This window comes from Ixodes scapularis, unplaced genomic scaffold (assembly GCF_016920785.2).
Source record: "Ixodes scapularis isolate PalLabHiFi unplaced genomic scaffold, ASM1692078v2 PGA_scaffold0__279_contigs__length_252992795, whole genome shotgun sequence".
Taxonomy (NCBI): Eukaryota; Metazoa; Arthropoda; class Arachnida; order Ixodida; family Ixodidae; genus Ixodes; species Ixodes scapularis.
Genome location: NW_024609835.1, coordinates 26,909,703 through 27,047,195, shown reverse-complemented (window position 1 = coordinate 27,047,195; position 137,493 = coordinate 26,909,703). Strand labels below are relative to the sequence as shown.

General features: G+C 46.4%; 1 protein-coding gene, 1 long non-coding RNA gene and 1 pseudogene across 2 annotated transcripts; 1 reads left to right on the top strand and 2 right to left on the bottom strand.

Moving 5' to 3' along the window:
* Positions 1 to 41,022: 41,022 nt before the first annotated feature.
* On the bottom strand, positions 41,023 to 46,692 carry LOC115309312. The gene is made up of 3 exons (XR_003916679.4): positions 46,634 to 46,692; positions 42,947 to 43,034; positions 41,023 to 41,408 (listed from the first exon to the last, which is right to left on the bottom strand). It is a non-coding gene; the product is annotated as an uncharacterized LOC115309312 (long non-coding RNA).
* On the bottom strand, positions 45,454 to 46,585 carry LOC121047909 (annotated as a pseudogene).
* Positions 46,693 to 47,077: 385 nt separating the features above from the next.
* On the top strand, positions 47,078 to 92,997 carry LOC8041504 (peptidyl-prolyl cis-trans isomerase G). The gene is made up of 17 exons (XM_029967520.4): positions 47,078 to 47,211; positions 49,918 to 49,988; positions 54,362 to 54,436; positions 55,359 to 55,466; positions 57,255 to 57,299; positions 59,090 to 59,177; positions 59,806 to 59,835; positions 61,281 to 61,426; positions 63,240 to 63,390; positions 68,730 to 68,855; positions 69,687 to 69,774; positions 70,956 to 71,086; positions 73,380 to 73,448; positions 77,605 to 78,052; positions 86,574 to 86,873; positions 88,850 to 88,908; positions 91,916 to 92,997. Exons 2-17 carry the CDS (start codon positions 49,925 to 49,927, stop codon positions 92,628 to 92,630), a joined length of 2,643 nt encoding a protein of 880 aa, XP_029823380.2. The 5' UTR covers positions 47,078 to 47,211; positions 49,918 to 49,924; the 3' UTR covers positions 92,631 to 92,997.
* Positions 92,998 to 137,493: the final 44,496 nt, after the last annotated feature.

Genomic DNA, 137,493 nt, shown 5'->3' with positions numbered 1-137,493 from the left:
CAGGACAGAGATTGTATTGCGGATGGGAGAGGCCTTCACTGCGGCAAACTGGGCCTCGAGAGCTGTAACTCTATTGGAAAGCGCACTCACATTTTCGTCGGTAGACTTTTGAGTGCTCTGAACGCGCCCAAGCTCGGCAAGCACATCGATCTGGCTCTTTTCAATCCTGATGATAGTTTCAAGAATACTACCCAACTGCTCCTCCACAGTTGGGCCTGGGTTTGACTCGATGTCACCCGACATTTGCAGTAGTAAAAGAGACAAATAACGAACATGAATGCACTTGACGTAGGGGCACGGCATCGCCGTCAAACACAAATCGTTACTACGATAACAGGCGGCATTAGAAAGGGGACCAACCTGAACAAAGGATAGGGTTTGCATCGTTTCTCGAGCGATGTCGTGCCCCAACTGGCCGTCCCGCGTGGTGGGCTTTTGTAGTCGTCTGCGGAGGCAGGGGTCACGTGATGTCCCCGAGCTTGAGTGTTGCCAGGCGTCGAAGATGTACGCGTCCGGGTCGGGCCGCGTGGTCGGTGAAAGCATTGGTGGGCCTGTCGCGACATGCTTCGCGGCGATCCGTGAGTCATCCCGTGTCAGCGGGTCGTGCAGAAGATTTCCAGGCGAGGTTGGCGAAGTCGCAGCAAGGGCAGCGGTCAGCAACACCTGAACAAAGGATAGGGTTTGCATTGTTTCTCGAGTGATGTCGTGCATATCGTCCATATCCAAGAAAAAAACGGTGCTTATCGATGCGAGCAAGGAAGAAAGCTTTGTTAAGTATATAGCAGTCGTCTGATGATGAAGAAGCGCCACACAGACTACACGCAGGTGCAATATGTGATGTATCTGACAAATACTAGCCAGTGCTGCTTTTACTTGTACTCGTTGAGGCAGGATGTCACCAGTTGTCGAGCGGGATGAAGGTTTTCTTTCAAGGGCTGTCCCCAGGCTTCTTGAGCTGTTCTATTTTAGATATTACTTGAAGGAGCTCATTCAGCCCTAGTATGCACATCGAGACAGAATGAGGTAATGCAAGCTTTATTTTTATATTAGCCAAACCTAAAAAGCAAAAGTAAGCCTATTTCTGCTGAAGTTCCAAATTTATTTGGCTGTAGTTTCCAAAACCTTTAAAACCTAAATGATTATTTTTGTAACAAAAAACATCTATTTTAAAGATGGCCACATTACAGGGATGAGCAGACATTTGCATGTTTCTTGGTTTCTCTTTTAATCAGGTTTACTAAAAAAAGACATACTCACCAAATAAAAATGCTGTGATAGCTGTCAAGTGGAGATGGATTTAATTTTGAGTTTTCTCAAAGCTTGAGCATTTTACAGCGGAGCTGTAAGGGCAAGGTTCCCCAGGATTATGTTCACCAACAAAGAAATGATGACACTGAACTCTGGACAGCTACCGCCATCTATGAGCGATGGCAGCAACCAGACAATAGGTTGCCGTTGTCGCCATAGATGGCGGCAGCCTTTCTTCGAAAGAATGGGAGCGGAATGAGTGGCGATGTGCGCAGCAGTGCGAATGGTTCCGCAACCGCCGAGAGGACGCTATCGCCTAAAGTTTACTGCGTCGAGCGCTTCAGATTCCCTTCCAAAAGAAGTGCAGATCGCTCGCCTGGAGAGCCACTGTCCAAAACAAGCTGCAGCTCCGCTGCTCTTCCTTCTTCACCAGAGTGGAAAGGTTGAAAGTTTCTTTTGTATCTTCTTTACCAAGGATCTTTTGGTCACAGTTGCTTCTTGAGAACTCATTTGTAATGTGAAATCTGCCATAGTTCCTGTGTTTATAAGTGCCAATAAAATCGACACACAATGTTTTGTGTAAACAATATTTGGGGGGGATTCTTATGCCCGTGGACACTCCAAGTGTTGATTGCTGGAGGAATGTACACACCTTACAGCCACTGAGTATCGCACAATTTGGTTTTATAACGTTTATTGGATGGACAAATTACCTATTTAACAGACTTTATCTGTAACTAAAACACCATACAGAAAGCAAGCTCGTGCAAGGTTATAGAGATGGTGAGCCCATATGCACAATAGCAGACAGGAAGCCAAAATTACTTCTTATGCAACATTCAGAACATCACTGTGCATCCCCGATTGTCAATAACTAAATCCATACACAGCAACGCCATGCAGTGTTACAAAGATAATGAGCCCCTATGTACACAAGCAGACAGTCAGAATTGCCTCTTTCATAACATTCAATGCATCATTATGCAACCCCTATTGCCATGCAAGTGCACAACACATGAAGCATACACATATAAACAGTCTGCATTTCAAGGACTGCTTATATGTTTTTAGCGCAAGGACAAGGTCTCTGAAAGTATAAACTTTCACAAACAATGCACAAACACAGAAGGTGATATACTATTTATGTTCATTTGAAGAATGCTTATACAAGCACGCATTTGGATAGCGAGAGATTTGTTAGACAGTTTTTTTATCTGATTGTGCACAACTTGAGCCACTGCATATCGGAGCTAGCTCTCATATGCAGTGGCTCTAGTTGCTCAGATATATATATATATATATATATATATATATATATATATATATATATATATATATATATATATATATATATACTGCTCAGATGTTTTGGTGGTCAAATCTTATTGGAATCATGCCCAATGGATAGGCAGTACTACCCAGGTAAGAGTCAGATGGTGGCCAAGTACAAACTTGAAGCAAAGTTTTTAGACATTTTTTCTTTGCACTCGTCACTTGAGAGTGACTACAAAACAGCAGGCATGGTCTGTTGTGACGAGTATGCATTGACTTCTTCAGATACCAGGTGCACAGAACTGCCGGTTTTCGGTCTTGGTATTCGACAAGTTTCATTCCCTACAGACGGCCGTTTCTACGTAAAGTTGGTGCAAGTCGCACCTTTGTGTAACTAGCAATTTTCAGTTAAGCCCCATAATCAAAAATTCATACTATAAATGAGCAGATATTCACCAGCTCAATATTTCGCGATTTCCTCAACATGCCTGTTTGCAACATGTTTTGTGGGTATGTTTTGTACTGGTCACCATGGAACTGTTTGTTTGCGGGATCAATCTCTTGTGAATTGTCTTCAAACCGCAAACGTTAGGTCCTCACAAAAATTAAGGTGTTTACAGAGTAAGACGTGCCGCTGAAAAAGGAATAAAATTCTTGAAAATACATTAAAAAAATAAAAGGTTCCTAAAGGTTCTCAAGTTATTTCACAGGCTATGAGCTGATAATGTGTGGCTGAAGGTTTGCCAAAACACAGCACATGTGGAAAATACCTCCCATTGCTGGTATCACTGAAATGGGAACTCAATGGTTCAGGATGAGCTTAATTCTTTGAATCATCCTCTCCACATGAATGCGTACCAAAGCGACTGCGTAGGTCTGTTCCATTTCCTCGGGAGTGAACGGAACGTTGCTTCCCGCTGAGAATGGTGGCATTGCAAGGATGACCCCCCCTGTTGGTGAGCGATGCTCGAATGCGAGGAAATCCCTTGTCTGTGAGAACCATGGCGTCGCTTTCGAGCACAGTCAAAAATCCAGTTTAGTGTGATGTACCTGTCTAAGCGTCGACCACCGTGTGGCTTGGACCTGAACACCACCATTGCATCGGGGATGATTTTAACAAGGAATTTCAGTGTGTAGCTTCCTTTGTACGAGGGTTACAGTACATGCTACTGCCTAATGTCGGAGGGTGTCTCCGTTTTTATCTCTGTGCAATCTACAATCGGGTGCACTCGGGATAGTTTTCCTGAAAACAAAGTGGCTGCGCCAGCTTCCTGTTGCTCACAGGAGGCTTACTGATCCAATCTCTAGTGACCTCTGCCAAGGTGCACAGCACAGCATAATATCTATGGCAGGCAGTGGTCTCGTGGACCCCGAACAGAGTTTCAACAGTGATGAACGATACTCCAAGTTTCATTTTCATGACGAAGATCAGCATTTTGTTTTCTATAGTAACATCACTCCCCCGGTCTCGAACCGTTGGCAGTAGGGTAAGCAGTAAAGCAAACACATTGCCGTCGACACCGCACAAGCTTTGCAGTGCACCTGGGCTATGCTTTATGCTGTTGTTGTTTGCGGGTTTTATGGCGCAAGAGCTCCGACGGCCACACTGCGCCAAACTAGGTAAGCTAAAAATGCATTGTTAAAAGTACACTAAGACTAGACTAGAAGTTGGCTATAGTTTGTGTAAAATATCTGTAGTTTTGAGAAAAGCTAAAAGACGTTCAAATGATATGAGAGGCTGGGGCCCCTAGAACCAAGATGGTGAAACGGGATGCTGTATTTAAAAAACTCTGGGAAAAAGGTCTTATAAGTATTGTTGTAGAAGGCCACGGCAAAGAAAGAGAACTTGTAGAACAGATAGTTTCTCCACAGTACTTGCATAATGGCGGTTCCTCACCTGTCGGCAAGTATTGATGAGTAACAGATTCTCAAGCGGCACAGCTAGGAGAACTTCGTGGAAACGACTTCTATTATAGGAGGTTTCCCATGTGCCAAGTTCTGGTTTGATGGCATGAAGCTTTCACAGACATTTTAAGCTCTTGGTAAGGTATGCCGATATTCGATGGTAAAAGGTTCCGTGACGAGGCGGCTAGTCTATCTGGAGCCTCGTTGCCTGCGATGCCCACATGGCTCGGGATCCAGCAAAACATGGTGTCAATCCCACCAGCGAATCCCTGTTGAAGTTTGGCCCGTACGAGTTGAGTCAACTTATTCGTAGTTGATGTAACAAAACATACTGCACTAAGAACACTTTGAGAGTCTACAAAAAGAATGGCTTTCATCACTTTGCTCCTGATTATAGAGTCAAGGGCTGCATATAGTTCCGCAGTAAAAATGCTGGCGACATTGTTGAGTCGAGTATCATGGGTAAACGAATTTGAAGAAACAGCGGAGCCGACATACGTAGAGGACTTGGCACCATCAGTGTAAAACTGGCAGTTATGTCTGTATTTTTTTTGCAGAGCGAGGAATTCCTGTTGTAGAATGAGTGGAGAAACATTATGCTTATTAAATTTTGTAAAATACCAATCACAAGCTATAGGTTTAATATCCCATGGGGCAGTATGACATGCACTTTCTAGAAAATGAACATCCTCACGTGGTAGATTAAGGGAGTGGCAGAGGTTCTCAAAACGAAGACTCAAGGGTTGAATCACAGTTGATTTATGGTTAAAAGTAGAACAAAACTTTGACTCTTGAATACTACTGTGGGTTGAATGGCTGGGTTCCGATAACACCTTGTAGGCATAAACTAGACTCTGATACTGCCGCCTTTTTTCAAGAGACATTTCACTGGAGTCAGCATACAAACTTAAAACAGGAGATGTCCTAAAAGCACCGGTTGCAAGACGCAACCCAAGGTGATGCACAGGGTCAAGCATTTTTAAGGCAGATGGCCGGGCAGACGCATACACGATAGCACCATAATCAAGGCGCGATCGCACAAGAGAAGAGTACAAACGAAGTAGACACCTCCTATCGGAACCCCAAGACTTGTGTGAAAGAACCTTCAAGATGTTCATCGCCTGTAGACATTTTTGCTTTAGCCAATAAAAAGTTCAGCTTGCGGTCGAAAATCACACCAAGGAACTTATGCTCTGGTCTAACTGCAATGTTATTTCTATTTAAAGTAAGATTTGGATCTAACCAAAGTCCACGCCACAGAGAAAAGGGCACACAGACTGTTTTCTCTGAAGAAAACTTAAAACAATTTTCATTTGCCCAGTTAGTCATTTTATTTATAGTCAGCTGCAGCTGCCTTTCACAGCTAGACATATTACACGATGCTACAGAAATTTGAATATCTACATAAAGGGAGTATGATACGGAGGAAGGTATGACACGGCATAGAGAATTAATTTTTGCAGCAAAGAGGGTGACACTCAAGACTCCACCCTGAGGAACCCCTTTCTCCTGAACAAACAAGTCGGAAATTGTTGTACCTAGCCGTACACGAAAAGAGCGATCACATAAGAAGTTTTTGATGCAGTGAAGCAATCTGCCGCGTACTCCATGCGTAAAAAGGTCACGCAGGATGCCATGTCGCCAAGTGGTATCGTAAGCCTTCTCCAAGTCGAAAAATACCGATACGGAATGCTGCCTGTTCACAAATGCCTCCCGTACAAAAGTCTTCAGCCAAACTAAGTGGTCGGTAGTGGAGCGTGCAGGTCGACAGCCACACTGATTTACATACGAAATATTTTCTTGTTCAAGGAAGTAAACAAGACGCTTGTTGATTAACCTTTCATACGTTTTTCCCAGGCAACTTGTCAATGCTATCGGCCTGTAACTTGACAGTAGGGAAGGGTCTTTTCCAGGCTTCAGTAACGGAATCACTTCTGCCTGTCCCCGCAGGGTGCACCTCTGAAAGCAGGTGTTTGGAGAGTGGCGTCTCCACGGACCCCGAGCCCCGCAGGGGGCGCCTGCACCTTAGGTGCTAGGTGCTTGGTGAGTAGCGTCAACACGTACCCCAGCCGCATTGGCGACACCACAGACCCTGAGTAAAAAGTGGCTAAGACCCACCCACGTCTGGCTGTGCGTGGCGAGCCCGTGTCCGGGGAAAAGGGCATCCTGGTGGTTGAGCTGAACCCGGGGTAGGTTTGGACCCTTTGGGGCCCCCCGGGTGAGGCAACACACCACTTTGGCCCCTGCTTCTCGTAGACGGGTCCCCGCAGGGGGCACCTGTGAAAACAGGTGTTTGGAGAGTGGCGTCTCCACGAACCCCGAGCCATGCGGGTTCGCCCGCCCACGTCTGGCTGTGCGTGGCTCTCCCGTGTCCGGGGAAAAAGGCATCCTGGTGGTTGAGCCAAGCCCGGAGTAGGTTTGGACCCTTCAGGGCCCCCCGGGTGAGGCAATACACCACTTCGGCCCCTGCTTCTCGTAGACGGGAGTCCTGGCTTGGCCCGACCAGGATGATACAGTCTAGTCGCCTTTTCTTCTACTATCCCCTCCGGTCTTCTACCTTTGTCTTCTCCTTCTTTTCACTCTTCCCCAGGCGAAAATCAGTACACTTCCAGCTGGATTATGGAACTGGAAATGCTGGGTCCAGTTGGGTTCCAGCTGGGTCCAGCTGGAATCCAGCTGGAGTGCCTCATTTCCAGTTCCATAATCCAGCTAGAAGTAAACCGATTTTCGCCTGGGTCTCGTTTCTCTTCTTTCTTCTTCAACTCCTTTGGCGGCAAGGGCTAACCCTGGGTGGCGATAGACCCTTGTCCAGAACCACTCAATTAAAGAAACTGGGCAGCACTAATAAAGTAACATCTTCAGCCAAGCCATTCTTGTTATGAAGCGCTACCTATTCCCTTGTTGGGCTCGGTGGTGGGTAGTGCACCACAGTTTCCGAAAACCATTCCCCTCTTATGGGTTCTAAGCAAAAACAACCTGATCGGCCTCCGAAAAGAGGCCGGACCGAAGCACTATCGACATTTCTGAAAAAAGAAAACTCAAACGATCACTTCACAAGGTTTTTCGTTATACATTCCGACGACTCTTCTATGCCACTCTCAAGACTGTCTTCGTTCCTTGTTGCTAAAGTTCTTCAAAACACACTCAGGGCAAAATATGAAGCAAAAAAGCTTTTTTCCGGTGATCTTCTTGTCGAGATTTATGAAAGGTATCAGGCAACTGCCCTCCTCAATCTGAATAAGATTCATGATCTCAAAGTGACCGTATCTGCACACCGTACGCTGAACACCATTTGCGGTGTGATATCGGAGGATGATCTCATAACCAGTTCCGAAGAGGAAATCGCAGAGGGTCTAAGTGCTCAAGGTGTTGTGGCCGCAAAACGAATTAAAATTCGTAAGGACGACGAGGAACGACCTACGAAACATGTCATACTGACATTCGAGAAAAAACTCGTTGCCCTCTACCGTAAAGGCATTAACTGCAAAGTGCGGCCATATGTCCCGAACCCGCTTCGCTGCTTTCGCTGCCAGCGGTACGGTCACGGTTCACGAACTTGTCGTGGTCATGAAACCTGTGCCAGGTGCAGCGGCTCTGACCATACTGCTGACGACTGCAACCTCGACTATAAATGTGCAAACTGCAACGCCGACCATCCTGCCTACTCTCGATCATGTAACCACTTTAAAAAGGAAAAAGAAATACTTGCTCTCAAGGTAAAAGAAAACATTTCCTACTAGGATGCAAAGCGCCGCCTCTCTGCTTTTCAGAGAGGATCTTTTGCCGAGGCGGTGTCCAGAAGAGGACCTGCACCGTCTAAGGTATCGGTGGCGACCCAGGTGTCTTTTTCAGACCACAGAAAGCCACTGCAGTCCTCTACGCCCAGGCTGAAGCTTACGCTTCCTGGGCATTCTATCTCAGCTGCGAAAGCAGCAGATCCACATAGTTGCACCAAGGACATAGGTGCCGCAGCAGCGACGAAGGTCACACCTTCGTCCCTGCCTCCTGGTCCCTCCCCTCAGATAACGGAGCAAGTGTCTCGCTCCTCCTCCCTGGGGAGAACTTCCCCGTTTAGGAGGCAGCACGTGCCACGTGCTACAGACGATACCGGCGGGACTGAGGGCCGACCTAGCACGTCGACCACTGCTCCATCAGGTCAATGCAGGGGCCGTGGGTTGCCCCTACGATCCCTAGACAACTCTAAGGTCTCCGGTAGGCCTGCCAAGAAGTCCCTAGAAGCAGAAAAAACTGCAGAGGCAGGCGACCTTTCTGCCCCAGAGCCAGATCCAGAGGATATGGAGTGGCAGACCCAGAAACCAAAACATAAAGGAAAAACACCAGTTTTCCCTCCTAAATGAAGCGTCACATACATCACCCCTTTTTTCCATCGCTCCTCTGATAGTTAAATTTCTATAAAGAATGACGGCGATCATCCAGTGGAATTGCCGAGGTCTACTGAGGAACTTCGATGATATCGAGTTCCTCCTGGAGCAACACCGCCCACATGCTTTATGTTTACAAGAAACGCATCTCAATTCAAAGCATACTAACTTTCTTGGACGCTACCATATTTTTAGAATAGACCGAGAGGATGCGTGTATTTCTGCAGGAGGAGTTGCAGTAGTTGTCCCAAAGCACCTTCCCTGTTCCGAAATCGCTCTTAATACTGCACTAGAGACAGTAGCGGTGCGTCTCCTCCTTCACAAAGTATTGACTGTTTGTTCCTTGTACATTCCTCCTTTTACTTTTTCGACAATTTCATGATCTTTTACTCCTCCTCCTTTTACTTTTTCGACAATTTCATGATCTTTTACTCCAACTCCCGGAGCCCTTTCTTTTACTTGGAGATTTTAATGCCCACAACGGTCTATGGGGTAGCGACCACGTTGACGCCCGTGGTCGAATGATAGAATCAATTTTAATGTCTCACTCACTTTGCCTTTTTAACACAGGAGAACCAACCTATTTTAGGCCATCCTCATTATCATCCTCGTGTATTGATCTTTCCATCGGTAGCGCTTCCATTTTTTACTTCTTTTACGTGGGTCGCAGATACTAACCATTATGGAAGCGATCACTTTGCAGTTTTCTTGAAAAACAACTTTCCCCCTAAGTCCGTGCCGATGCGGGCTGCCCGTTGGAAGTTCGAGAAAGCATATTGGTCTGTTTTTACCGAGGCAACGCAGCTTGCATGTACATCATTTGATAAAATATCGGTGGACCAAGTTACAGAACTGTTAAGTGAGTCTATTCTTTATGCAGCATCTCTTGCTATTCCTATGACTTCCACGCATCTCCCTCGGAGACCGAAGCCTTGGTGGAATGAACAGTGCACTGAATCGAGAAAAAAACAAAACAGAGCGTGGAGTATTTTTCGACGTTACCCCACGCAGAGTAATCTCCTCGCGTTTAAACAAATGAAAGCTCGGGCAAGATACATTCGCCGCCAGTCTAAGCGAGACAATTTCCAGGGGTACGCCTCTTCAATTAATAGCACTGCAACACTAAAAGAAGTCTGGGATAAAGTTCATCGGATCGAGGGGCGATACCATGCTTTCGCAGTCCCACTTCTTTCCCACAATGGGACCCCGCAGGGGGCACCTGTGAAAGCAGGTCTTTGGAGAGTGGCGTCTCCACGGACCCCGAGCCCCGCAGGGGGCGCCTGCACCTTAGGTGCTAGGTGCTTGGTGAGTAGCGTCACCACGGACCCCAGCCACATTGGCGACACCACAGACCCTGAGTAAAAAGTGGCTAAAACCCACCCACGTCTGGCTGTGCGTGGCGAGCCCGTGTCCGGGGAAAAGGGCATCCTGGTGGTTGAGCCGAGCCCGGGGTAGGTTTGGACCCTTCGGGGCCCCCCGGGTGAGGCAATACACCACTTCGGCCCCCGCTTCTCGTAGACGAAAGTCCTGGTAAGGCTCGGCCAGGATGATTCAGTCTAGTCGCCTTTTCTTCTACTATCCCCTCCAATCTTTCACCTATACCTTTCCTGTTTCTTTTACTTCTCTCATTTCTCTTACTCCTTTTTCACCCCTCTTTGGCGGCAAGGGCTAACCTTGGGTGGCAAGAGACCTCTGTCTTGACCCACACTTGGGTATAGTTTCCCGGCAGCACTGTTAGCGTAACGTCTCCAGCCAAGCTCACCTTGTTATGGTGTGTTACCTAACCCCTTGTTGGGCTCGGTGGTGGGCGGTGCACCGCGGATTCCGAACACTCTTTGCCCTTCTATGGCGCCCCACCCCTCTAAAACCCGTTCAGGGCACGCCCTTAAAAGACGTTGCCTTGAACACAAAACCATTGACAAAGATCCCGAGATAGAGAACCCTTTACAAAGTTTTTTGTTGTTCACTCTCTTGATGAACAGAAGACAGTTGCGAAGATGTCACCTTTCATTGTAGCCAAAGTTCTAGAGCACCTTGTAGGGTTTTCCTACAAGGCCAAAAAACTGTACTCTGGAGACCTCCTTGTGGAGGTAAACACAAAAAAACAAAGCGAAGCACTCCTCAACTTGACTACCATTGTTGACGTAAAGGTGTCGGTGAGTCCTCATCGCACACTTAACACCATTCGTGGAGTCCTCTCTGAGGATGACTTTTTGTACACAAGTGAAGAGGAACTCCTCGAGGGACTCAAAAGTTCAGGCGTTGTCGCTGTTAAACGCATCATGTTTCGGAAAAATGGTGAACAGGTTCCTTCGAAACATGTTATCCTGACCTTTGAAAAGCACACACTCCCAGAGACCGTCAAGGCAGGATACCTGAACTGCCGCATTCGCCCTTACGTCCCCAACCCCCAGCGGTGCTTCCGTTGCCAACGTTTTGGTCACGGAGCACGCAGCTGCCGAGGGAAGGAGACGTGTGCAAGGTGCGGTAGTCAGGGCCATGTTTCTGACATTTGTGAGGAGGCTGTGGCCCACTGTGTTAATTGCGGTGGACCACACCCCGCTTACTATCGTACATGTCCCTCGTGGAAGCAAGAAAAAGACGTCCTTACCATTAAAGTGAAGGAGAATGTATCGTATTCAGAAGCAAAAAAGCGATTCTCCTTTGTGTCAAGGGGGAGTTTTGCCGACGTGGTGCGCAGGGGCCCAGCACCACGTTCGGAGTCGAGGGCCACCCAGGTCTCTCCCGAGATTTTGGCGGCCGACCTCAGGGCCCCAGCTCCCCAACAGGGGCAGCGGCAGCTTCCCCCAGTCCCTGGTGGTAGCACGCGTGCTGCCCCTCCATCCAGGGACAGGCCGGCAACAGCCGCGCCTTCTCCCTCTCCTAGGTCCCCTCCTAGGGAGAAGGAGCGAATTTCTCGCTCTTGCTTGCTGGAGAGGGCCCCCCTACCAAAGGAGCAGCATGGAGCCCATGCAGCTCCAGTGAAAGGAGGGAACAAGACGAGCTCGGGTGACCCCTTGCCCAGTTCGTCCACCACTCCTCCAGCCGGCCGTGGTCGGGGCTTGCCCCCCCGTGGGCCGGGCCGAACAAGCTCCATATCTACTCCAATGGACACTTCTCAGGAGGGAGAGATGCCAACAGATGTTGACACTCTGTCCACTCCTGGTTCTGACCAGGATGGCATGGAATGGGAGACACCCTCCCGCAGAACCAAAAAGAAACAGCCTGTAGTACCGCCCAAATGATGACCCCGTCAGTAGCCGTATTGTGGCCATATCTTAATTTTTGTTGGCTCTCCATGGTTTTATTTATTTACTATGTTTCACTCATTATATATTTACATATTTACACACCTTTTAATAGATGACGAAGTTACATTTTATGCAGTGGAACTGCCGCGGTATTTTAAGAAACATTGATGATGTTAACTATTTCATGGATGAGCTTCGGCCCATCGCTCTTGCTTTGCAAGAAACCCACCTTCAATCCACTTCTTTTAACATTTTAAGCCATCATCAAGTTTTTAGGAAAGACCGTCCTGCTTCCCCTCCTTCTGGTGGTGTTGCAGTGGTTGTGCAGAGTGGAGTCGCTTGCTCTCAAGTTCCACTCTGCACGCCTCTGGAAGCTGTTGCAGTGCGTCTCCTCGTGGATTGCCTTGTAACAGTTGTCTCTTTATATTTGCCACCAAATGTTCCTTTGAACCTTCAAGAGCTGCAGGGACTTGTAGGACAGCTTCCTCAACCTTTTTTAATTTTAGGCGATTTTAACGCTCATCATCCCATGTGGGGTAGTTCCCGTCAGGACTCCCGTGGTGGTGTAATTGAACGTCTTTTATTGTCTTCTGGGCTGTGCCTTCTTAACGGGAGACAGCCAACTTTTTTTAGTGCGGCACACAACTCGTTCACATCCATTGACCTTTCTATCGCTTCACCTTCATTACTTCCTTGCTTTTCCTGGAAGGTTCTTCATAACCCCTTTGGAAGTGATCACTATCCAGTTATTTTAGAAAGCACCATTCCATTGCCTAATCTTTTAAAGAGGGTCCCTAGGTGGAAGTTAGACAAGGCTGACTGGACGCTTTTTAATCTTCACTCCGCTTTAGATCCTTCGATTCTTTCTTCTATGTCCCCTGAAAACGCTACTCTTTATGTTACAGAGCAGATACTAAGGGCTGCTCAGCAGTCCATCCCACAAACATCTGGTAATATACCCAAAAAATGCAAACCGTGGTGGAATGAGGAGTGCGCCAAAACCCGGACGGACCAGAATAGGGCATGGGGCCGATTTCGCAGATACCCCACTTCATGCAACCTTGTTGAGTTCAAGCGACGAAAAGCTAAGGCTCGTTGGACTAGGAAGCAAGCAAAGCGGAGGTCATGGATGAAATATCTCTTCTCTCTAACTAGTTTTGTCCCGGCCAAAGAGGCCTGGGACAGATATCGGAAAATAAATGGAGATTATAGGTGCTTTGCTATCCCAACGTTTAATGCTCCTTCTTCATCACTAAGAGACATTGGTAATATACTCGGGGAACATTTTTATGATGCATCTAGTTCGGCCAACTACAGTGTTACTTTTGTACGGTTGAAAGCTTGTGCGGAGCGACAAAAACTTGTCATGTCGGGAGGAAATTCAGCATCTTATAACCAACCTTTTACGCGATGCGAGCTTGAGATGGCCCTTAATGTAACTAAACTCTCTGCCCCTGGGCCCGATAATATTCACTATGAAATGCTTCGCCACCTTTCTTCAGAATCCCTTGAACACCTTCTCCTCTTTTTCAATATTTTGTGGAAAAAAGCATGTTTCCCTCAGGCTTGGAAACATGCACATATCATCCCCCTTCTAAAACCCAATAAAGACCCCTCACAACCATCAAGTTATCGCCCAATTGCCCTGACGAGCTGCCTCGGGAAAACGTTTGAAAGGCTTATAAACAGGCGACTGGTATACATGTTAGAAAGCCAGAGGGTCCTTGATAATAATCAGTGTGGATTCCGCCAAGGTCGATCTACCCTTGACCACTTAGTGCGCCTGGAAACTGTGATACGCGAAGCATTTGTAAACAGGCAGCACTGTGTTGTAGTTTTTTTCGACTTAGAAAGGGCATATGACACAGCGTGGAGGTATGGGATTCTCCGAAACCTGTATGCCTGTAACATCCGTGGCCGTATGCTACGATGCATAAAGGAATATCTGATGGACAGGACTTTTCAAGTTCGTCTCGGTTCAGTCCTATCTGATTCCTTTGTTCAAGAAAACGGAGTCTCTCAAGGGGGTGTTTTAAGTGTGACTTTATTTTTACTAGCAATGAATTCACTTGCACGACTGCTGCCACCTTCAATTACATATTCTCTTTATGCTGATGATATACAGATTTCATCATCATCTTGTAACCTTTCCAGTTGTGAGCGTCAGTTGCAGTCAGCCATAAACAAACTGTCAAAGTGGGCCGACGAAAATGGGTTCAGGTTCTCTGTTTCAAAAACGGTCTGTGTGCCTTTTTCTTTGTGCCATGGGTTGTCTTTGGATCCATCCCTGGAATTAAATGGAACCCTTATCCCAGTTAGAAAGGAGCATCGATTTCTTGGTGTAATATTTGATAAAAAGCTTAACTTTATTTCCCACCTTAAAGCGCTAAAGCAAAAATGCCTTCAGTCCACAAATCTGTTGAAAGTTTTATCTCACAAGTCTTGGGGGTCTGATAGAAAATGTATCAAGCAGTTTTACAACGCCCTTGTACGATCCCGTCTTGACTACGGTGCAGTAGTGTATGGATCAGCGCGGCCCTCTGCCCTTAAAATGTTGGACCCGGTTCACCATCTCGGCTTGCGACTGGCGACAGGAGCCTTCCGGACGTCGCCCGTCCTCAGTTTGTATGCAGAATCTAATGAGCTGTCCCTTAACAAACGACGTACATATCTTAGTCTAACATATGCTTGTAAGATTCTGGCCGACCCCCAGCATCCGACGTACTCTCCACTTACAAGGTCGAGGTTCTTTCGCCTTTTTGAAAATAAACCAAGCATTGTAACACCGTTAAGCTTCCGTATTGAACATCTTCGCACTTCTCTGCACCTTCCTCTGGACCAGGTAAGCCTCGTTAGGAAAGTCAGTGGCATTCCACCTTGGAAAGCACAGCGAGTTGAATCCGACTGGTCTCTCGCGAAGTTTAACAAGCATGGCATTTCCCATGCTGTAATTAAGCAAGAGTTTGGTGAACTGCAAACTAAGTATGACGGTTATCTTCATGTTTATACTGATGGTGCCAAGACCTCCTCTTTTGTCGGTTGCGCTGTGTATTCTGAAAGCTTCTCCAAGGTTCAACGACTTGATTGTGTTGCCAGCATTTTTACTGCGGAGCTCTATGCGGTATCAATGGCGATTGAATATATTATCAATAGTAAAATACTGAGGGCAGTCCTGTTTGTTGACTCTCAAAGTGTGATTCTTGCAGTTTGCTCTCTTAAAGATACTAAAAATATGCTTGTACAACAAATTCGATATAAACTTAACTCTGCTTTGCATGGAGGTCAAAATATAAAATTTTGTTGGGTACCCAGTCACATTGGCATACAAGGCAATGAAGAAGCCGACAGGCTTGCAGGGTCTGCCGGTAATCTTCCACAATCTCTCTCGTGTTTACCCTATCAAGATATTAAGCCCTTGGTGAAGTCCTCGATTCACCATTCTTGGCAATTGGAATGGGACATGGAGTGCGATAACAAGCTTCATGTTACCAAACCGGCTTTGGGAGTTTGGGAAAGCTCTTCATGCAAGAGCCGACTTCATGAAACGTTGTTGTGCCGTTTGAGAATCGGACACTCATTTATAACCCATAGGTATCTGCTTTCGGGAGAAGATCCACCAGTCTGCGATCAGTGTGGTGATAGGCTCACTGTTTTGCATATATTGTGGTTGTGCCCCAGCCTTGAGCCCAAGCGCCGCATTCATTTCCCTGAATTTTTTCAATATCATATCCCATTTCATCCTGCTCTTCTTCTGGGCGAGAATCCTCTGGTCTCTTTTGAACGAGTAATAGAATTTCTTGGTAGTGTTGGCCTTTTACACCGATTTTAGCTTCTTGGTTATCCGTTTGTAAAACCCACTTTATAGTACAATGAAGCCTAAAATTTGTTTGGCGCAAATGGCCTCGTAGCTATTGCGCCATAAACCCCCAAAATCTCTCCCACAATGGGATCTGTCCAGAGAGCCTAGAGGGTCAGGCCAATCTTCTTGGTCAGCATTTCGCTCGTGTATCAATTTCCGAAAACTCTTCCTCTGCATTTCTTCGATACAAAGAGCAAGCGGAAGCGCATGTCGTGAAGACCTCCAGGTAGTGTTCGCGAGGCTTACAATCAACCCCTCACACAGCACGAGCTCGAAATGGTTCTTCGCTCAACTAAACCTTCAGCTCCTGGACCTGATGGTATCCAGTACCGGATGCTTACTCACCTTCATCCTTCTACGCTACTCCGTATTTTGTACCTCTTCAATCGCGTCTGGCAAGAGGGTAGGTTCCCACTGGCATGGAAGGTAGCCACAGTCGTACCACTTTTGAAACCCGGGAAGGACGCTTCTTCCGCATCTAGCTACCACCCAATTGCCCTCACCAGTTGCCTAAGCAAGACATTTGAACGAATCATTAATAAAAGGCTCATGTACTTCTTCGAAAAACAAAACAATTTAGATAAAAATCAGTGTGGGTTCCGTTCCTGCCATTCCACTGTTGACCACTTGGTGCGTCTTGAAACCACAATTCGTGAGGCTTCTGTTAATAAACAACACTGCGTATCAGTGTTTTTCGACTTGGAGAAGGCATACGACACAGCATGGCGCTGTGGAATCCTTCGTGACTTGTATGAAGTAGGGGTACATGGCAGGTTGCTTGCTATCATAAAGAGCTATTTATCTAAGCGAATCTTTTTTTGTGAAGTTAGGCACTGTTCTCTCCAGAGAATTTGTTCAGGAGGCTGGAGTTCCGCAAGGTGGTGTCTTGAGTGTTACTCTCTTTATAGTCAAGATGAACTCAATAGCCCAGTCTATACCTCCATGTGTGCAATATTCTCTTTATGTAGACAATCTCCAGATATCCGTTTCATCATGCAATCTTTCCATTTGTGAACGTAGACTCCAAGTTGCAATCAACAACCTCTTGAAGTGGGCAGACGAAAACGGTTTTAGGTTTTCTCCTGATAAGACAGTGTGTCTGCTACTCCCGGAGAAGGGGAATCTCCGTAGAGCCTACTTTACGAATGCACCAGACTCCCATCCCAGTAAAGAAAGAGCACAAGTTTCTGGGCCTTATTTTCGACCGTCAACTGTCCTTCATATCTCACATAAAGAATCGGAAGATAAAATGTCAGAAATCACTGAACCTCCTTAAAGTTCTGTCCCACAAGACATGGGGCTCTGATCGTCTTTTACAAATTTATCGCTCTGTGATTCGCTCACGTCTGGACTACGGTAGCTTTGTATACGGATCTGCTAGGCAATCAGCTCTTAAAGGATAACTGCAAAGAAAAGAAAGTTTTTTTTTAAACAGCCTAATTGGGACAAGCATGTCACAAAACAAATGTTCCGCGAAAAAAAAAGATTTTTTTTATTAATATTTACGTCACAGGACGTAATTTAGTAGAGTCAGAACCTCTCCACATTTGAAACTCCCGCTCTTTCGACCCCCGCGGAAGAGGAGTACGCCCCGCCCCTCACTCTCCTTGCGTTGCGGAGTTGAACCACAGTGAAATCATAACCAGTAGTCCCACTCAAGGCCACTTCCGGTAATCGCGCATACACAGCGCTCCTCAAGCCGGATGGCGACAACTGAAGTTGTAAAACAAAAACAAACAAAAAAGAGGGTCAAAAAGAATCGCAATTGACTAAATTGAGTGTGTTAATGTTAATATTTTTAGAAAACATAATAAGCTAGGTAATAATGATAAACCAACATGGAAAGAAAAAATCGAGCAGTTACCGTTAGCTTCAAAAAGTTCATTACCCTAGCCGAAGCCATGTTTTTAAACGTCGCCGGTCGCGTTGTCGGTGTTGCTGTTCTGCGAATTTCTCCTTTCTAGTACATTTCCCTTTCGGTTGGATCCTCGCTTGGCGTTTTAATGTCACGTGAGTTACCGAATCACGTTATGAACGTGTTCTAAATGGGCCTGCTCAGGCAAGAAGCCAAAAAGCCGGGGACTCACTTCGCCGTTCGAGAGTCCGGGATTCCGCTTCAAGTTCGTTGCTGGTGAGTGCAAACATTTTAAAGTGCTCGTGCTGTCCTTCGCGTCAGGCCATGGCACGATCGTCTTTTCTCCCGCGCAGTGTATGTGACTCGGTTAATTTCTTAGTCGTATGTATTACGTCGGACGTGACTTGTAAAACGGTCGAACGTAATGAATTGCTTGTTCACGCGCAACCTCCACGTATCGAAGCTTGCACACCACTTTACTGAAAAAATATAAATATTGTGGCAAATGACGCGGATCAGGACCGAACCTGGGATTTGCTAATCTGTAAAATCGTAAAAGAAAAGTTGGTATCATAGCATAAGATATAAAAATAAAAAAAAAATGCAACATTATAAAAAGTGAATTTACCAGTTGTTATATATTTGCAAACAGGCTAAGCAAGTTGACTGGGCACATTAAACATAATTCTGAATTAAATAGTCAGGTGGATGTCCCTTGAAGGGAATTAACAGAAGGCACCTCTAAAAAAAAGTGTTGCTCAAACATGCCAATTTCCTGGACTCACACCTGTCTTCTCTCTCGTCAGGATACCCTGTGGGTATGGCAGCATCTGGCACCTGTCGTCCAGCATGCGTCGAGACCCCTCCTCCCCCCGTCAAGCTCCAGACATTATTTATCTCCGCTTGGCACGTCATGCAGTAAGACCCACAGTACTTGTCTAATTTAGAACTATAAGCAGGGACAGATCCAAGGGGGAGATCCAAGGGGGTGCGACGGGGGCAGCCGCCCCTCCCCCCCCCAAACAAATTCGACCCCCCCTCCCCCCTTCTCGGAGGGCAATTTGACATGGCTGGACACCCCGGTGCACATGAAAGGGGAGAATAGCATCCTTACAAATTTTCTGCCCCCCCCCCCCCCCCCCAAACGAAGTTTTGGATCTGCCCCTGAGTGTAAGGTGTGTCTCACTTTGTCCATTCACTGTATGCTGTTACTTTCTTGTTCCAGTATGATGGTTCCTCGGAGAATCACAGAGAATACCACAAGGGCGACAAACGTGTGGAGGCAAGCTGCAAGGGCCGGACACCAGAGACAAGGATCATCAGTAACCAGGGGGATGAAGTGAGAAAACTCAAGAGGCAGCTCATCATCTGGGCCACAAGAAGAAAATCGGAGACCGTACGCTGGGAAATTTGTCGACCCTCATCCTTGGGTGGCATGAGCATTTTCTGGTCATATTCGTACGTGAGGTGAACTGTTACTGGAACTAGATTGACTCATCCTTCTGCAGTTTACAGGGCATTACCAAAGCTACGGCACCAACGAGACAACCGGAACATTTGGCTGAGGGACGGGACAACATATTGTGGGAGTATACTCCTCCTACGGAGAGCTCTCACAAAACTTGCTTCGTTGCTCTGATTAGCTCCAAAGGGCGGCATTGCTTTTCTTTGTAAGATTAGGCTGAAACAGATTATAGCTGTAATAGGGCCACCGAAATTGACATTGCGGCATAACATTCCTCATGAGGGTTCTGGCATCTGTTCTATGATCTCTTATGCAATTATGATTGTTGCAGCCACAAGTGGTCACTTGACAATAATCTGCAACTCGTCATATGGCAAACTGCGTAAATGGTTGGGTAAGTGCAGTAAAGGTAGTTATGCATATCTGGGAAAAAACAGTGGCTGGGAGGGCTCTAGCTCTTCCTCATCACGATCTGTCTTAGGGAGGGCTGTCTTGAAAACCCCTTTCAAGTCATTAGTCTGAAAGGGAGTTTCTGGGATACCACTGACGCATAGTAGTTTCCGGCATCTATGAGACACTTGAGAAGGAAAACCTTGTGGAGTTGCAAGCTGCGAACCAGGTTGCAAACCGTGAGGACGACTTAGATCAAGTCCTGCTTTGTACGAGTGGTCTCAACATTTGGCATGCAAGCTGTGGAGCAGTTCTGGTAATTGTAACTTCAAGCTCCTGAATACTGGAACTGTTCCCATCAGCACGACAACCACAGCTGGTTGTCGTGCCAGTAGACCTCATTCTGAAGTCACCGGAAGAAAACAATAACCAGTTGCTGCCATCATGTTGTGTTAGCCAGTGGTCAAGAACAAGATTTTTTCTCTTGAGCTTGGACAAAGTGTTCTTCAATTAGTTTTCTTAAAGCCCCTTTGACACGCAATGGCACACATAACCTAGCTCAGTGGACACCCTACCTGTTAGTAGTGTTTCCAGTTTGTGCTAAATCACGAAAAGAGCCCTTGGAGAATAAGGTAGTGTAAAAAAGTAAATTTTTAATTCCTCATGCCGGAGATTCCCATCTGTTGGAGTTTGGATAGGAACAAGCTGTGGTCTGCGCTGTTAAAAGCCTTTCTGAAGTCTAACTGGACGATCTTGCACGGAGTTCGGTTGTCTAGGCTGGTGCTGAGTGCATGAGTGAAAGCTGCAAGGGCCGATTCGCAGCTCCTGCCGGGCGGAAACCATATTGGCGAGGTCTCCATTGTTTGGTTCAGCCATCGCAAGCCTTCGGACGGAGAACGTCGTAGCAGTTGTCTGTGTCGCGAACTCAAGCCGAGTTCAGATAAAGCTATATGTGCCGGAATTAGTCCTGAGTACTGTCTTTCCTCAACGTCGGGCCCCGATGTTGAGGAGAGACAGTACCCAGCACTAGTTCCGGCACATACAACTATATCTAAACTCGGCTTGAGTTCGCGACACAGACAACCGCTACGACGTTCTCCGTCCGAAGGCTTGCGATGGCTAAACCGCCCTTTTTTGCTGTCCCTCTTCTTTGTCCTCTTTTCTTCCCCTGGCCGCAAGGCTAGGATTCTTTGTAATCTGGTGCGAACGCCACGGTGGGACACACACACACACATGTGCCCGCGCGCACAGCACCGAATGAGTCGGTAATACACTCCGTCACAAGTGGATGTGAGACTTGAGGGGGCACCGTGTCCCTTTTTGAGAGGCGTTACTGACTCAACTTTCCAGGATTTAGGAACAGAGCTGTGGGAGAAAAAATCGTTGAAGATGCGAGTGAGGACAGGGAAGATACGGCCAGCACAGGATTTTAACAATGCAGGGTGGAGGCTGTCTGGTCCAGGGCGTTGAGAGGAGTTGACACAGGCGAGGGCTTCGTAGGTTTCACTTTGAAAAATGACTATGGAAGAGAGTGTGATTGCAGGTGTGGCCTTGATTGGCTGAGTTGTGGGTTGGGTGGGACAAGGGTTAGGTGCGGTAGGGTCAAGTAATGCTACAGCCCGAGAAAAGTGTTAAGAGAAGAGCTCTGCTATGTCGTCAAGATTAGAATAGGGCCTGCCGTGATGTGTGAAGACCGGTGCGTGGAACATTTTTTTTTAATAGTGAAAACATGCCCAAGAGTTTGGCTGGCAGGTTGCTTTTGCTCTTAGTTGGTAGGTAATCGTTATGGGAGATATGGATGAGATGCTTGACTTCGGTACGTGCCTGGTGGGCTTGGTTAAGATTAGTGGGATTTAGAGGCACTTTTTTGAATAGTCAGTGTTTACGTCTGATTAAGACTGCAATCTCCTTTGTCATCCATGGAAGGCTGCCGTGCCTCCTGTTGATCCTTAGGGTGAACACATTTGTGCTGAATTGCTGATATGTTGAGTGAGAGGTCGTCGGCCTCGTCAGCCGATGGGTGATCAAACACGATGAACCAGGGAGCGAGGTGGATGAGCTGATTGAGATGAGGGAAATCGGTTTTTTAGAACTGCTGGAACTTCTTGGCTTGATGACCTCGCTTAGGGCAATGGACATTGGTGAGAAGAGCACTGCAATCACTGCCTGGTAGGCTGGATTTCACTGTGCAGCGGTAGGATAAGGTGGGATTATTGGTGCGGACAAGGTCGAGGAATGTAGCGTTGCTATTTTGAGAAATATAGAATGAGGCGTCATGAAGTTGGGTGAGGCCAGCAGTTTCCAATACGTCTTGCAGCATGTCATCAAGTGGATCAGATGAACAGTGCAGAGAACTTGCTGGGGTCGACGCGCTGTAGGCTCTTTTGGAGGAGGGCGTACGATTGTTCACGGAGGGAGGGTGGGCAGTAGGTAGACATTAGAAGAAGCTTTCCACGTTTACAAAATACCTCGACAAAGATGGCTTCTAAACCCGGAGGGGTGAGGTGGTCGAGACTTTACCAGGGCAGGTGTTATGGCATGGCGAGGACGGACTCCTTCGCCCCAAGAAGGGGCAGTCTTGCTGGAATAAAGAGAATCGTGCTAGATTGATTAATTACCCATTAATTACCCACCGAAGACGCGTCCAGCCATGTCTCGCACACAGCGAATATTGTGATCGGGAAAGATTACTTCAGCGCTTCAAAGTCAGGAAGGTTGTTTTTTAGGAAGCAAACGTTGGAAAACCAAATGGGATTGGAGTCTGTAGACTCCGATCGCACACTTTTCACATGACAACTATGCCAAACGCGGAGTTGTCATGTGAACGGTGAACGCTGCCGATGTCGCTTGCCGGAGGCGGGTCGGAGAACTACTTGGTAGAGTTGGGGATGATGGTGGTGTACACAGGGGCTCCGTGCTGCTTAGGGGATGCAAAGAGGTCATCGTCCAGGGCTGGAGCTGGCAAGCCGCACAGAGCCACTCGGTTGATAATGAGGAGAGGCGTCTATACAAAGCGAGAGATACATCTTCACATTTCTGGTGGAACCACAAATCACAAGCGTCGCATTGGAGAGTGGCGACACTGTCGACAGACAGGAAACAGCAGGGGCAGGTGGGACGTGAGCAGGAGCTTGAAGGTACACCCATGAGCGATATGAAGGTGAACAGCCCTCTTCTTGTTTTTGACGCTCCTGCAAGTTTTGGAACAAGCTCTGTTCCAGAAGAGGGCTAGAACGCAAAGTTTAGACCCCAAGCCACATACTATTTGAGACGTTGAGAGTTAATATAGCTTTAGAGAGCCGTAAAACGGGCAAGGTGTTCACTTTCATATTGCCGGCAGGTGTGCTTCACCAGTGATCAGCAATAACGAGACTAGGTGAGGTTGCTGGCAAGGGCGATGAGTGAAGAATGCTCAGCCAGGAGGTTGCTTCATAACCGACAATGTTCAATGGTGATGCTGCAGTCAGAAAGTGGCATTCTAGGTGGTTACGGTTTGTCGATGATAGGTGATATTTTTGTCGAAGGGCCAGTAGCCCAGTTAGGCAGATCAGGAGACGGAGTGTTGTAAAGGCGCGCTGTCATCGAACCTAACAGCTAAACATTGTGCTGAAAAAATTGACTGGCTAGATCCAACATATCTCATAGAAAACTGACCAGGGGGGCAATGTTCAACAAATGTCTTGTTTCTCCCAAGAAGAAATGGAAGTGACGATATCGCGTCTGATTGTTTAGAGGCTCAAATGACGAAAGCGGGAACTTTCATCATTTGAGCCTCTAACCAATCAGACGCAATATCTTCACTTCCATCACTTCCGTTTCTTTTTAGGAGAAACGAAACATTTGTCGTCGAACATACCCCCCAGGTGTGTTGAACATTCATCTTGGGGGAAAAGGACGGGCAGGTCAAATGCACCTCCAAGCACAGCTTTATTCTTTACCACATTAGCCTGCAGTTACTGTTAAAGCGACTGGTTTGTAATCGCACTCGTTATGTAAAACTGTCGCGTCTGTGCATTTTTTTTTTTCCATAGTTTATGAATAGCTGTTTTGCAATACCTTTACCGCGACTTTACCTCTACCTGTTTAGACTATGTTTGTTTATCTTAGGTTTATCATTGCTTATGCACATAGCTTGAAGGCTAACATCCAAACTGTTTGTACTACCGTGTATGTTCGATAATACCCGTCAGCAACCGCATCATTGCATGTGCTGTTTGTAACATTTTCTTATGAATTGTACTACGTAGAGCGAAAATAAACATTTGCCTGCTTGAAATAACTCTTGTGTGAATAAATTACCTGTGATTGTCGTCCAGTGGTGCGCACGTCACGATAAAGCGAAAACGCAACACAAGCGGACGCGAGAACCAGGTACACAAAATGCCATGGGGGCCGCCATCTTGAAAAGCAAAACAATAAAATCGAAGCATAAAATGTGGTTAGTTACCTCATCTGTGGTGAGAGGACGCTTTTACGAGTTTAAATAATTGTTTAAGGAACTTTTGCTCTTTTTGAATTATTAGGTTATCAATATAATTTATATTGTGTGAGTAATATGTAATGAGTTTAGTTCTAAAATGTACTTGCATTCACACAAGGCCCTCGATCACGTGGTTTGCGATTACCACAGGCTTATTCTACAGTGGGCAAACTGTGTATGATAAACTGTGAGTTGAACGACGCAGCGTCTCGACTTCCGGCAAGATCTGGCAACTACGCCAGGCCGCGGTTTCGTTTTGGTTTGACGGGGTTTGCGAGCACATGTAGCGAAGACGTGACCGGGAGAAGTGCCCCTGTGATGTTCCCGGAAGACGGAAAGTATCGTTCGTAATCGTCGTGCGTGCTACGAAAGCGAAGGGAGTCACAGAATCCACGAGTGCGCAACCACAAGCCAAGGTTCACGACAGCGCTGCGATGGTTTCGGCGATCTCGTTCTGTTTGGTGCAACACGGCGATGCGACAGAGCTGAAATGTTCTTGGTGTGTGTAATGCGGCGCTGTGTGTGTTATGCGGGGTTGAGGTACAACGGGTGTAGTCCCGTCATCGTCGGCTGATCGAGTAAAACTGGCCCGGGAGGACGCAGCGAGCGTTTTTAAAAGTAAATCTTCCTATGTTCTGTTTCAAAATGTGAAAGATTCCGGACGCATACCATGAGTAAAAAGCTGCAGGCGTTTTCAAATAAATTACGTTGTTTTAATTGAACAATGGACTCCGAATTGTTCTCCTAAATCTGCCGTTTTTATGCTTCGTGTTGTTGGACTGCATTTGCACAGCGACGTGTTGCGCTCGTCGTGCGGTGTGAATAAATTTGGGCAAGATTTTGTACCTGTCTACAGATGCATGAACTGAGACCACTTTTTACGTAGTGAACATGGTGTTTTTTTTATTTTGTGATTGTAGTTGTGGACGTTAGGTGCGCCCGGTGCGAATCTCGATGGCCTCCGGAGCAATATGACGAGAATGTAACTGGACACGTTTGTCGCTACGCGAACGCCCGATTGCCTCCAGCCAAATGGCATTCCTTTTGGGGCGACATGGCTGCTGGAAGGCTCACTGTCGGGATCACGCATCTGACATCTCCGAAAAGTCAGCATTTGCATGCGCAAACAAGCAAAACAAAAAAAAAAAGCATGCTAAGCAAGCAAAGAGGAAAGCAAAAGAACTGCGCTATGAAAGCCAAAACCCCGCGTCGCTTCCTATCACTAACACCTGCGACAGCTGCTAAACACACACTACTTCACTTCAAGAAGTCTCACTCAAGCACCTGGGTCAGCACGAAACACTGATCACTTCGCCGAAACAATTAGTCGAGGTAGGCGAGACAGGCGGGAGCAGAGACTTCGGCGGCCATGAAAGAATGGCGAAGCTTTTGTTTGTTATGGTATGAATCCAAACGGAAGTGCCCGTCTTGTAAACCTTTTGTAAAGAATAATAACTCTCATCACATGGGTTATTCTTTAAACGTAAAAATATGCCGCTCAAAAGGAAATTGCAACAAATAACAAGGGTTTAACAACCAAGATCTAAGCTGTCAATCAAACTCTTAGCCATTGAGAGCCGATTGGGATTAACGTCACGGAATCCCAACTTCGTGGCGCACGATTTAAAACGGGCGAAATAGCCGCAAACTAAAATTAGTCTCGCGCAATAAATATTGCTGTAACATTTTTTTTTTCTCGTGAAAAAATTGTTTTTTGACATGCTTGTCCCAAATAGGCTGTTTAAAAAAAATCTTTTTTTTTCTTTGCAGTTACCCTTTAAGGCACTGGACCCCATCCGTCATCAGGGACTTCGTTTAGCACTTGGAGTCTTCAGAACGTCTCCTGTGCTCAGTCTCTATGCTGAGGGAAATGAGATGTCCTTTGACAGACGGCGTTTCTCCCTAGGGTTTATGTATTCGTTAAGGATACGTTCAGTCGCTCAGCATCCAGCCCGGGAGGCTGTGGAGAGCACTAAATACCAGAAGACATTCGAAAACAAGCCTAGCATTATCCCTCCATTCGCGATGAGAAACAGGAATTTGGAAGAGTCTATTGGGATAAACAGTAAACTCCCAGTTGATACAGTTGCAAGGGCAGTGGCACCGCGGGATTTTAACTGCGTACGTTGCGATTTTTCATTAACAAAGCTCAATAAGAAGGATACCCCAACTGAGGTCATGCGACAAGAATTTTTCGAACTCCACAAGGAACACGATTCTCATTCTCACTACTACACAGACGGCACAAAAACTGAATCATTTGTTGGCTGTGCCATGATTGGCCCTTCAGTAAGAAGTGTTCGTAGGCTTAATTCGTCCGCTACTGTTTTCACTGCTGAACTGCATGGCCTTCTGCTTGCAGTAGATCATATCATCCAAACAAGTAACTCTCGGTCAGTTATATATACAGATTCGCTGAGTGCTTTACGGGCTCTGACATCGCTTGAAACCCCAAAGAATGCCCTCGTTGTTTTATTACAAAACAAAATAGTAGCAGCAACCAGGAAAGGATCTAATGTCCTATTCTGCTGGGTACCGAGCCATGTTGGAATCCCAGGGAACGAAGAGGTAGATTGTGCTGCGGGCACTTCTGGCGCCCGTGCTGTAGACATTAGTAGCATCCCATACAGGGATTCTGTGCCCTAATTAAATACCATGTTAAGGCCACGGTCCCACTGAATGTGGCAGTTTAGGTACTTTTCGGCAGGCCATTACTCATCTCCTTTTAAATACTGTTTTGTGGGATTGATGTCATTTGAAAGGCAATGCAATCCTCTTTCATTTGATATTATGTATGTGTTGGTTTTTACCGTTCATACGCATTTTATAGCGTTGCGAACATGATGGCGCGGACCCTCACTTGCTCTGCTAGTTCATGTTTTATGAACGATCCATTAAAGATAGCACGGTTCCAATATAGCGGTTTTGTTAAGATGATGTCGGAGCAGAATCTAACGATCCACTTTTTTGATATTTGCACTACTTTGTTTTTTTCATCCCTCCAAATATTGCCCTAAAATTGACATTTTCCCGCACAAATATGTTTTTAATGACAAGAGCTAGGGCAATGAAATTAGCTACAGATGTAGTGCTTATAATTGGTAATATGCAGAAAAAAAGTTAATGTTGTGTAAAATTTTTTTTGCTTGGATATTTTATATCAAACGTAGCACTTTTTTGTGCTTCGTGTCATGGTAGTTCAAATGCCGCTGAAGAAATAATTCAACTATGATAAAATCTTTTATAACATTTAGAGCTACAATGGTTGCCCAAGAGGTGGACGATGGCTTTTTTTCATTTTCAAAGTCATAACGCTCCAGGAGCCCTTCAAACTTACCTGTTTTTGACGCATATCTGTTTTGGATATCAAACAGATTTATTGGCATTTAATAACATTTATAATTTGGAATAGATATACATTGCGATGTATTAAATTGTCACAATGACATTTCTTTGGTTTCTTAATAGGTGTAGAGCTTAGCTAATTTTAAAAACAATTAAAAACTGTTTGAGTGTTTTGTTGCGTTACCTGGCGGATGGCAGACAAACTGCTGATTTCTAATGTTCAAAAAATTTCCGAGGGCGGCGTTGGCGTCTGTATCATCATCAATCTCCGTGTCTTTTTACCCTCACATTTAAAAAATATATTGGAAGATTTACTATCGATAACTGAATGGTTTAAGTACTGGGTCAGGCTAATAAATCTAAGACCAATATTTACACAAGCGTGGCGTGATATAATGTGTTCATTATTCGATATGATTGAAATCAATAAACAATGAAGACGAAGAGGAAAAGAATACACCAGAGTTCACTTTATGCCTAGAGTCACTAAATGGGCTTTAAAGTATCGGCACTCCGTTCCCCAAAATTGTTTTGGGCGCCGCCATTTTGGGTCTTGCTCAGAGCAAACGCAACTGCCGATCATCGTGATCTAAAAGTACGACTTCCTGAGCATTAGATGCGGTGCTAGGAAGCTGATGCAATATTGCAATGCTCTGTCGCGGGTTGTTTAAACATTTGTGAGGGAGGGAAAAGCGTTTCCTGTGATTTTAGATAAAGCTTCATATAACTGGCAACCATGATTTTAAGCCACAATATGGCCAAGTGTCGTTACTCTGAACCGTAGCTAATTTACTGGCACAAGCGGGAACAATGCAGAAGAGGCAGGTGTCAAAAGGTAGTGGCTTGTGGAATCCACGGGGCTTACGATATGGCCCCTCCAGGTATTACTGGGTGGAGCACTTCATGTGCCCTTTGCTTAGGTTGGAGCACGACATCTGGCCATTTTGTCCCCCTCTTTTATTTTTATTTTTTGTTCAGAAGCGCTTGAAAGAGCGTGTCCCTGCACGTGCTCGTGGCGCTGATTGTGCTATGGCGACATTTTGTTTTCGTCGATTTCTTTGTATTTTCCCCGTGAGCGCGTGCTGTCGGCATCGGGTACTACAGAGGGTGGCATCACCCTAAACAGAAGGACATTGAGGCACCCTAGGTATTACAAGCCTCTTGAACAAGAGCATGAATAGTGTTATTAAATAAGCTATGCTTCAGAGTAGCCACGCTTGGCCTTAGTATGGCTTAAAATTATGGTTGCCAGTTATTTGAAGCTTTATCTGAAATCACAAGAAACGCTTTTCCGTCCCCCACTTTAAACAGTTTGCGACGAAGCAAAGCAACATTACATGAGCTTCCTAACACCGAATCTAATGCTGACGATGTCGCACTTTTGAATCATGCCGATCGGCAGTTGCGCCTGCTCTGCACAAGCACCAAAATGGCGGCGATCACAACACTGTCGGGGAAGAGAGTGCCGATACTCTAAGCGCAGCTCATTAATTGGCTCTAGTTGCCGCGAAACTCCTTTTCCCTGACTGAAACTGAAAGTAAATACGAATAATACACCATTATTATAGCTTATTTAGTTATAACCAAATACACATAATGAGAGGAGGAAGCGGGCGGGTAGGAGAAAAGCGGGTTTTATAAGCGACTGTTCTAACCGTCTCAAAAGAGAGAACGCACGAGCTTGCGCTGGCTTAGAAAAAAAGGCATCCAAAGAAAAGAGGCGGCACACTGTGTTCTTTGTTAATATGCGTCTAATTGCAAATTGTTGTGTGTATGTTTATTCAGCCGGAAGTTAGTCTGCCTTAGTGGGCGTCTGGTGTCTCAGCTGTAGATGAGCAATTTAGCCAGTGCGGTACAACCGAAAACCTGGGGTCTTCAACGTGCGCCACGCAGTAGTGATGCACGACCGCACGCCGGTACGATGCTCTTCCAGATCGAAACGGGCAGGGGCGGGGTGGGTTCTGCAGCGCGAGCTTTCGCTCCCAGTGCTCCGAGCTGGTGTGCGCTAGACCATGCACTCGGCAACCAACCCCCCCTTGTGCGTCTAATTTATATACAGGTATAAGTATTTGAAGATCGACAATGGACGTCGATCGTCTCGAGGTAATGTAACGTAATAACATTATATAAATTATAAACTGGTTGAAGGACTGAACGACTAAATTTTTCAATTCTTGGATTGTAATATGGCGGCTCTTCATCAACAGTACTTGCTGTTGATGAAGAGCAATATGAGGTGACGAGGTAATGATGAAATGATGAGGCTGTATAAGGACGACGACATTAATGGGTGTTGAACCACAACGTACAGTGCCAGACTTGTTTCAAGTATCGTGTACCCAAAGACTTTCTTCACCTGCAACAGTATATGGTAGTATCAATGAGGATGTTGCTTTACAACTGTACGTGGAACAGGAAAACTGCACTGTGCAGAAGCGCGGCTTATTCGTTAATATGAGGGACGGATTTCTAGCAGCATTCCCTGATTGACTACTTGGAACAAATGGCCTCGTTGACGTGAAGTGTCCCCGTTCCAAAAGATTCTTGAAGCATACTTAAACCGCAAAGGAGTATGAGGCGAAAAATAAGAAAAAGGAGTCTGGTGTGAAAGGTCCAGATCACCACCGTAGCTTCTACTATCAAATACAAGGGCAGTTACACAATACACAAAGAAAGGTTTGTGATTTAGTTATATTTACACTTAAGGGCATTGATATCCAACCTATTCAGAGAGATGACACCTCCTGGTCAACCAACATAGAGCCTTTTCTACTCAAGTTTTACATGGAAGGCCAGACTTCCGCTGAAATTCCTCACGTAGACGAGTTGTCCGACCGAATAAACTGCCATTACTCCCGATGTGGGTATCTCTCGATCTTTGTTCGTAAGCGATAGTATCATGAGATCGAGGGGTGTGGCTATTCTTCCGCCGAATATTGCTTCGGCGGGTTTTTTTCCGTGTAAGATGAGACCGACGCGTGCTGCCGGAACAAGAACCTGGCGATTCTTCACCGAACTGCTTCTTCCGTAAGCTTCAAAAGGGATTTTTTTTTTCCGTTTCGCACACTATCTGTTCTGCTTGCCCGTTAGTTGCAGGATGGTATGGTGCACTAATGTGATGCCTGATGCCGTTTATTTTTTTTCTTCAAAAACTTGTTTATTTTATTTGAAACAAGATTTGGCGCGTTATCAGAGAAAAGTATTTTCGGTAGGGCAAAAGTAGGTAAAAGAGACCGTAGAACGTCAATGACGTGTTTGGACGTCGTGGCAGACATCGTGTAAACTTCCAGCCACTTAGAGTACGCATCGTACATGACTCCGCAGATGTGGATACGTTTCGCCACCCACCGACTGAATAGTGGATCGTTTTCAGTTACTGTTCGAGTCTTTCCACAAAGTTAGCCCAGGTGCCAGGACTTTTGTCGAAAGCGGTAAGTGTTCGAAACGTCGACAACGTCGGTAGCCACGTGTTGTGCTTGAAACTGGACACTTACCAATCGCTGAGAAGAAACTTGCTTGTTCGTCTGCCATGAGTCGTCCGATATCTGGTCATCACCACAACACCATCTCCCGACAAAACTGGTCTTCATTGTCCGCATGTCCATGGTTAGCAATCACGTCAACTTATGCGGAGGGCAAGTTCGTCTGCTTCTTGCGCAGGGGGTAGCGGTGACGTCAGAACGCCGAGCCCTGATTGGCTGATCGAGACCCCCTATCTGAGCGTCGTCTGCTCCTTTGCAACGTCGTCTGCTCGCAACGTCGTCTGCGTCTGTCTCACCTTTCCTGCGACTTTCGGAAATGCAGAGGCCAGATTCACGAAACGATCTTACGCCAAAAATGTGCGTAAGACATTCGTATTCACGAAACGAAATTTTCGTAAGTTTCGCGCAGGTTACGACGAAATCCTACGACAGCTCCGAAGCTGTCTTACGCACTTCTTACGATCAAATCAGCATGGCCGACAGCGTCGCGGTCGCGACGACCCACGGACGTTTATTTTTCTACGTGCGCTTCTGACGCGACCCGACTTCAAGCAGCAAGAAAAAATTAAGAAGTACTTGAAACAGACCACGACGAACAAGAACGCTGGATCCACAAACACCCGGGAAAAGCTCCAACGGCCACGATTCCACTGAACGCGACCAAACGAGCTGGGCAGTTAGGCCTAGCAGGCACTCCGCGACTCGGCGACCGTCTGCCCACGACCGGCTGGCGTGCTGAATGGAATATGCCCGCGCGACCCTTGTGAACCCTTCCCGTATTATACTTTGATCGCTGACCTCAATTTTAGATTAAGAGGTCAATTTCTTCCTCTTGTTATCTCCTTGTTTCCCGAGGCAACGGTGACTCTCGCCGGTGAAAAAGCGGTGAATCTCCGACAGACGCAGGAAAGGTAAAGCAGCCATCGCTTTGACTAGCAGACGTAAAGCAGACGACGTTAATTGCGCCAATTCGCCGACGCCGTTAAAGAATGAGGGGTCTCGCCGCACACGAATGGAGGGAAAAAGTATTTGGGGGGAACTTGCGGACACTATACTCCGTTTCACCTGATGTCGTACCGCAGAGAAGGCTAGAAGCGCGAGCTCATAGCGTTGGGAGCTGCTCTTGACGCACGAGAGCTTGTGCCGCCGAGATGTGCCCTAGAGCATGGAGCTCGCGCTTGTAGCCTTTCCTGCGGTACATCATAAGGTGAGGTATAACACGCTCATTCTCGATTCTAAGGAAACAAACTTCGGCGCCCGGGAACACCTCGCCAGTGAGTCCTTTGACTTCCCTCATTGATGCGCGTCTGCTAGTTGTTAGACAAAAACAACGTACCGCTCGAGTTATTTCGTCTGCCCTCTCTTAAAGGCGAAGTCGAGTTCACTCCGAAAGTCGCAGGAAAGGTAAGACAGACGCAGACGACGTTGCGAGCAGACGACGTTGCAAAGGAGCAGACGACGCTGAGATAGGGGATCGCGATCAGCCAATCAGGGCTCGGCGTTCTGACGCCACCGCTACTTCCTTTCTCATGCGCCGAAGACGAAAATGAGCCCACTTGCGAGGCGTATAAATTCCCGAACGCTCATAACTTGCCGTCGCTAAACGCCGTTCATTCATAGCGTCTTCATTGCAAATAAACGTCTTCCTATTTCTTCTGATGGTTTCCCTAAGCTGTACTTACAACATAAAGTGTGTCGGTACTTCCGAAAATATTGCAACGGCGTTTGTTTTCCGGGAACTATAATGTAACAACCTTTACAACATCTTCTGGACCCCGTGAAACACAATATTTCGTGACGTTATTTTAGTCGTCATTAAAATGGTGAGGTAAGTACCGTAAATCGCGAAGCAGTTTACTCGACGTCCGCTTCCACTGGTTGAGTCTACTGAGCGTGCATTCCTGCAGAGGAAATTTTCATTGATAGAATATTGACACGTCACTCAACATTTGATTCCTTCTTGGTAAGATTTATTGCGAAAGCACGTTACAACCGCCGACCGCATCTCCCTATTGGCGACGTGGCCGATCGAAAGCGTCGCGGTGGTCGGCCCTCCACGATTGGCCGAATGCTGACTTTGACGTCAGCAAAGGATTCCTCATCGACGGATATAAGCGTAATGCAAGAACTTCAATTTTGACGGTGTTGGCAGTATTGATTTAAAAGCGCATTCATTTCCAGCTTCCACCCTGCTAATTACAAACACCATCGAACTTGTTGTTTACAGGGTAATGACGTCACGAGAGGTAAACCTAGGAGGGCGCCACCAAAACATCTCGCCGCTAATATCAGACAACAATTTATACCCAGCCTGACATTCTCGCATACAGGAGTTTGCTGGGCCACGCTACTTGAGCTAGCTGAGCACAGCTGGCAGCGGCGCGAGCAAGGCCACGAGGGGAACGTGATGGTGCTCGAGCCATCCCACTGTGAACCAATGTTTCGGCCACCCCACGGGTGCGTGTCGCCATCTATTGGTTGAACTAACGCCTTGTTCAAGATGGCTGCCGTGGGACCGCAGCCTTAAAGCCCAGTGGCAAACAGAATGGAGCCTACAGGTGTCAAACAAACTGCACATGATTAAGCCTTTTCTTAGTGAGTGGCAGTGGCAGAGTGCAGGGCACAGAGACAGGTTTTATGAGGTAGTCCTTTGTCGACTACGCATAGGACACGCGGCTCACACACGGACACCTCTCACGTGGCCGGGAGGACCGTCCTGAATGTGAACATTGCCAGGAACCGCTGAGTGTCTCACATATCCTTCTAGAATGTCCTGCCTATGAAGAAAAACGCCTCCACTACTTTTTCCAACTGTACAAAGAGCATGTTCCTTTACACCTATGTGTGTTACTTGGAAATGAGCCATAACTCCCACCCACCCAGGTTTTTAAGTTTTTAAAAAGCGTTGATCTTTTACACAAATTGTAGCGTTATTTATAATGTATGGTCCTACTCTTATTTTATACATTTTGCAAATTACCAGCTACTAAAGCTCTTTCTTCTCCAAAATCCTCTTCTGCAATAGTATCATTTCTTGGCGCATCATAGCCTTAGCTGCTTTTGCGCCACAAAACCCCAATCTACTACTACTACTACTCGTAGACGGGTGTCCTGGCTTGGCCCGACCAGGATGATGCAGTCAGTCGCCATTTCTTCTACTATCCCCTCTCTTCTTTCTCTTTCCTCCTCTCTCGCCTTTTTTCCATTTCAACTTCTTTGGTGGCAAGGGCTAACCTTGGGTGGCGACAGACCCCCTGTCTAGCACCACACTAAGTTATAGTGCCTGGGCAGCGCTGATAGTGTAATGTCGTCAGCCAAGCCATTCTTGCTATGGCGCATTACCTATCCCCGTGTTGGGCTCCTTGGTGGGTGGCGCACCCGGGGCACCGAAGATTCTCCCATTGTTATGGGTTCGAAACAAAACTTTCTTGATTGGCCTCTGAAAAGAGGCCGCACCGAAGCTCTACTTCCTGAAAAAACACTATCTACACCTGAAAAATTTTCAAAATTCCTTGTCATGCATTCAGAGACCGAAAAACCTCTTGCCAAACTGTCCCCATTCCTCGTCGCGAAGGTGATAGAGAAAGTGGTTGGTAAAGACTTTCATGCCAAGAAAATGTCATCTGGCGACCTCCTCATCCAGATTAACACTAAGCGACAAAGTGACGCCCCTTTAGCGCTAAACTCTATCTCAGACTATAGGGTCACTGTCACAGCACACCACACCCTTAACACTGTTCAAGGTGTCATCTCGGAGGATGACCTCCTCGATACGCCGGAGAAAGAAGTCGTTGAGGGGCTGGCCACGCAGGGAGTGACGGCTGCACGGCGGATCACCCTGCGTCGGGACGGCGTAGAATTGAAAACAAAGCACATTGTTTTAACTTTCGAATTGACCTCTCTTCCCGAAGTTGTTAGAGCAGGCTACCTCCAGTGCCGCGTCCGCCCATATGTGCCAAATCCGCTGCGCTGCTTTAAGTGCCAGCGGTTCGGGCATGGGTCGCGGAGCTGCCGGGGGACCAACAAGTGTGCCAAGTGCTCTAGTAAAGAGCATGTTGCTGAACCATGTGAGAGCGAACCTCTGTGTTCAAACTGTGAAGGCCACCACCCTGCCTATTCCAAATCCTGCCCTGTCTCGAAACAAGAAAAAGAAATTCTTTGTAGAATCAATGTAGAAATAAGCTACATTGATGCAAAGAAGCGCTTTGCGTTTGTCTCTAAAGGGTCTTAGGCCCAGGCCATGCACAGGGGTCCGGCACGGTCAATGGTGTCGACAAGAACGCACACGTCTTCGGACGACCCGCGTCTCCTGTTGGGTCCCACCTCCTCGGGAGCAGTGGCAGTTGCACTGCCTCCAAACCGCAAGGTGGATGCACCCTCATCAGCGTCCACCTCGGGAGCGGTGCCCATGGCACTGCCTTCAAACCGCAAGGTAGATGCTGCTGCGTCAGCATCCACCTTAGGGCAGGGTATGACCTCCCCTGCCCCACCTGCTGCTTCGGTCCCTCGGGGCCGGGGCCTCTAATCCCGGACCTCTGCTCCTCAGAGGAAGCCTGAAGAGCCCCCCAAGCAGTTGACCTCTGCAGGTCAACCTGAGGCCTTAGGTGCTAGGTGAGTAGCGTCACCACGGACCCCAGCCACGTGGGCCACCATACCTGCACGCAGGGGGCACCTACTTTACTAGGTGCTTGGTGAGTGGCGTCACTACGAACCCCGAGCCATGTGGGTTTGCCCGCCCACGTCTGGCTGTGCGTGGTGTACCTGTGTCCGGGGAAAAGGGGACCCTGGTGGTTGAGCTAAGCCCAGGGTATGTTTGGGCCCTTCGGGGCCCCCCGGGCGAGGCAATACACCGCTTCGGCCCCTGCTTCTCGTAGACGGGTGTCCTGGCTTGGCCCGACCAGAATGATTCAGTCAGTCGCCTCCTCTTCCTTCTTTCACTTTTCCTTCCACCTCTTTCTCTTTTCTTCTGCACTCTCTTCCTTTCTTTTTCACCTTCTTAGGCGGCAAGGGCCAACCTTGAGTGGAAACAGGTCCTGTCCCTGCAACCACACTAGGGTATAGTGCCCGGGCAGCACTGGTAGAGTAATTGTGTCAGCCAAGCCCTTCTTGCTATGGCACATTACCTACCCCCTTGTTGGGCTCCGTAATGGGCGGTGCACCCGGGCACTGAATTTTCCTCCCATCTCATATTTGTCTATGCAACAAAAACTTTCTTGATCGGCCTCTGAAAAGAGGTCGCACCGAAGCTCAGGGTCACTCTCGAAACATCCTTTGTACCTGAAAAATTTCCAAAAATTCTTGTCTTGCATTCTGAAGAGGAAAAACCACTTTCTAAACTGTCCCCTCTCCTGGTCGCCAAGGTACTGGAAGGAATCATTGGAAAGAATTACTCTGCAAAAAAATATGGCGTCCGGTGACCTTTTAGTTGAGATCAACACCAAAAAGCAAAGTGAGGACCTTTTTTCTCTCAAAGCTGTGTCTGACTATAAAGTAAATGTTACTCCACACCGTAAACTTGATACAGTTCAAGGAGTTATTTCAGAGGACGACCTAATGGACTCGTCTGACGAGGAACTTGTCGAAGGCCTTTCAGACCAAGGAGTAGTAGCTGCTCGACGCATCACCCTTTGTCGTAAGGGCGTGGAGCGAAAAACAAGACATGTTATACAGACTTTTGACGCCACTACACTTCCAGAGACCGTAGAGGCAGACTACAGCCAGTGCCGTGTTCGCCCCTATGTGCCGAACCCTCAGCGGTGCTTTAGGAGTTGCCGAGGAAGTGATACTTGCGCGAAGTGCTCCAGTAAAGAGCATGTCGCTGACTGTTACGAGAATGATCCAAGATGTGTCAACTGTGAAGGTCGTCATCCAGCTTACTCACGCTCTTGTCTGAAATGGAAAGAAGAAAAAGAAATATTGACTCTGAAGACCAGAGAAAACATCTCCTACCATGAGGCGAAAAAACGTTTTTCCTTATCAAAAGGAGGATATGCCGAGGTCGTGCGCAGGGGACCCGTACGGCCTGTGATGGCGTCGGCGGGAACACAGACTCCTCCAGAAGAAGTGTGTATCCCGTCAGTGTCCGATCCACGGGAGTGGTGCCAGCTGTACTGCGCCCCAACCACACGGTGGACGCTGTTCCTTCAACGTCTACCCTGAAGCGGGGGACGGCACCCCCCCCTGCCCCTGCCCCTGCCTCCCTGCCTGCCTCCGAAAGGCCGGGGGCAACCCAGTGTCTTGAGCCAGAAGAGAGCTAGTGAGCCATTAAGGCTGGCGACCCCAGCGGGTCTCCCCCCGGCTCCCCCTAAGGAGTCTATGAACGAGGGTGGACCCAAGCCCGGCGAGGAAAGTCTCCTCGCGGGATCTGACTCCTGCCTTTCTGCCACCAGTGACTCCACTGGCCAGCAGAAAGAGGCTGTAAAGAAGAAAAATGCACCGCGCAGAACGATAAATTTTAACCCATAGTCATCTCATTTAACTTTTTACCGGTTTTTATATTCACTTCGCACTGGCTAAGCATATAGGTGTTATGCAGTGGAACTGTCGCGGCCTTCTACGTAACATAGATGACATCAATTCATTTTTTGATGAACTCCGCCCTGTTGCTATTTGCCTACAGGAGGCTTACCTAACTGACTCGCACACGCAGGTTTTGCGTCATCATCAAGTTTTTAGAAAGGACCGCCATTCCTCAAGCCCTTCGGGTGGTGTAGCAGTGGTGGTTCAGAGTGGAGTGGCATGTGCCAAAGTTCCATTACAAACTTCACTTGAGGCAGTTGCAGTTCGCATCTGTGATGTGCGCGGCTGAGAGCCGTCATCGGGCTACAGATGTTTTCGCCATGACGTGGCCCCGCGTGCCACGAGGTATACCGTCGACGGCCGGAGAAAATGCACAAGCGAAAAAGAACGAAAAGAGGTAGAAGAAGACAAGCGGTCCGAGGAGCTGGCTGACTGTTGAGTTCGTCCCGGTTCGACTAGGCCGGAAACTCAGGAATGCGCTGGCCTGGCCACGGCTCCCGCTGAGTGCGTCCTGGTTCCACAAGGCCGGGAACTCAGCGACTCGTCAGCCTGCCCTCCACCCTCGCTGGGTTTGTCCGGACTTCTGAAGACTCGGAACCCAACACTCCGCCCGCTCAGCCATCTCCACCTTCGCAACCACAGAAGACTCCAAGACGTTTGCCAACGTATGACGAACATTTTTCTATTGGCATTAAGAACTGTGGAAGCCGCGTGTTTAACATCTACTGATATCGCTGTTCTAAATATTTTTGTAGAACCTTTGCTAATACCATTGCTGTAAATATTTTTCTTTATATCTTCTTTGTTTAAACAATTCTCAAAGCCAACGGTCTCGTTCTCATTATTTGTGACACGACATCCCCACAAACCTACGACAGCATCCTTCTTGACCGCCTCATCACTCTAGTGTCACTCTACTTGCCACCTAATGTTCCACTTCATCTTTATGAACTCCAAGCACTCATCAACCAACTCCCCAAACCTTTTTTAATCCTTGGTGATTTCAATGCCCACCATCCTTTGTGGGGAAGCTCTCGTCAGGACTCCCGAGGTGGAGTTGTTGAACGACTTTTATTATCAACTGGAATCTGCTTACTGAATAAGAAAAAAACCTACCGTATTTGCACGAATATAACGCGAGTTTTTTTTCGAAATTACGTGCTCCAAAACGCACCTCGCGTTATATTCGGAATCGAGTTCAGCCACGAGGCGCGCGAGTCTGGAGAAAGCCAGAGGAGAAAGTCATCCCTCCGGCTCAATGCATAAGATCCAATGGGAAAAGACGTGGGGGTGTGGAGGGGCATTTTTTAGCCATTGGGCCACGTGAAGGGGAGAATAGAAAACATAAAAATGCGTTTTTATCGCTTCTGTGTTTTTACAACGCGCGCACGCCGCACGCGCGCGCGCCATGCGGGAATGCGGGCACCGGCCAATTCGAGCCAAGCCAAGCCGGGCCAAGTCAAGTCAACACAAGCCAAGCCAAGGCTACCGACCGCGTTTACGCAATCGTGCAACACGAGGTATTTGTTTACGAAGAGGGGCCAGGACAAGAAGTGTGATCGTGTATTGGGTTCAGCTGTCTCTTCTCTGCCTGCGCATTGTTTAGTTTCGGCTCCAGAGTGGTCTGGTGTTTGTGTGTTGGTGCTTCTGCTTCGTGCCTTGTTTGGATTGTGGGCTGCCGAGGAGCTCGCACGGAAGAAAAAGGAACTACCAGACAAGCAGGTGTCGTGCTGCTGCTTATCTGCGTAGTCGCCAAGCGGATTGTAAACGGAAGGACCTGAGCAGTGAGGATGAGTGCTGTCAAAACATAAACTGACATTTCTTCTATTTCCATTGACTTTTCACTTCTGCTATGCCCCCCGAGTGCGAGAAATTGACGCGGCATCGGTTCGCGTTATAATAGTAATAATATTTTTTTTCTTTTTGGGCGCATCAAAAACTGCCCTCGCGTTATATTCGTGGTCGCGTTATATTCGTGCAAATACGGTACATTTTTTAGTGCTGCCCACAACACTTTTTCATCAATCGACCTATCACTATCATCACCATCTCTGCTTCCATGCTTTTCATAGAACGTTTTAGACAACCCTTTTGGCAGCGACCATCTACCCTTAATTTTAGAATCTGAAAGTTTTGCTTTTGTGTGACGCTTTAATGATGGCCATGCTTCTGCAAGAAGTTCTACTCAAATTTGGTAAGCGGCTCAATAATGTTTCCATGCTTGTCTCTGATTCAGCATCCTACATGAGGAAGCTTTATCTAGACCTCTGTCAGTCAGACCTCAAGTTTGCGGGCGTCCACCTTAGCGATGCCTGTCGCCTTCTGAACAACGCCCTTGCTGAAGGTCTGCGCTTGGAAGTTTTGCATGCGTGCACAACTTTGTTATGCACGTCACAGCGATGTTGAAGAGCTCTAGAGAGGTTCAGCGTAAATGCCACGCATTGTGCAAACCCATGAACATGGAGCCAAAGTTTCTTGCAACCGTTTGCCCTACCAGATGGTTCTCTTTTTACGAGTCGCTGTGTGATGTTCTTACCTACTGGCGCCTTACTCTTGCCTTCATGGAAAGTGGTGACGCAAAAGGCGAAAAATGCAAGAAGCTTCAGGCTATGATTGAGGACAGTGGAGCAGCGCATGACCTCCTCATTAAGATGAAATTTGTGAGAGAAACGTAGAACTCGATTTTGACAATCTTGAAAAAGCTAGAATCGGAGGACACACTTGTGTGCAATGTCTACTCTTTGCTCGTAATACAGCTAGGAGGGATCTTGGAGGGGTGGGCTGAGGAAGATCGAGGCTACCACAATGATGTTGCCAATATGCTAGACCTCGTGAACGAAGAACAATCCAAACTCACCGAGACATTTCAGTCATACTGTGAAGTTGTTGCAAAAGAGTGGAATGACAGTGTCGTAAGAAACGTTTCAGGTAGCATGGGGTACACCGTTGCACTGACAACATTTTGGTTTAATGTGCGTATCATTGAGCCGAACGTGAAGTTGGAAATGCCTCCTGACTTCTTGACGTACGGGAGCATCTTTAAACTTGTTAGTGGCACGTGATGCAATTCAAGCCTTGCAGCCAGAGTTTCGTGAATATCTGCAGTATGCTGTGCTCGAAAACATGGTGCCGGTTGTCTTTTGGCGATCAAATTTGAGTGATTGACCAATATTAGCTACCGCGGCACTTCGCCTCCTTAGTTTGCCTGTTTCAAGTGTGAATGTAGAGGGCATTTTTTAAGCTGAGAGTGATAAACCGAAAAGAGCAGGTGCGTATTAGCGAAGGAAACTTGTGCAAATACATATGTGTGTATTTAAATCAGATGAAATTGGCATGACTTAATTGGAAGTGGAATGCACGGTTGCTGTGTGAACCCAATATCTCACTTGCTTGTACTCGCGTGTGTGCGTGTGTCTTCATTCCTATCTCAGTTTGATGAATAAACATGCCATTTTTATACCTGTCATTTTACGTAATTTTATGTAAACAGCAAAGCTAAAACCAGAATACATATTTGCCGAAAAAAACCGAAAACACGTCTAGCTGTATATATATTCACCGATAAAAACTGAAAATGTGCTTTCAAAACAAAAACAAAAAAAAGTATGCAGCATTAAAAAAAAAAAAAAAAACCGAAAATGCCAAACCCTATTCATAAGCAAGTCAGGAAAATAAAAGTGTTTGCCCAGATCCTTTGAAAATTGCTACTTATTTCGTGGTCAGGAAAAAGTTAATTAACAAAACAAGGATTTTTTTTTAATCTAACAATGCAGATAATATTTTCATACCTTTTGAAAACAGTTTGTCACCCAAAAGCAGGAAGGTAGCTGATGATGATGACATTGTCTCTGGTTGCAGTGAGTGTGCCTTCTTGGAAGGGATGCGCTCAAGGAGACCCTCCTCTGAAGCAAGTTTACGACCACGTTGATCTAATGGCATTGTGTCCTCCTGGAAACTAAAATATGCTTTTGTGAATCACCTACATCTTGTAGCAATTTTTTCCGACCTTGCCCAGACGTCCTGTGTGATCTTGCATCATGTGGAATAAGTGTGAACATGTTTGTGTTTCTTCAGAATTTTTTCACAAAGCAAAAGTTCAAAGTTAGGTCAATTAAGGTAATCTTACTCGCATAGCTACACTGAGGAGATGGAGGTGCCTCAGGTCAGTATTCTGAATGTTAGAGCCATTTTAGCGAGAATCAACACTATTATTACACATTTCCTAGACCAAGTTAGAAAGTATCCTCTATGTAGATAACCTTCAAGTATCATTCCCTCAGAATTCCTTAAAAAGACAACCATCCCAATATCATTCCTTCAGAATTCCTTAAACAGACAACCATCCCAATATCAACAAAAAACAGTGCAAAACACAATAGGACAATTTGCAAGTCAATATCACGGCTTAATATACCATAGAATCCCAAGAGATGCCCCACCCCCAAAAGATAGCCCACATCTATGTTTGGCTTGATTTGCTATATTTTTTTAAGCACCAAAAGATAGCCCGCTCCTAGTAATAGTAATGTTGGGATCAATAATGGTCTCGGCATAAATGCGGTTTCTTAGCTATGGCGGAATATAAGCAAAAGTTACCGACTGGGAAGTGCAGTCATCTTTGCTTCGTTGCCCCTTGCCACCATAACGAGCTTGAAAGGGACACAGCCTAAAAATAGCAATTTTTAAACTTTTCTTGAGAGTACACCGAAAGTTAGCCCACTCTATATTTTCACCCGATTCGCTCTTGATGTTAGGTGGGCTATCTCTCGGGATTTTACGGTATACCGAGAAAACCAGCCGTTAGTTCACTCTCCGCAACAGCCTTTTCCCCAACTGGCAAATTCCAAAGCCCATATTCAAGACCTCCATACTCGCAGGCTTGAGAAGAATAGCATTCTGAAAACCTTGGCAAAGAGGCCGATGAAATCTGTTGTAATGTGAGCACTGTGACAGAAGCACGACATGTTACCGGAGACTAGTTAAAGTCTCCGGCGTCCCGCAAGGCTCTGTACTTGGCCCTTTACTCTTTCTAATCTATATTAAGGACCTCCCACTTCAACTTGCTTCTTCAGTTCACCTTTTTGCAGATGACTGCGTTATATATTAATAGACTAATAAAACCTCCCGACCACAACCTGCTACTCCAAAACGACATTAACAAAATTGCCGACTGGTGCCATACTTTGCAAATGTCCCTAAATATTAATAAATGCATGCATGTATGTTTCACGCGCTCGTCCTCCCCTCACGTAACAACATTAACACTAAATGACATTGTCCTCCAGGCCACTACCGAATATAAATATCTTGGTGTTTATTTAACTAATAATTTATCCTGGATTAATCATGTTAATAAGATTGTATCCTCAGCTAATCCCTCTTTTGGTTATATTCGGCGTAACTTCAAGACGGCTCTTTCTAACCTCAAGACTTCTCTATATTACTCTTGTTCGCCCTAAACTAGAATACACCTCATCTATCTGGCATCCCCACCTTTCATTTCTCACCAATGCAATAGAAGCAGTCCAAGACCACGCAGCTCGTTTCATTCTTTCCGATCACTCCAGTTTTTCCAGTGTCACTGAAATGAAATCTCAATTAACCCTCCCTGACCTTTCTCTGCGCCGCAAAATTTCCAGGCTTTCCCTCCTGCATAAAATGTATTACTCTCCCTCTTTGAATCAGTCTCTCCTTAGCCCACCCAACTATGTTTCTTCAAGACTGGACCACACATGCAAGATTGCCCGACCCAAAACCGAATCTACAGCCCACCAGCATTCACTTCTACCAGAAACTATTGTGGACTGGAATGGCCTTCCCGATAACATCGTCACCATCGCAGATAACACCAAGTTTCGCCTCGCACTAAACCACCACTCCCCTCTGTAATGCCCCTCGGGGCCCTGAGGGTATTTGTAAATAAATAAATAAATAAATAAATACCCAAACAAACATATTGGTAGAATATTTTGCTGATAAAAAAGTACATACTATTTATATTGGTACCTAGTTGGTAAAAATCACATAAATGAGACAGTGAAATGCCTTTGCAATCAACACGCAACCCCATCTGTCAAAATTTGGTCCCCTATATAGATTCTTTCCTTAAATTGTACATCTATCATGCTGATTCATGTAGTTATATGTAAATGCTTTTATCTCGAAAAAGAACTAGTGCATATACAATACAAACAAAAATTATACTTAATCCATATTTTATAAATGCACAAGATTTTCAAGGACCCTTCAATCGTCCCTCTAAATAAGCACTAAAAAGCTGTCCAAGTTTTCAATCTGTTGTCAAAATATGAGAACTACTCCCACAAAACTTCTAAACTGCCACAGGTGAAGGAAGGCAGGACAAGCTCCTGCAAAGCCCTCCACTATTTCCAGTTTAGCAAAAGGAATGCTGGAGAGGAGGCAACAGAGAAGGAAAGTCCACTTGCCTCTTCTCCAGCGTCCGCTCTGCTAAAGTGGCAAAAGTGCAGGGTTCTACGGAAGGAGTTTGTCATGCTCTTTTAACCTGCAACACAGTATAAGTGGTCAAGCAAATGCAGCTTAACATTCAATGCATCATTATGCAACCCCTATTGCCATGCAAGTGCACAACACTTGAAGCATACACATATAAGCAGTCTGCATTTCAATTTGTTCATTAGGTAGAATCACCTTAAATTTCACTCATCTTGTCGGTGCACAAGAGCTAAGTCAGTGCTTCAATACACTCCCACTCGACTAGCGCAAAAACAGCGCCTCTGAAGGTATAAACTTTCACAAACAACCCAGGCGAAAATCAGTCCAATTCCAGCTGGATTATGGAACTTGAAATGAGGTGGTCCAGCTGGATTCCAGCTGGATTCTAGCTGGGTCCAGCTGGATTCTAGCTGGGTCCAGCTGGATTCTAGGTGGGTCCAGCTGGAATCCAGCAGGACCACCTCATTTCCAGTTCCATAATCCAGCTGGAAGTTGTAGTGTGCCATCAACCAGCTAGATGGCGCAAGAAGTCATGGTTTGTGTCGTTACTACGAGATGGTGCACGTCTTGACAGCGGCACCCGCTGTCTCTGGATTTGTGTACATATTGAAAATAGAACAGTCTTCACAAAAACTCCGAGCTGGTGTGACGTCTCTTTCTTCCGTCGGGGTTCCCGTCTTGGGCCCCGCACCTCGGCACCCCGCGGCCCACGCGCCGGCAATGTAAGCCTTTTCAGCATCTCTACAGGCCTTTCGGGGCGCTGTCTTTGTCCTAGCTTTTCCTGTCTCTTTCCACTCATTAGTAATGGCCCCACGCGACCATTACAGAAGTGGACTGTTTTTCGCCTGGGAATGTACAAACACAGAAGGTGATATACTATTTCTGTTCATTTGAATAATGCTTATACGAGCACACATTTGGATAGCGAGAGATTTTTTAGGCAATTTCTCTCCGATTGTGCACAACTAGAGCCACTGCATATGAGAGCTAGCTCTCATATGCAGTGGCTCTAGTTGCTCAGATAGATACTGCTCAGATATGTTTTGGTGGTCAAATCTTATTGGAATCATGCCCAATGGATAGGCAGTAGTACCCAGGTAAGAGCCACATGGTGGCCAAGTATAAAGTTGAAGCAAAGTTCCATTCCCTACAAATGTCCGTTTCTACGTAGAGTTGGTGCAAGTCGCACCTTTCGTGTAACTAGCACTTTTCAGTTAAGCCCCATAATAAAAAATTCATACTATAAATGAGCAATATTTCGCGATTTTCTCATCACACCTGTTTGCGACATGTTTTGTGGGCACAAATTTATGCGATCTAGAATGGTATGTTTTGTACTGGTCACCATGGAACTGTTTGTTTGCGGGATCAATCTTTTGTGAATTGTCTTCAAACCGCAAACGTTAGGTCCTCGCAAAAATTAAGGTGTTTACAGAGTAAGACGTGCCGCTGAAAAAGGAATAAAATTCTTGAAAATACATTAAAAAAATAAAAGGTTCCTAAAGGTTCTCAAGTTATTTCACAGGCTACAAGCTGATAATGTGTGGCTGAAGGTTTGCCAAAACACAGCACATGTGGAAAATACCTCCCATTGCTGGTATCACTGAAATGGGAACTCAATGGTTCAGGATGAGCTTAATTCTTTGAATCATCCTCTCTACATGAATGCACACCGAAGCAACTGCGTAGGTCTGTTCCATTTCCTCGGGAGTGAACGGAACGTTGCTTCTTGCTGAGAATGGTGGCATTACAAGGATGACCCCTCCCCTGTTGGCGAGAGATGATCGAATGCCAGGAAATCCCTCGTCTGTGAGAACCATGTCATCGCTTTCGAGCACAGTCAAAAATCCAGTTTAGTTTGATGTATCTAGACGGTGGTTTTAAAAGCGCAGAGGACTAAGAAGAGAAGGAGGGGACAGGACAGAGCGCTCTGTCCTGTCCCCTCCTTCTCTTCTTAGTCCTTTGCGCTTTTAAAACCACCGTCTAGATGTTCAACCAACTAGCCCCCAATTAATTCTGATAGTGTGATGTACTTGTCTAAACGTCGATCACCGTATGGCTTGGACCTGAACACCACCATTGCATCGGGGATGATTCTAACAAGGAATTTCAGTGTGTAGCCTCCTTTGTACGAGGGTTACAGTACATGCTAGTGCCTAATGTTGGAGAGTGTCTCCGTTTTTATCTCTGCGCAATCTACAATCAGAGTGCACTCGGTATACTAGTTTTCCTAAAAACAAAGCGGCTGCGCCAGCTTGATATTGCTCACAGGAGGCTTACTGATCCCATCTCTAGTGACCTCTGCCAAGGTGCACAGCACAGCATAAAATGTACGGCAGGCAGTGGTCTCGTGGACCCCGAAAAGAGTTTCAACAGTGCTAAACGATATTCCAAGATTCATTTTCATGACGAAGATCAGCATTTTGTTTTCTATAGTAACATCACTCCCCCGGTCTCGAACCGTTGGCAGTAGGCTAAGCGGTAAAGCAAACACATTGCCGTCGACACTGCACATGCTTTGCAGTGCATCTGGGCTAGCGGTCATGCTGCACTGGCTAAATTTCTCTCCTACAGCTGAGACACCAGACACCCGTTGAGGCTGACTAACTCCGGCTGTCACGTGAACGAAAAGACGACAGTGATCGGAGCGTTTCGTCCTGCGTGTGTCTGGCTAGCTGGGTACGTAAAATTGGAAGTACAACTTACGCACACCTTGGGCGCCGACCAAAGCCAAGCACGCGCTCTTTTCGTTTTTTTGTTTTTTTTTTGTCTTCTTCTTCTTCTTTTTTTCTTTCTAAAATGCCAGGTATACAGTGGTACAGTCGTAGAGCGTAGAGCCACTAAATGAGCTGGCACTAGTAGAGCGTTAATACATTGGGAAGTGCCGGACCGCCAGATTTCGCTCAGATTTGGCGGGCGAGATTTGGCCGACGTTGGATTTGGTTGGATTCCACTAGCACTGACTGAACAGCAAATGCCCAGCCCTTTGAAAAACGATCAAAGTATAATGCAATTAACTTTTATTGCGTCAATTAAGTGATAAAGTATTATTTGTTATAATAAAGAGTTGTTTTTGTAAAACGAATGCAATGTTTTCTATATTTTAGAGCCGCATAGCCAGTATAGCCGCAGTCAGCGCAATTTGAAGTTTTCTTCTGGCAACTAAGGGCACAGCTCTTTTTCGGGGTGTCAAGCAAATGTTTAGCGGCTTTACCACTTTACGAGTTAACCCGTGTTTATTTGGTGTTCTAAGTCCTCTCGCCAAGTGGAGCAAGCGAAAGAACGTAAGCGTCCCATAACTCGTCGCTATATTTCCCTTTGCTAGCGATGGAGCACAGTCTTCTGAAACGCAGGGCATTCACTATTGTGCTGTCGGCGTCGCTTTCAACATGGCAGTGCGGCGTGTGTTGTACGGATGATGCTTTTCGCGAAAGCTCGTCGGCGTTTTGATTGTACCACCTATTTCTTGGCTGTTGCTTGCACTAATGACTGCCATGATTTCAAAACACATCACTCTGGGCGCTTGCCGCTTGCTTTTCGTTACTTAGGTCACTATCTCTGCCGATCAGTCTGTTCTAGAGAGAATAAAAAGAGGAGCCTGCACTTTACATCCCTTATTTCTTGCGTTTGTTTTCTTGAGTTTTGTTTTCCCGTACTGGAATATTCACTATGCTTTATCATCGTTGTCTCGTTGCTGTGCTTATCCTCTTGGCCCAATCTTGAATGACTAGAATCAATCACGTTGTCGATTGTTTAGTTCGCTTCAACTCTGAGTCGATACACAGTAACTTTTGAGAATGGCCTAGTGTGACAGTAACCGGCATCGCGGAGATGCCGGTAAACGCTTCTCGTTGGCTCTTGCTTGTGATGTCACGTCTCCGGGGGCGGAGCTCGTGCTTATTTATTTACAAGTACCCTCAGAGCCCCGAGGTGCGCTGCAGAGAGGAGTGATTGGTTAGTTTTGGGCAGGAGTGAATGGGGTGCTGCAGGGTGGTTTTAGGTCGGGCAGTCCTGCAGAAATATACTTGGGTAAGCTAAGAAGCAATTGTTTTAAAGAGGTAAATATTGTAAAAACAGTGAGTGTGCAGCGAGCCTGTGGATGTTGATCATTATGTAGAATACCCGATACTGTGGTAAAAGCTGGGAAACTTGATCAAAGAAAAAAGACGGGGGAGAAAAGAATGTCTTTTCCCCTGTCTTTTTTCTTCCGCCAAGTTTCCTAACTTTTACCGCAGTCTTGGGTATTCTACATAATGATAAATATTGTAGAGAATTAACTAAAATTTTATGGCTGTGACAGGAAAAAAAAAAAACGAAAAAAAAACCCCCACAAGTAATCAAAGAGCATAAGGCGGGCAGCACAATTTTGGACGGTTTCGATTGCATTCGGTAGAACAGGTCGGTGAAGGGTTTCGGATGGATGAAACAAACTCTATCTCTACTCGCTTCATCCTTAAGCAAACCGTGTGGTGGAAACTATATGACATGCAAGTTCGTCTGCTCCTTGCATACCTCATGCATTTGTTTACCCGCCAAAGGCGCACATATCATTTAGTTACCCCCGACCTCAACTAATGATGGCATGCACTTGGCTGTCTCGTCACCGCACATTCCCTGTGCATTCTCTATATTGCCCCTTGATTGGTGTGCCCCTCCTTGCATTTTGATGTGCCACAGATGCGTTTTGGAACACTTGCTCGCCGTGTGTGCTTTCGTTGACCTGTCGTGTCTATCTTTGGCCATGTGATCACGCACCCACGCCGAGAGAGGGAGCACTGTCAGCTTAGAGGCTAACAGAGTAGTATACGGCCAACAAGTGATGTAAAAAAGCTGTTCTAAGATTGGGAAGTTTGATGCCACAAAATTCGATGATGAAGGGCAGTCACGACAGATTTTTGAGGGTTGCCGCGACTATGGATACGAGTCCCGGGCAGAAGCAACAAGCAAAACGCTCAAGTGAAAGGAAGGCACACATTGCCTTCAGAATGTGTGGATGGTCGATTGGGTAATGAACTTACGTGTTTCAGAAATTAAGCACGGTCGAAATAATGCAATGAAAGAGTTACTGCTTAGAGTGAATATGATAGTAGAACCTTTTTGTTCTGTTCGCCATGGGCAAAAAGCCATCTGCGCTCATCCAGCCTCAAGTAATGCACCGCTTTTTACGGCGGCCATACTCCTGATGGTGATTCATTGAGCTCTTGACTGCATAAGTTGCCAGCAGCTAATTGTCCCCTTTTAACACTCTGTCACTCCGCTGAAAAGTCCATGAATGGCAGTTTTCTTGAGTAAACGTAAGAAAAAATACTGAATGACGCCAGCACACATAGTTAGGCCAATTTCCTCTTCTTTTTTTCTTTTCTTTTTTTCAAATAGTTTTTATCTTTTGGTTGCGGTCACATCTTGACTTGTCGTTATTGTGACAAAAACGATTTTGTACCAGATGTCAAGGAAGTGTTTCTTGGCATGTATGTCTGGCAGTACAAGAACAAATGCATTAATAAACTATGTTAGGCTGGCATGCCCATATGATGAAGGACAGTACTATTGGGAGCTTCAGCATTAAGGTCATCTTGTATAGTTTCGAACATTCTTGAGGAGGTCCTTTTCTTTTTTGTCTTCTCTATCCTTTGATCATCTGGGTGTCTGCCAACTTTCCAGTCCATCTGGAAGAAAACCTGAGATAGAGGACTAGACAAATGCATGCAAACATGCAGAGCCCTTTTATGTGTGGCCCTTAATCTCAGGCTGTTTCTTTCTTTCTCTAAGGTAGACAGCCTCTAGTGTGCTAGCAATTTTAGCACATGCCATATGAACCTTTTATTTGTAAATTACGGTGGGCTGTCTCAGGTTTTTCAAACTTGTGACCTAGTTTTGTTTTGTGCTCGTTGGGTTTTTTAGTTTTTAAATGCATGCTTTGAATCATTTTTGTTTTGTTTGAACACTAGACATGGGTAGTTTTTGTACTTCAATTTGTTTTCAATTTCCAGATGAAAGATGACGATTGAAAAAAAATACAATCCTCGGTGTTTCTTTGATGTGGAAATCGGAGAACAACCTGGTGAGTCTCTCAACATTTCAGTTTTGTCCCGCTTGTTTTTGGAGCAACAGAGTATGGTTTATGAGGCTCCAGTAGCTTCCGAACTCGTAAACTACCGTAAAGTACCACGGAATCGTCCACTCAAAATTTTGAGATAATTGCGAATGGTGGGGGATGGGCACTTGTTAGGTCATCAGTTTCATATATATGTGTACTGCTGCATATTTTTTCAGATCTTAACAAAATTTAGAGTTGGGCACTTAGTGCAGAATGGGCAGATGTTCGGTATCTTACGGTAACTTGCTTTTTTTATTTAGCAAAGGAGACCCCATATCTTCCTTGCAACAATTTGCTTCAAAGAGATGCCCTCCCATGGGCCAGCTTTCTCTGCAGTTTGAGGAACAGTGTACAGAATATTGTTCTTATTTACCCCGCTGTCGAGGCTCTTAAAAAAGTGAAAACCGTTTACAACTCCCTGTAACACCGAATTAGAGCGCAGCTCTTGAGGAGGAGGAGGGAAGGGTACTGGGGGGGTGAAGTGACCTGGGGGGGGGGGTCACGTGACGATGCCGACGATGTCATCAGTGACGTCATCAGTGACGATGACGATGCGGACTCCGATCACGTCATCAGCGATGACGATGATGACGATGCGGATTTCGGTGTCGTCATCAGTGACGTCATTGATGACATCAGTGCAGGGCCGTACCCAGAAAAAAATTTCGGGGGGGGTTTTGGGGGACAACGGCGGCCATTTTGAAAATGTCTATTGTCTTATTTTCGCCTATGAATCATGTGCATCGGTGGCATATAATGGAGAGTTATAGCAAACCGGAGAACCGGTCCCGGTTTGGTACCCGGTAGCCGACCGGTGCCACTGCGCGTGCGCAGAGGTGGAGATTAAAATCGGCTGGCTGCAAGTGCACCGACCAGGGCCATACTCAGAAAAAAATTTCGGGGGGGGGGGGGTCAGAACCCCCTATCCCCCCCCCCCTGGTTACGGCCCTGCATCAGTGACGTCACTGATGACATCATCCGTGATAATGACGATGCAGATGCCGGTGACCTCATCGGAGAGGTCACGTGACCTCGGCGGGGGGGTCACGTGACCTTGGGGGGGGGGGGTTACGTGACTTTGGGTGTCACATGACCTTGGGTGTCACGTGACCTTGGGGGTCGCATGACCTTGTGGTGACCTTGGCTGCGCCGACGCCGCTCAAGCCGGGAACGGGCCCCTAAGAGCTGCGCTCTAAAAAGTTATGAAGGCAGTCGAACCTGGAGGGAAGAATTCGAAAAAGAACCTCCTGGGGGCCTCAAACAGGCAGCCGACGTTTCAATAATAAATTCCACTTTTTTATGACTCCGAAGAAGCCAAGTCTGGTTCCTTTGGTTCAATGCACCTCTGGTTCAAAAGTATTGGGGTTTTAGCAGTACTGGTCGGCAAATCAAGCTCACCGATAAACTGGTCTAGTCTCACCACCGCAGTTGTTCAAGAAACGTCCTCCCGTCTTTAGCAGCAGAGTTGCAACTTAAAACAACAGATCATGTCTCGCACAGGGCCCTTATTCCTCTCAAAGGTGTGCCGCGAGACATTCAACCAAGGTTGATGCAGTGTGTGTCCGAGAATATTTTCGGTGGTTCTCTGCGGTGCACTAACGAGCTGGTCGAGCTTGAGCATCGCACAATGCTCAGAATGCTCTGACATCGATGTGAAGCAGCAAGTAAATTTCCCCAAAAAGCTTTAAATAAGTTTTAATTGTAGAAATAAGATATAACCGAAACTGAAACTAACCTGCAACTTTACTGGTCTGCCATCTTGTGACGTCGGATGTTTTATTAACACCAGCACACGGGCAGCTCGAGCCTGTTTCGCCCAACATCGGAGGGCCATCACGATCGTCTGTGGAAAAAAAGGAACTACAATTCATTTAGCTTGTGTTAGTCGAGCAACAACCAGGAAGTGTTTTACGATTTTCAGCATGAAATTTCAGACAATTCGTCGTTTGCATTCTAACCGCCGGCATAGTCTTCCAGGGGACCTTTCGTGGAGGCCACATTTGCAATCTGCCGACACGTGGACCCAGATGCCGCTTGAAGCAGAATGTTTTTTTTGCTAGTAAGCTGTAAACTTTTTTCAGAACGACGCGAACGCGCGGAGCCAGCATTCGCATCAAATGCTCGAACCCGCTTTCATTGCAGGGACTTCTTGGTTGGAAACCAATAAGATGTCACTCTGTTACATTTCTTCGTGGTGTTATTGCACCCCACAGCCAATCACCGATTCCCCCCACCCTCCATCGCATGCTGTAAGCGGCCTGAACCAGACGCAACTTGCAAAACTGCTGGCGTTCACTATCACTACAACGCACAATTTCGGGAAGTAGGGAGCGTCGTCTGCTCTCGGATACGACATTTGACGTCACGAGCGCCCGTGCTCGTTGCCAGAAGAGCAACAGCAAGTGATTTGGAGGTTTACGCGTAAACTTCATAATTCGTTTTCTCAAAAGAAAACAAGTATTTTGATTAAATATTTCATAGACATACTTAGAGGGGGATATTTAGTACATAGTGAAAATTTACAAAAGTCAATGATTATTAGTATTTTGCCGGAGCTCCTCTCTAACCAGAAAGTATTCCCAGTAGTGAAAGGAGAATTCTATATTTTCAGCCTAACGTTTTACCCAAACAAAAAAAATTGATTTAGAAGGGCCTTCGTCCTCTATCAATAGCAGACACAAACCGACCATTTGACACCACGATTCATAGATGGCACTAACTGTCGTTGGCCTGCACCATAGATTTATTATAATGTATGCTGGAGGTTCAAATAGAGCAAGTTGTGCTGTTTGTTGCAAACTGAAGCAGACAGCAACCAGTCAAAAATTCATTTCCGGTAATGTCTTTTTATGAGAAAAAGCAAGTGCATTTTCTCCCTGCGCTTGACTATACGAGCAAAAATCTCTCATAATTTGTACGTACTACGTTGATTGGAACATTTTTCAGTCACGCACTCCAAATAATTGGTCAATTACAGTATTTTTATTTCAAATTTATGTTGTTAAAAACGTCGCTAAAATGGCTTTGCACATGTATATTTGTGCACTGTCAGACACTGTTTGGTCGAAAACGGCGTCGGCGCTTTCTAGCATGGGGGATATACGTTCCAAACGAACGAAGGACGTGGAAAACCAAGGGAGACGGCAAGAACCACGCAGTAACACTGGATCGGTGACTCCTTGAGCATGCAGGCGATCAAAACAAATTGAAGGCCACATATATAGTCCGAATTGCAACAAATAAGTCCTACTTCATTTTTTTCTGCTCATGAACATGTGTGAAGATGCTTGTTCTGCATTCGGAACATCATCCACATGCTCGAAATCTTCGAAAATAGGGAGAAGCCAGAGAAAAGGTGCTTGATAAAAGCTGCTGGGCATAGGAAAGAATAAAAGGACACACCTTTTATAGCCCAGATACTTTATTCTTTATATTTCAAATGTTTTTAACCGCTCGTAAAGATGCACGACCGGGTCATTTTCATATATGTGATCAAACTTGCATATTAGCAATATATAAGCATGACTGGAATGCTGGCGAACCTTGAAAAGACTCTACATTCTTTCGATTGTTATTTTGCTTAGAATCGTCGCTCATTTTTATTTACCTGCTATGGAACAGACATTTGGGCCTGACATATAGCGAAGTTTAACATCAATCACTGGTAAAGAAAAATGCTGCACCTAACACTGGTAAAGAAAAATGCTGTAACTAAGCAATTACACTTTTACAGTGTTAAAAAAGGTATATACTATTCGGCACGACCCAAATCACAAAAGTTATCCATGTTATTTTCTGGCGAAGCTATGAAATGCATGCGCGTTTTCCCTTAGGAATGCGCAGAAGCACTGCAAAAGTAGACTGTTTGCTGTCTGCTTCAATTTGCCTCCCGGAAGTCGCATAGACATTAGCGCCAGTTGAACCTTCAGCGTACATTATAATAACTTAATGGTCTGCACAACAAAGCATATGGGGTTTGACGTGGCGGTGCCCTCTCGTGGAACTAAAAACTAGCGCCATCTATGACCGATGGTGTTGAAGAGTCACGCGATGCATGCTACCAATAGAGAGCGCTTTCTCTTAACTCAGGATCTTCGGAAAATCGCATCTAACTTTTAATTTGGGTGACGTATTGGGCTGAAGCTTTTACATCCTGCCTTTACTGCTAGGGCTACTTTCCGACAAAGTTTCAGTTACGCAAGGTGTAGCTTGTTTATGTGCTTAGAAAGGCGCCTAAATGTTCTGTCAGGCAGGTCCAGTACATTGTTGATTTCTGTGTTTAAGACTGTTGTTGATGAATGTATGCTTTCCCTCTTTTTGCATCTGCCTCGTAACAGCCGGGAGGGTTGTCTTCGAACTCTTTGCCAATGTCTGCCCCATAACTTGCGAGAACTTTCGATCCCTCTGCACAGGTGAGAACTGTTTAGAATCACACTTAACCCTGTTTGTCTCTCAATAAGTTGGCAGCTGTGTTTGAGACTTCATGTCTTTTCCATGGATCCCATATGCTTCTCTCACTCTTGGGTATCCATCGTGCTGCACTTTCTCGTTATGGTTGTAAAATTGTTCTTTAAAATTTACCTTTCAATCATGAGCTCTCTGCGTTTGATAACACTTAGTCCCGTGTGCAGCCAAAGCCCAGCAGAAATCAATGAGCATTTGCTAGAGGCAGAGCTTCTTGCTGGATTCTTAGCTTGTTACCAACTAGAGTTGGATTTTCTTGCTGGCAGACTTTAGGCTTTACCACAATTTCCTTGACTCCAAGTACATTGTTGAAGAGCAACTCGCTCCTTGTATGAATAATGTCCATTGTGTTTTTTTTTTTTCCTTGTTTTTTTTAAAACTTTTTTGCATATACCAAGTTTTTGTGACCATACATAAAATTGTTCTGAGCTCCAATCAATATATATATATATATATATTTTTTTTTATAAAAGTTCAAACTGCACTGAGAAAACAATGGCGAGTATGAAGGAACTTACAAAACAAGCACTGGCTTGTTTCCTATTACCACTCATCCTACTGACTGTTTGTTGTGATGTATAACACAGATTCCTTGCTGCCTTTTTTACTTGACGTTCACTCCAAAGGTTGTGTGTGTGGCACCATCTTTTTTTAAAGAAGTGTTCAGCTAATATTTGGTACTTGATTCGTCCACTTCTCCAACTTGGTCCTTGTTTGTTGGCTGCCGGTATTGTTCTCATTCAAAGGTGTGAACCAGCTAGCTCTAATTCGCTGATTTGACATTTGTTCAGTTCTCTTTGCCTGCTCTCCTCTTCAATACACCTTGGATGGGTTAACGAGTCGTCTGTACGGGATGACCTTTGCCCGCAGGAGAATGTGGCATCGGCAAGACGACGGGAAAGCCGCTTCACTACAAGGGCGTGAAGTTCCACAGAGTCATCAAGAGCTTCATGATCCAGGGGGGCGACTTCTCTGTCGGTGAGTCGCACCAGCCAGTCTTTCCGAGAGACATCAGCAAGCGAGAGCTGTAAAAGTTAATTAAGCTTCAGTTACTGGGACTGAAATGTTACATGACCTGTGTTCTAGTTTAGACGGTGGATTTGAAAGCGCAAAAGACTGAGAAGAGAAGGAGGGGACAGGACAGAGCGCTTTGTCCTGTCCCCTCCTTCTCTTCCCAGTCTTTTGCGCTTTCAAATCCACCGTCTAGATGTTCAACCAACTAGCCCCCCAATTAATTCTGATGCAAATTCTGGTGTTCTAGTTACTTATTAAATGTTTCATGACGTTCAGGTGGCTGCAATCACTGGCCAACACTTCAGTTTTCCACGTGGATAAAGTATTGGTATAGTTGCATCCTCATTTGGCAGCCTGTTCACAGCAGTGTTTGAGGTAGTAATGGTGCATGGCACTGATTTTGGGACTAGATCGATGTGAATGTGGGCATTTGTCAACATCTTTTCGAGAAGTGTAATTGAAGTAAGTTATAGGTAGGGCTCTGTGTTTTCATAGTTTATTTTTTGTCAAACTCTGAGGGTGTTTTTTTTTAGTTTATTTTTTGCCAATAATTCTGATTTTATTTTTGTTAGATTTCCAACTCTTGGGAAGTCTAAATTTATTTTAGTGCTTCCTTACTAAATATATACATATATCTAGGTGCAAATGTGTTAGATTCAAAGGAATGTGCTTGTATAAGATAATATTTTGTCAGCTGGATTGACTTGCCATTTGTAATACTAATCTGTCCCACAACAAAACTTTCAAACAACTGTTGCTTTGATGGACATTTATACGTTAAAATCACTAAACTCCAGGAAGTATTCGCTGGGAGGCTCATTTTCATCCCGTCCTATTCCATCACCTTACCCTGTGGCTGCGCAAGCTGGAGTGACAAAGGGTGTAATATAAAAGCTTCAAAAGCCCCCCACCCTTCTCCCTTCCATGAAATGTCTATGCTTCATAGCTTTCAGTGTTGCAAATACAACCCATCCTTTTCTCTAAGAAGCTCGAATAGTATGGTCCATCCAAGCTGGAAACCGGAACCATGGCTTTTGTCATGACCCAAAACACAATGACCTGTTGTCTGGAATGAACCTTGACGAGATAAATGTAAAGACCCCTTTTGGTTAATGACCCGAGAAGTGAGAGGAAACAGGAGTGGTATTTTTTCGAAACCACTGACCCTATGCTCTGACCAAACTTAATTGTAAAATACTCTAAACGACTTAATTTTCTCGAGGACCTGATTTTCACGAATTTTGCAAATCGCCTTCAATTTGCGAAAAATGAGTCCCGCGAGCAGTTTTGGTAAAATGTAAACACATTGGAATCTACGGTATATTGAGATCCCTTTATGTCTCGAAAATTAGAACCTGCAAATTATTCTAAAACTTCAGCTTTGACCTAAATCGCGAAATATTGAGCCCGCAAATAATAGGTCGTTTACAGTACCTTCTTTTCTTTTTATTTATTTTCTTGCTTTAGGATATTGAAGTTTTGAGTTTATCGGATAAATCTAAATTGACAGCAATTCTGCTGGCGTGTTTTTTTTAGAGTTTTTCAGATTTATTTGAAAACAAGGAACCCTAGTTAGAGGTCATCCCAAATGTGTAAATAAATTACAGTTACAGTTATTAAAATTTTGTTGTAACTGACAGATTTTTTATGTTCTGAAATAGTAACTGTTCAGAATAACTTAAATACTTTTATTTTGCTGCCCTGCATTGACACTCTTAACATTTTGTTTTCTCTTTCCTTAAACTTTACCAGGCAATGGAAGTGGCGGTGAATCCATTTATGGCGGAACGTTCAAAGGTAGGGAATTCCCTGGAAAAAGTTTGTTTTAATGCTTTATGATAAAATGCTGAAAAAACGTCCAACCTTGGGGAAAAAATAGATGGTAACATGTATAGGGTGGGTGACTTTTCAGCATGCGAAAGCAAAGTTTTTATCTGAAGTGAGCAATGAACATGCAAACACCCGCTGCAAACCCACGTGACGCAGGAACCACTGCAAAGTCACGTTCAACGGTGCTCTTTCTTGACTCGAATAATGTGGGGAGTGATTTTATTAATTCAAAGAGGATATGATTTTTAATGCATCTAATAACAATTGGAACCTTTTCACGAGCAACTCATACGGTCTTTGCTGCTTGTGCCAGCCACCTGTATGCCACAGTGGTGCGTGCATGGAAGAGCATCACTATTAGGTGGCAGCTTGCGCCACCTGACAGATAGTGGGAGCGGCAGAAAGAGGCACGTGGGCAGCACGCCTCCTCTGCTGTCGGCTAGGTGGCGCAAGGTGCCTTCCATTTTAGTTTTTTTTGTGTGTGTGTGTGTAATTGTTTTTACCTACCACTGGATGTAGCAATGGGCTGATGTATAAAAGAGTAAACTAGTATTCCTGCAAACTCGCTCGTAGCAGTTCTTTGCTTTGCTATTTTTATCACCGTGATTGTGGTTAAAACATCCTTAATTCCAGTAGAAGCATGGCCACACATTTCCCTCTGCTCTACTAGGAGTGAGACACCTGAAGTCCATTTGGACCAGGGCTGTGCAGCATCGCGATACAGTTAGAGTATCTTAGAGATACTTTTGAGTATCTGTATCTCTGTATCGAGATACATTTGTAAAATGTGTTTGTATCTCAGTAGTGAAATACATTTACAGTGTATCGCTTGTATCGCTATACTTTGCACGACTTAGGCATCTCGTTACGTTTGTTGCCTTTTTTAAGATAAATATTAGGGGTGAAAACATCTGTTTGGTGCAACTGGCTTCGGAATTTATAATATGAACCTGCCCTATAACATAATCCATGTCAGTCACCAATAATAAAAAAAATATTGTGGTTTAAAGAAGGTTACTTGCAAGAATAACAAAATCAGCTCCTCTCACAAAGCCCTCCACTCTTTCCAATTGGAGAAAAAGTATGGCCCTCTTCTCCAATCTCCCTACAGTATGGGTGACTCAGAGGCTTATAATGTTACAATTTGAGATGCGCCCTCACCGCAAAACAAGGTTCATTTCGGGCAGACGCCTTTTGTCAAGCATGGTAGTACGCAGTCTTTACCGTTCTGTAACTATGTGGTTCAACGGGGGTGGCTTGTTTTTTTAGCGGAATTAATGATAGATAAAGAGTTTGAGGCAATGGGTAGTGCATAAAATGGCACAAAAAGAGGAGCGCAAGCATAAATTCGCATTCGCCGCGAACTGCACCTTCTCCACATAGCACCGTTCGGGAACAAATGTATTTCTATGAATATCTGTATCTGTATTCTGGAGTACTTTTCTGCTGTTATTGCAGAAGTATCTCAGGGATATCCCGTTGCGTAAAAGACAAATGTATCTCAGTATCTGTATTTTGGCCTTAAAACACATGTATCTCAGTATTTGTATTCCCGAATACGTTTTGCAGTATCTCTGCCCAGCCCTGATTTGGACATTGCAGAACTTTTATGCTATTTTTGCCCTACAAGCATTTAGTTTAGAAAATGGGGATTGTTGACCTTTCGGGTGTGTTCATTTGTTCTAGATTTTACGGTAGCAGTGGTGTTGCGTTGCAGAAGGTCAGCTACTAAAGCTTTGCTTTGTTGGCTTTTCCAGACGAGTGCTTTGACATGAAGCATGATCGTCCTTACCTGCTTTCCATGGCTAATCGTGGGAAGGACACCAATGGGTCGCAATTCTTCATGTGGGTTTGTTTGGATCTGCTCATGTTTTGTGAGACTTTCATGTTAGTTGGCACGTTCGGTTTTGTCGGGGGCTTCATTTCCGCAATATTCAACATTCTCTCCTCGTGTTGCTTTATCTACAGGCTAGATTTGAGTGAGTTTTCATAAATAAATTAGTAATAAATTTTACGAACCTCCATTCTCCCCTTAGCGTGATTTACAAACATGATTTGGTAATTTTCTTACATAGGGTATATATTAGTGTGTGTCTGGGGGGGGGGGGGGGGGGGGGGGAGCATTTTTTTTAAGGTTTTCCTACCAGCTTTCACTGTGGCACAATGCATGTTTAAAAATTTTGGGGTGAGCTAAGTTCTCTAGTTTTGTGGCTGAATTAAGGGTTATGATGTCTTCAAGTGGCGAAAGTTAGTGCTGCCACTATCCCGTAGACAGGGACGTCTTTGTAGGAAGGTTTTTAGTTGCCACGGTGAAACACCAGAGGCACATGGCGTGTAGCACTGGACAGTATTTAGAAAGCTTCGAAAAACCCTGCCAAGTTTCTGAAATGTGCTGATGTGTGACCCTTTGTTCTACATACTGCCCTCTAATTCGTATCACCTTTTGCTGATGTGGGTTTGGTCTGTATTTCAGAACAACTCAGCAGACCCCTCATCTTGATGGGTAAGCCCCTCTTCATTCATTTTAACTCAGTACTAAAACCTTTATGGAAAAGTCAGTTTACCAAAGAGACTGTGAAAATAAAGAGCACAAAGGGCTAGGACAAGTTTTAGAACTTTTTTTATTTTTGTGATGTGTAACCAACTAGGCCAAAAGTTAATTTTAATACCAAGGAGTGTCTCTACTGCACTAGAACCTTTCCCATACCACTATAGCCCAAATGTACTATAACCATTACAAGGTTGTCACAATTCAATTAACTCCACATTAGAAAATAAAAATTTCTGTAAGCTTGTATTTTGCAAATTTTGGTACTGGCTTGAGCTTACTGATATAATAACAGAACTTAACACATTTGTTTTTGTGTGTGCATGAACTCTCTTGTGTTTGAATATTGTGTTTAGCCCCCACCCCACTCCTGGTTAAGTTTTATGCTGTACCCGAGCACTGTTGCTTAGACTTCATTCTTTGGTTTCTAGCTGGAAAATTTTGGCTTTTAATTATGTAACTTTCTGCCCCTACCATTTCATTGGAGCATTAGCCAGAAGTTAACAAATCTCTTTTGTCTGGTATGCAGACAAATTCTTTGTTCCCAGAGAGCCTAGCAGTTTGTTCTTTAGCAGGAACTGGGGCTGCAACTTGCTAGTGCCCTTTATATGCAGTGCTCAAAACAAATGCTCTTGTGTTTACTCCAGAATGAGGTTGTTATAAGAAAAACAAAGTTGGATGCTCTAAGGCAACGTCCTTACATGCCAAGCTCCAGAGCAGCAGTGCCCCCCCAAGCTCGAGCATCAGCCACACTTCGCCTGTGCAGGCGATGCATGGTTGTGGATAAGGATGATGATGTGGATGATGAGAGTCGTGAACTTGCACCGTTATACTGTATACTTTTTTATGAACAGATCCTGCACTTTATAATCTTTTTGCACAGCGTTTGTAGGGACGCAGTTGTTGTAATTCAAGGATGAGGACCGGCTAATGATGAGGCACGAATCACATTTGGAGGGGGAGCGGAGGTAGCTACTTTATTCCAATAGAGTGGGTGTGGTTCCTGAAATGCATTTCCATCTGGTGAATTTATCAAAGTGTCCTCGAAACAACGACAGGGTGTCTCATGAATATGTCACAGAAGCCCGTAAAACAGGCGTGTGGACCCCTGGTGGTGTTTCACCGCAGTATTACATTGTTGCAACGTCAGCTGTTGGAGAGTGAGGAAGGGAAGTAAGGACGCAGTAAACGAGCCAGTTGGAGATGCTTTCCTGGCGTCATAGTTTAGGTGCCACTGTGGGTGTATTCTGTATTCTTTATTTCAGACAAAAAGGTGTGAGGGGCTAAGTCAAAAGAAGACAAAATTGTCTTCTGACGGGACCCTAGCCCCTGGTTGCAGCCGACACGTTTCCTTTGGGGTGCTAGTGCTGAGGGTGGCACTCGGCCATGTCGCCTTGCAGGGTGCACGTGGTGTTTGGCCAGGTGATCAAGGGCGAGGAGGTGGTGAGGGAGGTGGAGAACCAGCCGACGGACGACAACAGCTGCCCCTTGCAGCCGGTGGTGATAGCCAACTGCGGGGAGCTCGTGCTCAAGCGCAAGCAGAAGGGTGACTCCCCACTCTGTCTTTTTCTCCAGAGCCATACGACCTCGACTTAGGAAGTTGTTTAAGTTCCGGTTGTGGCTACGCTAGCTGAACTGTATTTTTAATTTTAACGCAGAATGTGTCAACTGGTTGGCTGCTAGCACTTTTCTGTAGTGCAGATTCCCAAAACTGAACAGCGTCGCACAAAAACCCGCCACGATGAAAAAGTGCAGGAGAAAGCGTGGAAGAGCTCAGTTTCGAATCAGGTTTCCTTTGTTTGTGAATTCGATGCTTCTTTGCAGTGCGCCTGTGCTTGGTAAAAGGCAAACTCAACCAAGTAACCCGCCGCGAAGAACACTTGGAAAAGTAGGAATACAGTTGCCGACCAATTTTTCGGACTCGGAGGGACCCCCAAATTGTCCAAATAATCAAACGGTCCAAAAAATCGATTTCAGCCAAAATATCAAATTTCTGGGCATATTCCACTGTGTATTGGCCACCTTACACTCACTTGATGTTAATTTTAAGTTCTTGTGCAACTTCCGCTTTATATTGTTCACTTTTCACTTGTTTGTTGATCTGTTTGATCTCAGTACTGCACTTTGTCAGTGCCTTCGTTGGCACAAACAGCGAAGTTGAAGGTGGCACCATTTGGCACTAGTTGCAGACAATGTTTAGTCCACCAAGCTCGCTCCAATAGTAAGCTACTGTCGGCAGAAATCCTTAGCGCTCAAAGACCACAAGAATGGCAGCCGGTCGCTCTTCTCGCAGTCACGCTCGAAAAACGTGGACCAGAAGAAGAACTGGAAGAGCCATAAGAATGGGCAGTTGGCGGCCACGTTGGCTATAGCAGAACCAGAAAAGCCAACTGTAGCCTCAATCCAGCTTGTTTATTGCGTAGGACGTGGTATCGAGGCTACAGGCCAAAATCAAAACAACCAAAAATGCGGTAACTAAGCTAAGCTCGCAGCGCTATCGCGGCGGCTGTCTTGTGGCTGTAAACAGGAAATCACACAAATTATGTCCGAAATATAGAGCAATAAGCTTTATGGCATCCGAAATTTCGGTCAGTGTTATACATTAACTCTATGGGGTGAGTGACAGTTCGGCGAAAACGTCCGAATGATTGAACAAGTCCGAAAATCCGGTCAGTGACTGTATGGCATTCAGGTGCTTAGGAGGGAAGCACACTTTCAAAGCAGGATGGTGCACATGCACACCTGGTGTGTGAAAGAAACAAAAACTTTGTGAATGTTGATATCTACATGGCACTAAAATTTTCAAAATTAAGCCATGACTGTTATGCTAGAGTGTATGTTAGGCAGAGGTGCCTCGACGCTCTGCATTCATCATTCTTGACTCGTTTTTTTTCTTACATGTTTGAGATTGGACAAAGAATATTTGCATGTAGCAAAGTTTGTAAATCCACTTAATTAGGTATACCTGGGCATCTCTATAGGTTTAGTTTTATGACACATTCATTGTATACTTGCCATCACACAGCATCAGATTTTATGAGGTCACAGTGCATAAACATAGTTTAATATTAGCTCATAAATGGACAAATGTAAGCTCGGGAACAATCTTCACGAGTTCAGCTGGGTGTTCGTTTAAGCATGGTGCAGCAGTAGGGAAAGACTTGGGGAAACTATTTAATATTCAATTAATTCGCTTCAAATCCAAAGTCCACTATTCGCACATGACTAAGGAAATACGTACCTAGGCCTTGCACGCAACATCACCACAAAGCAACACGCATCACATTTTCCGTTACCACTGCCTTTGTCGCGGCATTACGGAAAGGGGCAAATATTTTTCTCCTTTCTCGCCATCGCAGACAAGAGACACAAGAAAACGGCCTCAAGCGCGGCAAGCAGCGACGCAGAGTCCTCCTCGCCCGAGAAGGCGGGAGAGAAGCGGCACAAGAAGCGCCACAAGCACCACTCCAAAAAGTCCAAACGGGAGAAGCACAAACGCAAGGAGGACAGGTCAGTCAGCTAGGGAAGGGGGAGAGCGGAACAATGGGGGGCATGGGGTGGTTTTATCTGGAAAGTCAGACTCCATGGCTTCGGACATTGTTTTTTTTTTTTTTTTTGTGTTTTTTGTGAAATTAGTTGTGGAACCTGGCCTGAATGGGGTTTGTGCAGCCGAGGTGCCTTTTTGAGTAAAGAGCTCGCACTTGTAGCCTAGTAGTGGTATTGCCGTTATGGTTGATTTACGTAAGAAAGGGCTGAGAAGCAAATATTTAAATGAAGCAATACTGAGCTCTCACCCCCCCCCCCCCCCCCAACCCTGCAAAAAAACAGAATACCGTAGAATACCGCACATCCGTCCATTCCACATTTAGCTTCCATTACCAAATTTGTAAGATCTGAGAAAATATGCACAGTACATTTATTTGTAAAATTGATGACCAGACGACAAGCGCCCATCCCCCATTTTTTTTTTCAGTTATCTCCAAAGTTTGAGTGGGTGCTTGTCCGGTATTTTATGGTAGTGCTAAATGTATGAATATGTTATATGAGCAGAACTTCTTTCCAGCTGAAATGACTCGACACTATAAAACTATTATTTATGATGCATATAGCACTCGAGAGATGGGTACGGGGGCTCGCAGCCGCGGGATGTTTCTGGGCCCCGTCCCAGAGGGTCGCAGGCCGCATGTATGAGACCCCCGATCTAGTGGGATTACGTACAGTTCTGGCAAGCTGTTTAGGTGTAGAAGCATCAAATGAAAATACCGAAGGCAAAAACTTGTCACCTCTCTTCTATTCGGTTTTGTTTTGGCACGTCTGCTTCCGCTACCACCAGAGCGACTGGTATGTGAAGTGAGTGTCACGTGCGCGGAGCGTTTTTTTTGAAAGCTGGAAATAGCCCAGCAGTGCGAAACAATGTGCGAATATATCTTTTATAGTTCGTCAAAGACAGAACAAATGGCAACACGTCCGGTGGTGTGCGCAGTTTCGCTTTCAGGCAGGCACTTTCAATTGTGTAATCACCGATGACCGTCAAATGGTTAAGCAGACGACAGGCACTGTATCCATCACCACATGGGAAAAATCTTTAGTGAGAAGTCACCAGTCAGTTAATAAGGACAGCCAAGTCGCACGTAGGTGTGTTTCTAGATTGCTACTCGTGAAAACTCGTTCCCCATCGAAACTCTTAACCTCTCTCAGGCAGAATTTTGTTAGTTTCAATTCCAAAACGAATGCCACTTTACGGGCGACTCTCTGTGAAGTTTGTCAACAGGGGCCATGTTTTGGAAAAGATTTTCTACAAGTGGGCACAGTGTGCGACATTTGCAGTGGTGGAGGTGCTGCACCATTTCTGCCAAACTGCACCAGAATGAGCAGCCTGTTAAATACTGCTCCAAGGGCTGCATTTGTGCATGATTTGCACCATGTCTGCGCCAAAAAAGAACCATTCTCGAAAAAAAAAAAAAAAGTATCTGGCACATGGCATTGTTGGCGATGCCACTGAAAATTAAGAGAGCACAGTTGTTGTTTTTTCGGATGCCTAAGTACAGTGTGCAAAGAGTAGGGTTTTGCGGATATTCGAATTTTCAAATACTAGTTTCAAGTAATACGCTATTTGATATTCTCTTCAAAGTGCACTGCAATAGTGATGCTTTTCTATGCGTTGATCGCGGCGGGTTAGCTTCCTTGAGTGCGCTTCTCCTCATGCACCGGTGCACCGCAGAGAAGCAATACACCGCGGAGCTGACACCGCAATCTCGCAACACGCTTTGCCGCAGCGGAGCCGCGCTTTTAAGGAAAAAAACAGATCTCCAAAGTGGTTTAATGCACGCGCATTCCTGGCTCATTAAAAAAAAATTAAAAAGAGCAGGAAACATGGTGATTGTTGATATTTACAATGCAGTAAAATCTTCAAAATTTAACTGTGACTATTATGCATGGGTACATGTTTGGCAATGATGTTCTAACAACCTGTGCTCATTATTTGTGTTTGTAATTTTTTTTTTTTAACTTCAGAATTAAAGAAAATATTTGCATGTAGCAAAAAGATTTATAAGTCCCCTTCATTTAGGCATGGCTGGGGTCCTTTATAAATTTAATTTTATGTAAAATTTGTCGTTTATTTGTGATCCCACTGTTGGTTTTGGACTTCTGGGGCCACAATCTATAAATATAGCTAGATTAAATTTAACAAAGCTTATAAGTGAGCAATTAGAAGCTTGTGAACTACCTTTGTGAGTGCAGCTGAATTTTTGTTTGAGCATGCTTAACAGTAGCGAAAAGCATGGAGAACGGCACAGCAGCTATTCAATATTTTATTAAAAAATATTCGGCCAAAACCACGATTAATTTTGAATTTGCTTCGAACCGAAAATCTATTATTTGCACATGCTTAACAAAGAGTTTGTCGGTTTTTGTGCAAACGGTGCTCACATCGATAGCACTGAATAGCTAGCGCTATTCAATGTGATCGGTTAGAGTAGCTATGCGTTCCGCTTAGCTACTGTATGAACAGCAGCAGGTGGATTACGAGCAAGAGCAGCATGATAGAAACACTATGAAGTACAGTGCAGTCCACTTATAATGATACCACTTATAACGATATATCGGTTATAACGATTGATTTTATAGAAGCATCAATTTTTGCATTGGTTCTATGTAAAAATAAACCATATATAGTGATGCATTTTTCCCGGCATATCGGACATAACGATCAATAAATGATCGCGTAAAATGTGTTTACTACGAAAATTCAACAAAAAATTAGATAAAAATTGTGAAATTCCGCGAAAAAACGACCGAGATCAGCGAACGCGATCATCGCCGATGGGCCCCGACCGAATACTCTGTGAGTAGGCGCTGCGCGCGGCCTTAAAACTTCGGCGCTATCATCATCATCATACCCATAACCTCGTAACCCCTCCCCGCCCTCCTCTTCCCCCCGTTGCTGGCGTGAAAGATGGCTCCGACGAAGCGAAAAGCTATCTCCTTCGAGGAGAAAAAGCAAATCCTACGTGATTGGCGGCAAGGATTCAAGGTCGGAAGTCTCGTCCGGAAGTATGAGCACTCTCAGTTGACGATATTGACCATCCTGAAATCCGGCGACGTCGTAATGAAGAAGGCTGGAACTAGCGGCTTTGACGACCAGCGGAAAAGGCTTAGGGAAGCCTTGTACAAGCTGTATGCACACCGCGATAGTCAAGCTCCTGCTGCCGCACAAGCAAGCGGAGATCTTGGATTTTTTTTTAGCATGTTTGACACCATTTCATTGCGTGCTTGCTGATGACCCTACAATACTAAAACTCTGTTATATTGTGGCGCTTCTTCTATGGTGTGATTCAGTGAACACTGGTGAGTAACCTTCTGCTTGGGGGAACTATTTTGGGCAGTTTTCAGGGTCAGTCCGGATACAACGATAATCGGTTATAACGATCGGATTTTCCGCATTTAATAATATTGTTATAAGTGGACTTCACTGTAGCCAGAAACATCTTTTAACGTCAAACATAGACCGAAGATGCCATCGGTACTCCTAATAGATTAATTGAGGCATCTGCAAAATAACCCCCATAAGAATGTTAAATAAATAAATAAATACCTGTAGCAGCCATGTTCTCTGTAGGTACGACACTTTAAACAGTCTCCCAACGCTCAAACAACTGCAGTTTTTTCCACAGGCTAACTTTTAAAGAGATCATATTAAACTTTTCTGACATGAGAGCTTAAAATTGTCTGCTCCAAAAGTGGGAATATCTGCTCCACAATCTGTTTTTCTCTGCTGCAAGAGCTGCTCCAAATCACCACTTGTCAGTTCCAACACTGCATATGTTGGGACGTTACTTCAGAACGGTAACATCCCGTAGGAGTGACCGATAGGGCCATACAGTCGCCAAATGATTTCTCGGACTCCGAGGGGACCCTGAAATTGTCCAAATAATCATTGGGCCCGAAAAATCGATTTCAGCCAAAATGTCATATTTCCGCGCATATTCCGCTGCGTATTGTGCACTTTCCACTTGCTTGATGTCATTTTTAAGTTCTCGTTAACTTCCACCTTATATAGTTCACTTTTCACATGTTTGTTGATCTGTTTAATCACAGTGCTGCGCTTTGTTGGCTCCTACGTTGGCACAAACAGCGAAGTTGAAGTTGGCATCATTTGGCACTATTGGGAGACAAGGTTTAGTCCACCAAGCTCACTTCAATAATAAGCCTATCGACAAAAAACCTTTGCCCTCAGAGACCACAAAAACGGCAGTTGGCAGCTCTTCTCGCGGTCGCACTCGAGAAACGCACACCATGAGAAGAACTCGAAGAGCCATAAGAATGGGCAGACAGCAGCCATGCTGTCTTTAGCGGAACCAGAAAACCCGATTATAGCCTCAACCCACCTTGTTTATTCTGTAGGTCGTGATATTGAGGCTACAGGGCAAAATCAAAGCAACCAAAATGGCGGCTACTAAGCTCGCGGCGGCTATTTTGTGGCTTTAAACTGAGGAAATCATGCAAATTATTTCCGAAATATCGAGCAATAAGCTTTATGGCATCCGAAATTTCGGTCAATGTCATACATTAACTCTATGGGGTGAGTGACGGTTTCACAAAAACGTCCGAATAATCGGCGTCCGAAAAATCTGTCGGTGACCATACTTTTCACCGTAACTTGGCAAAGGGCAGATGCTATGATCCCCTGGGGCCAATAAAGGTAGTGAAGGCGAAGCACATGACAGCCCTTACCAAAGAGGCGAGAACTTTATGCAAGCAGTTGGAGCAGGGGTGAAGGAGGAACTCTCCTCTCACCCAGACCCTCTTCTGTGTGTTTGGGGTGTCACCTTTGTCCCCCTAGAAAATTTGTCTGTCCCTCAAAATTCATACAAAAGCGGCTCTGACAGCAGTGTGTGTAACTAGCGAGATAGAGTAGTCACGTGCCTCCCTTTAACGTTCTTTGGCTCACTGTACTCCGTTTCACCTCACGTCCAACCGCAGCGGACGCTCCGAGCCACCTCGGCCAATCCTGCTCCGTGAGCGTAGCGCATGATGTGCTTTCCGCTCATTTGTGCACCCCTTTTTCAAGGTCACGTAACACTTGCGCAACTTTGGATCGGCTCCGACGGCTCGTGGCATCCACTGCCGTTGGTTGTAACGTGAAACCGAGCATAGAAACCATTGTCTTTGCAGTTTGCCAAGTTGCTGCGAAATTGAATATAGCACTCGTGCAGCACACCTTGCAAGTTTTGTGGCAGTTGGGAGTTGGGAGAGGTGTCTGGGACTAACCTGACTGGTGCCGGTTGATTCTCCCGCTTGTGCCGATGGCGGCGAGAACCAAGGGTCTCCTTTTTGTTCCGGTGCAGCCCTGCGAAAGAGGCTCAGGACGACGACGGGGACGTGTTCATCATCAAGCCGGACGAGATTCCCGAGATCCCGGCCAACAACTTCCTCATGAGGAGAGTGCCCGCCGAAGCTGACTCAAACTTCGGGTGAGTCCAACGGGGATCGGTGGCCGAGCGCATCGGCGCACCGCGGGCTGGAGTGTGTAGAGCGAAAGCTCGCGCCGCAAAACCCAGGAATTTCGGGTTCGGTCCTCATCCCCCGCTTGTTTCGATGCGGTTGTGCGTCGTACTGGCGTGTGGTTGTGTATCGCTGGCATGTGGTGCGCGTTGAAGGCCCGAGGCTAGCGGTTGTACTGCACCGGCTGAATTTCTCATCCGCTTCATAAACCAGTTTCGCCGCACCTCGAAAGCAGTCCGACCTTACGCCATATAAAAACAAACTTCAATTTTGTCCTATTGGAGGGGGAGTCTGAGGAAACATGCCAGAATAGGGTGGCATCGACACTCGAGCACATCTCTATTTAGCCGGAAAAATCGACGGGCCAGCCGAAATTTTCCTTGAGTGGGCTCTTCCGGGGTTGGCTCTGTCTCGCGAAATTTCAAGGTTTAACTTTACAGCCATGAGAAGCGAGAATGAAATCCTTGAAAATTCAATTCAAATCAACGCCGATTGGATTCTCTCTCATTGAGAAGATAGGATTGTATTCGAAAACACAAACATAGAGCAGTCACCGAAGGCAGTTCAGAGGCTGCTTCTTTCGTCGGACTGCTCACGGTAGTTTATTTTAGGCCAATGGAGAGGGCTCGATGAGTGTATAAATGCAATTCTTGGCAAATAAAGTAACGACGTTTGTGGTTGTCAGTTCTTCGTCCCAGTATGGTGCTAGATACAGACGTGGTACGCAGCCCACCCTAGTTTTTGCATTTCCTTCGTAACCTCGCTTCCTCCGAGAGCTGTGGTGGTTGTTTGCTGCACAGGGCGCCCGACAGGAGGATGGGAGGCTTCTACAACCGGCGCCCCAAGATCTCACGGTCCGGTCGCAAGATCAAGGGCAGGGGCTTCATGGTGAGTGGGCACCAGACAAGGAAGCAGGGCGGCGGAGGGGGGCATACGATTTCAATTGCGTCTCCTACTGGCGCTTTTCGTGCCCCGTGTTTGAGTGTCCCTGGAACAGCAACAAGACCTGTCGCAGCAGCCACCGAGTAAAAGCAGGTTCATGCACTTGCGGCTGCTTACAACCCAGTGCGTTAAAACCTCTTGCAATCTCTTACGACGAGAGTACACACTGGTGCCATTTATTGGGTAGCCATAAAACACTCGCAGTTTTTGTATATTTTTAGAGCCTTATAGTCCCAACCACACTCAGGGTTATGTCCTCAAAATCATGTCCTATAAGGGTTGTAACGCCCGTGGCTGAAGCTCAAGGTCGCGTAATCAAGGTCACGTAAGCACCAGTTGCCTAAGCTCCGTTCACATAAGCCGCGGTTGCTGAGGTTGACGTGACCTGACATCCTAGAGGTCACCGTAGACGTCATTCTTGATGTCTTTTTTAAACGTCGTCCTAGACGTCGTTTGAGAGGTCGTCCTTGACAACGTCAAGGACGACTTCGAGGACATTCATCACATTTGGTAGAATCAGTGTGCTTGTAATTTTTTTTGTTGTCTCGTGCATCATTCTTTATTTATTGGATCGATAAATATTGAACAATGCTATGAACGGCCGTTTTGCATATGTAGTATGTACGTTTGATCCCACAAACACTTCAGAACCCTCGCTTTAGGAAAATGGACTTCCAGGGCCTCCTCGTAGACAGTGCCGCATGCCAGCGCATTCTCTCGTCGTAAGAGATCGCAAGAGCTCGGTCGTAGGGAAACGCAAGATTGTGAACCAGATTTAATCCCATAGATCTTCGTGGTTTTGCCATTGAGAAAAGACGATGAGCATACCCAGGCTTCGCTGTTGCGACAAACTGAAGTCATTGAATGGGAATGTGTCGAGAGAGCTAGAGCCGAACTGGCACATCTCATATGCATGTGCGCTTCCATGCTGCCTCTAGGAATACTGCAAACGCCAGAGTTTTGCACATTTTAGGCATCTAGTGATGGGTGCCAGAAGCGAAGACCTCGAGTTCCCGTGTTGGCACCGACACTCGTCGTGGAAGGGATTCCGCAACACTCCTTGGGTTCCGTTGCGGTGCGTCCCCTCCAACACGCGTGGTTGAAGCAGGGCTTGGCGTCTGTTTCAGAGGTACCGCACCCCGTCCCCGGAAGGGGGCCGCTCTGGCAGCGAGACCCCTCCCCACTGGAAGCAGGCCCAGTCTCGCATGAAGCCCCTCAAGGAATACCTGGACCTGGCAGGAGACGGGGAGGATGAACCGTGAGTGGTGCAACCTCCGTTCCCCTCCCTCTCCTCTTCATCAAGGGGAAACACTGGTTTTCGAGCTTTACTCCTTATTGTTTGGCTGAAGTCGAAGAAAGTGCGCGGGTTTATTCAGCCTTCCTTGCTGGTTGCAAATATCTGGTCAGTTTTCCCCGACAATAGATCAGTCCTCAAGGTAATTGAAACTTGCCTGGCTTTGTTTTCAGAAACAATAGGGAAACGTCTACTCAACAAACAATTCTGTTTAATACATTTACAGATACCACAAAGTATAAGGACTACAATTTTGGAAGTACTTTTGAGATTGAACCATTATTAGTGACTAATAAAATAAACTGTTGGGCTAGTTCACCCCCCCCCCCCCCCCCCCCCCCCCCCCGGGACCAAGGAATTTGGTCATCCCGTTGGCATTTTATTTATGAGGCCTCTTCGCGCTCCTTCTTTTGTGGGTACAACAGAAAGGCTTTCAAGGGCACTTTGTGAGGGTTTGGCAAGTATATGAAAGCGTCAGTGTCATGTGAAGTCACTGCACCACGCGGCATCATGTTGTGACAGCGTGCATCTAACATAATGAAGTATTTAGCTCACAAAGTAGAGAAGAAAAACAGGAGAGGAGAAGAGTGACACTTAAAGGGCCCTTCTCTTGTATGCTTCAACCTTCCTTTCACGAACCCTTGTGTTCTTGTTAACCTGATCGCCCAGTGTTTGTGTAGTGCCCGGGTGGCCTTCTGGCATATTTGAATGGGTGCATGCCCAGAATTCATTCAACAGACAATGAAGGCCCTACACCAGCCTGGATGAACTATTCACAGGGCTGGCGGTCGATGCGCGTGTCCAGGGTGGACCATTCTGTCTTCTCCTTTCTCTTTCTTTTCCTGTCAGTAAACCTATAGCTGTGAGTGGCACTCTTTTCTGTCCTGTTCTTCTCTCTACTTTGCGCACTAAATGCCTCAATATGTAGACTACCAACTAGCTCAAATGTCAATGCTACGAAGAAAGGGTAAAAGCACAGGAGAGCTGGTGAAGAACTTCCATCGTAAACCGGAGACACGGAAAAATAAAAAAAACGGACAAAACAACAACAAGTCTCAATGCTACGTATTTAAAACAACTTCATTTCACTTTGGCTAGCTAGTGCTCAGAATGAAGGGCTTGCACTCATAAAGCACAGGACAGGAAGCAGCTTTTGTTTGCACATTGCTGTTTTACGACATCTGTCGAGATTGTGACGCAACCCTTCCAGTCAATACAAACATTTTGAATACCGTATTTACTCGCATAATAAACACACTTTTTTTCCCGAAAAATTGACACATATTTGGGGGGGGGGGGGGCATTCATTACATGGGGTAAAATTTTTGCATTTACACACTTCGTGCAAATGTCATATTAAATGCGAATATGGCACAACAAGGTACTGTGGCACGCCACAATCACCATGCTTTATAAAATGCAAACCTTTTTAGGGCGCTTTCGGGGTGCCTTTCGCTGAAGGAAAAGCGCCCTACGAAGCTTACTCAGCACCAAAAGCAACACGACCATTCTTAGGCGATTTATATTGCTAGTATCCGGCGGGCACGTTCGGGTATGTCTGCGTAGTCGCGTATAAGAACTCTGCATTTAAGAACTTGTACAAAGTCCAACCGCCAACCCCCCCCCCCCCCCCCCCCCGATGCCCACTCGCGCGGATCAAGTTTCGTTCACGGAGAGGCTACCAGACACTCTCGGCCTACAGCCAAGCATGCAACTCGCTGTGTCCTTCTGTTACGGATTAAATAAACTTAAATAAACGCATTTACCCGGAGTGTGTGAAATTAGGCCTAACCACTTTCACGATTCCACTGTCTGAAAGCGGACCACAGACGACGGCTTGTTTGTTGACATCAATGCATCCGATAGGCAAAGAATTTCCTTGGCTCGGCAAATCCTCGACCCAAGCTTTGTCAAGTGTGCGCGACACTCGGTTTCATGGTTGATCACTTCCGTAACTACCGCAACTACGTACTTGGAACCATTATTACGCGAGCGGCTTGGCTTGACTTGGCCTGACTGCTTGGCAGCAAAAGAAAACTGGCTTGGTGGCTCGCTAAATTGGACGCAATTCGAGACTCGTGGATCCGAAAATTGGAGGTGCTTTGATTACAAAAGGGAAAAAAAAAAAAAAAAGTCAAAATATCGATGCCTGTTGTGGGGGGTGCGTTTATTGTGCGAGTAAATATGGTAATGCATTTTCGCAAGAATAGCAAAACTGATGCGTGTCCTTGATTTGTTGCCTCGCCTGTCTGTGCAGGATGCAGGGGGAGCCGGGAGATGCACAGCCCTCAGATGCCACTCGCAAGGAGGCTGGCAAACCCAGGAGGTAAGCATGTACACTGCACCATCGGTCACATGCTCCATCTTACACCTTGCTGTGCTGTTGCTTGATTAAGTCATTACTTCTGTTTAGTCTTGTGCGAATAGTGAATTTTGAGTTTGAAGCGAATAGTGATTTTGGCCGAATATTTTCGATTTGAATATCGAATAGTTTTTCCAAGCCTTTCACTACCATTCCATAATGCTTAGACAAAATTCCAGCTAAACTTGTGAAGGTTGTTCCTCTTGTTCATTTATAAGCTAAGTTTAATATATCTACCGTAATATCCCGAGTCAACGCCCACCCTCCCCCCTCCCACCGCCTGAAATTCTCAAAAATTGTGGGGTGGGCCATGACTCGAGTACCGAGCTCAAAAAGTTTCGAAAAAGTTTAAAAATGTGATATTTCTTTGTCTGTGTATAGCGAAGCTAGACAGGAGATTAACTGAACTCAAATCTCGGGTTGGTATCTTACTTGCGACACATTTTAGTGTCGAGCAAAATCCACTGCTTCGCGGGTAGCTCATTTCCGCCTCCTCCGAGCAAGCGCAATTCGAAGCCACGACCGCTGCAGCCTTCGGTCCAACATGAACGAAAAAAAAAAAGAGAATCATTGAAAAAAAAAAGAAAAGAAAAATCGCAAGAAGCCACAGTGACCAAGCAAAGGTGACGAAAGCCGAAAGGAAAGCGGGTCCCCGCTTCCTTTTTGACTTCGGAACCAAGCAAATTGGCAGCCTTTAACCTGACGCCTAAAACGAACCCAGTACGAAAGCAAAAATAAGATGACAGAAGCGAAAACCATAAAAAGGCTCTCTCCGCGGGCGCGACCGTTGCCGCGGAAGGCGCGCGCACGCACAAACTCAATGACCTTCGAGTTTGTGCGTGCGCGCGCGTGGCTCCGGGACAACTTTTTGTGGCAGTACAACCGGAGCTGCGGGCGGCCAAGGCCAATTGGGCACCGACGCGGAGTGCAGCCATTGTTTGTTCTCAGAACGCAGCCACTGGTTACGCTCCATCCACAGCGGTCGCGCTGAAAACAGCACAGCCGCTGTGGATGGAGCGTCGGAACTTCTTGCTTCCGTGGCACTCTTGCAGCAACGTTTCCAATTTAGAGTCCCGCTCGCGCTTGCGGTCCACGCCGAAGTGACGTGCGGTTGCACTCACATTCGATCCATGCTTTTGATGCCATTCGACAATCTCTACTTTCCTCTTCACTGTATAGCTGTTCCGCACCTCGTATAAAAATTGAGCAGCACCGCTGGCAGCAACAGACGGAGAGTGGAAATCAGATCTCAAAACCGAAGCTTAAATAGGGTGCAGGCCGTATGAATAACTTGATACTGCAAATGCAAGTTGTTTAGAAACGAAACAAAGCTGCCTTTTATTCTCATTCGTCTCTCTTTGTCGCGAACTCCAATCGACTTTGCACACGGCGGTCGCGGCATTTGCAAAGAATGCCTGTGTGTTTGCCCCCTTTGCAGTTTACCGATGGGCGTTTTTTATCTTTTGGGCGAACACAGACTTTCAGTTAGGAACAAAAGGAAGCGGCGTTCTATAAACGTACTCCGACTTCGCGCGGAGTGGTCGCGTTGTTCTGAAAGAATGCCAAGTCGGCCGGAGTAGGTTTTGGACAAAGAAAATCGAATCCAAACGAGGCTTTTTGTTCTGAACCACTTGTATTCGCAGTATTGAGTTGGTGATCCGATCCGCGTCCTATTTAAGTTGCGGTTTAGCGGCCTGACTTATCTTTTCAGTGAAAACGGTCTTTCAGTTATGAACAGAAAAAAGAACATAAAGCAGCATTCTGTTATCTTTTTCTCTCCCTCCTACAATCTTTTTTGACCCTATGATCCGCGTGTCCAGGCGCTATATTGCAAACGCACCTTCTGGCCTTTTATATTTATTTCTTTTTCGGGAGGGGGGAGGGGGGTGCGGGCAGGAGAGAAAGGATTGGAAATGTGTCTGCTTTTGTTTGCCAGATAAATATAGGTTCGCTTTCTTATCTTTATTGTGTTTCTTCTGCACAGGCATCCTCCAATTTTGGAGTCGTGAAAATGCAGGAGGGCGCCCTTTCTTTTCTTTTTTTTTTCTGTTTGCAATTTGTGGGGCTCGGAATTGATGTTTTTTCAGGTCTGGGCGATGACTTGGTGCTTTTTTTACGAGATCATGGCGTTGACTCGGTGCTTTTTACAAAATCGATATTTATGACTCGGGGGTGGGCGATGACTCGGGATATTACGGTATATTTATGGCCTGTGACCTCAGAAGGTATGATGTCTTGGGATGGCATGTAAACGACTGATTTGACATAAAATTAATTACTATAGAGATGGCTATCTATACCCAATTGAGTGAATTACAAATCTTGCTATATAAAATATTCCTTCTTTAATCTCGAGTTAAAAAAGAAAGCATTGTGCATGATGAATGCAAGTTGTAACGACATCTCTGCTTAACGTAGTATACTTTTGCATAACAGTCAGTTTAATTCTGAATCTTTTCTACTATGTAGATGTACACATTCACAAAGTTTCCATTTATTTTTATATACAGCCGGCACGCTTGCACCATCCCGCTTTGAATGTATGCTTTTCTTTTAAGCACGCAGTAGACCGATCTCAATAAACGTTCCACGCATGCGTGACGCCACCATAATTGTAGTTCATAGGATGCAGACGCCAGTTCACGAGACAGCTCATACCGCATCGTGCTCTGCTCGTGCAGACCTCCAGCAGGGTTGTCGCACGTGCAGAAAGACTACAGCTTCCACGATGCATGGCGGCAGCGGTGGCGTACTCAAATTAGATGGTGAGATCGGTCTATTGCGATATTCATACTTTTTCATGTGTTCATCGCGGTGCGTTACCCCGTTGAGTGCGCTTGTTCACGAGCACCGCTGTAATGCAGAAAAGCAACACCCGCGGAGCTCGCTTCCGCAGGTATTGCTTCTCTGCAGTGCACCGGTGCTCAGTAAGAAGCACGCTCAATAGGGCTAACCCGCCGCAATTAACACTTCAAAAAATGTGAATTGTGCAGTTCTTCACGAAGCGAATATCGAATAGTGAATTACTCGAAACTACTCTTCGAAATTTCGAATATTCGCACAACTCTACTTCTGTTTAGTTCTTAGATGTATGTATGGTACTGTAAAACCTCTCTGTAGCAAAGCCTAATACTGTATTTGCTTGAGTAATAGCCGCACATCTTATGAACAAGGCCTTGCGTCTACTTTCGTGCAGAACACACATACAGCCATCATCACATTTTGTATAAAAGACGCAACGAATGACGAGGTCAGAAACATGCTTCTCTATAAAAATGCAGTCTGAGCAATAAGACTGTGGTGGTGCAGGTGAGCTGGTGTAGATTTACCATTTTCTTGAATCACCTGAGACTGGGTGGAGAACTATAAGAACCCAAAGTGGAAAATTGAAAAGTGGCAGATAAGGAAACCAAAAGTTTTCTTATCTGCCAGAAGAAACTTTTGGCAGATAAGGAAAGTGTGTTTGTGTGTACTAGGACAATGGCAAATCCGGAAAATAGGTCATGTCTTTTGTTGGGCTTTGGACCCGGAGTTTGGGTATTTTGAATGTGGTTGGTTGGCGACGTTTGGGTTTTTGGTATATATGTAAGTGTTACTAAATAAACCTTCAGCTGAGTTGGAGACGACGCCTTCTTTCTTTCTGTTCCTGTCTCTTCCACTTTTGGTTCCTCTAGTTCTCCACTCAGTCTCAGGTGGTTCAAGAAAATGGCAATCTGAGTAGATGGCATTTTCGCGTGAAGGCGTTATCTCCGTCCCATAAATTACCGTCATTTTTCTGTCTATCGCTGTGATTCACCATCCCCGTGCCCCGCGGGAAAGCAGACCCACACACTTCGTGCAGAAGTGGCGTGGCTATTGCTCGAGCAAACACAGTATTGCGAGGCAAAGCCGAAATAGGATTTTAATGCACATACAAATATTGAATGTAACAATAGCAAATCTTTTTTTTAGAAACAAAATATTATTTTTGAGAATTTCAAATGTGTTGTAAATAAACAAGGGATAGAATGAACATGTTCACCCCTAATTAATTTTGTAGCTTTAATTTTCTCGTTGGCTCCAGAACTGTCTTTGGTCAGATTTTTTTTTCGGCAAACACGTCCGGGCCGTCTTCGCGCAGTTCCGAAAACACGGAGAGGCGGCGGGACCGCAAGGACCGTGAGCGCGACCGCAGCCGCGACCGGCACCGGGAGAACAGGGACCACGAGAGGGACCGCCACCGGGACCGGGACAACCGGAACCGGGACCGGGAAACTGCGCGGACCTCGTCGCGCAACCACCAGGACGAGAACCACCCGCCAGCAGAACCGCGCCGGCGACGCAAGTTCGAAGAGAACCCGAGGCCACGCAAGGGGGACCGGGAGGCGTCCCCTGAAGGTCCCAGGGACCGTTCCCCGAGGAGGTCCAAGGAGCGGCCGGGGGAGAGGGCGGCACGCCGAAGAGGCAGTGGCGAGGGCGCCCCGCCGGAGGAGAGGGCAGCCGGAGAGGCGAGGAACCGGGCGGCAGCCGGCGCCAGGAGGCACGACCGGGAGGCCCCGAGGGACGGCCAGCGCAGGTCTCCAGCCAAGGTGAGGGTGGAATGGAACTCGGCTGATTAGTTTCGCCACGGTGTCTGAAACATGTCTCCGACTAATGTAAACTTCCCTGGGGCATTAGGTCTTTTGGTTAATGGGGCTGTAGGGACTATCCAAGTTGGTTTTACCATGTCGAAGAGGAGAGGGAAGGGAACAAAAATGCAGCCGACCCATGGATGTGCCCACAAAGGACTCCGACGTTGGCGGTTGCTTTTCTGTGCTATAGTGGATTTCTGCTTTTTGCTTTATTTCTGCTTTCCGCTTTCGACTTTTGTCCCTGCTTACAAGTGTTTCCTTCGTGCTATGGCAACCCAGTTGTGCGGTTCAATGTAAAAGAATGGCGAACGTTCATCGTTTGGGGTTTTGCTGTTTGGCCGGCTTGTGTCGTAAATGCTATTTCGGCACGGAAAGCAGAGGGGAGAATTATTCACAGAATCCCTCGAAAGTGATTTGTTCTCTTTCTAGCTGCATTTCTAATTGGTGCAGCCCGTTTCAACCTTACGACGGACCGCAACAAACACTATGAGCCATCCAAGTGTGTCCAGCACTGGGAATGTATCGCGTGACCATGTGCCCTGCACGTTGCTGTGCTCCTTCCGTAGGTCATGTGCCCCTCGCAGGGTGTTGGATTGGCTCTGGTGGCTCATAGCGTTCGCAACCAAGCACTCTAATTAGGGTTTTACTGGATAGGGGAGGGAAACCCTAGATGAGCTTGTGTTTTATTTGCAGAAATGGAAGGAAAAGACTTCAAAATCCAGCAGCACTCGCGCTTCTAAGCGCCTGAAACACGTAAGAATGAGAGAGACTTTTGTCTCCAGTGGGAATTTCGTGAATGCCAGAGACGTTGCACCGTATGAATTGCTGCTTGCACCTAGGCTCTTTCTGTCTTCTCTTTGCTCGTGTGGAGCTGAATGGGGGTGTCTTCTGCAATATGCCTCTTTGGCACGGCTGGTGGAAGTGTTTGCTTGTGGTAAAGCCTTGGCCTGCTTGACATAGGGGTGCACAGAGGTGAGGTGCCACCAAAACGAATTGCTGCTGACAAAAGGGCTAACAGCGTGCAAAAAACGAGGACAAAGTAGAAGTGTACACAGGACAAGCGCCGACTCTCAAGTGAACTTTAATAAAAAAACAAATTCAGCGACACTGAACACATCACAGAGTGGTCAATCAACACGTGTCTGAAAATGCGATCTCTTTGCTGCATAAATTCAGCAACGTCTGGTTGACATGTCCTGTGTGCAGTTCTTCTGCTTTGTCCCTGCCTTTTTGCACGCTGTTTGTCCTTTCGTCGGTATGAACCAACTACCCCACATTGCCGCCCTAATTCAATTGCTCCCATTGGAAGAGATGCTGAACAGGAGGGCAGGGGAGGAAACTACGGGTCGTGGCGAGCAGAGAGCTTTGTTAGAAGGACTTTTCCCACTAGTCTATACCTGTAGCAGACTATAGAAAAGTATGGTTGATGAAAAATTCTGCCAAAAACCTAAGGCAACTTGAAGGCGAAAGCCCGAACACCGATCTCGGTGATAGCGAACCTCCAAAGACAGTGCATTTCTGGCGCTGTTAATCTCGTGGCATGTCGCACGCCCGCTCTTCACCGCTGCCCGAGCAAATGTGTCCTCCTCTCCCGCTGGGTTTGCGCTGCGTATGCGCCTCCGCCAATTCTGGCACAAGTAACGCCATCTCGTGGTCCAGTGGCAAACCATAGGTTTTGGTACATTTCGTGTCGCCGACGTGTTTTCGCTCAGGGAGTGGATGGTGAGATATACAAGGCTTTCACCTTAATGAAGGGAGAGAGTTTCTGCTAGAGAGGGAAAGGCAAACGTTTGCTGCCAAAAACAAACAAAAAATGCTCGATTTATGTCGATCTTAGGAATAAAGTCAGGGTAGACTGAATTTGTTACTGCGGCATTCTTTGTAGCTTGTGGTAGACAGTTTTTTTTTTTTTCTTCAATTGTACAGTTGAGCGTTTTCAAACTAAGTCTGCGGGAATGTCAAAAGTTTTTGTAGTACAGGGGACTTGGGTGCGCGAAACCGAATTTGTGTTATTGTGTATTGATGTACCTGCGGGACATTTGAGGTGTTACTTATGCGCAACGCAATGATTGCCTGTACATGTGTCCTGTGGGAAAGTAGGCGCAAGGGCCTTGTTCATAAATAGTGCGGCTGTTACTCGAGTAAATACGGTATAGCGCCAAATATATTATGAGCGCCATCAGGAACGAGGTTTTGTACGTAGACAATTAACTTACCAAAAGAGTGAACGGCAGCCAAGTCTGCTGGCGCATCGCAGCTTGGAGCATGTTGGGCGAAAGCTCGTGCTGCAGGACCTAGGCATCTTGGGCTCGATTACCACCTGTAGCATTATTAAGCTACTACTCAAGATTTTTAGCTATGTGTATTCTGGCCTCCTAATGCACAGTAGGTTTGCGCAGTAGACCATTTCAGCTCACTGTGCTTGCACCCCAGCAGCAGCACGCACTCCTTCACATTCACACCCTCTTTGAAGGACCTGACAACCTTGACGTCGTCTTAGAGGTCATTCTAGATGTAGTCTTTAACATCATCCTTTAGGACGATGTTAAGAGTGACGTCTAGGACGACCTACCACCTCTAGTGTGATCTCAAGGATGACAAGGATTGAACATCGTCCTAGAGGACGACCCTAAATTTGGTGGGGAGTTTCCCCGCTACATTTAGTGGAAAAATTGACTTCATGACCTATGCATCAATTCAGTTTCGCCGCCAAATTTGGTGGCATGCAATGATAAATGCTATCGCTGTCATAGATAATCACCCCTATGGTTTCTAAAAATTTGCTTCAACCATCAATTTGCTGCCTTGTAATTTTTTATTTTTTTTTTTTTTTCTGGATGAATATCGTATTGGCGCATGTTTGTGTATTTACCATTGCATGATGCAATTTAAGACACCAGGCTCCAGGTTAGTGGTCGTATTGCCAGTACTGCCACTGGAAAATTTTGTCATCGATGGCCAAGACACCAAGCGCTCCTTTGTGCGGAGTAATTTCCTGCTGTCCAAACTTCCACAGAACAAACTTAACTGAAGCGTTCGCAGACCGTGTAAGATTGACCTTTCCTAAATCGGGCGGTGACTGGCACCACCACTCGCCGTTCGGAGGAGTCTCTTGAAGCAGCTGTGCTGCTCTCGTGCATGTAGAGTCGCTAGATGGTGTAGAAGCGGGCGTGGCAGCATACAGCAGTATGGTAAAATTGGTCACGTTCGTGACTGCTACAGTGCGCAGCGCAGCAAGGATGGAAAGAGGCACCTAACCGAGCCAACTGAGCTTTTTCTTCTGTCTGGCACAGAAAGGGGAGTGCATTTCCTTTGTGCCCTCTACTGATTTCGCTTAGATTTCGGCGTCACTGTTAGTCGCTGATTGTCTTCTTGACCGCATAAAAGGAAGGTTTAGAATAGCGGTGTCGCCATTTTACTTGCGCCTAACGCTAACCATGCTTGTGCTTTGCGTTCGCTATTTTAGCTTCCGCTATTTTTCGAAAATCGCACGCTTACACAGAGCGTCTTTTCGTTCCTCCAAGGTGGATTTGTGATGTGCAATAAGTTGGCTAAAGCCAAGACGAGCACAGTTTGAAAATGGCGGCTCCTAGGACCGCGAGTATGACCGCATTGACGGCTGTCATGAGCGCGACGTCGGGGGTATTCTTGCGATTGCGATTTTCAATACAGGATGACATTGCACTCTTACGATTTGGAAGACCCAGCAAGGTCGGCAATCATCGCTGGCAACTTGCTGCTTGCAACCCACATACATTTTTTGGCAAAGGTGTGGAGGTTATGGTGTGTGAAAGTCAGTACACGAGACCTCTCTTGCCTAGGTGACGCAGATAGACACGACCAGTCGACCGCTTTCGTCGCATTCTCATATTAAACGAATCTAAAATGTTACTCCAAACCAAAAAGCTAGGGTTGCTTGTGCGAATATCCAAAATTTTGAATAATACACTATTCGATATTCCTTTCGAGAAAACTGCAACTGCACTATTCGCATTTTTTTGCGAAGTGTTGATTGCGGCGGGTTAGCCCTATTTAGCGCGCTTCTTACTGAGCACCGGTGCACTGCGGAGAAGCGATACCTGCGGAAGCGAGCTCCGCGGTGTTGCTTCTCTGCATTATATCGGTGCTCGGTAAGAAGTGCACTCAACGGGGAAACCCGCCTCGATAGGCACTTGTAAAAGTATAAGTATCACATTTCGTGCTTAGAAGAAAAACATACATTCAAAGCGGGATGGTGCACTCGCGCCGGATGTATTTGAAAATAAATGTAAACTTTGTGAATGTGTATATCTATGTTGTAGTAAAAGTTTCAAAATTAAGCATAGTTGTAACCCGAGACTGGGGATACGGACAAGGGACAAAACACAGAACCATTGCTTCATTTCAAAATTAAACTGATTGTTATGCAAGAGTATACAATGTTAGGCAGAGATGCCCTTACAACCTGCATTCATCATGCGCAATTTTTTTTTTTAACTCGAGATTAAAGGAAGAATATTTTATATAGCAAAATTTGTAAATTTACTCAATTGGGTATAGTTAGCCATCTCTGCAGGATTCATTGTATGTCAAATCTGTTGTTAACTTGCCACCCCAAGATATCAGATCTTCTGAGGTCACAGTTCATATAAACTTGGCTTATAAATGAACAAGTGGAACAACCTTCACAAGTTTAGCTGGTTTTTTGTCTAAGCAATATGCGAGGGTAGTGAAAGGCGTGGAAAAACTATTCAATATTCGAATTGAAAATATTCGGCCAAAACCACTATTTGCTTTGAATTCACTTTGAACTCAAAATCCACTATTCGCATAAGGCTACAAAAAAATTTATTTTTTTCTCAAGTTACAGCATTTCATGTGTGAAATTACAGATGTTTTTGTACCTTGGTGGCGTTGCGAGTGCAAGATGTTGGGTTTTTTGTGTTGAGGCGGAGAAACAACATTATAAAACTCTTGCGTAGCGTGCGTTAATGCAAGTGCTAAATTCAGCGCTGGTGTGCGCTAAAATTGCTTACATTATTCTAAAACTCCCTATTACTGGTCCTAGGTGGTCCAATTTTGGACTCCGATCGAGCAAGGTCGGGAATCTTAGAAACCTGACGAAGATGGGCATGTCGGTTGAACAAATGCCAAAACAGCATGAAAAAGTTGTGACTGCTGTCAAAAATACTTTTTTATTTACATACTCTCGTTCACGCGAGTCCTTTCAAATGCGCTGACGTACACGGAAAATAAGAAAACAAGTGTGCGCATTGCCTGGACAAAGCGTTGAAAAAAATCTCATTTTGGAGCAGAGTGGTGCATAGGTACTCCATGGCGTGAGGAAAGCGAAAATATGCACGAGCGCATGCGGTAGGAGGCACGGCACTACTTCCGTCACACTGATTCCCCTGCCGCCGCGTCATGCATTCTCGGTTTTGAGTCCAAATAATTTGTTAGTGTACAACCTTTTGTCTTGATGGTGCTATGTGACTATAGTATGTTGCTGCATAGAAAGCCTGCCTGCAGGAACATAGTCCTGAAGTGCCATCTAGACACAAAGTTGCACACCAACAAATTATTTGGACTTAAAACCGAGAATCTGCGGTGGTTTCAACCGTCGCCACTGTTGCACTGTTTCTCTTCTTTATGCGTGTCACTTGAGAGCGACAATTTACGTGAAATTGATTACTTTTCACCTATAAAATTCGTAATACCGATCATATTCACTTCGTGGGGCCACGAAATTGCTTAGTTAAGCAGAAATATTTGTCAAACAAGAATTCATTGTAGTAGTCAGAAAATTACATTGGATATTATAAAGAATAAAACTATATACACCAACCAAATCCTTGTTTAAAGGCGGAACCCTACGTTTCAGGACCTGCTCGGTCTCTTCTTCAGTGGTTGACTACGGCTATGGCCGTTTAGGAGCAGTAATCACTTTTCTTCTTCTACGGCTGAGTCTCGTTTTTTATCGGTGAGGGGAGCGAAGTCTGTTCATGTATTGTAGACGGTCGGCAGAGGGCTGAGGTACCTATTTGTTTTCTGGCGTCGTTTGGATGTGCCAGGATTCAATGAAAAGTCTATGTCTGGGATTGGTCTCAACGGCAAGGATGCTGGTGTTGGCAAAGTCAATCCTGTGTTCATTGACGTCACTGTGCTCAGCTACGGCGCTGCGTTCATGGTCGAACTTGCGAACATCATTCTTATGTTGGCAGATTCTCTCCTGAAAATTCTTTGTTTCTCTAATGTATGCGACTGGGCAGTTCACGCGGGGAATTTTATAAATAACGCCTTGTGCTTTCTCCATAGGCGAGCCATCCTTTGGACGGGGCATGAGTGTTCCGAGCATGAACATCAGTTTGTGGGCCACTTGGATTCCTACTCTGGCCAGTACACGTGCCAGAGCCTCGCGTGTACCTTTTATGCAGGGAACACTGATGCTTGTGGTAGGACAGAATTGTGTACTTGCTTTGGGTTGCAGGTGTAGGCAATCTCGGGCTTGATGACTGGCAATGCAGTGGATGAAGCTGCTTGTGTAACTATTACGTCGTTGTTCGGCGAAGATGGTGTGCTCCTCTTTTTTGCGGTCAGCTTTGGATGAGCAGATATTCTTTGACCTGGATAAAAGCGTTCTAACCACTGATGCCTTGTGACAGGCTGGGTGACTGGATTGGTCACAAGGCATCAGTGGTTAGGACGCTGTTATCCAGGTCAAAGAATATCTGCTCATCCAAAGCTGACCGCAAAAATGAGGAGCACACCATCTTCGCCGACCTACGACGTAATGGTTACACAAGCAGCTTCATCCACCGCATTGCCAGTCATCAAGCCGAGGTCGCCAACACCTGCAGCCCAAAGCAAGTACACAGTTCTGTCCTACCACACGTATCAGTGTTCCCTACATAAAAGGTACAAGCGAGGCTCTCGTACGTATACTGGCCAAAGTAGGAATCCAAGTGGCCCACAAGTGGCCCAATTCCACACATAGAATTTTCATTGAATCCTGGCACATCCAAACGACGCCAGAAAACATAAATAGATCCATCGGCACACTGCCAATCGTTTACGTGAATGGACTTCGCCACTTCACTGATGCAAAACGAGACACAGCCGTAGAAGAAGAAAACTGTTTACTGCTCCTAGACGGCCATAGCCGCAGTCAACCCCCGAAGAAGAGACTGAGCAGGTCTTGAAACGTAGGGTTCCGCCTTTAAAGGGGCACTGACCCCCCCAAAGGTCGTATATTTTTTTTTATTGTCTAAAACTATGCAAATTGTAGTCATAAACACTAAAAAAAATACCGCATCGTAAAAATTTTTTTACACACGTGCGTGTTCTTTTATTTTTGTTGTTCTTTCCCGCTCCTCGCGTCTTTTGATTTGTGACGTCAAAAATTGTTAAATTTGGAAGCTTTGTAGGCAATATTTTTATAACATTTAATAACAACCATCGTAAAACATATTTACTAATGCAGTTGTGAAGGCACTACGGCTTTTCTTTTTGATGTCGCCTCCTGGATTTGCATCCTCCCTCGGAAAACATGGCGGCGCTCGACGCATGTAGCAGAGGATGATCGGTGGCACGGCACGCTCGGAATAAAGCAGGTTTTTCCCGGTCCGCCGGTGCCCTTCTCTCCCACTCTTCACCTCCTCGATTCGGGTCGCTGTGGCAACGGCGGTTTGGAGCGGCCGAGGCGTGAAAGAAATTCGACTCGCAGGGCTCCGCTATATTTGACGTCACCGTACTGGCGCGGATCTTGCAGGAACTTAGATTCGGCTTTTGGAGATGGTTTTTTTGCTTCACAAATACTGAATTCTCAAGTTTCGAACTTTGAGGGTAATGTCTCGGCATTGTTATCAATCGGTTCGGATAATAAAAAAATAAATATGATTTTGATATGTCAGTGCCTCTTTAAACAAGGATTTGGTTGGTGTATATATTTTTATTTATTATTGTTGCGCCCCAAGCATAGAGACGTCTCTCGAATGTTCACTTTCAAGACATTGGATATTGGCCGGGACTTTATTTTATTTTGTTACGCGAACGTTTTCATAGTAGGGGCGTTCGTTATGAAGGCTTTGACTGTAGCATGTGATTTTATTCCAAACTCTTCCTTTTTTGCGACCGTGGGCACAATCTGGATTTCTTAATTCGTCCCATCAACTGTTCCGTGGGTAAGTAGAGACTGCCGTGGTAGAGACAAAGTCAGCCAGCTTCGAATCTACCCCCTAACTGGCGCAGTGGTAGAACGTCGAGCTAACGACGGGGTCGTCGGTTCAATCTTTGTCAGGACGTGTTTGGAATATCTTTCTTTCTTTCTCAATTCACCACTTTTTCGTACGGATTGTCCTCCGAAGTATCCGTCGCACTTTTCGTAATGATTTCCGTGGCGTTCCGTCGTGCTTTCCTCGGAGATCTCGGCCCTTAAACGCATTCTACGTCGAAAGGTCAGAAAGTTTCTGCCGCACGAATGAGGTGCAATGCCGTCTTGCAGAAGGTCCAGACCGCACCTCAGGGCGAGCAGGCCTCACACCAGCGCGGCAAGGAGGGTGCCTCGTCATCCGTAGCCCTGGCCGCCTCGGAGAGCAACGGAAGGGAGGACAAGGCGGAGAGGCGCTCGGCAGCTGCACCAACGGCGGCACCGGCGGCGGCCAAGGCACCCCGGAGGTTCGAGGAGCACCCGCGCTCCGGGGAGGCGGAGGCAGCGGTGCCGGGGGTGTTGAGGACGCGACTGCCCATGACCCAGCTCCTGGACCCCGCAGAACCCCTGCCCCCCGGCGTGGAGCCGGACGAGGTGGGACCCGAGGAGGGTGTGAATGACAACTCTCAGAAAACTTTTTTAAATGCACTTCATTTATTGAGACATCTTTTGCGCTTTTACGTCCGACACCAGAGGTGTAGCTACTACAGAGCATGCAGGCCCCAATGCGGTGTGCAAGTTCGTCCGCTCTTTTCAAACCTCGTGCGTTTGTTTGCCCTCAAAGTGCGCCCACGTGCTTGTTTTCCCCCAACGTCAACCGATGACGGCGTGCGCGTGTCTGCTTCGTCGTCGCGCATTCCCTGCACAACCTTTGTGTGGCCCTTTTCATCGGTGTGCTCTTCCTCGCACTGCAATGAGCCAAAGACATATTTTGGAGCACTCGCTCACTGTATTGCGCGAGGAATGTACGATCGACTACGCTTGAGGACCAACGCGACACGCGGGCCGACGTGCATGACGTCGTCCGATTCGATGACATCACGCAACACCATGGCGTCATGTAACACCATTACCAGGGTGTCACATGACATTGTGACGTGATGCATGACATCGTGGCATCACGAGACTTCACGAAGTCACGTGCTGTCACACACAGATGCTGCATGCACCCGGCTCATTTGCAGGTCATTTTGTGTGTCTCCGAGTTTATCAGATATGATCGAGACATGCTTACCATAATACCCCGAGTCATCGCGCACACGCCTGCCACCTAAAATTTATAAAAAAAAGTGGGCTGATCCGTAATGGGTTAGCACAAAAAGTTTAGAAAAAGCTAAAAAAAAAAAGCGCCCATTCTTTTAAATGTATCTAGTGCTTTATAGAAAAAAGGCTCGCGAAAGAATATTTTACTATCATGAAGTCCGACACTTGCTTATGCGCGACAAACATTGCCAATCGGCATGCAGTGCGAATGCTTGTTCTGTGAAAGCACGTTTCTAAAACTGTCATGTTCCCTTCGTTAGGCTTCCAAGCATTTGTTTATCTGTAGATTAAAAAATAAATGGAATAAAAAAAAATTAGTCATTGAGAAAATAGAACAACCAACCAGGCGCAACAAACAAGCGAACGAGCACGAATTCGAAAGAAGCCACAAAGAGGGATTCTGGGAAAACCGGAAAGCCGACAATTGCCTTGGCAAATACTTTGGTCTTGGGCCAAGTCGGGCGCTTTGTCAGTTACAAGGAGCAGGCTCTTGTGCAGCCTCCTTGTTTGGTGCCTACATTCGTGCGTCCGTGCACAGCGTGCTATCATTGCGGTTTGAGGCGGCATTGCTGTGTACCGTGGACGGCACCAGAAAAAGAGAAATCGAAATGGGACGTTTTACAAACGTTTGTGTGCGGCGTTTCAGCAAATCTTTATTTACCCACTGGATTTGTCTCAAACATCACACAAGCTGACTCACATTCCAGAATATGGGGTATTCGCCGACCTCGCAATCACCGAATGGATTACTGCTTGTGTTATCATTCCGGTTTTTTCTCCTTTTATTTGTCTCGACAAGTAAAACAGGGTTTTATTCTGTTATATCCATTGTTTCATCTTTCTTTCGCACGAATCTTTGGGGTTGCCGAAATCTGAGAGGAAATCCGTAAACAAAGTTAAGTGTCTTTCTCTCCTTCGTTTTACTTCGTCACGGGCATCCTCCAACCGTCAGGTTCATGACCGCGTCATTAGGGTAGGACGAATTTTCAAGGATCGTGGAGTTCATTTTGGGGTATTTGTAAGGGTGGGCGATCACTCTTTTTTGGGGGGAAATCAATACTCGCCCAAAAATTGCCGTGGGTGATGACTCGGGATATTGCGGTAAATTTTTTAATATTTGTGTAGTGAAAGTAAAAGCTCTGGAGATAATAGGATATCGATCCCATTACCATTGCACATGTGTGCAGAGATGTAACATTCCCAGCCTGTGCCTGGCCGTGCACATCCGTGCCGTCTGCGCGGTGTTAATTGTGCCCCCCCTTCATGTTCTGTCATTTTTCGACTGTATTTCCTGTCTCTTGTTGCAGATCACCTCTTGTTTGGATACGGCGAGCTCGCTGCCATCGTCGCAGATGAAATGGGGAATGTGAGTGTCTGTCCCCCTTTTCGACCCTTTGGAGGGGTGGCACATTTTTTTTGTAATATCTAGCATGTACAGTTGAACCTCAATTTAATGAAGTCACCGGGACTTTCTAATTATTTCGTTAAATAGGAAACTTCGTAAAATCGAGGCAGGGAGACCTCGCATATAGGCTGGTCGGGTAATCCGAATTTGTTCGTTAAATCGGGAAATTCGTAAAATCTGATTTCGTTAAATCAAGGTTCAACTGTACCGTACTTGCACAAGTGTAGGTCCACCTACAATAATCCCTCGTTATAACGAACTCAACGGAACAGCAAACAAATTTTATATAAGCGGTAATTCAATAAAAGCGATAGTCAGAAAAACAGTGCCAGCAGCCTTGGAGGTGGACGGGAACACTTCAGAACACTCTGACCATATATTTTATCACTCAGATTTTGATTATGAACATCTTGTGGCAGCTTTACCGAGTAAAAAAAAAATAATTAAGTGGTATGTGCCGGTAATTTCACCCGGATATCAGTTCTCCTCGAACTGCTTTAGGCATCGCAAGAACACTGTCACTGCCACTGCACTCCACTTTGTTTCGAAGCAGCCGTAGGATGCTTCGCGTCTCCGCAGTCGTCGGCGTTTCCCGAGGTGTCTCTCTGACATTGCTTCGTGTTTACCCTGGTTGTGCGTAAGGCCTACGATTGCAGCATCCAACGGAAACGTCCGCATCGACAAACGCTAACGAGTGGAAGTTATCCTCGGTGGCTTCGCCAACATAGTTTCACGCACTCCTGTAGACGTTGTTGCAGCTCTGGGAATTGTGCGCCGGCTCGTCAAACATGCTCGCGAGAAAAAATCCTATATGTGCAATATGCCTTGCTTGTTTTGCGAAATGATGGACAGTATAGAACAGCCGATGCCGGAATGTCGAATTTTTTGGGATTTGGGCCGGCCACTTTTCTCAACCTCGCAGATCTAAGTGTCCTTCGGTAAACACTGTCAAACCCCCATACGCTGCACATGTGTGTTTAGCAATCCGCAGGTGCACGCGTAAGGGGGGTGGGGGGGGGGCTTTAAAGGGATGATCTCCTCCGGGCTCCATCATTCCCTTGAGTTAATTCTAACAGGAGTCTGGCAGTGTCGGCCGCGGGCGCCGTGAGTAGCGTCGCAACGTTGACGCTGCTCCCGCGGCTCCCTGCCCGCATCCCCGCATCGGCGCATCGGTACCAGAAGCGGTGCTCTGCCAGCTCTGCATGCTCTACTTTCCATCACCTGTTTACTTCGTTTTCCCAGTTTGCCTTTTGCCCTGATGAAGAAGGGGGAAGGAACGCTAGCGTCTTCGTACGCCTCTGTGTAGGCTTGCATGCTTTCGGCACCGAGGCCTTTATAATAAGCGTGGTCGGCCAGCAATACACTTCAATTATTCCGGTTAAAAATGTATTCATTTCAGTTGGGTCCTTGTTGAACTTCGGTAAAAGCGATAATTAAAAGAAAGTGATTTCGTTATAATGAGAAATTACTGTATCTAAAATTTTTGCAAATCTGAGATGAGGGAGTGGGGGATGATTTATAATCGGAACCAAAGCATCCCATCGCCAACAAAGATGAAACAATCGCAGTAGCAAGAGTTCCTCGGCTTGTTACGAGTTCAGCCGGTTCTATCCGTACCATATTGCCATTCGGAGCGCTTGCTTTACAAGTTCTGTCTTTTTTTAATATGCGCGAACGAGTAGCACGATCATGGTGGTTGCGATTAGTAGTCAGCTCAAATGCACGGCGGTGAACTGCGCGCAATACCCCGCCCTGCACGGCAACACGCAGCGTGCCTGAGCTCTGGTGCTGGCAGCACTTGACGTAAGAGCCACGCCAGAAGGGCCAGAATAGCCACTGGAACAGCCTTTCTCCCTGCCGCTTGTTTTCGCACGATGCATGGTCGCATGTTGTTTGATCGAGCTTCAAGATGGTGCGACCGAACTGGAGTGCCAACTACACTTTTCTGTATTGACACGTGTGGTCCGGACAGTTTAGGTTTGCAACGTTCAGTTACTGCCATTCTTTGTCCAAAAGCAACCAACAACTGCGCCGCCGTACGCAAGGTTGACCCGTTGGAGAAAGTGGCGCGCCAGTTGCATCAGCAACGGCACGGGATCTTTTAACTGCAATGTCAAATGAAGAGGTTTCCGCGGGCCAAAATTTGGACACGTCTGTATGCTTCCCGGAGTTGGAGGTCGAGCTTGCAGCGTACGTCGCAGAATCGCGCGATCAATCACTACCCACAACGCTATTGCTGTGGAAGTGCAGAAGGTGCGGTCAATGCGGTCGTTTAAAAAGTGGGAGATTTCATTGGACAATGCGACGACGCGTTTTGGGAATGTAGCAGCGATGACGACGGGAACGACAGCACTAGTGCGGACGAAAAAACAGCAAGGAAGAGTTTCAGTTGTCTCGCCTCCAGTGCAAGCTTCTCAACTTGGATAACACTTCGGCATCCCTCGTACGTGTGCAGGAAAAGCATGCCAAAAGACGTAGAGCGCGCTGGAGGTCAGGATTTCAAAAGAGGCGCTCTGCTGTTCTCTCCCGTGTTCGCCGTACAGTGTGAACCTAAGCTATAACTTTCTTTTCCGTCTGGCTGACGAGCAAAGGGGGGGGGAGTCACAATTGAGTTGACTTAGTCGTGTAAATACGATACCCACAGTCGTGCAGGATTTTTTTTTTTTTTCTTTTCAGATTTGCAGGAATAATTGAAGCAGAACCAAATACTAAAACCGTGGTTAGGTTTAGCTTGGGCAGATTTACATTTGTATTGTGTTTACCGCAAGAAAATAGTAGCTTTCCTTCGTGTTTGTTCATTTTTGAGCTTGAGGATATTGGTTTCAAGCATGGTTTGTTTGTAGCATCAAATTATTTTTCCCCTATTTATAAATACTCGGCTCAGTATCGAGCGTTAAATCGTTCTAGTGGCCGCAACATTTACCGAGTGTGTGACATTGCCATTCCGTTTTGTGGTGTCACTTGCCAGGAGCAGCGGTGCCGGCGGCAGTGGCGGCGCCAAGGTCCTCACGTCTCACGTGTCGAGCGCCGAACCCAAACACAGGAGGGCGAGCTCGCCGCCGACAAAGGCGCCGCCGTCTCGCCGGGCCGAAGCACAAAATTCCACCCCGTCTCAACCTGACTCCGGCAAGAGCCTTGCCCAAAAGCCCACAAACGACGCAACCCCCGCGCCCAGCCGAACTTCCGCCCCGAAGACGGCCGAACGGCGCAAGAGTTCCTCAAAGAGTTCGCCGACAATCGCCCCGTCCAACGACCGTCCCAAGGGAAAGGCGGCGGAAGGGTCGTCGTCGAAGGCGGCGCGCGAGTCCAAACGGGTAGCTTCCAAGGTCTCCCGCTCCCGGTCCCGCAGCCAGTCGAGGGGCCGCCGCGGCAACCGCAAGCGCTCCTCCAGCCCGCCGGGTCGGAAGCGGAACCGGTCCGCGAGTTCATCCTCGGGCGGGGGCCGGCGGAAGGCGAGGGGCCGCGGGGACTCCTCGGACGAGGACCGGTCGCGGGGCGCCAAAGGGCACCGGGGCCGACGCAGCCGCAGGCGGTCGTCGAGCTCGAGCAGCGCATCGTTCAGCTCGAGCAGTGCGAGCAGCTCGAGCGGCGACCGGGGGCGCAGGAAGCGCCGCAAAGGCAACGCCTCCCGGTCGGGCAGGAGGAAGCGCTCGAGTTCCAGCTCATCGAGCTCCAGCGACTGAGTCTCGGGGGGCCGCGACTGCGCGGTTCCGGTCATCACGATTCTTGACACAGCTTTGTGCAGTGCACGCTAGAGGAGTCCTACGCCGACGACATTGTTCGCCACCAACACCCTCGCCTGCGACATCCTACTGGACTGAATGCGTTAGCAAAATCACTCGGTCTCTGACATCTCTGTTCGGGTTCCCTTTGTTTTTTATGCCGGTCTCGATCATCAAAGTTCATATTGTCTTATAACTTTTCTTCCAATACTTTTTCTTTTTGTTGTCTTTTTTTTTTTCACAATTGTACACAGCTGCACCCTCACATTCAGCTGTCTTTCTGAGTATGGGTGTAGTAAGTTAACGGTATTAAACTGTTTCTACAGAACGGTGCCCGTGTTTGGCTATTGTGACGGGTTGGTTTCATCCCGAGCAGCTTGTATAGTATTGTTGACTCCAAAGACGTTTTCCTTTGATCTTTATCTGTAATCTTTCATCTGTTGGGTGCATCTAATCTGTCCTGGCATGCACCTACAACGTCTCGCGGTAGTAGGCTCCATCCGTTACGTGCCGTCAAATTTTTCCTCCGAGTTGCAGCTGATCGGTCGCCCATCTCCGAGGCAGCGTCATCGAAATGTAGGATTGTGTTTACTTACAAACTGGGACCTTCAACTTATTTTTTTTTATATTCAGATTTCTTATTTAAATTTGAAAACGTTTACTCCCAATAAAGATATTATGGCATATCACATCCAAATTAGGTTGTTGGCTACAAGTCATTAGGGTGATGGCATTTGAAAATTTACTGAAGCTTTTTGTATCTTTTTCAAGCTTTTGTAGTTTTCGCTAGCAATTACATACTGCACCCAAAGACAACAGTCGCAGCATTACAAAGTTTTGATCATAGACTACCAGGATGGCCCCATCGACTGCAACATTACTCATTGACACACATGCCACTCGTGGGACGACGTATTAGCGATTTTCGTCACGTGTCTTTGAACCTGCTTTCACGGCTTCGTCTTTTGGCCACCAGGCGCTTGAAATATTTGATTCGCTCGAGAAGGCTGACAAGCAGACCTGCCACCATAGCTTTCTGTTCTAGTCGCTAGGTGCCATTGATTTCACTGGAGATACCAACAGACGCAAACTTCGGTAAATTTCAGTCAAAATTTAATTGTTATAATTACCTGTTTAGGTGCAGGGTTAAAAAAGAACTATAAACGTATGCTGAATTTGTTTCTCAAAATTCAGTTTTAACTGAGAAAGGCCAGTATTGCTAGCAATGGGTGTTATGGTACGGAACGGCTGCCCAGAGAACGCACCAGAGCAATACTAGTGGCGCCGCAGCTCCGCACTCTGGTGCAAAACCACCCTCTATAGACCGACACACTGTTTACAAACAAACCCGTATTTGCCCACACCAGGTGTGGGTGAAGCTTCTGCGTGTGCGCGCCGTGGTGACAACAGTGCCGCCGCAGAGGCTTGACGTCAGAGCCACGTGTTGGTCTTTAACAGTATGGGTCAGGTTGCAATGGGGACAAACACATTAAAATTCTACTGTGGCAGCATTGCTATATTGCGGCTTTTTGTCTGTTGAAAAAAGGTGATTATTTTTTTTTAGGAAGGCGAACCTCCGCAAAGAAAGGTGCTATGTGCTAGGTCTCCCGGGTGGAGGAGATAATCCTGGCATTAGAATGTTTGTCAACAGCAAAGTGTGTCTCGCAAGTGCAAGACAGCATCGCCGATGCCATCTGCCTCAAGATAAATGCTGTTTTTCTTCATGGTTTCGCTGGCTCTTGAAAGTCTGAGCTATTTGGATAAAGATGAGGATGCTATATTGTATAAATTGTCTTCACGCACAGCTGCGCTGTTGCACACACTGCTTGAACTCTGGCAAGTGCTCTTAGAAAGTCCGAGTTACCAATTGCTGGGAGCAAGCCATGGCTGTTTTAATTTATGCAAATGAAGTCAATGACGAGGCAGGCATTCCCAGATTGCAACACTATCTCAAGCTGTACAAAAAAACAAAAACGAAGCGGGATGCAAGTACAGTTACGGCTGATCAGGGGGGCTAAGCTCGCCTTCGGCGGGAATCTCTCCGATGCGACGTAACGCGTGAGGGGAGGAGCTTCTTTTGACTCTGCCCCGGCGAGTTTCCCACTCTTCCTCTTACATTTCCGACCCCCCCGGCGGCGGCGAGTTCCCCAGCGTAGCTCCGATTTGTCCCTACGCTCCGCTCCTGGGTTCAATCCTCACCCATGCTCATTTGGATCTTGATGAGCATCGCACCGGCGTGCGGTCGTGTATGACTCACTACTGCGTGGTGCCGGTTGTACTGCACTGGCTAAATTTCTCATCTACAGCTGGGAGAATCATCGCCCGTTGAGGCCGGCCAAATTTTAGGCTGTAAAACACACAGAACCCAATTTTTTTTATTTAAATCGTAAATGACAAATAAGAATCGGTAACAGCACGGATCCTAATTATACAAATGGATATGGGCTAGGTGGTTAGATATTGTGATGGTTTGCTGCGCTGCCTAGCTGCAAGAAAAACGCATTTGATAAGATTTACGCTCAAGCAGAGAATAGACGAAAAACAACGTACAGGAATGGCGCAGACTAACAACTCTGTAATTTTTTTTTTTCTCATTTTTCTAGCCCCACACCGCCACACTATGTTTTTCAAAATAGGGAGCACGTGGAGCGAAAGCTCGCGCTGCAGAACCCAGGATCTTGGGTTCAATCCCCACCCCTGCACGTGTCGATCTGAATGAACGTCGTACCGGCGTGCGTTCGTGTATCACTACTGCGTGGTGCACGTTAAAGACTCCAGGCTAGCAGTCGTACTGCACTGGCTAAATTGCATATCTACAGGGGTGACAATGTCGCCATGTTCTGGCATGTTCTCCTACTGTATAAACAACTAACGACCAATTTGTTTGTTAAAAAAATACGGTGTGGAGGGGGAAAGAAATTACACAGTTGTTAGTCTGCGCCATTCATGTACATTGTTTTTCTTATATCATCTGTTTTAGTTTCAATTTTATCAAGTGCGTTTATCTTGCATCCCCGCAGCGCAGCAAACCATCAAAAAAATTGTAAAAGCCTGTAGGTAATGATAAATTGCGTTTCTGATTGCAGATTGCCGTAAAAACATTTGTCTCTAGAATTCACTTTGTAGAATTCGTATGTAGGATTCACGACGGGGACGATGGTCCATTCACGGCTCCATCGCCTCAAGCCCGGTTCGCCACGCAGTTCATCGCACAGCCACCTTACCACGTCTTTCGAGAGGCGATAGTGTTGTTGGAAATCAACGTCGTTCATGTCAAACACATTGGCGTGGCTTAAATAGTTACGCCGACGGCGAAACACGAACAAATGCGCTGCCATTTTGGATGCTTATCCCCCATCTCGCGCCCAACTCGCCCAAACTCGCCTAGGTCGGAGCCGGCAAGCTTTTCCTATCCGCGGCGGCTTTTGCCACGTCACAATGACGACACAGCATCTCGCCGCGAGTTCCGAATATGCCACTCTCCGACCGCCTCAAACCCTCCGTTCTGACGTCATGACCTAGGGAGTGACGGCGCGTGTCGTCATGCACGGCGCCGACCAATCGCGGCGGGCGGCGAGTTTGTCGGGGAACTCGCCTTGATCTTTCCGTGCCGAGCTTAGCCCCCCTGTTTTGTTCCTAGGCTTTTTGAGTGGGTCAAACCACAAAAAAACTCGCTACACACCGCGACACCTTGTGGGTGCCCGTGTACAGAGCCCGTGTACAAACCGGAGCGCCCCTAGCGGACGCCATCGGCGCCGCGCATGCGCGGTGGGCAAGAAGCCCGCTGTCGCCCATAAACAAACCATTGAATTGCGTTGTTTTCGGCGTCGCTGGGAGTCCCCGTGCAATTTTTCGCGTTGGAATCGTTGATTCTACGTCCTCCTAACAATCTCTGACTACTTCAGCGGCTTCAGCAAAATTAACGAGGCAAAACTTTGCGTGAATAATGTGACTTGCGGCGATTCATTTCACGTGGACGCCGCAGAATGGGCGCTAAAACCTGACTCGCACGATGAGATTCTGCTCGCTATTTTCAGTCGCGACGTCGCTCGGGCTGCAAAAGCGTGGACCGTAGCTGAGATGGTGCATATCGATATTGAAAACTCAAGTAGAATCGGGCATTACAAATCGGTGATGGCCACTGGTAACAATGATCAACATCTTGTATCTACTGTTTACACTTAGCCTACTTACTCCATCCAACCTTCAAGAGTGTTTTGAGGCCTGCACTTAGTTCTTATCGCAATTACCGGGTCAACGTTTGGTTTACGGGTCGCAGTCGTTTGAACGAGCTGACAACAAAAAACAGACAAGTTTGAAAGAGCAGACGACAGTTTGAACGCTTGCGCAATTGAGTGCGGGCAAGAAGCACCGCGTCCCGCGTCAACAATCCATTGGAATGCCACGTTGTCGGTGTCTGTGTGAGTCTGCATACTGTTTTTCGCGTTGGAATTGTCTATTCTACGTTCTCATAGCAATGTCTTACCGCTTTAATCGCCTGAGCGAAATTATCAAGGCTCGTTACACCGCTAAACTTTGCGTAAATAATTTGACGTACGGCGATTCATTCTCGTGAACGCCGCAGAATGGACGCCAAAACCATCATGAGATTCTTCTAGATATTTTCGGTCGCGACGTCGCTCGTGCTGCAAAAGTGTAGAAGGTAGCGGTGATTATCGACGTCGATACCGAAATTCGGAAGCGGGAACAGACCAAGCGTAACAGGTCGGTGATGGCTACCGGTACCATTGATCAACATCTTGTATCTAGTCTTTACACCGAGCCTACGTAAGTCTTTTGAGGCCTGCAATTACTTTTTATTGCAATCACCGGGTCAAAGTTTGGTCTACGGGGCGCTTTTGTTTGAACGAGCAGACGACAAAAAGCAGGCTCGAAAGAGGAGACGAAAGTTCGAACGATCACGCGGCCGTGTGAATTTGAAGACACACTGAACCCGCGGGTGGCCGGGACAACTTGTCGGTTTTCTCTCGTTTATGTTGGAACAAAACAAATACATCTGGCGACCACAAAGTGTTGCCCGCGCAAGCAATCGTAGTTCGTCAGCGTCTGGTTTACCCTCTTCACGGCTACTATCTACGCACTCGGACGAACGGAGCGGGCAGAAACACATGAAACCTGATCTTCAAACCTTTCCAGACACTTTTGGTACAGCCCCCGTCGCAGAATTTTGACGAGAACACAGGTTTTTTGTCTGGTTTCTCTGAAAAGACCACAAGAATGCATGTCTCGCGCGGCGACTTCTTTTCTGCCCACCGCCCCAGACCGGAAGTGCGACCGACGCGCCACCACCGCGGCGTGACGTAGGAGAGTTGAATATCCCACCAAGGAGGTCTCTTTTTAGCCTCGACCGCAAGGAGCAAAAGCGAACAATAATCTCGAACCCAGACGCTCACGGGGAGGGGGGGGGGGGGGGGGGGGGGGGGCTGCGTCGGCCTGCGCCGCCGCTTCCCGTTGAAGGCTTCTTCGCTGGTGTGCCGACTGCAGTTTCGCCGGCATCGGTCCTGTTTACCGCGGTATGTGAGCCCCCGAGAAGTTCGCGTGGCGCCCCCTTACGGCGAACCGGGGTGACGTCACGGCGAGGAGAGAATTTTTCCCCGACTCGCCCCGCTCGCCCTGTGGAGGCTGTGACGACGCTAGCTGTCGGCGCGCTCGTTTCTATTTTTTTTTTTTGCGTGTTTTTCGTAGGAAGTGTAAATTTTTATATGTGCCTTTATTGAGGTATGGCCTGTAGCTACAGGCGAAACTTCAAGCAACATTTTAAGCATGCTTGACAGGGCAGGCAACACATGAATCACAGCTGGTATATAAAAATAAAGTATGGCCACAATCGCAGGAGCATCACTGTAGATTTACATCTCGCACAATAAATGCTGCTGATGGTCTGAATGAATTGGCATGTTATGTAAACTATTTGTTTTGTATCTCTGTTTTTAAACAAGATTGCCGAAGCAGAAAAGCTGCATGCTGCTCGGGCGACATGCTAAATACAGTCTGGGCCATGGGGAGAGAATCATAAGTAAGAGCGCCCAAGTGCAGGGGCAAAGTAAAAAAAAAGTAAAAAGAAACAAGGAAAATTTAGTATGTACACTGCTCGCACTTGACCTTTGCTGGATTCGGATAGTATTTCAATGGACTACACGGGTGGTATGTGTGGACTTGCTTATATCAACCCTCAACTAATGTATAACAAACGTAAGCGAAGTTGTCTAGCTGGTTATTAGTCTCTTGGGCTCTAAAATTGATATTTTACTTAAATAAAATTGTCCTGAAGCTAAAATACCAGAAGCTTTTCTCACGCGGACTGTCGCCCTTCACAGGTTCCACATTTTCTGCTACTAGTGCTGCATCTACCACTGGACAAACGTTCGAATGCTTGCTTTTACTCCTGTTTTCCTCTGTTGTCAGAGTCCAGCTGTAGGGAGTTTGGAGGCTGAGGAGGCTTTTGGGGACCTGCAGCAGTGTCTCTTTTAATTGGAAATGACGATTCAGACTAAACGGTGTATTTTCCGGATATCCAAGACTGCAGAATAAAGAATGTCAGGAAAAATGTATAAACATTCCAAATTACGACACTATTGCTGTGCATATTTTGGGCAGTTCAATACATATCATACAGGCAACTGGGGGCAATTCGGCCGTTTTTGCTGCTACCATACAAAAGAATTTCCAGTAATTGGGCATCTTCTAAGAAATATGCCTGCACACGTATATAAACTATATAATTAATTCATAAAGAAACTACATTTATGTAAAACAACCCTGTTCCACAAGCACTGCAAAGATAATCAGATACGGGGCCTTCAAAACGTCTGCGAACCAAAGCATGCAGAGTGGCAGCGCAAAGTCGGGGTCACGAGCTAATTTGCCGACCACCCAAAGGCCCATGATATAAATGCCACTTCAAATGCCTGGAAAGCGGGATCTAATATCGTCCTAAATCATGAAGATGCAAGGAACAGAATTCCAGCGTCTGAAACACTTGCGCCACCGCTTCACCGACCCCTCGCAAGATTGCCTTGTGTCGTGTGGACGGACGGGGAGGTTCATCGGCGGAATTGCCTCCGCCGATTGCTTTCGGGATTTGTAACCCAATTTTAAAAGTAAAAGGGACAAGCAAACTTATAAAATGTACGGAAGCACGTCAATATCGGCCTAACTCAACGTCTTGTACACCGGATAAATGAAGTCCAGCTCCTCGAAGAGCTTGCGGCACACAACGCCAAACCAGGAAACCGGCGCTGGGAAGCGAGCCGATGCGAGATCGCGGAGCGGAGTCCCCTCCCTGACGTCACGGTACACCTCACCCAATCAGGGCGCGGCGACCGCAGCGGCGCTTGTGTTCGCTCTCGGGGCTAATAGTGCCCGTAATGTGAGAGCCGTGTCAGTGGGGTGAAGCTCTCGGCTACTTCCGTCCCGCCGCGTATACTTATGACGTTTGTCCGGTCCGGCGAACTGCTTCCGATTGCCGCGCTCCCAGCGGCTGTTGGCACTTGTTATTTCATTTTAAATAAAATTGATTCATATATCTAATGATGCGAAATAAAGGTGAAGTTGTTTTGAAGGTATGAATGGCTTTGAAGCTTGTTATTGTAACTTTCTCTTTCACTCTTTCAACGTGTCTGGGCGCGCTTTCTCTCTCTCCGAACCCGCGCCTCTCGCCTCGAGATGCGTTGGCCGCTGGCGACGGGAAGTCGGTGGACCGTTAGAACGCGCGAGGGACGCGAACCGGCGTGTTGTTTCGCTTCTGGTAGTGCGTCGCGGCGCGAGATTCGTCCCGCGTTCGTGCGCGCGCGGCTATCTTTTCTTTTTCGTGGGAACTTGTTGGTGTAATGTGGTCAAGCATGGATTTTCGTCATCAACACACCACCTGATGTGCCAAGTGGGGAAACAATGACTACCGAAAGCCGGGATATCAATGGTTTCGAGTTCGAATGGACGTGCGGTACGCTCTTTTGGTCTTCTCTTGCTTAAGTTTCTGATTAGATGTTTGCAACAAAACCTAACTGTCGCAGTGGTAGTGAGTATTAATTGTTTGATTTTGGCAATAGCTACAATGGTTTTCAATCACAAAACCAAATCCTATTATTGTTCAGGATTGCTCTTCACTCGCCGCGAGAAATATGTCATTGTCAAATTACTGGAGACTTCTGTGTAGACTTTTTCATATCAAGATCGAGCACATATGCTCACTTTAAAAGATGGCAAACTTTTTGCTGTGAGCTGTTTATTTGGCACTGTTGTCAGTGATTCACGCGTCTGTTCGCGAGGAGTGAAAATATATGAGCCTAAATATTTTTCGATTAACTGAGGATGAGCGATAGAGCGATCCGCTCTGGTTTCCCGTTTCGTTTAGCAGTGACTCACTCCTAAATTTAAGTGATAATATTAAAAACGAATGGGCAGGTTCTCGATGAAGACTCAATACCAAAGAGTTGAGCTGTTTTTCTTGGTACTCATTGCTTAGTTTCCTTTCGTTGCAATTAAGACACCGTCGTCGGTCTTTACTTATATGCTTACTTATATAATCAAATTTGCAAGAACGCATATCATCACCCTTGGTCGCACGTAACCTTAACGTTTTATCCTGTTTTGTTGTTCATTTCTTTGTTTCTCGTGTGCAAAACAGTGAGAAATTTCGTCTGTATTTTCTACTGTCTGTTGAATAAAAATGAACGCAAAAGGACAAGCATTGCATATTATTTGTGTATGGGTCACTTTCGTTGCTTTGCTAGGTTTCTGCTGCTTTGCTGCTGGTCTCGCTTTTCAGTGCTGGCTTGTGTGCGTTTCAACGCACATTAACCAGCATTGAAATGCGAAAACCAGCCGCAAAGCAGCAGAAGCCTAGCAAAGCAACGCGCAAACCGGGCAAAAAAAAAAAAAAAAAAAAGCTACAATATATATATTTTCAACTCTAGGTGGCGCAAGCTACCGCCCATCCATCCAAACACAATGGCGCTGCCGTGCAGTTTCGGTTTTGGTTTCGCTGTGCCGCCATGTTGATTTTAGTACAGCCACCAGATACCAGGGGATTCAAATGGCGCTGCGGCCTCCCAGGGTTTTCCAATTTGCGTTCCATGGGCGGTATAGGAAGTTGCACTCCTCTGGCCGTGTGTCCATACGCCACTTTGCCGAAGCAAACATGGCGACGGTTTGTGCGATTGCTTTGGTGGCTCCGGTGTTGAGTGTCTTCAACGTCCTCGTGAGAAGATTCCCCTGCCCTTCGAAGTTATCGCAAGCACCACGAGTGGCACGAAAGATGTGGAATCATCGTCTCAACTAGAAATAAGCAGGCCTGCACGAGCGACAACGACGCCGAGCAGGCGCTCGGCACAGTTGTGTCGTCAGATGTTCTACAACGCCGAGATATTTTCATTTATCATTTAAAATGGCTTCAAGAGTGGGAAATTAATCTATTTCGCAGATTGTTAACGCCGAGGTGAGTGCCCTCCGTTGCAGTGCCGTTGTCGCGCGAAGTGCAGAGAAAACCGGGTGGCGATGGCGGCGGTGCTCTTTGATCGCTTTGATCTTGCGCCGTCGGGTTCATGGAGTCCGGAGTAAACGTACATACGTGCGTCTGCTGGATCGGTGTTTTGGACTGCCACAAAACTCTTTCTCGCGGGCATTTACCTTGTGAAGCTTAGTAGCTCATTACATTTCGTCGTCGACTGCGCTCATTTGACTACGACGGACGAGCCTGCGTGATGTGAATTTCACTGCCTAAGATCCTTGGTGTGCTATAACGAGGGCTAATAAAATATCACCGCGAACTTCTGAACAAACGAGTCGAAGTTTCGTCTGTTATCATAACTGATCGCCTGTCACAATATTAATCAGTAGCGTTCCTAGACACCGTCCCCACAGGCACCCCGCTTCGTTGCCCGATAGTAAGTGTCTCCTGGTACCTCGTAGAATTCCAGCTCCTACTTCAAGTAAGTACCATCCTTTAGAACTGGCAATTAATAGTTTCGAACCCAGACGCTCGCAGCGTGTGTGTGTGTGTGTTGGGGGGGGGGGGGGGGGGGGGGGGCGCGTGCTAACACACTCGGAGCCCTCGTTTTCGCCGCTTCGCGGCGGCAGACAAGGCGGCACATTACAAAAGAAAGCTAATCCGAGCTGTCTATGGAACTAGACCCATTCGCTAGTCATTTGATAAAACGTCGTGGTCTCGTTTTCATTCGCTAAAACGGCGTTCGATCAAGTAAACGCCTCCCACTTATTTCGGCTCGGCAGAGCCGCAGAAAGGCAAGCAGATCGCGAAAATCGGTCTCAACCGTGCCACGAATGTAATGTCGTATACAAGAAGCCGACAATCAAGCATTTGAAAGCTACAAGAAAGCGGCAGCGAAATATTTACTACGCAATGAACCCGGACTGAAACGCGGATGTCAAGGGTCAGCAGACACCGAGAACATTTAAGACAAGAAAGGTTTTCTCGATCGAGATGGGTTCTCGAATGTTCACGACATCTTATCTGTTGAAGAACGGGCCGCGGAGGCTTCTGGTGAAGACATCTTTCACAATGTGCCGGTGCATTCGGACAGCCTGCCGCATCCAGCTCCCCAAAGCAACGCCGCCAACGCAGCCCCCCCCACAGTTTGCCCACTGTAGAATAAGCCTGTGGTAATCGCAAACCACGTGATCGAGGGCCTTGTGTGAATAAAAGTACATTGTAGAACTAAACTCATTACATATTACTCACACAATATTAATTATATTGATAACCTAATAATTTAAAAAGAGCGAAAGTTCCTTAAACAATTACTTAAACTCGTAAAAGCGCCCTCTCACCACGGATGGGGTAACTAACCACATTTTATGCTTCGTTTTTATTGTTTTGCTTTTCAAGATGGCGGCCCCCATGGCATTTTGTGTACCCGGTTCTCGCGTCCGCTTGCGTTGCGCTTTCGCTTTTGTTGTGACGTGCGCACCACTGGACGACAGTCACAGGTAATTTATTCACACAAGAGTTATTTCAAGCAGGCAAATGTTTATTTTCGCTCTACATAGTACAATTTATAAAACGTTACAAACAGCACATGCAATGATGCGGTTGCTGACGGGTATTATCGAACATACACGGTAGTACAAACAGTTTGAATGTTAGCCTTCAAGCTATGTGCATAAAGAATGATAAACCCAAGATCAACAAACACAGTCTAAACACGTAGAGGTACAGTCGCGGTAAAGGTATTTCAAAACAGCTATTCATAAACCATGCAAAAAAAAAAAAAAATCTGAACAGACGAGACAGTTTTATATAACGAGTGCGATTACAAACCAGTTGCTTTAACAGTAACTACAGGCTAATGTGGTAAAGAATAAAGCTGTGATTGGAGGTGCATTTGACCTGCCTGTCCTTTCCCCCCCAAGATGAATGTTCAACACACCTGGGGGGTATGTTCGACGACAAATGTTCCGTTTCTCCTAAAAAGAAACGGAAGTGATGGAAGTGAAGATATTGCGTCTGATTGGTTAGAGGCTCAAATGATGAAAGTTCCCGCTTTCGTCATTTGAGCCTCTAACTAATCAGACGCAATATCGTCACTTCCCTTTCTTCTTAGGAGAAACAAGACATTTGTCAAACATTGCCCCCCCCGTCAGTTTTCTATATGTTGGATCTAGCCAGTCAATTTTTTCAGCACAATGTTAAGCTGTTAGGTTCTATGACAGCGCGCCTTTACAACTCTCCGTCTCCTGATCTGCCTAACGGGGCTACTGGCCCTTCGACAAAAATATCACCTATCATCGACAAACCGTAAGCACCTAGAATGCCACTTTCTGACTGCAGCATCACCATTGAACATTGTAATCCATGGAAGCAACCTCCTGGCTCAGCATTCTTCACTCATCGCCCTCGCCAACCTCACCTAATCTCGTTATTGCTGATCACTGGTGAAGCACACCCGCCAGCAATATGAAAGTGAACACCTTACCTGGATTCTTGCCCGTTTTACGGCTCCCTAAAGCTATACTGACTCTCAACGTATCAAATAGTACGTGACTTGGGGGTCTAAACTTTGCGTTCTAGCCTTCTTCTGGAACAGAGCTTGTTCCAAAACTTGCAGGAGCGTCAAAAACAATAAGAGGGCTGTTCACCTTCATATCGCTCACGGGTGTACCTTCAAACTCCGGCTCATGTCCCACCTGCCCCTGCTGTTTCCTGTCTGTCGACAATGTCGCCACTCTCCAATGTGACATTTATGATTTGTGGTTCCACCAGAAATGTGAAGATATATCTCTCGCTTTGTATAGACGCCTCTCCTCATTATCAACCGAGTGGCTCTGTGCGGCGTGCCAGCTCCCACCCCTGGCCGATGACCTCTTTCCATCCCCTAAGCAGCACAGAGCCCCTGTGTACGCCACCATCATCGCCAACTCTACCAAGTAGTTCTCCGACCCGCCTACGGCGAGCGACATCGGCAGCATTCACCGTTCGCATGACAACTCCGCGTTTGGCATAGTTGTCGTGTGAAAAATGCGCGATCGGAGTCTACAGACTCCAATCCCGTTTGGTTTTCCAACATTTGCTTCCTTAAAAACAACCTTCCTGACTTTAAAGCGCTGAAGTAATCTTTCCCGAATACAATATTCGCTGTGTGCGAGACATGGCTGGACGCCTGTCTTTGGTGGGCAATTAATGGGGAATTGATCAATCTCGCACAATTCTCTTTATTCCAGCAAAACTGTCCCTCCTTGGGGCGAAGGAGTTTGTCCTCGCCATGCCATAACACCTGCCTTGCCAACGTCTCGACCACCTCACCCCTTCGGGTCTAGAAGCCATCTTTGTCGAGGCATTTCGTAAACATGGAAAGCTTCTTCTGGTGTCTACCTACTGCCCACCCTCCCTCCATGAACAATCGTACGCCCTCCTCCAAAAGAGCCTACAGCGTGTCGACCCCAGCAAGTTCTCTGCACTGTTCATCTGATCCAGTTGATGACATGCTGTAAGACGTACTGGAAACTGCTGGCCTCACCCAACTTCATGACGCCTCATTCTACATTTCTCAAAACAGCAACGCTACATTCCTCGACCTCGTCTGCACCAATAATCCCACCTTATCCTACCGCTGCACAGTGAAATCCAGCCTACCAGGCAGTGGTCGCAGTGCTCTCCTCACTAATATCCATTGCCCTAAGCGAGGTCATCAAGCCAAGAAGTTCCAGTAGTTCTAAAAAACCGATTTCCCTCATCTCAATCAGCTCATCCACCTCGCTCCCTGGTTCATCGTGTTTGATCACCTATCGGCTGACGAGGCCGACGACCTCTCACTCAACAAATCAGCAATTCAGCACAAATGTGTTCACCCTAAGGATCAATAGGAGGCACGGCAGCCTTCAATAGATGACAAAGGAAATTGCAGTCTTAATCAGACGTAAACACTGACTTAAAAAAAGTGCCTCTAAATCCCACTCATCTTTACCAAGCCCACCAGGCACGTACCGAAGTCAAGCATCTCATTCATATCTCCCATAACTATTACCTACCAACTAAGAGCAAAAGCAACCCGCCAGCCCAAACTCTTGGGCATGTTTTCACTATAATAAAAAAATGTTCCACGCGCCGGTCTTCACACATCACGGCAGGCCCTATTCTAATCTTGACGACATAGCACAGCTCTTCTCTTACCACATTTCTCGGGCTGTAGCATTACTTGACCCTACCGCACCTAACCTTTGTCCCACCCAACCCACAACTCAGCCAATCAAGGCCACACCAGCAATCACACTCTCTTCCATAGTCATTCTTCAAAGTGAAACCTACAAAGCCCTCGCCTGTGACAACTCCTCTCAACGCCCTAGATGAGACAGCCTCCACCCTGCATTGCTTAAATCCTGTGCTGGCTGTATCTCCCCCGTCCTCACTCGCCTCTTCAACGATTTTCTCTCCCACAGCTCTGTTCCTAAATCCTGGAAAGTTGAGTCAGTAACGCCTCTCAAAAAGGGACACGGTGCCCCCTCAAGTCTAACATCCACTTGTGACGGAGTGTATAACCGACTCATTCGGTGCTGTGCGTGCGCCAGATTACAAAGAATCCTCGCCTCGCGGCCAGGGGAAGAAAAGAGGACAAAGAAGAGGGACAGCAAAAAAAGGGCGGTTTAGCCATTGCAAGCCTTCGGACGGAGAGCGTTGTAGCAGTTGTCTGTGTCGCGAACTAGTCCTGGGTACTGTCTCTCCTCAACGTCGGGGCCCGACGTTGAGGACAGTACCCAGGACCAGAGCCGTGTATTGGGAGAGTTTGGCCAACAGGCGGAGCAAAGGCCGCCGCCAGCGCCGAATATTCCCCCCGCGCTTACAGCGTAAACTAAATTTGTGACACAGCGTCAACCAATCAGGAGACCGCGACGTCAGATATTGCAAACGACATTCAAAGCGTGAAATAGAGGCGTTCAATCTCGGCCTCTCTCTGCTCCATCTCACAAATGTCGGCAGTGAAGACAAAGGTACAGGCGCGTGAACCTAGCTCAGCAAAACGCTTTTGTTTGTATGTGAACTCGTGCGTATGAGCCACTTTCCAAAGCCACGCGCTCGTGCCCATGCCTTTCTCTGCACTGCTGATGTTGGCTTGTTAGAACAGCGAGCGTCCTTGAGACACGGTGTCCCGCGCGGCTCGTGCGCTGGCTTTGGCAGTGCTTTTTTCACCGTCTCAGCTGAGACGCTGTTTCTAGCAAGTTGGCCCTGGTTTGGAGCGCACGTTCGTTTATTCTACACTTGAATGTTGGCGTGACGAAAACCTCGCACGCACAAAGTTTTCAGTCACTGAGAGTTACACCTTTTAACTCTAGCGACGCTAAAACGGCTTGAATTAGTCGTGTCACAAATTTAGAGCTCACGACCACCGCTAGGGGCTGTTTCGCGGCCTGTGGTGGGCCCCGAGATGCTCGCCTATTCAAACCAATGTATGGCCAAACTCTCCCGATAAACGGCTCTGCCCAGGACTAGTTCCGGCACATATAACTTTATCTAAACTCGGCTTCAGTTCGCGACACAGACAACTGCTAGGACGTTCTCCGTCCGAAGGCTTGCGATGGCTAAACCAAACGATGGAGCCCCCGCCAATATGGTTTCCGCCCGGCAGGAGCTGCGAATCGGCCCTTGCAGCTTTCACTTATGCACTCAGCACCAGCCTCGACAACCGAACTCCGTGCGAGATCGTCCAGTTAGACTTTAGAAAGGCTTTTAACAGCGCAGACCACAGCTTGTTTCTATCCAAACTCCAACAGATGGGAATCTCCGGCATGAGGAATTAAAAATTTACTTTTTCACACTACCTTATTCTTCAAGGGCTCATTTCGTGATTTAGCACAAACTGGAAACACTACTAACAGGTAGGGTGTCCACTGAGCTAGGTTATGTGTGCCATTGTGTGTCAAAGGGGCTTTGAAAAAACTAATTGAAGAACACTTTGTCCAAGCTCAAGAGAAAAAATCTTGTTCTTGACCACTGGCTAACACAACATGATGGGAGCAACCGGTTATTGTTTTCTTCCGGTGACTGAGAATGAGGTCTACTGGCATGACAACCAGCTGTGGTTGTCGTGCTGATCCCTAAGACAGATTGTGATGAGGAAAAGCTAGAGATAAAATTTAAAAGCGCTAACAAAGACGAGGACAAAAAGAGAGGCGAACAGGACGAGCGCTTACTCTCAACTGAACATTTAGCGCTTTTAAATTTTATATCATGAACCAACTCGCCCGCTTCGCCACTTTAGTAAGAGCTAGAGCCCTCCTAGCCACTGTTTTTTCCCAGATATGCAGAACTACCTTTACTGCACTTACCCAACCATTTACACAGTTTGTTATATGACAAGTTGCAGATTATTGTCAAGTGACCACTTGTGGCTGCGACATTCATAACATTCCTCATGAGGAATGTTATGCCGCAATGTCAATTTCGGTGGCCCTATTACAGCTATAATCTGTTTCAGCCTAATTTTACAAAGAAAAGCACTGCCGCCCTTTGGAGCTAATCAGAGCAATGAAGCAAGTTTTGTGAGAGCTCTCCGTAGGAGGTGTATACTCCCACAATATGTTGTCCCGTCCCTCAGCCAAATGTTCCAATTGTCTCGTTGGTGCCGTAGCTTTGGTAATGCCCTGTAAGCTGCAGAAGGATGAGTCAACCTAGTTCCAGTAACAGTTCACCTCACGTACGAATATGACCAGAAAATGCTCATGCCACCCAAGGATGAGGGTCGACAAATTTCCCAGCGCACGGTCTCCGATTTTCTTCTTGTGGCCCAGATGATGAGCTGCCTCTTGAGTTTCCTCACTTCATCCCCCTGGTTACTGATGGTCTTTGTCTCTGGTGTCCTGCCCTTGCAGCTTGCCTCCACACGTTTGTCCCCCTCGTTGTATTCTCTGTGATTCTCCGAGGAACCATCGTACTGGAACAAGAAAGTAACAGTATACAGTGAATGGACAAAGCGAGACACACCTTATACTCAGGGGCAGATCCAGAACTCCGTTTGGGGGGGGGGGGGGGGGGGGGGGGGCAGAAAGTTTGTAAGGATGCTATCTTTCTCCCCTTCTTTTGTGTGCACCGGGGGGTCCAGCCATGTCAAATTGCCCTCCGAGATGGGGGGAGGGGGGGGGGGGGGGGGGGGGGGCGTCCCCGTCGTTCCTCCTTGGATCTGTCCCTGCTTATACTTCTAAATTAGATAAGTACTGTGGGTCTTACTGCATGACGTGCCAAGCGGAGATAAATAATGTCTGGAGCTTGACGGGGGGAGGAGGGGTCTCGACGCATGCTGGACGACAGGTGCCAGATGCTGCCATACTCACAGGGTATCCTGACGAGAGAGAGAAGACAGGTCTGAGTCCAGGAAGTTGGCATGTTTGAGCAACACTTTTTTTAGAGGCGCCTTCCCGTTAATTCCCTTCAAGGGACATACATCTGACTAGTTAATTCCGAATTATGTTCAATGTGCCCAGTCAACTTGCTTAGCCTGTTTGAAAATATATAACAACTGGTAAATTCACTTTTTATAATGTTACGTGTTTTTTTGTTTTGTTTTTTATATCTTATGCTATGATGCCAACTTCTCTTTTATGATTTTACAGATGAGCAAATCCAAGGTTCGGTCCTGATCCGCGTCATTTGCTACTATATTTATATTTTTCCAGTAAAGTGGTGTGAAAGTTTCGATACGTGGAGGTTGCGCGTGAACAAGCAATTCATTACGTTCGACCGTTTAACAAGTCACGTCCGACGTACATACGACTAAGAAATTAATCGAGTCACATACACTGCGTTGGAGAAAAGACGATCGTGCCATGGCCTGACGCGAAGGACAGCACGAGCACTTTAAAATGTATGCACTCACCAGCAACGAACTTGAAGCTGAATCCCGGAATCTCGAACGGCGAAGTGAGTCCCCGGCTTTTTGGCTTCTTGCCTGAGCAGGCCCATTTAGAACACATTCATAGCGCGATTCGGTAACTCACGTGACATTAAAACGCCAAGCGAGGATCCAACCGAAAGGGAAATGTACTAGGAAAGAGAAATTCGCAGAACAGCAACACCGACAACGCCGACAACGCGACCGGCGACATGGCTTCGGTTAGGGCAATGAACTTTTTGAAGCTAACGGTAACGGCTCGATTTTTTCTTTCCATGTTGGTTTATCATTATTACCTAGCTTATTATGTTTTCTAAAAATATTAACATTAACGCACTCAATTTAGTCAATTGCGATTCTTTTTTACCCTGTTTTTTGTTTGTTCATGTTTGACAACTTCAGTTGTCGCCATCCGGCTTGAGGAGCGCTGTGTATGCGCGATTACCGGAAGTGGCCTTGAGTGGGACCACTGGTGCCCCCCCCTCCTGCCTGCCAGTTCTCTCCGCGTGGTGGCGCCCTGGAATTGGCGCGGACAGGTGGCGTCCCTATCCCCAATGCATGGAGCGAAGTGTAACGGAAGTAGGCGTGGCCACGAGGCGCAACGAGCATTTCTTGACCCATGGGAAGCCTAGTGAGTGGGCGCCGCCATTAATTTCGGTGCAAATACAACCGCGTTGCGTTGACATTTCCGTGGCAACGCGACTGTGTGCACCGAAAGTAATGGCGGCACCCACTGTTATTTGAAACAGCGCTCAACGGGAGACTTTTTAAACCGGTATGAACGAACGCCTGGTTGCCCAGCAGAAAGTAAGTGACTAGAATTGGGACGCTCTAGACGACGCACCGTGAAGGACTTGGCGGTGCGCAACGCCTTTTTTAATAAACAGCAGCAGCAGATCGCACGAGCGCGCATGCAAGCCAGGAGCGCACAGAACAACGGGCTCGCGCTTCCAGTTCTGACTTCGTGGAACTAAGTATAAACACTCACGCTGTAAAGCATTTGCATCGTGGACGCCCATGGCGGACGCTGACCGCATCGAAAGCTAGCCTCGTGAAGCACACGCCGGAGCAGATTAGAAAGCAGACGAACCGCCGGTGCGCTACCCCACGGCCTCGGAACGGGTGCGCAAGGCAGTCTGGGATTAAACGCCTCTTCCGGCTTCACTCAGGCTGACGTCATGCCGGGTCCTGTGTGTTTAAACGTCCTTGATAACCCACTCATACTTTTATCCTTTTGTGTGTAAAAATAGGGGTGTCGCGAACTTTTGTCGAACCAGATTTTTTGGTCGAACTTTGGGGGTTCGACTGGGTCGAACCGCTTCGACGAACCTTCGACCTTTTCACCAGATTCGACCGGTTCGACTTTGTGGACAGTGTGGCCAGACCTTGATACAAGCATGTCTAGGTTCGGAGAATTTTTTTTTTTTATGCAAAGGGGTATTTTATTTTGTGAACAGCTGCAATTAAAAGAAACTAATTCTATTCACTGAAGAAGTTAATAACTTAAATTTTAGTACTGTATTGACTGAAATTGCGGATCAGCGCTGCACTTAATTAATCTCTTAGCCATTACCATCCAATCCGAAGCCAACTGGCCAGCCTGTCGCGCATGCGCACACGAGTCGAACCTCAATACAAGGTTCGACGAACTCTCCACTAAAAGTTCGAAAAAGTCGAACCTGGTCGAACTCGAACCGCGGCCGGTTCGCGACACCCCTATGTAAAAAGAGTGATTGCCAGGGTTGCCAGGTAGTTTCTTGCTCAAACAGCCAAAAGCCATACGGTGTAGCCCAAAAGTAGCCAAATGCAAGAGATTTATGTAGCCCAAAAGTAGCCATATTCTGCAGAGGCCAAAAAATCGTTCGCTCGAATGTGTGAGCTAAACTCGAAGGCACTGCGTCTGCATATCTAGGGTTTAGAACAGCTTGCAAGATCTACGACATCTTGAAATGTATTGAACTTTTTTTTTCTTTCAAAAACGAAAGTACAGTCGGGGACAAAAGTCCCCAGGACATGCGAGCTACAACTGAAATAGAGCTCTCTACGGGAGCCAGAGTTGCGCATTTGTTTTCCCCCGCGCCGCCACGCCGCTATTCGCCGAGATCCATCACGTGAGGAGCAAAGCATCCGTTGGCGTGCAAGAAAGCCACCTTTATGGTCGCTCCGCCGACGTTTCTCTTGCCCCGGCGTATGTTTCCCTGCTTTCCGCCTCCTTTTCCTCAAAAAGTAAGGGCGCAAACGAGCTGGTGTACATTGCACATGGTTGAAAAAACCCCGAGACTGCGGGTAAACGACACAACACTAAAAAGTCTCTAACTTTTTAGAGAGACTTTTTAGTGTTGTGTCGTTTACCCGCAGTCTCGGTTTTTTTTTCAACCATGTCCTTTTCCTCCTCTCCTGTTTTCCATGCGCGGCGGCGCGCGCGGCGCCGCTATTCGCCAACTTTAGTCACGTGAGGAGCAAAGCATCCAGCTCGTGTGGGAAAGCCGGCGCTGCGGCCACGCGCCGAGGCTGAATGCGCAACAACTCTAAACTGAAATAGAGTGCCTTCATACACATGTAGGCACCCTAAACTGAAATGCATCGCTCTGCCATCTGCCGACGGTTCGCCTGGTTTCGAGATCACACAAAAGCGCATGCGCGTCCTACTGTGCCTGCAAGCATGTGTGTTTTCCCGCTTTTCTGTGTCGCGACGCCTAACTCGGAATCGGGCGCGTGGTACCGCCTCGGAGATAGCACTTACTGACATGGCACCTATACTTTGTTTCACGTTTGGTCCGAGCGTGGCCGATGTTATGAGCCGAAGGGCCAATCTAACGGCGAAAAAGGAGCACCGTCACGGCGTGCTCTCCGCAGTTGATAGGACCAGGGGTGTTCGTCGTCTTTCAGTGCATGCTGCTCCTCCGCCGGCTCGTCCTATCAAGAGCGGAGAACGCCATGACGTTGCGCTTTTTGCGCTCTTTGACTGGACCTTCGGCTCATAACAACAGCCACACTCGGACCAAAGCTGAAACCAAGTATAGCCAACCGGCAACGGCCAGGCGGCGCCAGCAGGGTGAGAGCGCACGGTTATACCCTGTCTCGTTGTGACTTGGCAAAGGGTAAACGATAAGCCCCACATTGCGTGCCGAAGGCTTCTAAATGCGCGACGTATACGAGCGCAACCCACACATATTGGAGCATGACGCAGCGAGAAGCCTGATACTTCTCTGGAGTTGAGGCGCGCTCCGGTGATAGGCAGTCACGTTCCGATTGGCCCGCCAGGGCCGTAGCCTCCACTCTACTGGCACGTTACGCGATCACGGCTTCCTGGGATACCCAGTATATCTTGCTTCAGACACTTGACTAAGCGGCGCCACCAGAGTAAAAGCTCGCGTTTGAACAATGCAGCCGCCACTACCAGGGGTACCCAATATTTCTTGTTTCAGTCACTAGATGGCGCCAAACCAAACAGCATTGCAGGTTGCCTATATGAAGCAAGGAGTCACTGCTGCCCAACTGAGTGATAAACTCAGCTGGTCATAAAGCAAGATGCGCTGACACGGCGAAATGCAGCGCAATGCCGCAGGCGGTATCTTCAGTTTCGGAATGTGTAGCAGACGCTCGTCAGCCGCAAGCGCTATCTCCGACAGGGTTGGGCAGAAATACTCAAAAATGTATTTGGAAATATAAATACTGGGATACATTAAAATAGTAGCTAAAATACTGATACTAAGATACATCTGTAAAAATGTATCGCGATACGTATCGGAAATACATTTTAAAAAGAGGCAAAAAGTATTTGGAAATACAAATACAGGAATAAATTTTGGGAGGGCAGAAATACAAATACAGAAATACTGATACTGCAATACATTTTTCAAATTTTTTGAGACGCCAACTGAGATGAAGCTTGAAGTTTGAAGTGGATGTTTTCGAACCCGAAATTACTTTCCTGTAGGCTTGGCACTTTGCCTTGAAGGTAGTGGTTTCGGACGACAAGGAGTCTTCAATGTGCCCCAAAAAACGTTCCATGAAGGGCTGACCGCGGTCCCTTCCATGACATCCTGTCTGTCTGACGAGGGAATCCTGTCAACCTTGATCACATGATGTCACTGTGGAATGAACTCGTATTCTTTATCTGTACGTGTGGCCTTGAACATGAAACTCTATCACGGTGCTGTATGAAAGGACAATACGTACTTTCGTTTTAGGTTACCTAGTTGAAGATCGTGCATACAGTGTCATTTCGAATTTTTGAGAATAGTGGACCACCTGAAGCATCTTGGAATACATGTCTTATCTTGTGTTACGGTTGAAAAAACGATACGGTAGCATCCCTGTTCTGAAGGTCTTTACTGCCGACCCTCCGCTACCGACGCACAGATTGCAGTCCTCAAGTTTTTTTATCCAAACAGAGACCTCGTGGATTGCGGGCTGATATTGCCGGCACAGGTGCGAGCTGTCCGAGAAACGGCGGTCTCGAGACGAGTCGCGGCAACGTAGTCTGGGATGACACAGCGAGGTCACTTCTGGCCTCCTTCTGGGTTTCGGATCACCAGAGCAGCAGGTCACGTTCACGTCGGCTGATGACGTACCCTTGAGCCGTGCAATGTTACGGGCGCAGCCCGTAACATTGCACGGCTGGGTGTACTCTGTATGCTAAGGCAAGAGAGACAGTTAGCAGCGGGCATCGGATGCCCGCTGCTAACTGTCCCTACCTAGCAAGAAATCCCTACCTGAGGACCTGCGGCAGAAGATACTCTGACCCCACTCCTGGCACGCCACCTGGGTCGAGTCCCCGACCACGCAACACTTCTCAGAAGAGAGAAGAGGACACATAGAAAAATAGTTTGCAGAATCAAAAGGAACCTTGATCAGCATAGTAACAATGCCCCAGCATTTCCTTGACTTTGGTGCCCTCAGAAGTAAAAAAAAAAAAAAAAAAAGCGTTCGCACTTGTTTTTTTTTTTTTCGGGGGGGGGGGGGGGGGGGGGAGTATTTTTCAAGAAATATAACGAAATACATTTCATCCTGATTGTATCGCGAAACAAAGAAACATTCCAAATGTATTTCGATACAAGAATACAGATACTGGTGCAAAAAAAGTATCGCGATACAGAAATACAGATACGAAATGTATTTCTGAAAGTATCGCGATACATTCGTATCGCGATACTGCCCAACCCTGATCTCCGACGCGGTACCACGCGTCCGATTCCTAGTTAGGCGCCGCGCAGCAGAAAAGCGGAAAAACACACATGCGTGCAGTCACAGTAAGACGCGCATGCGCTTTTGTGTGATCTCGAAACCAGGCGACCCGCCGGCAGATGGCAGAGCAATGCGTTTCAGTCGAAGCTCGCGTGTACTGGGGACTTTTGTCCCCGACTGTACAACAATTTTTAACACGCGTTTTTGCAATCACATAGTCATGAAGCCCTCGCTCGTGCCCGGCTTACTCGCCTCACACATAACTTCCGCATTAAAATGGGCAAAACCTTTTTCAGTTGGGTTGATGTCCTCACAGAACTCGTTCTTCCCAAGGAAAGCAAACTTTACACAAAGAACGTTTTCAAGAGTTGGAAGGGACATGCTCTACCTTAGGCCTCACTTTCTGAGGGACTCGTGACTGAATTCTCTCTCCACGACGGCATTCGACGTGGGCAGTGTCGGGAGCGCGATGGCAAGCTCGGATAGCAACGGAAACAGGGCTGCCCTGCGCGTTGATCTTGGCCTTGTTTGGAATATCATTGTCCCAAATCTTTTGTCTTTTGTTATGGCTCATTGTGCTTTAAGAAACTTTCATTTTTCGCGGAAAAGCCTCCTTCGTTATATCCAATACAGCACGCGTTATCGGGCGACATCAAATTCTGCAGGATGTCTTGAGTTGCCTTTAGTATCATTTTTCCTTGAATGAGGATGAGTTTCCCCCCCCTCCTCCTGCAGGAGGAGGGGGGGGGGGGGGGGGAGGGGGGACTCGAGGAAATAAGAGACGCCAGAAGGAAGCAGAAAGAACTAGAAAGCAAAAAAATAAGCCACAATTAACGCAAAAGCGATGTTGTCGAAGCTGAATTTAGGTCATGGTAGCTCACGTGAGCTAATAGGTTCAGGCACTACACCCACGAATCTTCATGTAAAAAATCTATGAAAGCGGGAATCCAGAAAGGGTGGACTGTCGCTTTTTGTCCTTGCTGAAGTGTCTTTTGTACAGTCGGGAGCAAAAGTTTGCAGGGCGCGGGAGCGCCAGCCGAAAAGACTGGCTGCGCTTTCTCACGGCGCGTTCCCGCTCTCAACACTCACGCTTTGCGCATGCGCTTCCTACGTTGTTCACGGTCATGCTTTTTTCGCTCGCTTCCGTTCGACACCCACGAGATAACAGGAACTGGCGCAAGGTGCCGCGAAATGTTATCTGTTGCATGCGCGAGCTGCGTCACCCATCACGGTGACGGAGCTCATAGCGGCACCTTGCGTCGCTCCCGGTTATCTCGTGCGCGTCGGGCGGAAGCGAGTAAAAAAGACATGGCTTCGAGCACGAAAGGAAGCACATTCTCAAAGCGTGAATCTTTAGAGCGGCCGGGCGGCGTCAGAAGGCGCAACCAGTCATTTCGGCTGACGCTCCCGCGCCCCGCAAACTTTTGCCGTCAACTGTACATCTACTCTAAACCAAGCGAAAAAAAAAAAAAAAAAAAAGAAAGTGCCGCATTAGGATTTGAAATAGCACAAGAATAGCCACATAGCCAACCACCAAATTCCGACGCCAAGTGCATGACAAAGTAGCCCAATTTGGCTATTAATAGCCCACCCTGGCAACCCTGATGATCGGTGATCAACTCGCAGTGCAAGTTCTTTTTTTACATTTCTTATGTGATGCCAGAATGATAATTTTGAACACAGTTGTGGGTGACTACAAGTAAGGTTTTTACGTGATTTTTGTTTTGTTTGTTTAGGTGCAGTTAATTTTTATATATCTAGAACACCCTGTTCTAGAAAAGGTTCGCTAATAATACTTTCTTTGCAAAAAAAAATGTTATTCATTTTGAATTTGAGTCACACATTTTAAGTTATTTATTTTTGCGAGGTGTTCAGTCCTGGTCCCCTTTATGTTTCTTACATTTCACACATCTAACATTGCCAGCATGCTCTAGTTGGTCGACCGAGGAATGTTTTCGTGTGCTAACTAGTATGCCATTTTAATAATATATAGGCAAACTTAAGTACAGCCGTCAATTTCTTTTCAATTTTGCGTTCAGAACTGCCTCATTTTACATCAAGTATTTACTCACTTTCTCTTGTAAGCATCGGGGGAGCAAAATTGACGGGTAAGCAAAGTTAGCTTAATTCACAAATTTAAAGTTGTTTAAAAAAAATGTTTTTTTGCATATTCGTCTGTTTTTTTTTTCTTTTTTGTGAACAGTTACGGGGAACTATTGTAGTTACTAAGAGACTTATCGTAGAACGTCGGCTGCAGATTGCAGGCCTGCTGGTGCGAGTTCGGTCCACCCTCAAAGTGAAAGCTGCTCCAAGCAATGCAACACTCTTGCATGCCCTTGTTTATGACTTCCTTGCACGCTCTTGCAAGGAAGTCATAAAACGAATTTACAGCGGAAAAAGACAAATTTCTAGAGCCAAATTTACGGCGCAATACAAATTTGTATCTGCCGCCCACAGGTGTCGCGGAAATGTGGCCGCTATTTATCACGTGACTGGCCGTTATTTGTCACGTGGTACTTTTGCTCTTTCGGAAGCTTTCTATGGAACCTAAAAGTGACTTATCATCTTCGTTTGAAGTCCAACAAGAAACGAAGATTAACGAGCAACTTTTAGAGCCCAAAGGAAGCTCCTGAAAGAGCGCAAGCACCACGTGATAGACCTGTGCGCCGAGGCGGCTGCGACACGCGCCCCGGAGTGTTCCCTTCTGACGTTCCTCGATATATAAAAAAAAAAAAAAAAAAAAAAAAAAAATCGAGGGTTGAACAAACGCGTCGAACCGGCGGCGCACCACGATCAGCGAACGGCGCCGGTGTGACGTGGAGCGGCGGCGACGCAGCGCGGCGTCGCACAGCCTACCACGTGACCAGCGGCGGCTCCCGCGGGCGCCAACTGCAAATTCGTTTTGCGCCGTAAATATCGCTCTAACAATTTTTTTTTCTTCACTGTAAATTCGTTTTATAACATTCTTCTTTTATCTAGACTGCTTAAAAAAAAAAAAAGCTTTCTTTCCACTGGCAGGGTATTTATGCTCGCCAAGGTTTTTAACTACCCAGAACACAATTTGCGGTTCGAAACTCCTTTTCCTTCCGACCGAAAACCGCCGGTCAAGAACTGACCGGTGTGAGTCGCGCTCACTCTCTTCTCCGTGGTCACGAGCCGTTTTCTATGATTTAGACACAACCACCAAAGATAGTCAAAGTCGTTGGTCTTTGAGGGCACACACTCAATACTAGAAATAAACAAAAAAATATGATACCCATTTTTTTGTGACTTCAAAAAACTGCGAATACGTTGATTAAAAGAAGAAAAACAAATTGGACGGTTACGTGATTTTGGGATCTTTGTCCTGTATATTTCTTCTTCCTCCCCAGTGCAGTTTCGGTTTGGTGCAGTTGCGTTTTTTACTTTATTAAAGATATACGTGACACTAGCAAAATATAAATTGGGTAGTCTTCTCACACCATAATGGTTCGCCTGGCAAAAAATAACACACATTTTTTTAAAGTGTTAGTGTCCCTTTAAATACAGTCATTTTCGATTTGATCTTTAGATGCATTAAACATTGACGGTAGTTCCGCATTATTTCTCATGCTCGTCTGTTTCGACTGGAGAGATCATTGAATGCGCTTGTCACCGCGCACCGGTGAAGCGACAACCACGTACTAGGCGCAGACTTGTACGTAACGCTTTACAAGTAAATGGATTACTTGTAATCGATTACATTTTACTGTAATTTTGTAACGCTTCAATAACTTCCTTTAAGGAGTAACGACCCATGTAATTGAATTACTGTTTTGCTGTAATCGATTACAAAATCACCCATTACAATTTTTCTCTTTCTTTTTTTTTTGGGGGGGGGGGGGGGGGGCGTAGATGTGCTGGACTCTGGAGTCACTCAGCTCTGGGCAACGGTCTTTTTTTTATTTTTTTTATTTATTTATTATTATTATTATTATTATTTTTTTTTTTTAAATTATAAGGCACGGGTTTTTGAGGATTAGTAGGTCACTTCACTATGCTTCGTTTCCTAGACCCATTTTTTTTTTTTGTACACGAGAGATTACATCCGGGTATATTAACAATATAAAATCTACCACAAGCACTTTTTACTTGTTTTTAATTTGCAACGAACCTGAGCGCACTGACCGATGTAACTTCATGAAACTTTTCTTTTCTCGTATTTCGCTTTATTTTAAAAGTTATAGGCAAATTAAAATTACAAAAACAAGCAAAAAATAACCTCCCTCGTGACGTCCTTGGTTGCTTGAGTGGCCGTGAACTAGAGGAGGGATAGTGGGCTTAGCGAGCGCAAACGGCTGCCGCACTCCCTGTCGACGGCGCGAGAAGGCGCCACTAAACCGTGTTCTAGGTAGGCTGTATACAGCGGGCCGCCAGAGAGGCTCTCATTGCATTTGCTGCGCGATTAAACACTAATTCGGCAAGACACTTCATTGGCCACAAACGACAGCAAACACGGTGTGAAGATCAGTTCAGAATGGGAGCCACTTCGCTCTGCCGTACCGCGAAACGGCCAAAACGCAAGACAGTTGCTGCTCGCTGAAGGCCTTGGGAACGCTCGGAGCCGGTCGGATCCTCCAGTCCGTAAACGACCGCAGCGCCGCCGCATACATCCGGGACCTTTCCTTGTCGGAGCATGATCCCACTACTCCTTTCTAGTATGCGGCGCCTTTTCCACCGCTTGGTGGCGGGTATGACGACGGGTCATTTCTTGTTTCCATACTTTATAAACTGCACTTGTTTCTTTTCTTATCTAAAGTACTGAACAAAAACTACTTTTATAAATAATTGAAACGGTTCGCGCCACTTATGTTTTGTATTTCGACTAAAAAGAAGCTTTTAGCGGCTCTGACCAGTAGTAAGCTCAGGACCAAAGACGTCACATTTCGCGCGCTTTCGGTACCGCGGGTCGCCCCCGTCGGTGAAGGAGGTTTCCGCGTCGTCCGGTTAAAATATGATGCACTGATATTTAGTTACTCTCTCCGTGCCCGCTAGCTTGCCCGAACCCCAAGAGACGAGGAAACCGCAAAAAAGATAGATGCTTAAATATGATTGCAGGGCCCCTTTAATTATCTCCACCATGGCATCACTTCTGAAGTACGTTTGTTCGCCGATGACTGTGTCATATATAGACCCATTCATTCACGCCACGATTAGCTAACCTTGCAAAACGATCTCCAACTTATAATTCAGTGGTGTCATCTTTTTCCCGCAGTTCACATGTTCTATCCTCCTCTTACCACCTTTCTGGCATCCCAGTAACTGCTTGTTCACCGTATAAATATCTAGGAATTCATCTGACATCTGACCTGTCATGGACCACTCATATAACAACTGTCATCGCTGATGCTAACCGCACTCTCGGATTTCTTCGCCGTAACCTCAGACAAGCTACATCCCCCGTAAAACAACTAGCTTATACTACCTTGGTCAGAACTAAACTAGAATTCGCTTCTTCCATATGGTCACCTTGGCAGACATACCTAACTAACAACCAGGGTTGGGCAGAAATACTCAAAAATGTATTTGGAAATACAAATACTGGGATACATTGAAATAGTAGCTAAAATACTGATACTAAGATACATCTGTAAAAATGTATCGCGATACGTATCGGAAATACATTTTAAAAAGAGGCAAAAAGTATTTGGAAATACAAATACAGAAATACTGATACTGAAATACATTTTTCAAATTTTTTGAGACGCCAACTGAGATGAAGCTTGAAGTTTGAAGTGGATGTTTTCGATCCCGAAATTACGTTCCCGTAGGCTTGGCACTTTGCCTTGAAGGTAGTGGTTTCGGACGACAAGGAGTCTTCAGTGGGCCCCAAAAAAACGTTCCAACAATTGCTGACCGCGGTCCCTTCCATGACATCCTGTCTGTCTGACGAGGGAATCCTGTCAACATTGATCACATTATGTTACGGCGGAATGAACTAGAATTCTTTATCTGTAGGTGTGGCCTTCAACATGAAACTTTATCACGCTGCTGTATGAAAGGACAATGCGCACTTTCGTTGTAGGCTACCTAGCTGGAGATCGTGCATGCAGTGTCATTTGGAATTTTTGAGAATAGTGGACCACCTGAAGGATCTCGGAATACATGTCTTATCTTCTGTTTCACAGTTGAAAAAACGATACGGTAGCATCCCTGTTCTGAAGGCCCTTACTACCGACTTTCCGCCACCGACGCACAGATTGCAGTCCTCAAGTTTTGCCTAGCATTATCCAAACAGAGACCTTGTGGATTACGAGCTGATATTGCCGGCACAGGTGCGAGCTGTCCAAGAAACGGCGGTCTCGAGACTAGTCGCGGGAGTACGAAGTCTGGGTCGGCACAGCGATGCCACTTCTGGCCTCCTTCTGGGTTTCGGATCACCAGAGCAGCGGGTCACGTTCACGTCGGCTGATGACGTACCCTTGAGCCGTGCAATATTACGGGCGCAGCCGCAGATGCATTCGGATATGTGTTGAACTTCACAGCATGAGTCTTCCTACTATTTCAAGTCAGCCACCGCCTGGCTCGTGCTGCAACGGAATGTGACTCAGCTTTGCCGGCAGGGTGTACTCTGTACGCTAATTCGAGAGAGACGATTAGCAGCGGGCATTGGATGCCAGTAAACAATGACTCAAGAAATCCCTACCTAAGGACCTGCGGCAGAAGATGCTTTGACTCCACTCCTGGCACGCCACCTGGTTCGAGTTTCCCACTACGCAACACTTCTCAGAAGAGAGAAGAGGACTAATAGAAAAATGGTTTGCAGAATCAGAAGGAACTAATTGGTCAGTATAGTAACAATACCCCAGCATCTCCTTGACTCTGGTGCCCTTAGAAGTAAAAAAAAAAAAAAAAAAAAAATGCGTTCCAACTTGTTTTTGTTTTTTTGAATGATCAATTTCACTTATTGACCCTTGTCGTAAACCTCAACTCTGGCATTGTGTTTTTGATACTACTTACAATGCTGTCTACGGGGAAGCCATCCAGACCAGAAATCAAAATGTCTGTACGCCGCCCCAAGAACGTTCCACTTCACTATCTAGGGCTTTCGGGTAAATTACTGACAAGGCTGGGCAACTGCTGAACCGATGCATACACCCTCTTTTTGTACAAAAAACATCTCCTTATGTCATTGCCTTATACAAACTGAAATCGAACCAAATTATCTTCTAACCACTCTCTGACTCTGCTCAGCAGCTTCCCCTGATTCAGCGAGTATAATAGAGGTTCTTAATTTGCAAGGCCTACTTGAAAATCCTCTAAATCACGAATCAAACCATCCGGGTTCTTTAGAACCAACTGCCGATATACATTTCTGTAAAAACCTTGCATGTGCTTGGCATTTAAGTGTGGACCAATTTTATAAAAATTCTTCAAATAATCATGATTTGGTATTACAGCACTCATACGAAGGCACGTATCAGACACTAAATACTTTTCGTTCAGAATTCTACACTCGTACAAACTAAACCGCTATATAAAAAAGCGCCAAAAATGCACAAGGAAAGGGAAGTGGACGATACGGAGCGTCCTGTCTTGTTCTTTTTTTTCTTTTTTTTCATCTTATTATAATTCAACTGGCCCAAAAACCGTTTTAGACCAAACTGCTACTTCCGACTGATAGCGTCTGTCTATGCTACTCTAAATAAGTCACGCTTGCAAGTTACCTGAATGGCTTTATTGCCTTTACGCTTTCCGCAAGAAGCTCTTACCTTGAGGCTTGAGAAAGCCAGGAAACGTTTCATCCTTTATCTTTATTGCACCGGATCGCTTTCCTCGGTAAAACCTCGTGCCCTCGAAACGCAAGTGCTCTTTAATTTAACACAAACCCGCTCAGTGCTGTCAAAACCAAGGTCAGCACTCGTAAACCTTCATTTTTTTTTTTTTTTTTGATTTGCAGGATTTGGTTGTGAGCACTACGTCACACGCACTAGCTAAATTAAAGTGCACCAAGATCTTCGTTCAAATCCTTTCCTCTGATCTCAAGGTTGCTGGTCCGACTATACACCTTCCCAGGAAACACTTGGCCTTAGGGATAAATTACGGGTCGTGAGTGCGCATGCGCAGAACGCAATAAAAGGGCTAGCGTATTGCGTGCGCACGCAACGCTGGGGCTTTTGCGTTGCTGGCTAGCGGGCCTTGCGGGACGCTCTCGAGAGATCTCGGACCCAACGAGAGCGCCAGTTTCAAGATGGCGGTTGCCTCGACTGGCGTAGCAAGGGCGACGTCGTGTTTTCGAAGTTCTGTGTTAGGTGAAATTGCGTGGTGTTCAGCTCGGCGATTCTTTCTGGGACCTACCGCGGTCGAATCAGATCGCCGTGCAGCTGAAGGAGTGTGCAGTGAAAATGTTCGCCACTCGGAATGTGCGTCGACGCTGCGATCTGCTCAACGCTAAGCCTATTCCCACAGTTCATCGCCGAAGGACGAACGCCTCTAAAAGAAATCGCCGAAGTTCTCGCAATGCACTGGACATCAGGGTCATGAATTTCATTTCGCGATAGCATTGATAAAAGGTGCCGTCTCCACGGGTCGAGTGACGGAGTGATCGAATTTGGCTACGCACTCGTACTCGTAGCCTCTGTACCCCGCAGAAAAGCGCGCTTGACGAGGCAGCTGTGGCTTGGTTTAATTTGAAATAAAATGATTGGACACGTTTTCATTTTCAATATTTCTTTCCAGGAGCATGGTTGCGCTATAAGCACGCGGAATTCTACGGCTCCAGCAAATTTAACCAAGATCATGCGCGGTGTTCACTCGAAAACGTAACGCACAACTAAATTCGGTCCGAGCAGGTCATTTTTTAGCGTACGCTATACTATTGCGTATTGCGTACGTAAGGTCGAGCAACGCTATACTAAAACTGTCTATTGTTACCAGTGGCCATCGCCGACGTGTTATGCCTGATTCACTTGATCCGATTCTGCTTGAGATTTTGAGTATCGACGTCGACCATCTCAGCTACGGTTCACGCTTTTGCAGCCCGAGTGACGTCGCGACCGAAAATTGCGAGCGAAATCTCATCATGCGAATCAGGCTTTAGCGTCCATCCTGCGGCATCCACGCGGAATGAATCACCGGATGTCACATTATTCACGCGCAGTTTTGCGGTGTAACGAGCCTCGTTAATTTCGCTGAGGCCGCTCAAGTAGTAAGACATTGCCAGGAAGACGTAGAATCAACCATTCGAACGCGAAAAAGGGCAGGGGGACTCACACCGACGCCGATAACATCGCATTTCAATGGTTTGTTTATGGGCGACGGCGAGTTTCTTGCCCACACCCCCATCGTGCATGCGCGGCGCCGGTGGCGTCCGCTAGGGCGCTCCGGTTTGTTTGTAAACATGAGTTGGTGTATAGCAAATGATCTATTGCGTACGCACTCAACGCTGGAGATTTTGCGTTGCGGGGTAGCGGGCTTTGCGGGAAGCTCTCAAGAGATCTCGGGCCCAACGAGAGCACCAGTTTCAAGATGGCGGTAACCTCCACCGCCATCATGCATCCAGAACCAGATAACCTCACCCTCCTTCAGCCGATTCAATCTCAGAAAGATTATAACCAACTGCAAAAAAACCTTGGATCAGATCCAAGCCTGGACCACCAAAAACATATCGCCACTGAGTGCGTCGAAATCTTGAACAATTCACTTCACCACAAAAAAGAAAAGTACATAATACACCAGTAATATTAATTATTAACGGAAATTCGGTTGAACGAAAGAAGAGAATAACCCTGCTGGGTGTCACCCTCGACAGTAAACTTAGCTCCACTGCACATGTCCACTACGCCGCCTCACATGCACGACGGATGCTGAGAAGTTCGCGCAACCACGGTGGTCTGGGCCCGCTGTGCTCGCGCAGCTGGTCCTGCCCCTATTAGAGTATTGCTCGCCTGTTTGGTCGCCACAGGCAGCCTCGGCCCAGGCAACACTGGAGATCATCCAGCGGCGAGCAGCTTACGGCATCTGCTGCCGTACCTCTCCAAGTCCTCTCCTTTTGCCACGTGACGTACCGACAACCCTGTTCTTGACAGCAGCCAAGTGGAGCACACTGTCTCAACGGCGTGATGTAGCCACCCTATACGGTTGCTGGCTCAAGGGATTGACTCTAGGCTCTCACAAGACGACTGCCTTTGCTTTGTACCCCGGTGCAATAAACGGACCGGACGCATTGACCTTCTCTTCGCGCGGACCCAACGGCACGACAGCTCGTGTTTCTCCTCCTGGGTGTGAGACTTTGGAGGTCCCTGCTTGACGCTATCATCAGCCTGCCTCGGAGATTGCAGTAATTACATAACTGTAATGAAATTACAGTAAACATTTTGTGATTATGAATAATGTAATGAATTACTTCTCTACGCTGGTAATTTAGTAATGTATTGAATTAATTCAGGCAGTAATTTCGAGAAAATTACTCATTACTTTTTAAATTACTTTTCTCCCAAATGAGAAAGATCGTTAGCGAGGTTAAAGGAAAGAGAAAATTATTTTGCACATTAAAATTTAGAGAAAGAGATATCCGAGCGACTCAACGACGGCCATCTGAGCGCAAAGTCTGGTACCAAGAACTTGACAGACGCACAAAGGCGGGCTGGAAAGGAGAAGGGACAAAGCTTACGTGTACAGGCATCGCTGGAAGGCCGGCCACGGATCACGAACTCCAGGCAAGACAGATTCACGGCATCACGTAGTCACGACCATAGTATGCTTCGATCATCCCCAAGCTGACATTGCGATGAGAGCTACGATTTCACCAGGACCCATCAACCCCTTTCCTGTGATCGTCTTACCCGCCCCTTTCTCTGCGCGGGGGTATAAACAAGAGCGCGGTTGCGTGGCACAAGATGAAGGTGTGACTGTTCCAACGAGCACGTAGATTCCCCCACACTGTCGGCGTAGGGATGAAGTGCTTATAGTCTACATCGCCAAGGGCATATCACCAGTGAGGTCAACACATCTTAAAACCTGAGAGGACAGGACTAACAGATCCCCATCCTTCTTGCTCTTTCGCCAAGAAAAGTCAAACCGTAAGCTTGGACCATTGGGAACAACAAATTGCCGGAATAAATAGTTAATCTCAAATGCCTTGTCAAGGCCCCAGGACGCGTTTCCTGCGTATCCTTGGCCTTTTTAAGTAAAGGTGCCTTTTTTGATCGGAGAAGACAGGAATCCTGCAGCAAAGCATGTGCCGCTCGCGGTATGCCTCGCGTCCTTTTTTAGGGAAGTTTATTCGGTAATAAGACTTCGAGAAGATATCGTCACCCGTTTGTTGGGAAAGTGCACAATTTAGGAACCTCGCGCCATTCCTTTCCTCAACTGGCGACACTTCTGCCTAGAGAGGAATGACCGGGAATACGTCAACTAATGCTTTCGGGCATGGACGTACCAACCAAGGGGAAAGGGGCTTGAGCCCCCCCCCCCCCCCCGTCCCCCCCCCCCCAGTTCTCAGAGGGGAGGGCATGGCATGTGTTTTGCCCACTCCCCCCTGAAACAGCCGTCACTGGGTAGGGCAAAAACTGGCCGGCGGCGCCCAAGGGCACCGCCCCCCCCCCCCTGCCCTGGAGGGGGGGGGGTTCTGGTTTGCCCCCCCCCCCCCCTCCCCCTTCTCATAAACAAGTTGGTACGCCACTGCTTCGGGAGGGTAGAATTAAACTGTGTCCGACATGGAAGAGAACCCCTTCACGTGACGACTCCTTGTAAGAACGAGCTCCCATGGCCCGACTTAACCTGCTGACAAGGTTAATATACAGTATTCTAAATCAGGAAGACGGAAACATATCACCCTTTAACTAAGGACGTTCACTGTTGAATGAACAGCGAAACCGGCGAGCCGACTGTCTTTGAGTCACGTCTAAAGAATAAGTTATACGTCATGTTTAACACTCGTTTTGCTGGCGCACACGAGTGCGCCAGCAAAACGACTGTTCGGTATGGGTTCACTTTGAGACGCATAAGACTATTACGGTGTCAACTGAAATATCTGAGTTTTGGTACACACACTGTAAATAAATTAAGCACGAATTGCTGACTCAAGGTATTGAAAACTAATGTAAAAGTAATTTCTTACTTTTGGAAAGCATTTGTAATATAATGTCATTACTTTTAGTATGCGGTAATTTGTAATGTAATTAAATTACATTTTTGTCGTTTTCAGAAAATTAGTTATTAATGTAATTTAATTACTTATTGAAAATAATTTTGCCATCTCTGGCCTGCCTCTCACAAACAGGAACGAGGTGATACAGCTCTGCAAGGCAGCGGCCAGACACCTCTAAACTAACTAGCACCCACGAATGCCTCGCGTACCTCATCAAACTTCTCCCACCTCCCCTTTCACTTGCTTCACCATCCAATCATAATCACCATTCCGCACGCATCAAGCCAACAGGCTTCACATCGCCATCATCATCTACTTCAACCGGTTACGTAGGCACATGCGTACGGGCGACAGCACCTTTTATGTAACCTGCACCTAAACATACAAATAAATATCGATCTATCTATATCGACTGGCGCAGCGAGGGCGACGTAGTGTTCGTGAAGGTCAGTTTTACGTGATATTGCGGGGTGTTTCGACAATTCTTTCCGGGACCTACCGCGGTGGAGTCAGATCGCTGTGCAGCTGAAGGGGTGCATAGTGGAAATGTTCACCGCTTGCAATGTGCGTGAACGCTGCGATCTGCTAACACTGAGCCTCTTCACACAGTTCATCGCCGACGGACGAACGACTATTTAAGAAATCGCCGAAGTTGTCGCTATGCACTGGACATCAGTAGGTCATGGATTTCTTTCCGCAATAGCATTGATAAAATGTTCCGTTACCACGGGACGATTGACGGAGGCTCCTTGATCGAATTTGGCTACAAATCCGTACTCGTAGCATCCGTACCCCGCAGGAAAGCGCGCTTGACCAGGCAGCTGCGGCTTGGTTTAATTTGAAATAAAATTATTGGAAACGTTTTCGTTTTCAACGTTTCTTTTGAGGAGCATGGTGGCGTTATAAGCACATGGAATTCTACGGCTCTGGTACATTGAAGCAAAAACACCATGCCAGATGTTCACTCGGCAGCGTAACGCACAATTGAAATCAGTTCGAGCATTTCGTTTTTAGCGCACGCTATATTATTGCGTATTGCGTGTGTAAGAGCCAGCAACGGTATACTAAACCTGTCTATTAATGTTTGCGAAATCGCGTCGAGGGCCGTGCGACGTTCTTGAATGACATGCACTTAACGCTTGAATGACATGCACTTACCAGCATTATTTCTCACAGTGGAAGATAACAGAAAAAGGGCTGGAATCGCAGCTGCCGCTGCGCTGATTCTCGAAGAAATGTGTTAGCATATTACCGCAGAGGTTATACACTATAACAAAACATGGTGAATGCAGCCTCTCAGCAATTTCCCGCTGGGTGAACATTCCCGAAACCCCGGCCTCTCTGCCCTGGTGCAAGCAGATAAGTTCACTTAGCGGGTGCATGCACGTAAAACAACTAAGCCATTTCGTTGTGCGTTTTCCCTCGTGCAGCAGACGCAACGGCGGCGGTCCGAATACGCATGGACAATCTCATCTTCATTTGCACGCACCCAGCATTGCGCTTGTCGCACGACTGATGCCTACGCTTACCACGTGCTTCAGATGTTTCTTAAATTGACTGATTTAGCTCTCTTAGATGTCGTTCAACAAGTTTCTAATTGGAACTATATGTTTATTTTCACGAAATAAATATATGATTAACACGGTTTACATGATTATCCAACAGCGTTATCTCAATATATTATGTCCCCCCGACCGTACACTTTACTGGCACAGTCCTCATTAATTTATCTTTCACTTCTTTTTGAAATGAATTTGTTTGAATTAAAAAGCAGACACTATGCATATTTCTCTGATAGCGTAATGCAGAAGAAGCGCATGCACGAATGACATTCAAACAAGTTCCATGAACACTCGATTCGCAGATTCGTCGGCAAGCTTTTATCAGCATCCGATGGGTTTGCGGTGAGCTTTTCTCTGGTGATTTTATCTCCGGTGAACTTTTCTCCGGTGAGCTTCTCTCCGCCGTCCAACGAACGAGCCCGGCAGTTTTTCAAGGACACGGGAAACCAAGTAGCAACACAACGGTCGGAATCCGTCCGAGGTCAGGGACAGGGACTACGCCAGTTACGCCACAACAGAAGGGGCCGTTACAGACTGGCTCCTCCCCACCTGCCGTTGTTTCTGCGGCATCGAGATTCAAGGCTGTGCTCTTGAACTTGGAAATCGGTGCCCACGCGCGTCTGGGCGCCGACTTGATAATGAGTTTATTTCTCACCATGGTGTGATGGTGGCGAGTGAGGAAAAAAGACCTGTAGGACGCAGCTCGGCGCATCCTTGACTGCCGATAGGAACAGCAAGCAGAACTAAAAAATAAAACGCTCAAGAAAAAAAAAAGAGCTTTAATTTAGGGTTTTTACAAGTTTTGCAACGCATGTGATCCAGACAATTACCGCTCTGCGTGTACACAATTAACTCCACCCCCCCCCCCCCTAATTTCCTTCTACAACGCCTACACATACACAATTACCGTAACCTTTTAGATCCGTGGGCCGTTATTGGCGACGTCTCGCAGCGGATCCCGTATGTATTTCGCGTACTACGTCTTGACCCGCGAAATTGGGCGGGAAACTTTCTCTGCCAAATTTAGCAGGGAATCACGGTTTCGTGAGGTTGTGGCGACATAGTGTCACGTGGCGCCATGTCAAATGACAGATTTTTCCGCTAAATTTAGCGGGTATTTAGTGTCACGCGGGACGTCATGGTACCACGTGACGTCATAAAGTCACGTCATATCATGGCGTCACATGACCTCAAAGTGCCACGCTCACACCGTCCGCTAAATTTAGACATGGCAGAGTGGAGTCTGCTTCGCGCACTTGAAATTGCTTTCGACCGTGTGCCCTAAAATGTCCCTAAAAAAAGTTTTTTTTTTTTTTCAAACAGTCTAGTTGGGACAGGCGTGTCAAAAAATTAATTTTACTAAAAAGAATTAATACATTTTAGAGCAATATTGACGGTGCGAGACTCGATTTAGTCGGCAGTCACCTCCTTTCCACTTGTTTTCTCTCTCGGCATTTCGGGCGCGTGGAGGAGAGGGGGATCGGCTTCGCCTTCACCTTGAGGTGGAAAGAGGGAATAACCATCTCGTTGAGCGAATGATCGTTCCGTGACGTCATAAACTAAGAATTTTAAATAAATCGCTCGCCGTCAATATTGCCCTAAAGATACCTTTTTCTCGCGTAAAATTTAGTAGACGCGAGTGTCCCAACCAGACTCTTAAAAAAAAGTTTTTTTTTTTATTTTTATTTTTAAGGGTTTTTTAAGGCTTGTTTGCTCAGTTGCGTTTGACTGCGTTCAGACTGCTTCCGTCGAGCTGTTTCTATGGCGACCGAGTTTTCGTAGACCGCGTTTCTCCACACTGGCGCCATCTATCGGGTAGGGGTAGAACACTTGGAATTTCTGTATATTTCCTATGTTTTTCGCGCATCATTCTTTCTTGGTTCGAAAAACTTCCGACAATGTTATAAACACCCATTTCTTATATGTAGAATGCGCATTTTATGTCACAAATATCGCGAAATCTTCGCTATAGTGGAATGCGGTTCCAGGGTCACCTTATTGATGGCGCCAGGAACTTTTTGTTTTCTCGACGCGTGACGGAAACAAGGATGCACCCGAAATAAAACAGACTAAAAAACAAAAGCAAAAAAAAAAAAAAAAAATGCTCGTGATATCTACAAACGAACGAACGAATGAACCTTTCGCACGGACAACTTATTTCGATCCACGTTTTCTGCCGTACAAATAGGTCCGATATTTAGGGATCGTGTATTATATGATCTGTATTCCATACTTGGCTCACACGATCAAGCGCTACGTGCGGGTAAACACGAGACATGATTAAAATAGCGCGAACTTGACTAGGACAAAAAGGCTCGGGTACGACAGGAGTGGCGCTGACTTCCAACTAAGTTTATTGCATCATCCAACCAAGCATTATATACAATCGCCTGGGGACACACGAAAAAACAAACAAAAAAAACCACAACACAAAAATAGTTATATATTAAGACTACATGTATACCACGCTCCTATCTTTAAAGAAAACCACCAAGAAACGATAAATATTGGTCAGTAAGACACACCGACGGCATGCTGACGCACTAATTGTATCCCGATTTTTTCGGTAAAAAACGCCTCTATTGTTTCTGATTAAGATGCAATTAATGCGAAGGTGCAAGCGAGCTGGACAAGAATGGTAATAATAATCCCTAGAGAAGGGGAACAAAGGGGACAAAGGACAGACTAAAATCTTTAAACACAGCTATAGGTGACTGTTGCGCGACCGAAAAAATCCGCCTGGTCTGGGTATCGAACCCGAGTTCGACACCCGGACCAGGTGGAGTTTTTCGGTCGCGCACCAGTCACCTATAGCTGTGTTTGGAGATTTGTGTTTGTCTTTTGTTCCCTTGGTTCCCCTTCTCCAGGGATTATTATTGCCTATAATTAGGGTTCTGCTTTTTCGGTTTCTATTTTTTCAAAATTCGGCGTACGTTTTTCGGTGTTTATTTTAAAACTCAATTTTCGTGTCTTTTTGGCGTATATTTAGGCCAGGGTTGGGCAGTATCGCGATACAAATGTATCGCGATAGTATTTCAGAAATACATTTTGTATCTGTATTTCTGTATCGCGATACATTTTTTTCATCAGTATCTGTATTTCTGTGTCGAAATACATTTGGAATGTTTCTTCGTATCGCGAAACAATCAGGATGAATTGTATTTCGTTACATTTCTTGAGAAATACTCCCTCCCCCCCCCCCCCCACACACACACACACACACACGAAAAAAAAAAAGGAACAAGTCCGAACGCATTTTTTTTTAGTTCTGAGGGCACCAGAGTCAAGGAGATGCTGGGGCATTGTTACTATGCTGACCAAGGTTCCTTTTGATTCTGCAAACTATTTTTCTATGCGTCCTTTTCTCTCTTCTGAGGAGTGTTGCGTAGTCGGGGGCTCGAACCAGGTGGCGTGCCAGGAGTGGAGTCAGAGCATCTTCTGCCGCACGTCCTTAGGTAGGGATTTCTTGAGTCATTATTTGCTAGCATCCAAGTGCCCGCTGCTAACCATCTCTCTCGCCTTAGCGTACAGAGTACACCCAGCCGGCAAAGCTGAGTCACATTCCGTTGCAGCACCAGCCTGGCGGTGGTTGACTTAAAATAGTAGGACGACTCACGCTGTGAAGTTCAACACATATTCGAATGCATCTGCGGCTGCGCCTGTAACATTGCATGGCTCAAGGGTACGTCATCAGCCGACGTGGACGTGACCCGCTGCTCTGGTGATCCGAAACCCAGAAGGAGGCCAGAAGTGGCCTCGCTGTGCCATCCCAGACTACGTACTCCCGCGACTCGTCTCGAGACCGCTGTTTCTCGGACAGCTCTCACCTGTGCCGGCAATATCAGCTCGCAATCCACGAGGTCTCTGTTTGGATAATGCTAGGCAAAACTTGAGGACTGCAATCCGTGCTTCGGTGGCGGAGGGTCGGTAGTAATGAACTCCAGAACAGGGATGCTACAGTATCGTTTTTTCAACCGTAACAGAAGATAAGACATGTATTTTAAGATACTTCAGGTGGCCCACTATTCTCAAAAATTCCAAATGATACTGCATGCGCGATCTTTAACGAGGTAACCTACAACGAAAGTACGTATTGTCCTTTCATACAGCAGCGTGGTAAGGTTTCATGTTCAAGGCCACACCTACAGAAAGAGAATACTAGTTTATTCCACCGTGACATCATGTGATCAATGTTGACAGGATTCCCTCGTCAGACAGACAGGATGTCATGGAAGGGACCGCGGTCAGCCCTTGATGGAACGTTTTTTTGGGCCCATTGAAGACTCCTTGTGGTCCGAAACCACTACCTTCAAGGCAAAGTGCCAAGCCTACAGGAAAGTAATGTCGGGATCGAAAACATCCACTTCAATCTTCAAGCTTCATCTCAGTTGGCGTCTCGAAAAAATTTGGAAAATGTATTTCAGTATCAGTATTTCTGTATTTGTATTTCTGCCCTCCCTAAAATGTATTCCTGTATTTGTATTTCCAAATACTTTTTGCCTCTTTTTAAAATGTATTTCCGATACGTATCGCGATACATTTTTACAGATGTATCTTAGTATCAGTATTTTAGCTACTATTTTAATGTATCCCAATATTTGTATTTCCAAATACATTTTGGAGTATTTCTGCCCAACCCTGATTTAGGCCCACAAAAATTTATCGGCTTTTTTCGGTGAATATAAAATAAAGACCAACGGACACCGGATCAGATGATCCTTGTACGTAGCTCTGATATTTGTGATCACTCAAAGAATAACGGCACAGATACATTGAAAAAGAAATGGACACTTCATTTGGCAAACGTGTGCAACTGTAAAAGAAACAAGAAAAAAACGCAGAAGTACAAACAAGTCAGATATGAAGCCTATGCCCCAAAAACATGGAACTTCACCTTCTGTACATCAGGAATACGTGATCTCATTATAGTACACACAAACATGTACTTTCCCAGGTTCTCCTTCTTGATCCACACTATTTCTTTCCTGTTAATATATGACCCTGAGCTTCGAGAACACCCTCTCAACGCTAACACTGGACGCTGGCAGGCTGAGGATATGACGCGCTGCCTGAGCCGAAATCGCCGAAAGAGACACGGTGCGACGTTTTGAAGCACAACACAACATGCAGAGCTTGCATCCAGTCAGTCTTCCTCACAACGAGTTTGAAAACACGCTCGCCACGGCTCTGCGGTACGACTGGACGGTCAAAGTGACCTTTTCCGGTTAAAACTGAATTTTAAAAAATGGATTCGACGAAATTTTATCGGTTTTTATCGGTTTAAATCGAAACTGCCGAACCTAAAAACTGACCTTTTCCGGTTAAAACCGAATTTCCGAAAATGGATTCGGCGTACTTTTATCGGTTTTTATCGGTTTAAACCGAAAACTCCGAACCCTACCTATAATTTCCCTCTCTGTCTTGTCCTTTGATCTCTTCAGGAACTTGGTCAAATTCAAAAGTGGTTCACTCCAACATCGTTTAACATGCTCAGCAAGAGACCACCCAAATTGCTTCGTACCGACAGATTATGTTCGCGCGCTCTCTCATTGAAACACCGACCCGTTTGTCCAATGTAAATGCGGCCACAGCTAAAAAGAATTTCGTAAACATTTATTTTTTATTTTTTGCGCATTGATCACTTTTATGCCCAGTAAGCATAGGACACATCTTGCCAAGCTTGCAGGGAGCCAAAAAAAGGAGATTAATACCATATCTACTAGCTATTTTTTTAAATTATACGATACCTTGTGCATATAAGGCACAAGGTATCGAATAATTTTGTGTTGTTTTTTATGTTCGCAGGGGATGGTATACATTGGTGGGTTGGATGATGCAATAAACTTAGTTGGAAGTCAGCGCCAGTCCTGTCGTACGTGTGCCTTTTTTTGTCCTTGTCAAGTTCGCGCTATTTTAATCATGTCTAATAGAAGCCAACTAGCCCAGTCAAAAGTCGTGTAAACACGAGCATTTTGGAAAAGTCGTCGAAGGCTCGTAAAAAAACAAAATTTGCTTTTTACGTACAAAACAAAACAAACAAAACAAAAACAAAACAAAAATACAAAACTCAACATCTCGACTGGCAATACTGCAAGATTGACGCCAAATGGCAGGAGAACGCTACCCATACTGCGTTCCAACTTTCGGTCGGCCGCAGTGTGGAGGTGCCCTACGAGCCGTACCAGCCAATCCAGCTCTGTGAACGCGTAGCACGTGACTATGCCCTCCGCGCGTCATGGCGCTTCCTCTCGAAGGTCACGGGAAACTCGCACAGGCCTTTAGATTAGCTCCGATGGTTCGTAACATCCTATGTGAAGCAAAGCCCACGCACTAGCCAATCGATGACGTCACGGTGAAATCGAGCACTGACACTCGGATTGTGCGCGAGTGCTGCGAGAGCGTTCGGTTGGACCACGTGTTCAGTAAATGCGTCGAGGCACGTGATGACGTCACGTGGAGGTGGAGGAGGATCTTCACAGGCCTTGAATATTCAACGGTGTTTTTTTGTGGGCAGGCACGAGTTTACTGTTTGGGCGGCAGAACTCGTTCGTGGCTGATTACGAGGAATTTGATGGTGGGAAATGAACGCTGTGGAAAGTAGCTCAATGAGCAGAAAGCCTGCCTGCTAGTGTGGTGACGTCCCGACACCAAAAAGCGCAGGTGTGGTCGAATATTGGTTTTGAAATTTCCTTCGTTCGGCGATTTCTCATTCACTGTTCTGTATTTGGAGATGGAAAATAGCATGCCGGAAGGAGGCAAGCCCGTGTATTCAGAATATGCAGTGCGTATGTATCGTGTTGTCGAAACGCGTTTCGTGGACAGCTGTTCATCGACATGCGTTTCATGGACGATCGTTTTGTCGACTCTGTGACACCGTCGTGACGTTTCGTGGAAACTCGTTCGTGAACTCCTGGTTTTGGGACGTTTCGTCGACAGCGTATTTTTGTTTTTATTATGTGGAGTTTATTGAATTACTGGCTTCATTTTCATTGGAAGTATACCGGAACAATAGCAAAGCACCCAAGCGACTCCGATACAAAAAAAAAAAAAAAATATATATCCGGGAGCCCTAATGCTTTCAAACATACTGCGATATGTACGGCCAGCGGCGCACTTCGCTCCTCTACGCTCGGAGAAAATGAATCAGAATCTCAAGGTCAAGCATATATGCAAGCCTCACTAGCTTTCCATTGGGATCCCGGCGGCCGAGTCGATGTGCACGGAAAAACGCTGTCGACGAAGCGTCGCAAGATGAGTCCATGAAACGGTATAGCCGTGCCGACGAAATGATCTGTCGATATAACTTTGTTCGGCGCACTGAATGTCACCGGTTAATAGGAATAGCTTTCAACGCTCTCTTTTTTTAATTGCAGGTCTACTTTTTTTATATAAATTAGTTAAAGTCGTTGCCCCAAATTATAGTCGGTGGCAGGCTAACAATGCAATAGAAGCGGGCTTAGAAATAAAAATGTGCCCAGAGAAAACGTTTCAACAAAAAAATGTACGGTAAAAAAAAAGAAAAAAAAAAGAAGCTTTTTTGGTTCTGCAAAGAAAGGCCTCAAGCGACAAATAGCAAAAAGGGTCGCAAGGTGTAAGGGAAACGATATTTACCACAGAAGTCAATATGAAATAGAAGATATAGAAGTTTTCATCTCGGTAATTATTTGACCGGCGGTGAGAGGGCGCTGACGTACTCGACGCCATAAAGTGTCTTAAATTTGGTTGGTTTCGTTTTCAGCGCGCTCGCGGCTGTGTTGGTGTGCTATGTCGTTTACGCTGAATTTTGTGAAACAAATCTCTCCCATGTGGTACACAACCAGCGATACAATTGTACTGGGCCCACTGTTAAGAAGTTACGAACTTAAATTGACAAATAAAATCAGCGCGAACGAGATGAATGACAAGAGGAGACGTAGACAGCGCTCTGTCTGTCAACGCCTCCCTTTGTCCCTCGTCCCGTTCGCGCTGTTTTTAATCGTCAACATGCGAAACCAACTCGGCCAAGTCTTCACCCTACTGCAATACCTGAATTGACGAGTTTTTATTTTGTTTTAACGAAGATTTTTGTCTTGTCATGTTCGTGGTTCGGCCAGGTTCTCCTTCGAATCGACATTACTGATGCAGGAGTAGGATTTCCAAACCTGCAATGCTGTTTGGTTTGGCGCTATCTAGCGAGTGAAGCAAGAAACATTGGGTATGCCTGGTTGTGGCGGCTGCATTGTTCAAACGTAAACTATGACGCTGATGGCGCAGCTTAGCGTAGTGTCTGAAGCAAGAAATACTGCGTAGACCAGGATGCCGTGATCGCATGGCGGAAGCTACGGCCCTAGCGGGCCATTCGGAAAGTGACTATACGTATCACCGGAGTACGCTTCTACTGCGAAGAAGTATCAACCTTTTCGCTGCGTCATGCTCCAATATGTGTGCCTTGCACTCGTCTATGCAGCGCATACTGAAGCCGTCAGCACGCAATGTGGGGCTTATCGTTCACCCTTTGCCAAGTTACAACGAGACAGGGTATAACCGTGGGCTCTCACTTTGCTGGCGCCACCTGGCTATTGCCGGCTGACTATTGTAGCACTGGCTGTGTCGGTTGACACTAGTTT

What these genes read in the sequence shown, in the direction of transcription:
- LOC8041504 (XM_029967520.4), top strand. Translation starts at nt 49,925, where the DNA reads ATGACGATTGAAAAAAAATACAATCCTCGGTGTTTCTTTGATGTGGAA. An exon ending in TCAAGGGCAGGGGCTTCATG is followed by an intron (nt 69,775 to 70,955) that starts GTGAGTGGGCAC and finishes CGTCTGTTTCAG; the next exon opens with AGGTACCGCACCCCGTCCCC. An exon ending in GGAGACGGGGAGGATGAACC is followed by an intron (nt 71,087 to 73,379) that starts GTGAGTGGTGCA and finishes CTGTCTGTGCAG; the next exon opens with GATGCAGGGGGAGCCGGGAG.